The sequence below is a fragment of the Pistacia vera genome, unplaced genomic scaffold (assembly GCF_008641045.1).
Source record: "Pistacia vera cultivar Batoury unplaced genomic scaffold, PisVer_v2 Contig145, whole genome shotgun sequence".
NCBI classification, from domain to species: domain Eukaryota; kingdom Viridiplantae; phylum Streptophyta; class Magnoliopsida; order Sapindales; family Anacardiaceae; genus Pistacia; species Pistacia vera.
The window spans coordinates 551,800-695,978 of NW_022195521.1; the positions used below are offsets into that span (position 1 = coordinate 551,800).

Sequence of the window (144,179 nt, forward strand, 5' to 3'; positions counted from 1 at the left end):
AGTGAAAGAAGCACTAGTAGTTTGTCAAATTTGTAGGAGATATATTGGGAGTAGAGATTTTCCTAAAATTACTTAGGGGAAAGGATATGATATCTGTTGATCTCCAAGATGGATTGTTGAATTATGTCTAGAACGGGAAATCAAACTTGGATGAACACAATGAGTCATAGGTTAATTTTATAATTGAAAATGGAGAATCAGATTCAGAGCCCAAGGATGATATTAGTAAATCAAAAAAAGAAGAAACATGTTGAAATAAGAAAAAACTTACACGAGATATGGGATGAGATAAGGGCTCCCCATTTTATCAATAAGAGTATTGTATTTATTAATGGTTCAATTTTCATTTTCTAAAATATTATTATGAGCATAAGAGCTTGTTTGGGGTTGAGAGAGTTTGTTTAAAGTTATAACTACTTTTAAAATTTTTTAAAATTGTTTGGTTCCATTTGGAAAGTGCTATTTTACAGCTTATGGGAGAAGCTCAAAATTTAAGTTTTTTTCATAAGCTCATTTTGAGTTTATTTAAAATGTTAAAATTTCCAAAATCTCTATTTTATTTTATAATTTTGACTTGATCTACTCTTATATGATAAAAATCTTTTTGGTGAATTAATATTGAAAACTCTTTTACAGATCTTTTTTTCCTAACCAAACAATTAACAAATCTTTCATAAAAGCTCTATTCTTATAAATTCTACTTTAATAAACTCTTCTTCTATATGTTTTACTCGAAGAAACTGTAATAATACAAATCTTAACGACTTACTAACAGGATAGATATAGTTAACCTTTCAATAAAATTACTCTTTTAAAAGAAGCCATAATACCTATACAAAAATGAAAGCATATCATTTCCTCTCCCAAGCCTTCCCTAAACTCTGGTGAGTTGTAAACCCTTCTCTTGTTTGTTTGTCTCCCACTTTCAAGAGAGATTTGGGAGATCAACAATAATTTTCGAACTATAAGGGGCGATTTTAAAATTTTAGTAAAACTCGGTAAATATAATGCAACCCAGAAAAAAATTGTAAATTAAACGCCTTTTGAAAAGTATTGGGGGTGCTTAAACCCAGTATCTGGGGAGGTACATAATACTTTCTCAAACTCCTGGGGGTGCTTAAACTTTGCAATATCTTAAGGAGGTAATAAAAGCCCCTTATATTAGCTCTGCACTTTGTATGGGAATTAGGAGATCAGCGAAAACAATATTCACTATGATGGTCATTCTTGTAATTAAGCTATACATTAGGGGTGATAATAATTACCCAGATTTTAAAAACATAAATTAAACCCTGTCTCGCTCTTTCACCTTAAACCCTGTTTTAATCATTCTCTGCGCTTTCTCCTCGCCCTTTCTCTGCAAATGAAGCTTGTACGTTTCAGTGCAATCGTCCACAGCATCAAATCTCATCTGGGTCTTGGAAATGTACCGGCTTTAAGCTCGTACTCAACAAATATAGAAGAACGAAGCTCGAGAATTTCGAGATTGAAAGGCTCGATGAACGCTCTTTACCGTCGGATCTCTCCGATCGGAGATCCAAGTGTCTCAATCGTTCCATTGTTGGACCAGTGGATCGAAGAAGGGCATCCCGTTGACAAAGAACAACTCCAAGCCTTCATCAAAGAGTTGCGATTCTACCGACGATTCAGTCACGGTCTTGAGGTATCGGTTTCTTTTCTAGGTCTGCTTTTTTTTTTTTTTTTAAAATAAATTTTAATGCCGCTTTATTTATTTATTTATTTTTTTTGAGAAATTAGAAAAAAAATTACTTTATAATAAAATTTGATATTAATGTTGCTTTACTTTTTTTTTTTTTTTTTTGGGGGAATTAGAAAAAAATTAACCGCTTTATGATAACAGAACATATTACAGATATGATCTTAATATTGATTTTTTTTTTTTTAATAAAAATATTTATTTAGTAATAAATAAATAACTATTTATAATGGAAATTGTTCAAAAAATTGGCTCCCCCACATTCAAGATTAGCCCTTCCCTTGATTAAGAAGGAAAAACTTGGTATTGGTGATCTTGTAATTTTATCTTTCCATTGTTATAATCTCTTTCTCTTTCTTTCCGCAGATTTCAATGTGGATGACTGACAAAAGATACTTGCCACTTACATCTTCTGATGTTGCCATTCGGTTGGATTTGATCTCTAAAGTTCATGGTACAGAACAAGCAGAAAATTATTTCAACCATGTATCGGAACGATTAAAGGGCGGTGCAGTTTATAGTGCTCTTCTTAACTGCTATGCCAGTGTAAAATCTATGGAAAAAGCAGAGGCTACCATGCAGAAAATGAGGGATTTGGGGTTTGCTCAGACATCGTTGGCTTACAATGTTCTGCTTAATCTTTATTATCAGACTGCAAATTATGACAAACTTGATAGTCTGATGCATGAAATGCAAGAAAAAGGCGTTGGACATGATAAATTTACAATGGGTATACGCCTGAGTGCCTTTGGAGCTACATCTGATGTCGAGGGAATTGATAAAACTCTGGCAATGTTGGAATCAGATCCCAATTTTGTTTGTGACTTGATAGTTTACAAAATGCAGCAAGTGGGAACGCATAAGCTGGACTCTTGGACAAAGCTGCGGTGATGCTGAAGAAATCTGAGGAACTAATAACGGGTAAGAAGAGCAATAGAGCATATGAGTTTCTTACCACACATTCTGCAAAATTTGGGAAGAAAGATGATGTTTTAAGACTTTGGGAACTTTACAAGAAGAACCATAAGATTTACAATAAAGGCTATATATGCGTCATATCTTCATTGTTGAAATCTGATGACATTGAAAGCGCCAAGAAGATATTTGACGAGTGGGAATCAGTAAACGAATTCTATGATATTCGGATTTTAAACTGCCTGATTGGTGCTTATAGCAGAAAAGGGCTTTTTCAGGAGGCGGAAAATCTTATAGATGGGGCAAAATTGAAGGGGGGGAAGCCTAATCAGACAACATGGATCCATATGGCAATTGGGTATTTTCAGCATAATGAAACTCAAAAAGCAGTGGTAGCGATGGAAGAAGCATTAGTGATTTGTAAAATTGGGTGGAAGCCCAGGGAGGTAAATTTTTCTGCATGTCTAAAATACTATATAGGTGAAGGAGATATAGAGGGAGCAGAGAAATTCATAAAATTACTTGGGAGCAAGGATATTATCTCTGTGGAGCTCCAAGATAGATTGTTGAATTATGTCCAGAACAGGAAATCAAACATGGATGAACTTAGTGAGTTTTTTGGTGATTCTTTGAATGAAAATGGAGAATCACATTTAGAGCCCGAATCAAAAAAAGAAGATGGAGCATGAAGGTTTATTTTGTGAAACGCCTTCCGTCTTCTGTTTATTGTGATTGGAAGTTTAATATTTTGTTCCCCAGTTTGGGACATTGGAGGTAAAGCTATCGTCATGTAAATGGGCAAGGAAGATGACAAGTTATGTACAATGGCTTTTTGCAACTTTTGGGCACAGTGAGTCGACCTCAGTCAAGTACTGCGCAAAAATATTGAATTGCTCACCTTTACTACATCAAAGAAACTATTAAAATAAATATAAGAATTGCTCAAAAGTGTGCTGCTACTTTTGTTCAATATCTTGCTATATGCTTCTGTTAGTTTCGGTGGGAAAGATGTTGTTGCTGGGTTTTCTGACATAAGGCTGCTTAAAGCCACTGAACTTACCATCAGAAACCCAAACGTCATGAGATGAGTTTGAATTCTGGAACATGTCTTGTCTGATTGGTATTTCCTTGGATGAGAAGAAGATGGTTCATTATGATTTATGATTAATTCCCAAGTGAAGTTTCCTGTTGATCCATTGAATATCTTAAGGCAAGTTTGTTTTAGTCTTTTTTGGTAACTGTTCAATCAAGCAAAGGGGGGACGGAAGACGACATGGGTGAGCATGACCTGGAATTAATCGACTGACCCGGTTAAACAATTGCGTGAATACTTCACTGCTTGCTTTTGTCATTTTTCTGGCCTTTTAATTTTCTTTTCATTGTGTGGTGACCATGAGATTAAAAGGAATTAATTAAAAATTTTAAATCGTTAATCCGTTGCATATTGATGTGAATTTTAGGCAATTATCAATTATTAGAAATCATAATGAAAGATGGGATTGATACCATATAGAATGTTACAAAAGAATTGCTGCAGAATTATGGTTTATTAAACAAATGTTAAATAAACATACTAGACTAAAGCCACCTAATTTGACCGACATTTAAAATCTAATCCTATTGAGCTTCTTGTCCTTCACTCAAACAATCCTATATATGACTCTGAAATTTATGGATAAGGGCATAGACCATTAAGTGAATGAATGGTAAAATGTCAAGATCAATATTTCTTATATTTTTCTTGGTTCCGTGCTCAAGCCTTCTCATCCCAGGGCATGCTCACCGGCCATCATCGCCTGAAACACATGTTGCCTTATTTATCTTTGGAGATTCAATATTTGATGCAGGAAATAATAACTATATCAACACCACTCTCCGGGTAAATTTCTGGCCATACGGCGAAACCTTCTTTAAATACCCCACTGGGAGAGCTTCAAATGGGCGTTTAATTCCAGATTTTATTGGTATGATTTATTATTATGTTGTTAATTTCATGTATGAGTATGATGAAAAAATGAATTTTGATCTTGCCCGTGTAATTAATTCTATTGCAGCTGAGTATGCAAAGTTACCATTAATTCCAACATTTTTGCCATTCTATAAAGATCAATTTGTTTATGGTGTGAACTTCGCATCCTCAGGAGCTGGTGCTTTAGCTGAAACTCAACGAGGATATGTATGAAATCTTGCTGTTTAAGCTTAAAGAGTAAATAGAATTAGCCAAAAACCTTTGTGCTCACATTTTGTTATGTAAATACCAGGTAATAGATCTTAACACTCAGCTAAGTTATTTCAAGCTGGTGGAGAAGCAGTTGAAGCAGAAACTAGGTGATGCAGGAGCCAAAAGATTGCTATCCAAAGCTGTTTACATATTTAGCATTGGGACCAATGATTACTTGGTCCCTTTGTTCACAAACTCAAGTGTGCTTCAATCGGATTACTCTAGAAAAAAATATATAGGGATGGTGATCGGCAACCTGACAACTACAATCAAAGTAATAGTGTCATACTCTTTCGAAAAATCTTGTTCCAGTGTTTTATAAACAAGATCTATTTTTTTTGAAGTTATTTTGTTCTGACAGGAAATATATGAGATTGGAGGAAGGAAATTTGGGTTCTTAAATTTGGATGATTTGGGTTGTTTACCACTCATAAGAGCAATTGTACCGGGAAGCTCAGGATCTTGCCTGGAGAGTGTTTCAGAGTTAGCAAAACTACATAACAAAGCACTATCTGAAGTCCTGCCGGAGCTAGAGAGCCAATTACCAGGATTCAAATATGCAATTCATGATTTCTACAATTCTTCTCTGGAAATCATCAACAACCCTTCAAGATATGGTAAGTTATTTGATCATCCGATCTTATATGCATGTCGAGATTAGGCGCCTAGCTCTATTCTAATGTACAATCTGTACTGAATTTTTTATGTTGTGAAGGTTTGAAGGAGGCCATAGTGGCATGTTGTGGCAGTGGTCGATACAGAGGAACATACAGCTGTGGGGGGATGACTGGAATAAAAGATTACGAGTTATGTGATAATCCTGAGGAATATATGTTCTTTGATGCTATTCATCCCACTGAGAAGACATACAAGATAATTGCAGAACTTGTGTGGAATGGAACCCCAAATATCACAGGGCCTTACAATCTGAAGAAACTATTTGAACATTTATAGCTGATCAATTAATGTTTATTGTTTGTATAACAAATAAGATAAAAAGACCTTTGAGGTCAAGCTATGCTTTGAATAATATACCAGCCTTGTGCCGGTTAAAGATGACAGAAGTGTGGGAAATGTAGATGACAGTAAGTTATACATAATATTGTTGATTTCCCTGTCAAGTCAGTAACTTGTTCAATAGAGTATTACACCAGCCAGTTTTTTCTAGCCATTTTATATCAGATGCTCTACTTTTTCTAGTCATCAAAGATGTGGATGTTTAATGAATGATTCCACGCAAAAATTTCTTATTGATTTACATATATCAACAACCAGAAATGGTGACAAAGACCGAAAACATTAAATAATATGATCAATGCATGCATCGAAAACATTGAATAATATGATCAAATCACCATTGGATGGTCCAACGGTCAACAATGACTCTTGGGTGTATTATTCAAGAGGTCTTGAATTCGATCTAACTAGGTTGTTAATAGGGGTGAATGTGCTCAACCCAATGGTCAAGGACTTCTATTTGACTGACTTTTCAAAATTCAATCCTTGCCTCTGATTAATCCTTGTCCCACTCTTGGTTGGGGAGGTATATAATACTTTCGGAAAATCTTGGGTACGCTTATTATTTGTACTATTGTAAGTGGGTAGATAATTAAACCCCTAATATTAGCTCCGCACTTTGTATAGGAGATGGGCGAAAATAGGGGCATTTTATTAAAAAAACAAATCAAGTTCAAATTTAATTAAAAGGCTATGTAGTTTTAAAATGTTAAGTAAATAGTCTTATTACTGATTAAGGTTAATTAAACATGATTAGTGGTTAATTAGGATTACTGAAGTATTGTGTAATCTTTTAAAAATTATAATATGTCCCCCAAAAGCCGAAAATCTTGCAAACAAACCCAAACACCTTATTTTTCTTCCTCCCGCCATTAATGCACCTCCCCTGGTTTGCTGTTTCTTCTAAGGTTCGTCTGCATCTTCTTCGCCTACATCTTCTTCTTCCTCTTTCCTCTACATCTTCTTCTTCCTCCGCCATTAACACTTTCTTCTTCCTTCGCCATTAACATCTTCTCCGCCAAAGATCCCCCTTCTCCTCCTCCTCCTGACATTTTGTCTAGGTATGTGTATCTCCTCTTTGCATTTTAAATTTTGATTTACAAAGATTTAATGATGGATTGGGTTTGGGTTATGATTTTGATTTAGTTTTTTAGGTTGTTGGGTTGTGTTTGATGTAATGCAAGTTCAAAGGAGTGAAATTTGTTGAATATTTTCTTGCATTGTTAGTAGTTGGGGGTGGTAGCATCGATTGTATGTGGAGATGATTGAAAAAGTGTTCTATATCTGATGGATCACTTAAGCGATCTGGTATGTCTAGTTTAATGTAGCAGATGACAGATCGCTTAAGCGATCAGGTTTATGGCAGAAGATCGCTTAAGCGATCTGCTATAAATCCGGTATATGGCAGCATATCACTTAAATGATCAGACTTATTTATACCAGTATATCGCTTAAGCGATCCAGTAGGTGATATACCAGATTGCTTAAGCGATACACCACATCGCTCAAGCGACTCTGAGATGCTTTTTAAAATCTATTAACCCTTAATATATCGGTTAATAATTTTTGTTTTCTTGCATTATAAGTACTTGGCTATTATTAGACATAGGACAAGTGGTTTTGGATGTTGAATATTTTGGTGAGTGGGTGGAGGAAGAAAGTTGCTAGAAGTGGATTGGGAAGAGCAAACAAGTTAAAGCAATTGCTATGAGTACAGAAGTTAGTTTTGATGAGTAGATTGATGAAATCATTAGAGGAGGTGGGTTAAGTTGCTCACGTAGTGATATAGTTGTGAAGTATGTTTTAAGCAGAGCTCTTGCAAATTTTAAGGTACCTCCTATTGTATTAATGTCTGATGAAGATGTGAAGTTATTTATGCTTGATGTGGGCTATAATGGTTTGAGGCTGATTTTAACGGTTTCAGTTGTGGATAAAGCTTTGGAAGTTAGTTTAAGAGTAGCGGTGATTTGGGTAGGGAGAAAGCTGGTTTTAATTTTAACTACGTGGACATTGATTTCTTTGTTGAAAAATCAAGAGTAGGCGGTGATTTGGGTGGTGAGGAGGACACTGTAGAAGAGGTTGGTCGTGTGGGGCAGAATGAAAATGTGGACGAGGAGGACCCTGTACATGTTCTCACAGATGTAGAGTTTCTATAAATACAGATTATGCAGAAGGTGTAGTTTGTGAGGAAGAGAACACTATGGTCGTTTATATAGGTTCAGAGGCGGTAATTGCTGGTAGTAGTGAATCAGCTTACGTTTTTACTGATGGATCAGACTTGCACGTAGGTTATTTATTTGACAACAAGGAGGAAGTGGTGAGGAAGCTAAAACTTGTTGCCGTGAGAGATAATTTTGAGTTCATCACCAAAAAGTCTAATTCATCAGTAGTGACGGTTGTATGTCGTGATCGAAAGTGCAAGTGACAGGTTTATTGTAGAAGGTTGGCAGAGTTCAAAAAATTTATTGCTAGCACATATACCCGTGAGCACACATGTGGGTTGAGACATATTTCAGGCGAGCATCGACAAGTCTCCGCTGATGTTATTGGATAGTTTGTCAAAAGTCAGTTTGTTGAAGGGAAATGTCCATCTAAGGACATTTAGAGACTTGTGCGTACAGAGTTGGGATGCGATGTTAGTTACTGGAAATGCTGGAAAGGGAGACAACATGCACAAGATTTTGTGAGAGGCACGCCAGAGCATGGATACGCAATATTAGAAGCGTATCGTTATATGCTTGAGTTGACAAACGAAGGTAGTAAGACGGCTTTGAAGTGGGACAAGAATATGAGGTTTAAATATTTTTTTGTTGCTTACGGTGCTACTATAAGGGGTTTTGTAAACATGAGAAAGGTGTTGGCTGTTGATGGTTGCTTTTTGATAGGAAACTATAGAGGTACATTGTTGGTGGCCACTGTACAGGACAACGAGAATCACACATATCCCGTTGCATGGTGTGTGGTTAACTCTAAGAACGACAAGTTGTGGACTTGGTTTTTCCAACAATTAATTACGATAGTGCCTGACAGTGACGAGTTGTGCATAATATCCGATAGGCGCAACTCTATAAAGAAGGTGATTTCCATTATTTACCCTCAAGCACATCACGGATTCTGTATGAGGCACCTTGGTGAGAACATAAAACAAAAGTTTAAGTGTGTTAGCCTCCTTCAGACATACTACATGGCAACAAAAGCTTATCGAGTTGATGAATTTGAGGAGCACTTTCGGCAAATCCGAATCAAGGATGATAGAATTGGTAAATATCTTGAGCATGATGTTGATTTCGAGCGATGAAGTAGAGCTTACTTTCCTGGAAGAAGCTTCAATGTCATGACCACGAACATAGCCGAGTGCATAAATTCGAAGTTGTTAATAGAAAGAGTGTTTCCAATTGTTGCCCTTTTTGATGCAATCCAGAGGAAATTGTCATAGTGGTTCCATGAGCATTGTACGAAGTCAGATAATTTTACCACAACCCTTGTTCTGTCAGCTGAAAAATTAATGCGAGAACATATGGAACTGTCAAATGCACCGCTTGCATATCCTTTCAATGCTCAAGAGTTCACCATGCGCGGCTATGGTTCGGATGCCCTAGTTAACCTTCTTAGTAAAACTTGCAGCTATAAAGTGCTTGACATTTAACGTTTACCTTGTTCTCATGCACTAGCAGCACTGAAACACCAATGGAAGCCGGATTTTGGTTCAAGAATTTACATGGAACTTTACTCCCCTCTCCATATGGCAAACCACTACATACTGACTTATTCGGAAGCGATATATCCAGTTCCTCCAGAAGAGCAGTGGGTGGTGTCGCCAAAGTTGGTTGACATTATCATCCATCCACCATTCAAGAAGACAAAAAAGGGAAAAAAAAAAAAGTTAAGCGTAGTCCATTAGTCTGTGAGGTTCCTCGAAGGATGAATAAGTGCTCTATTTGCAAGCAACTTGATCACAAGAGAAGTAGTTGCCAGAATCGATCACATTTAGATCCAGAAAATTAGGTTCGAATCGATCAGATGCAAGAAATCAAGAAACATGCTGTAAGATCTGCAGATAAGATCAGGTATGGAAGTTGGACTTAAAGTTTTGTAGTTTATGTGAATGCATTTCTTATTGGGTTGTCTTGAATAATTGGATTGTCTTGAATTAGATCAGTTGATGTTGTTAGACGTTAGGCTATTGATACTTGGGTTGTGGTGTTATGTATGCTTTGTGGCCAAGGCCAAGGCTGGATAATGTTGGAAGGGGTGCTGTAAAAGAGGATGAAGAGGCTGCTACTGTTGCTGCTGATGCTGAAGGTGTGCTAGATAATTGTGAAGGATAGGGAAGTAGCTGAAGAGAATGATGAAGAGGGAGGATGGAGGCTGTCGGCACTATTTTTATTTTGGGGTATATAGGACATTTATTTGTTGTATATAATGTTGTAATTTAATGTAATTGACATATTTCAAATTTGTACAAAAGCAATTTAGTATTCTTTTCCTCTTTTGAGTTTGAGTTTATTTAATATTCTTGTTAAACGACATTAATGTATTGATGCAATTAAGTTGTCAAATTCAGGAGAAAAGATGGAATTAATATGTGTCAGTGATTTTAGTTTGTCAAAATTCAGGAGAAAAGTTGGAAAAATAAGTGTTGCCCATGATCGCTTAAGCGACTATATATATATATCGCTTAAGCAATCAAGGGTTTTCTATACATGATTGCTTAAGCGAGACCGTAAATCACTTAAGCAATCATGCACCTAGGAAGATCTTGATTCAACCTTGGACTTGATCACTTAAGTGATCCTAAATCACTTAAGCGACCAAGGCTAAAAGTGAAGAACCACTTAAGCAAGACCATAAATCGCTTAAACGATCGTGCATCTAGGATAATCTTGATTCTGCCTTGGACTTGATCGCTTAAGTGACCAAGGGCTAAAAGTGAAGAATCGCTTAAACGATACATAAATCGTTTAAGCGATTGTACATCTGAGATGATCTTGATTTTGCCTTGGACTTGATCGCTTAAGCAACCAAGGCTAAACGTGAAGAATCGCTTAAGCAATCGTGCATCTAGGATGATCTTGATTCTGCCTTGCACTTGATCGTTTAAGCGATCCTAAATCGCTTAAGCGACCAAGGATAAAAGTAAAGAATAGCTTAAGCGATATGTAAATCGCTTAAGCGATCGTACCTCTGGGATGATCTTGATTCTGCCTTGGACTTGATCGCCTAAGCGACCAAGTGTAAAATTGAAGAATCACTTAAGCAAGAACGTAAATCGCTTAAGAGATCGTGGACCTGGGGTGACTTGATTCTACCTTGGACTTGATCGCTTAAGCTATCATGCATCGCTTAATTGACCAAGGATAAAAGTGAAGAATCGCTTAAGTGATCTTGATTTTGACTTGTACGTGATTGCTTAAGCTACTGTGCATCGCTTAAGCGACTAACGCTAAATATATTGGATTGCTTAAGCGAGACCTGAAATTGTTTAAGCAATCCAGTATATTTGGATGAGCTTTATTATGCCTTTCACAAGATAGGTTAAGCAATTTACATTATCGCTTAAGCGATAAACCAATCGCTTAAGCATTCCCTCTGTTTTTTGGAATAGGTTGTCAACCCCATATTAAGTGACTTTAATGTGAACTTCGGACGTTCACAACATCACATGATTATTAACGTTAATGTTAAGCAACATCATTATTAACACATATTAAAGCCAATTAAGAAGGATTATTTGCAACATAATTCCATCAACACATATTAAGGTTACAACCGTATAATATATGGATGAATGTTATAGCGCACTAGTGTGACATGTTAGTAGAAACGTACCTCATTTCACAAATATGGATGGTGTATTTGAGAATGATTATTGTGCTCTTTTTACTGATCAAAATGCAGTCAAATCTTGTACGATGTGGGGGGAATAGATTGAAATAAGCTTGAATTTTGATTGTACGATTAGTTTAGTGGACTATTATCTGTCTTGTGTCTACTAATTTGATTATTTATATCACTTAATCGATTTTTTTTTTAAATTATATTTTAATTAAACTATTTTTTTTTTTTACATGTGTAGATAAACATGGAAAAGAAATATTAAAGTATAGAATGGTTCTATATAATACAAATTTTAATGTTTTTAAAGTACCAAAGTAAATTAGCCTTGATCGCTTAAGCGATGTATGGTTTTGCTTAAGCGATCCTGTATATTTAGCCTTGGTCGCTTAAGCGATGTATGTTATCGCTTAAGCAATCTTGTCAAAGGCAGTATAAAGATCATCTGAATATACTGGATCACTTAAGCGATTTCAGGTATCGCTTAAGCGATCCAATATATTTAGCCATAGTCGCTTAATCGATTTATTGTCACTTAAGCGATCATGTACAAGCTAGAATTAAGATCACTTAAGTGACTCTTCACTTTTACCCTTGGTCGATTAAGCTATGCATGATCGCTTAAGCGATCAAGTCCAAGGCAGAATTAAGCCACCCCAGGTCCACGATCTCTTAAGCGATTCTTCACTTTTACACTTGGTCGCTTAAGCGATCAAGTCCAAGGCAGAATCAAGATCAATTAAACGATTCTTCACTTTTAGCCTTGGTCGCTTAAGCGATTCAGGATCACTTAAGTGATCAAGTGCAAGGCAAAATCAAGGTAATCTTAGATGCACGTTCGCTTAAGCGATTCTTCACTTTTAGCCTTGGTCGCTTAAGCGATCAAGTGCAAGGCAGAATCAAGATCATCCTAGATCCATGATTGCTTAAGCGATTTATGTATTGCTCAAACAATTCTTCACGTTTAGCCTTGGTTGCTTAAACGATTTGCGATCGCTTAAGCGATCAAGTCCAAGGTAGAATCAAGATTATCCCAGATGTATAATCGCTTAAACGATTTATGTATCGCTTAAACGATTCTTCACTTTTAGCCTTGGTTGCTTAAGCGATCAAGTTCAAGGCAGAATCAAGATCATCCCAGATGCACGATCGCTTAAGCGATTTATGGTCTCGCTTAAATGATTCTTCACTTTTAGTCTCGGTTACTTAAGTGATTTATGATCGCTTAAGCGATCAAGTCCAAGGCAGAATCAAGATCATCCCAGGTGCATGATCGCTTAAGCGATTTACGGTCTCGCTTAAGCGATCATGTATAGAAAACCCTTGACCACTTAAGCAATATATATAGTCGCTTAAGTGATCATGGGCAACACTTATTTTTTCCAACTTTTCTCCTGAATTTTGACAAACTAAAATCACCAACACATATTAATTCCATCTTTTCTTCTGAATTTGACAACCTAATTGCATTAACACATTAATGTCGTTAACAAGAATACTAAATAAACTCAAACTCAAAAGAGGGAAAGAAATACTGAATTGCTTTTGTACAAATCTAAAATGTGTCAATTACATTAAATTACAACAAATAAATGTCCTATATACACCCAAAATAAAAGCAGCGCCAGCCTCCATCCTCCCTCTTTATCATTCTCTTCAGCCATTTCCCCATCCTCCACAATTATCCAGCACACCTTCAGCATCAACAATAATAGCAGCAGCCTCTTTGTCTTCTTCTACACCACCCCTTCCAACATTATCCAGCTTTGGCCTTGGCCACAAAACATACATAACACCACAACCCAAGGATTAACAGCCTGACGCCTAACAACACTAGCTGATCCAATTCAAGACAATGCAATTATTCAAGACAACCCGATAAGAAATTCATTTCACATAAATTACAAAACTCTAAGTCCAACTTCCATACCTTTTGATGACAACATCAACAATGACTTGGATTGGGTTTTGGTAAGTCAAAAGGGATCCATATGTCTATGGAAGCACTCAAAAGCCAACCGTTCCCGAAAGTTGCTCATTGTTTCGCCATTCAACTTGTCCATTGGAGTGTTGGTCATGTCCAACTCAATAAATTTTAGTGCATATGCCCCACAATCAGCACTATAATAAGAAGAAGACATTAGCATTAGAATCAACTTATAGAACAATTATATTATGTGAGTTTTATACAAAATTTACCTCAAGTCATTTATCGGGAGGGGAAGACGCTTGAGTGGCCACTTTCCCTTTAGTAGTTCATCACCCAAGTGTTGAAACATCCCGTAGTTGTGTAATAGCTACGAGAACAATATACACAGCGGCTGTAACTCCTTCTCCAGCTGCCTCTCTCGACAAAAACTCGGGTTGCAATCAAGGATCTGCAACAAGCCCTTGTCTAGTACCCAAATGACAGTTATCCAATGCATATCCTTGATGTTCATGATACAGTATGCTCTTTTAATGTTTGCCCAATTGTTGCCATATATGGGCCTTTCCCCCTTGTACATACTGCATCATCCTCTTATCAAACCAAAAATCATCAAGGACAACATCGAAGTCATATGTGGCGAATCTTTTCCGCTTGCCTCTCCTTGTTGCACCTCCACCGTTGACCTTTTTCATTAAAGTGTCATATATAGTTACTAGCCTTTGGCCAAAGGCCACGTCAGTGATGGCACAGTGCGGATACAAAATATCACCATTATTGCTCTGTTGTAGCCTCATAAGTGCCAATACCTTATCAATGTGTTGCATCAAATAAAAACAACATGATAAGTATACAATACCTCATGGAATGAAAACATAAGCAAAAATAAGGGAAATTAACTCACTGAGTTGTCGAGCCGCCTGCCCATTATCAACATCTTTTCAAACCACCCCCGGGGATAATCCCTGGTCTTACACTTCACACGCCCATCACTTCCAGAATCATTGTAATAGGCATAGAAGAGTTTTTTCTTTTCCTCATCTATTGGCCTATACAAATCAACCTTTAACTCCTCCGTTTTCACTTGCCTACTTCCTCCACCTTCCTCTTCACCCTCCTCCATTTTCACTTCACGACTTCCTTTGCGTCCCGCCTCACCCTTCTCCATTTTCACTTCCCCACTTCCTCCGCCTTTCTCTTTACCCTCCTCCATTTTTGCTTCTCCACTTTTGGCTCTCTCTTTTATGCTCAGGTTGCACTTCAACCACTTTCAATACCCCCACCAACTTCCTTCTCTACCCTACCAACTTTCTCCGCCACCCTATCAACTTTCTCTTTCACCATTTTCATCCACTCTTCCATCTTCTTAAACCTTTCATAAACGATTGTTGTAAAACTCTAAAACAAACCGTTTATGAGGTCAACGACCTCATTCTCCCGACCCCGATGCCTCGGCAAAGTTGTACTTGTTGTACCGGTTTGCCAATTGGGTGGAGGCATACGAACCTTTTCATCCTCCTCCTCCTTCTCATCCTCCTCCCTCCCGTTGATTGGAGCTTCATCATCCTCGACCTCAACAACATTCTCAAGTAGTGGCCCTGCAGCTACACTCACATGTGTGACCCCTTCTAGGTCCCGCATTAAGCGACCTATCCCTTAATCTGCTGTATCGTCCAGTGCTCTGAACGATGTAACATACTCCTCTCTTGCTTCACCCCTAGTAAGGGCGAGGAAGGGACGGACAACTCTCTACAATAAGAAAAAAAATCAATCAAATTTAAGCCACATTTAAAAGCAAGTGCCTATTCAAAAGATTAATCATTTAATCTTACCCAAGCCGCTTGAATTTCTATTTCTATTTTGTCGTAATCCCAATGGGCACACTTCTTGATGTGCCACCGCAACATCTTAGGAAATTGTGATCGCTCATCCAAAGTCCTCTTCCACCTGCCCCCCCTCTAGCCAGGACAGGGACGGTTTCATACATCCAAGACTACATTGTAAAAAAAAAAATAGTCCATATCATAATTAACACACATATAATACAAAAAATATAACAAAAAACTATTAATATTTACTTGCATTGCCCATGGGAAGCCAAACAAATTGTACATGCTCGGTCTATCCTTCTCGACAACTTGGCTATGCTTTATCGCCATGTCTTTTCCACGTAGGGAGTTAATAGTAAGCTGAAATGATACCCGTCCCCATGGATAAGCATTAACGAAGTCTATGTTGCTTGCAAAGTTCACCAAATCCATATTAACGGCTTTTGTTGAGTCAAAAGCCATTAGGATCGAATGCACGAAGCACATCTTGAACTTTTCTGAAGAGGTATACCTATCTTCTCCTAACCTCTCCTCTAAATCAAGTCCCGTAATGGACACCTTCCCCCCTCAAAACCTTTTTAGCCAAGTTATCGGCTGCCCTACTCTTCGTTATTCTCTCTTGCTCTTCCATATCTGGAAATGCCCCACATCTTAAGCCTTTCATCAGGGCATATTCTATCATCCCAAAACGTAGTGGCTTCCCATCCACCACGAACCACATTTCATTTTTTTTTTTTTTTGGCTTTTAACTGAGTGCAGCAACATATAATGCACTCCCTGCCCCTAGAACGCCTTTTTCCAATTTTCATCGATGTCCGCAAAATGACCGAAACAACTCTCTTTGAATCGGTCCATACCCTTCTTTTGCTCCTCCAAATTCTCCGTTATTCTCATAAAAACTTGCCAACTCAACCTAACTGTCACCCTTACGGGGAAGTACAGTACCTTATCGCTTACAACCTCCAACCCATAGTCTTTATAATTTACGCTTCGGAAAATTTGCACAATCGATATAAACTAAATATCAGCAAAAAAAGAAAACAAAACAACCTATAGGCTGCCAATTTGGGGGATATGGGCTTCGAGGGCATTATGGAGTGGGTGTTTTTGGATTCGAAAGGATCGAGGAAGCTAATGCAGGCCTTACAGAGGCTGTTGTGGCAGGTTCCATGACTGGAGATGGTTGAGGATGGCAAGAGGTGGTGGAATAGGGGGGCTGGAGGGCTACCCTACAATATGCAGGGCAGCCTTCCAACCCTCTTATTTCACCACCTCTTGCCATCCCCAACCCTCCAACCTCCTATAACCAACCTCCCTACGACCTCCCTTGCCTTCTCCCATCCTCTAGAATCCAAACAAAGCCACTTCTCCGGTGCTCGCCAATTGCTTGACAAAACGCCACAACCACCGTACCAATAAAACCAACTACATATCCCCCAAATTCGCAAAACCAATCAAATTATTCATCAAATTCAAAACCACCAGTAAAAAATGTACCCTTTCTTCATCGGTGTTTTCCTCCTCGCTTGAATTCTCGTCGGCATCCTCCTCTTTAGAACCATTTTCCGATTCTTCTCTCTGTTCTTGTGCCGCCGTTGTCTCCTCTGCCTCTGGACCACATTGACTCATTGGATGATCCACCAGAGCGTCTTCTTAGACAGCTTTTGAATAGCCGCCGCTGGAGTCTAGGATTTGGAGTGGGGTTGGGTTGAGTTTTCCTCCTCTTTGTGAATATCAACCATGATTTTTTGTAACGAATCAAAATGATCAAATATTGGCCGAAAATAGGGAACTTTTATCGTTAGAAATCGCAGAGAAATCGAAGGTATTTCGTCGGTCGTTTTCTGGGTATATTGCTCGATTAAGCGATTTTGAAGGGAAGAGGTCATTTTTAATTCAAAATTTAAACAAACTTCTGTTAATTATAATATTACCTATATATGTTTAAATCTTTTTAGTTTAATCTGTTTTACATGTTTAATGAATCTTAAATGTGCCACCTCAATTTGTCTACCTTAAAAAAAAAGTGCAAAATTTGTTTAAATGCAAACTTGGGAGGTCTGATATTCAAACCAGAGTAATGCTACGGACACTGAAATTTTACACCAAATTTTTGTACCGAAGGACATGGCAACCAATTAGACGTGACCACGCTGGAGTCTTTCGTGAATGAATGGCCGTCCAACATTTATGGACGCCCGCCCATATTTAATGGACTCCCGTTCATATCATATGGACGTATATGGACGCCCGTCCAAAATTTTTAAAAGAAAAATAATGGACGCATGTCCATCTTATATGGACGGGTGTCTATTTACTATGGACGGGTGTCCATATAAGATGGACACCCGTCCAAAAAATTTTAAAAGAAAAATAATGGACGCATGTCCATCTTATATGGACGGGTGTCTATTTACTATGGACGGGTGTCCATATAAGATGGACACCCGTCCAAAAAATTTTAAAAGCAAAATAATGGGCGTCCGTGATTATTGGACAGTCGTTCACCTATAATGGACACCCGTCCATGAGAAAATAACAATGGACTCCCGTTCATATAATATGGACAGACGTTCACATAGAATGGACGCCCGTCCATTGTTTAAAAAAAAAAAAATTAAAACAAAAATTATGGACGTCCGTCCATATATTATATGGACGTCCTATATGGACGGACGTCCATATTCAATGGACATGCGTCCCTTTTAGATGGACGTCTATCCATTGTTTGATTTAAAAAAATTTACAACATTTGAGTCTCAATCCAAAAAGTAAATATCGCTATCTTCGTTAAATTTTTGTCTATATTCAAAGTAATTGGACAAGTGTCATAAGAATAAGACACTAACTCAATTAGGATTCACAATTAATGTTGTAAATAAATTTAAAATTTGTATTAAAAGGTGGAACCCCTCCTCATAAGAGGACGAGCGTCCATAAACAATTTAGGCCAAATTTTGTTAGTTTAAACTATGAATGGACGTCCATTCTAGGTGGACGACTGTCCATATAATATGGACGGGAATCCATTTCTAATGAACGATTGTCACGGTCATCCATATTTAATGGATGACCCTTCATTCGCAAAATATTTGTTAATATGATACCTAACTCTGATTTAGTGAACACGTGTACGTTGTAAAAATTCAGTAAAACATCAGTGTCAGTAACATTTTTCTTCAAACTATGGTGGTAAACTAAAATTCAGGGGTGATAATTAATTACCCAGATTCAAAAACATAAATTAAACACTGTCGCTCTTTCCCCCTAAACCCCTGTTTAATCTCTGCACTTTCTTTTCTCTCTGTACAAATGAAGCTTGTACGTTTAAGCGCAATCCTCCGCAACACCACCTCTCATTTCGCTTTCGGGAATGCACCGGCTGTTCGCTCGTTCTTTACAAAATCAGCAGAACGAAGCACGAGTTCTTCTAGATTGAGAGGCAGCATGAACGCTCTCTACTGTCGGATCTCCCCGATCGGAAATCCAAGGGTCTCGATCGTTCCATTGTTGGACCTGTGGGTCCAAGAAGGACGTCCCGTTGTCAAAGAGCAACTCCAATCCTTCATCAAAGAGTTGCGAACCTACCGACGATTCAGTCACGCTCTTGAGGTATCGGGTCGTTTTCTAGGGCGATTTTTTTAAATTTATTTATAAATTTTAATGTTGCTTTATTTATAATTTATTTATTATTTTGAGAAATTAGAAAAAAAAAAAAAGTTACTTTATATGATAAAATTTGATATTAATGCTGCTTTACTTTTTTTTTTTTTTTTTTTAATAAGAAATTAGAAAAATTAACCGCTTTATGATGACAGAGTATATTACAGATATGATATTAATATTGATTTCCTTTTTATAAAAATATTTGTTTATTAATAAATAAATAACTATTTATAATGGAAATTGTTCAAAAAAATTGGCTCCCCACATTGAAAATTCGTCCTTCCCTTGATTAAGAGGGAAAAACTTCAGTGAAATGCAACCCTCCAATGATGAGGTTCACCTTTATATAAAAAATGGTGGCATGTTCTCATTGGCCGGTTGTAACGGAAGACATTCTCGATTAAGAGACTGGATTGATGGAGTTACCAATAGTCTAAAACTAAGTACTCACCCTCGAAAATTGCTGAATTTATGAACAGATTTAATTTTTCAGTGTTCTTGTGAATTACATTTTGAGCTATTACTGATAGTTGCCATGCTGGTTTGATTTTATTTGTAAATACACTTACCCTGTCAGAATTTAGCGAAATTCCTTGTTCTTTGATCAATTTAATTGGGAAGTTACAATCTCTAAACCTCGCTAGCGTTCTTTTGTTTGGAGGTTATTGATCTGCTTTTCTGTAATCATTTTTCAAGTCTTTAGTTAGGTCTTTAGTAACTAGCTTCTTTGGGAGGTTAAAGGTTTTCTCTTTTAATTTTTATGGGCAGTTGTTTTGCTTACATTTACACATTCATCTCTTTGTTTTTATTTTAAATAATATTTTTTTATTCCTATCAATATAAAATTAAAAGAAACTGCCGTATGATTACTTGGTGTTTGGGATCTTGTAATTATATCTTTCCATTGTTATGATCTCTATCTCTTTCTTTCTTTCCGCAGATGTCTATGTGGATGACTGACAAAATACACTTGCCGCTTACACCTGCTGATGTTGGCATTCGGCTGGATTTGATCTCTAAGATTCATGGCACAAAAGAAGCAGAAAATTATTTCATCAATGTTCTGGAACAATTAAAGGACCTTCCAGTTTATAGTGCTCTTCTGAACTGCTATGTCAGTGTAAAATCTGTGGAAAAAGCAGAGGCCACCATGCAGAAAATGAGGGATTTGGGGTTCGCTCGGACATCGTTGGCTTACAATGTTCTGCTTAATCTTTATTATCAGACTGCAAATTACGAGAAACTTAATAGTCTGATGCATGAAATGCAAGAAAAAGGCATTGCATGTGATAAAATTACAATGGGTATACGCCTGAATGCCTTTGGAGCTACATCTGATGTTGAGGCAATTGATAAGACTCTGGCCATGATGGAATCAGATCCCAATTTTGTTTGGGACTGGACAGTTTACAATAATGCAGCAAGTTCGTATGCAAAAGCTGGACTCTTGGATAATGCTTTGGAAATGCTGAAGAAATCTGAGGAGCTAATTTTGGAGACAAAGTGCTTTAGAGCATATGAGTTTCTTATCACACAATATGCAAAATTTGGGAAGAAAGATGATGTTATAAGACTTTGGGAACTTTACAAGAAGAATCAAAAGGTTTACAATAAAGGCTATGCATGTGTCATATCTTCATTGTTGAGATTTGATGACCTTGAAAGCGCCAAGAAGATATTTGATGAGTGGGAATCAGAAAACGATTACTATGACATTCGGATTGTAAACTTCCTGATTGGTGCTTATAGCAGCAAAGGGCTTTTGCAGGACGCGAAAAATCTCATAGATGGGGCAAAATTGAAGGGGGGGAAACCTAATCAGACAACATGGCTCTATATTGCAGTTGGGTATTTTCAGAATAATGAAACTCAAAAAGCAGTGGTAGCGATGGAAGAAGCATTAGTGATTTGTAAACTTGGGTGGAAGCCCAGGAAGGTAAATTTTTCTGCCTGTCTAAAATACTATATAGGTGAAGGAGATATAGAGGGAGCAGAGAAATTCATAAAATTACTTAGGAACAAGGATATCATCTCTGTGGAGCTCCAAGATAGATTGTTGAATTATGTCCAGAACAGGAAATCAAATGTTGATGAACTCAATGAGTTTTTTCGGTGATTCTTTGAATGAAAAAGGAGAATCACATTTACAACCCAAGTATGATATCAGTGAATCAAAAAAAGAAGAGACATGTTGAATAAGCTGGACTCGAGTCATGGTTCAACCGGTCCAACAGGTTAGACCCTCAGTTGGATTGGTGACATCATCACATAGCATGATGACATCAACACATTTAAAAAAGCCGTTTTTTTTCCTAATAATATTTCTATTTTTTAATAAGACAAATAGACAATAACAACTTAATTACTGTTCAACATGATTTAAATTATATATGTGTTAAGTTTTACTTGGACATACAGCAGATATTGCACTGTATTTATAATTTCTATATCTAAATCTATGTCTTCAATAAAAGGTGAATTTTTAATTAAGAAATTAAATAACACCCGTGCACACTATTTATACAAGAGACGAATTCAAACCAGATTATTTTAGTTAAAAAAAACAATTAAATTCAGGTGCTAACGAAGCTAGCCTCAGTGGTAGAGCTCTTGGGCAACTGATGAAGAACGCTTGTTAGTGAAGAATTACATGTGGAGGATCGCAGAGCCTCCCATTGAAGCCACCTGATTTGTGGCCCAATTTAGTTGGGATTCCACTCTTCCACCACCTTGGTGTTGGTGATCTGTTTCTTCTCCATTGCCAGTTGATAGTTTCAAGGAGACATCTGATGATGAATTTCCAAGCATTGAAAAGGAGAGGCAAGTGTTGGCATTGCTTGAAGAAAAACTCAAAGCGAGGAATGGAGCTTTGCCGCAAATTAAAAAACAGCCCTAATGTCACGCTGTTTTCCTTGATTACAAATTAAATAACCAAAAAAAAAAAAAAAAGTCACATAATAATTAATAACAAAATCATTTGCAATATAATCCAGAATGAACAACATTTGCAAAATAAAGTTTAACTCTTTGAATACTTTATGCCCAAAAACAACATAAGCACATATACACAGACAATATAACAAACCAATGTTCTGAGAATCGGACCGGACCGTCCGGTTAGACCGGTTCGACCAGGAGTCGATGGTATTTTCGGTCCGGTATCTCATAAAAACTGGCTTTTACCGTTAAGTTGGATTGAGCCGCGGTTGGACCGTCGGAATGCTGCTGAGTCACGGTCCAATCGTGGTCCAATCGTCGCTCAATCCCGCCGGATTCCGGCATCTTTCGACGACGAAAACACCACCATTCGATGTGACGGCTTCTCCATGACAAAACCAAACCATTTCCACTTGCCTTCGTTGCTCGCTGTCCACCTAAAGTTCACGCGACCGTCGGGCTTCTTTTGTTGATTCCGGCGAGTTCCAGCGCCGATGGAACTCCCTAGCAATGTTTTAAAAACCAACCTGGAGCACAACCTGGCAAACTGGCTAGGTCCTGGGTTGACCGGTTGGACCGGTTCAACCGGTGACGTCATCCTAAAAAAAAATTCAAATTCCAGAATTCCAAATCACAAATTACTTAAAAATTCTTAACAAACTATCATCAAACATCGATACAATCTTACAAGTAATTACAAATCCTTAACAAAGCATCATCAAAGTTCAAACATCAATACAATCCTTAACAAAAACTACAGTTGGCCACGCAGCAGCTCACAAGGAGGATCCCGACAGCAGGCAAGAAAAAAAAACACACACCAACCTGTAGCAGCAGCATCCCACACACCAACTAGGACCAAGAAAAAGGAAAAAAAAACACAAGGAACTGAAGGAAGGACGTAGACAAGCACCACTTCACCCCACTCTCAACCCAGCTCCAACATTTTCAATAAAGAGAAAGGGAAGCTGAAAAACGTCCCCACACATTCAAATAAACTGGAAAAAGAAATCTAAGAATAGAAAATGATAGGCACATAAACCAAATCTGTCATTTTCATGACCAAGTCTCAAGGCTATTTTTTCACCCATAAGACTTCAATTTTCAAGGTCTCGCTACTGCCATTCTTCACATTCTCTCTCTACTGCTCTTCTTCTTCCTCAAAACACTGATTTTGATTTTAGACTAAAAACCCATAAATTGGAAATGAGAGATGAAACGCAGAACTTAAAGAGAGATGAAAGAGGAAGAGATCGACTTTGACGATACCTGACGAAGATGCCTGGAGCTGATGACGAAGAGGAGATGATCGACAATGAAGAGAGGAAATCGCGCAAATGAGAGTTACCGGTGGAAGATTTGAAGGAAATCAAAAAATGGGTGCGAAGGAAATCGCAAAAATGGGTGGATTGGGTTAAGGAAAAAGGTTTTTTTTTTTTTTTTATTTGATGTTGATGGAAAGACAAATAAGGGAAAAATCGGTTTAAGCCATGATAAAGATGAAACTAAGTTGCCGGTTGCCGCTGATGAAGATGAAAGCAAGATGTCAACCAAGAAATCGACATGAAATCGCAAGTGAGACACAGGGAGTGGAGTTTGGTCTATGGAAAGAAGAAAAAAAGGTAAAAAATTGGTTTAGGGTATTAAAAGGGGGGTTTAATGTTTCACCCAGTTTATCCTAAAACCGGTTGGACCGGCGGGTCGCTACAGCAAATCCGGTCCAACCCCAGGTCAAATTGGGTAGAGTAATTCTGTCGGTTATAAGGCTTACCTGCCCCGGTTGACTGGCCTGGTCTTGGTTCAACCGGCCGGGCTGGGCCGGGTTTTAAAACATTGCTCCCTAGCACCACCATCAGATTCGCCGGAACCTATGCATCAAAAGCCCCATGATTCCAACTTCGATTGGCCGTCAATCGTCGCTGCCGCCACCACTCACCAGTTGCTTCGTGCGACAGGGGTGTTTTAGACAGATTTCAAACCTTAAGGGAGCATTATAGGGATGTTTTTGAAGAATTTCAAACCTTCAGGGACTAAATTTTTTTTACCGAATACGGTCCAACCGACGATCCAACCGGACCCTTGAACGGGTCATAGTCCGGTCCAGTTTTCAGAACATTGTAACAAACAATAAAAGGGCAATATTCACACAAATGAACCACCACTCACCAGACCCAACAATCTAAATTTCTAAATCGATAAAAGGGCAATATTCACGCAAACTAGCCACCAGTCAGCAGACCCAACAATCTAAATATCTAATTCGTATCCTCAAAATTCATCTGACCTTGTAAGTTGTAACTTCGGATATTTAGATATTTGAAAAATCTCTTCAGCTACTTCTGTAATCTGTATTCTGTAATCAAATATTTGTAAAGAACAACAGATGAAACAGCTAAAAATGCTAACTAAATGCAGAAGAAGACGAACTTCAGGATAAAGAGCAAAGTAAAAAAGCATTTTAGTTGAAGGAAAAGAGGATAAACTTGCAAAATCAGTGAAGAAGACAAAGAAGTACAGGTTTTGTCCGAGTTTCGCTTGCCATTGAAGTTGAAGAAAATGAAGAAGAATCAATTTCGATCTTCTTTAGACTTTAGAGTTTCTTCACTTTGATCTTTGTTTGAAGTTGAAGAAGATGCGATTTGGAGCAAAATCAGTGAAGGATGAAGCTCGATTGAAATGAAATAAAGAATGAAATGAAGATGCATTTGGGAATGCGATTGTTTTAGGGTTATTGTAGGTTTCAATTAGTGGACCGGTTTAAGAAACAGTTCGATCGGACCGACGGTTTAACACTATTCCCCCGATCTGTTACCGGTCCAAAACGGTTTTAAAAATATTATCATTTATATAGTAAACCGGACCGAAGTCATAGCCGGTTCTCGGTCGAACCGGTCCTGTTTTTAAAACAATGCCTAAAAGGCAAATGGGGCATGAAGGTTTATTTTGTGAAATGCTTTCGGTCTTCCGTTCATTGTGATTGGAAGTTTAATATTTTGTTGGCCAGTTTGGGTCATTGCAGGTAAAGCTACTTCAGGTTTCGTCATCTAGATGGGCAAGGAAGATGACAAGTCATATAAATTAAACGCCCTTTGAAAAGTATTATATATCCCACTATTAGGGGGTTTTTGATACTTTATTAGAAGGGTGAATGATAATCTCAAGAGGTAAATGTAATTTTAACGGGGTAAATGATAATCTGGGCAGGTACATAATACTTTTGCAAAACCTTGGGCATAAATAAATGCTATCCTACTCCCTTCCGGCCGGATGGTAGACCATTGGATTCGGCTTGCCAGTGTGTTGGCCTGGACATTGTTGGCTTACAATGTTCTGCTTAATCTTTATTATCAGACTGCAAACTACAAGAAGCATGAGAGTCACAAGCATGAAATGCAAGAGAAAGGCATTGTACATGATAAATTTACAATGGGTATACGCCTGGGTGCCTTTGGAGCTACATCTGATGTTGAGGGAATTGATAAGACTCTGGCAATGGTGGAATCAGATCCCAATTTTGTTTGTGACTAGAGAGTTTACAAAATGCAGCAAGTGGGAACGCAGAAGCTGGACTCTTGGACAAAGCTGCGGGGATGCTGAAGAAATCTGAGGAACTAATAACGGGTAAGAAGAGCAATAGAGCATATGAGTTTCTTACCACACATTCTGCAAAATTTGGGAAGAAAGATGATGTTTTAAGACTTTGGGAACTTTACAAGAAGAACCATAAGATTTACAATAAAGGCTATATATGTGTCAAACCTTCTTTATTGAAATTTGATGACTTTGATTACCGACTGTAAGATCCCCGCACAAATTCCTACAGCGAACAACAGGCTCTTCTGTGACACCAAGTACCAGAACCCTAATCAAAGAGTTACAATTGCTACAATAAAATTTCAAGTTGTTCCAAACTCATATTGACAGAAAGTGCAATTGAAAACAGAAAACTTAAAAGCAAACAAACTGAAATGGATTTAAACAACCAAACCAATATGCTTGAAGCATTTTGAATGGGAACATCTGCTGCATACCTTTAATCGCCGCCTCTACCTGAGCTAGAACATCGTATTACATTTTATATATTGCTGATGCAGTGTGGTCCTGATAGAAATTTCAGGCCATGTTCAAATAATTACTTTTTTTCAGGACTCACCGAGGTCACTCCCAACGCCCAAACATTGCTAAAAGCATATGCACATGATTCATTGCCTCCCTTGCCCATCTAGATGACGAAACCTGAACTGGAATACCTCCATTGTCTCCAACTAGGCAACAGAATATTAGACTACCAATCACAATAAATGTAACCTGGAAGGCGTTTCACAAAATAAACCTTCATGCTCCATTTGCCTTTCTGGTCCAGCTTATTCAACATGTATCTTCCTCTTTTTTTGATTCACCAATATCATGCTCGGGCTCTAAATGTGATACTCCATTTTCATTCAAAGAATCAACCAAAAAACTCACTGAGTTCATCCACATTTGATTTCCCGTTGTGGTCCTTGTGGACATAATTCAACAATCTATCTTGGAGCTCCACAAAGATGATATCCTTGTTCTTAAGTAATTTTATAAAATTCTTTGCTCCCTCTATATCCCCTTCATCTTTAAAGTATTCCAGGCAGGCAGCAAAAATTTCCTTCCTAGGTTTCCACCCAGTTCCACAAACCACTAATGCTTCACTTCCACTGCTTTTTGAGTTTGATTATTCTGAACATACCTGATTGCCATATAGACCCAAGCTGTCTGATTAGTTTTCGCGCCCTTCAATGTCGACCCATATATAAGAGTTTCTGTCTCCTGCAAAATCCCTTGTCTGCAGTAAGCACCATCCGGAAGTTTAAAATCCAAATATCATAGTATTCGTTACTGATTCCCACTCGTCAAATATCTTCTTGGCACTATTTCAACAATGAAGATATGACACATATATAGCCTTTATGTAAATCTTATGGGTCTTCTTGTAAAGTTCCCAAAGTCATAAAACATCATCTTTCTTCTCAAATTTTGCATATTGTGTGATCAACTCATATGCTCTATTGTCTTTCTACCTGTTTGAGTTCCTCGGATTTCTTCACACTCCACAGCTTTGTCCAAGAGTCCAGCATCCAGCTTTTGCGTACCCACTTGCTGCATTATTAAACTGTCCAGTCCCAAACAAAATTGGGATCTGATTCCATCATTGCCAGAGTCTTATCAATTCCCTCAACACAGATGTGCTCCAAAGGCATTGATGGTATACACATCGTAATTTTATCACGTGCAATGCCTTTTCTTGCATTTCATGCATCAGACTATCAAGTTTCTCTAATTTGCAGTCTCATATAAAGACTAAGCATACATTGTATTCCAGCGATGTCCGAGCCAATTCCAAATCCTCATTTTTTGCAAGGTGGCCTCTGCTTTCTCCACAGATTTTACACTGGCATAACAGTTAGCTGAGCACTATAAACTGGAAGGCCTTTAGTTGTTCCGAACATTGTTGAAATAATTTTCCGCTTGTTCTTGCCATGAACTTTAGAGATCAAATCCAGCCGAATGGCAACATCAGCAGATGTAAGTGGCAAGTATCTTTTGTCGGTCATCCACATAGAATCTGCGAAAGAAAGAGAGAGAGAGAGATTATCAATGGAAAGATAAAATTACAAGATCACCAACACCAACTAATCATACGGCAGTTTCTTTTAATTTTTTTGAGATAGAAATAGAATATTATTTAGGGAAAAAAAAGAGATCATAATCTATAAATGTAAGCGAAAACCTTTACCCACCCAAGAACCTAACTACTAACTAAAGACTTGAAAACTAAACTTGCTTTCAAGCCCGACTAGAAAACTGGAGTCCTCGCGAACCTCATACTTTCTGTTATGATTATGATTGTTATACTAAATAAATAAATATTTATAATGAAAAAATTTATAAAGTGATTTTTTTTCTAATTTCTCTAAATAAATATAATAAAGCAACATTAAAATTTATAAAATAATATAAAAATGCCGTACAAAAAGAAACCGATACCTCGGTAAGATCGCAACTCTTCAATGAAGACTTGGAGTTGTTCTTTGTCAACGGGGCGTCCTTCTTCGACCCACTGGTCCAACAATGACGATTGAGACCCTTGGATTTCCGATCGGGGATCCGACGGTAAAGAGCGTTCATCGAGCCTTTCCATCTCGAAAGTCTCGAGCTTCGTTCTGCTTTTTTTTTTTTTTTTTAAGAGCTTAAAGCCGGTACATTTCCGAGACCCAAATGAGATTTGATGCTGTAGAGGATTGCAGTAAAACGTACAAGCTTCATTTGCAGAGAAGGGCGAGGAGAAAGTGCGAGGGTTGGTGAGAGCAAAGGAGAGCGTTTAATTTATTTTGGGTTAATTTTTTTACATACCGTAAATTGTAGTTTAGTCATCAAATGCCCAGAACTTTTGAAAATTATCACTGATCCGCCTACAAAATACAGATGTCACAAGGGTGAGCGGTTCCGGGTACCCGCCGGAATTGCTAGGAACCGAAACAGTTGTTTTCTAGCAAAAGAAACCAGAACTGGTTCTTAGGTTCCTAGAACCAGAACCTGAAATGCAGGTTCTGTTTTCGTCCCGAGTATCCAAAAAATTAATTACCCTCTATTATTTTAAAATAAATCACCCCTTCATAAAATTCACACATATACCCTTCAGTTTGTTAACAAAAATAACATTTGCTGCAACAACTGTTCCCAAACTGAAAATATAATAACATTTATCATTTCAAATAACAAAGTTACATAACAACAAATAGTGAAATACAATCAATAAAACATCATGTTCATGCTTGAAATTTGCCGTGGATATTCCTTCGTCAAGTCCAATCCTTTTACAAAATAACATAAGACAATCAATTAGTAGCTTAAAAGTAAAATATTGAATTAAATTATTTACCAAATTAAAATAAATTAAAGAGATAGAATAAAATCTTTGAATTCTATAACCTAATTATCCCATCAATATTTTCAAACATTTTTGAAGATTGATATTTGATACAATAAGAAGAATTAATTATCAACACAAAATTCTTAAATAAGACATTTGTTCCTTACTAAAATGCTAAAAAATTCTAAATTTATCAAATTTCAATATAGATTAAAATTCTGAAATATGCAATGCAATTAATATAAAATATCTCAATAAAACACACACACACACACAACACACACACATATATATATATATAACGCACTAAAAATAATTTCAATTTAATGTTTTTCAGAAAAAAATATTAAAAATTAAATATTAAATTAATTATAATTGTGGCCGCTATATTTGTGACACATGTATCCAATTGTCATAGACTGAAATTGGAATTGATATAAAACACCTAATAAAACCCCATAAAGTAATCACCTTAACCTCTCCATATCCAAACGCAAGTCCAGTACTTAACCGTAGTCAAAACTAGGGGTGAGCAAGGTAGCAAGTAGAACCAGAATCAGAATCGGAACTTACCCGAACCAACACTATGCAGGTAGGTTTCGGTTCCAGTTTTGTTCTTGTGTGTGGAGAACCGAACCGGAATCGGAACCTGAAAAAAGAACCTAAAAAGGGTACCCTGTTTGGAACTTGTAGTGGTACCCGATTGGAACCTGTTTTGGAACCTGGATTGCAATGAAATATTTGTGAATAATGAGGGGTTTCATTATTTTACATATAAAAAAATTAAAATAGAAAAAGTTAAATTTTTAGAATAACCTAATTAAATAAATATACTAATACAATTATACTATTACTATAATTACACCATATAAAAACTTTAATATATTATATATAATTATATTAAAGTTTTCATTAATAATGAATATTGGAATTATGATCCAATTAAAAGTGTTTTAAATTTTTAATGTTATAAAAAAACTATTTTGAATAAAATAGTATATTTGATTGAATATAATATATTAACATATGTAGTTATTTACTTCAATTATTAGTTCTAAGTACTATAGTAAATTGCAATTAATTAATTAATATGATAAATTGATAGACATTAATAATTTAATTACTAGTTAAATATCATACTTAATCAATTATAGTTTATACATTACATTATAGTTAAATAATTACTTAATTAATTATAATTTTATAACATTACTTAATTGATTTATAATATAATTAATTATAGCATTACATAATTGATTATTACTTAATTAATTAAGTATAATTATAACATTAGTATATTACTTAATTAAATAATTAGAAATTTAATTAATTATAGCATTACTATTTGTTTATATTATAATTACTAATCATTATAACATTTAATATAAACATTAGTACAAACTTATAATATTAAAAATTTAATTAATTATAATACATAAGATTTATAGTATGATTACTTATTCACAATAACAACATTATAGTATGATTTATAATTAATTATAACATTACTACATTAGTGCATTACATAATAATGGTTACTTATTGATTATGACATTATATTATAAATATTAGTAATTACTAATTTACTACATAAACATTAGCAATTTGCATAATACTTAATTAAATGATTAGAAATTTAATTAATACAATATTACATTATAAATTTATAGTACGATTACGTAATTAATTGTAACATTACATTAATAAATGATTACTTAATTATAATATTCTATTATAAACAATTAATTATAATATTATATTAATATTTATATTTTATAGTATGATTCTTAATTCATTGTAACATTTCAATATTTTATTATAATATGATTAGTTGATTACATAATTAATTATAACATTATATAATTAGATGATTATTTAATTGATTATGACATTATATTATAGATATTAATTATAACATTACATTATAATAAATGTTACTTAATAATGATTAGAAATTTAATTAATAAATATTACTTATGTTAAATAATTACTTAATTAAATTATAACATTATTACATTATGTATTTTATGATCACTTAATTAATTATAGTATTACATAGTTAAATGATTACTATTAGTTATAAATTTATAACATTACATATAACATTAGTAATTTACTACATTATTATTTATAACATTACTTAATTAAATGATTAAAAATTTAATTATTATAATATTACATTAAGATCTATAATCTGATTACTTAATTCACTATAACATTACATTAGTATGATCACATAATTAATTATAACATTACATAATTATAATTACTTAATTGATTATGAGTTTAGATATTATATTATAAACATTAGTAATTACTAATTTACTATTAAACATTAGACATACTTAATTAAATGATTAGAAATTTAATTATATAACATTACCTTATAACATTACATTATAACATTAATTAATCATTACATTATAGTTAAACAATTACTCAATTAAATTATAACATTATTATATTACATTATATATGATCACTTACTTAATTATAGCATTACATAGTTAAATTATTACTTAATTAGTTATGAATTTATAACATATATTATAAACATTAGTAATTTACTATTATTTACATTACTTAATTAAACGATTAAAAATTTAATTAATTATACATTACCTTAAATATTTATAATATGATTACTAATTAATTATACATTCATATAAGCATTAGTATATTAATTAAATGATTAGAAATTTAATTAATTATAATATTAAATTATATTTATAGTATGATTACTTAATTCATTATAACATATTAACATTACATTATACTATTATAGTATGATCATATAATTAATATCACATACATAATTAAAAATTAAATGATTACTTAATTGATTATGACATTATATTCATACATTAGTAATTTACTAATTTACACAATACTTAATTAAATGATTAGATTTTATTAATTATAACATTATATTATATTTATATAACATTATATTATAAATTTTAGTTGATTACTTAATTAATTATAACATTCTATTATAAACAATATTACAATACTAATTAAATGATTACAATTTATTAATTTAAATTACATTATAATTAAATAGTATAATTACTTAATTAATTATAATTTACAATTTCCATTGTAGTATGATCACTTAATTAATTAAACATTACAATTAAATGATTCTTAATTATTATGACACTAATATTAAAATATTAAAACTTAAGTAATTAATTAAATTATTAGAAATTTAATTGATTATAACATTACATTATTGTTAAATAACTACTTAAATAATTATAAGTATTTATAACATTACATTATAGTATGATCACTTAATTAATTATAACATTATAACTAATTAAGTGATCATACTATAATTATTGGTGACAGTTTCTAACTTTCTATATTGTTGTTTGTTTGAATTATTTTGGTGAAGTTATTTGATGTGAATTGTGATGAATAATTGTTTGTGTTTTGGTTTTGATTGACGAATTTTATGTGAATTATGATGAATTGATTGAATTCAAGTGTTGCCTAGAGATTACATGTTATGAGTTACATTGGACACAAATGAATGAATAATCAAAATTTGTTAGGGGTGTATTTGTAAACTTTTAAAGTATTTTTATCTTTTTTTAAACTAATAGAGGGGTAATTAATTTTTTATAGGGTACTCGGGAAAGGAACCGGAACCTGCATTTTAGGTTCCGGTTCCTTGAATTGAAGAACCTGCACTGTGCGGTTCTGGTTTTGGTTCCCTTGGAAAGTACAGGGTACCCGGAACCGCTCACCCCTAGTCAAAACGAGACCTGACCATGGTTAACAATTGCACCTAAAAAAAATTAAAATTTAATAAATAAATAATAAACTAAAAAAGTTGTCATCAAAAGTGCTTATAAATAGGATTGAATGGGTAACAGGTAGACCTAAAATCGATGGGTACCCAGACCGTCGGTTCCTGGTACGAACTGGTGTTCTGATTCTGAAAAATTGGAACTGGGACTCCTCGGTTCTGATTTCGATTCTAGCATTACAAGACCAGGAACCAGACCTAGAACCGGGGTTTGGATACCCTTATAGGAACCGGTTTGGAACTAGGATTAAAATGAAATATAATTAAAAAATGGTGGTTTTTGTAATTTTACATATGAAAAATCAAATATTCTAGGGTTCAGTAATTTTGAAAGAATAGTCTCCAAGACATGCATCTCCACTTAGATATGAAACTTCAGTTTCCAGATCCACTTGCTTCAGCCTTTTCAATTTTCATTTGCAATTTCACTTCAATCATAACCCTAACTCCCATAATTTCTTGAACTATCTTCAAGCTCAGATATGAAAATATTAAGATTAGCAAGAAAGAGTAAGAAAACAATGTGTGAGAAAAATTCTTTTGAGTTTCATAAGAAGAACTCTCTTGAATAATAGATGGATAGGGTTAATTATATTAGGTAAAAATTACCCTTTACAATTTACACGAAGCCATACCTAAAATTACACGAAGAAACCGTAATAATACAAATCTTAATGGCTTACTATTGGGATCAATACAGTTAACCTTTTAATAAAATTGCCCTTACAAAAGAAGCCATACCTATGCAAAAATCCAAAGCACATCATTTCCTCTCCCAAGCCTTCCCTAAACTCTGGTAAGTTGTGAACCCTTTTCTTGTTTGTCTCCCACTTTCAAGAGAGATTGGGGAGATCAACAATAAATTTCAAACTATAAGGGGTGATTTTGAAATTTTAATAAAAGTCAGTTAATATTATGTAACTCAAAAAAAAAAAAAATTGTAAATTAAACGCCCAATGGTGTTTGAAAAGTATTATACACCCCATTATTAGGGGTTTTTGATAATTCATTAGAAGGGTGAATGATAATCTCAAGGAGTAAATGTAATTTTAAGGGGGTAAATGATAATCTAGGGAGGTACATAATACTTTTGAAAACCTTGGGTGTGCTAAATTTTTTAATATCTTAAGGGGGTAGAAGGTTCAAAAACCTTTATATTAGCTCAGCAATTTGTATAGAAGTCGGGAGATCAGCGAAAATGATAATATTCAAACTATGATGGTCATTTTAGAAATTAAACTAAACTTTAGGGGTGATAATAATTACCAAGATTTAAAAACATAAAATTCTTAAACCCTCCCTCGCTGTTTCACCTTAAACCCTGTTTAATCGCAGCACTTTCTCTTCTCTCTCTGTGCAAATGAAGCTTGTACGTTTCAATACAATCCTCGGCAAAATCACCTCTCATTTTGCTTTTGGAATTGTACCGGCTGTTCGTTCGTTCTTTCTTTACAAAAACAACAGAACAAAGCACGAGAGCTTCTAGATTGAGAGGCACCATGAATGCTCTCTACCGTTGGATCTCCTCGACCGGCAATCCAAGGGTCTCAATCGTGCCATTGTTGGACTAGTGGGTCCAAGAAGGACATCCCATTGTCAAAGAAGAACTCCAAGCTTGCATCAAGGAGTTGCGATTCGATCGACGATTCGGTCACGCTCTTGAGGTATCGGTTTGTTTTCTAGGGCGATTTTTTTTTTTTAATTTATAAATTTTAATGTTGCCTTTCTATTATTTATATATTTATTTTTATTTTGAGAAATTAGAAAAAAAGTACTTTTTTTTTTTTTGGAAATTAGTAAAAGTTAACCATGTTCTTGTAATTTTATCTTTCCATTATTATAATCTCTATTGCTTTCTTTCATTTTGCAGATTTCTATGTGGATGACTGACAAAAGATACTTGCCACTTACATCTGCTGATGTTGCCATTCAATTGGATTTGATCTCTAAAATTCATGGCACAGAATAAGCGAAAAATTATTTCGACAATGTTCCAAAACAATTCAAGGGTCTTGCAGTTTATAGTGCCTTGCTTAACTGCTATGCCAGTGTAAAATCTCTGGAAAAAGCAGAGGTCACCATGCAGAAAATGAGGGATTTGGGGTTCGCTCGGACATTGCTGAAATACAATGTTCTACTTAATCTTTATTATCGGACTGCAAATTACGAGAAACTAGATAGTCTGATGCATGAAATGTGTTGGAAACTATGCATATACGTAGTTAAGGGTATATATGTAACTGTATAGGGTGTATATATTTGTTAGGGTGTACTGTTGAGAAAAATGAATATAGAGATTGAAAAATTTTAAACATGGTATCAGAGCGGGACTATACCTAAAAATCTAAAACGCTTTTCCTTGTCTCTATTTTCCGACGGCCGGCAACTTGTGTTCTCGGTTTCTCCATGTTTTCTCTCTCTCCGGTGACGTCTGATCCAGTTCGACAAATCCCGACGTCCTCTGTTATCTCTCTTTTCGGCAATGTCTGAAGCTGTTCTCTCTCTTCGACGACGTCTACCCTTGTTTCTTTCTTTTCGGCTACGTCTAAAGCTATTCGACAAATCCCGACGTCTTCTGCTATCTCTGGCGACGTCTGCCCTTTGTTTCTCCCTTTTCGACAAATGTTAGTTCCCTTGCTTGGGTGAGGGCTGGTGTGATTTGGTTGCTGGTGGGTGTTTGGTTGGGGTTTTGCTGTTGGTGGATTTCCCAGCTATCCTTGTGTTGCCTCGTGTTTGTAGCAGCATGTGTGTGGATATGGCTCCTTATGTTTGACGTTTCTTTGTGCTTGTTTTGCTTTGGTTTTCATAGTGAAATGTAAAGGCTTGTTCTCTGTTTTTCCCGGTATTCAACCTTTTGTGTTTGCTTGAGTTGTTCGGTGTTGAGGTGGTGTTGTGAATCTGTGGAGTTGGGACACTTTTGTGTTTGTTTGGGTTGTTTGGTGTTGAGGTTGTTGTGAATTTGTGGAGTTGGGAGTTCTTTTTTTTGACCTTGTCAATTGCTAGACAATATGGCAAAGGACGGTAAGAAGATGGTGACTGAAATTGTCACTTCCTCCGCCAAAATCACCGATCGAAAGTTATTGAGAAAAAGGAATTATATTCAATGTAAGCGGATTATCCGATGATATGTGTCCAGCATTGACATGGGAGACCACTTAATTGAGGATCCACCTGAGGAAACAAAAAGTGATAATAAAACTCGGAAAAAATGGCTCATGGAAGATGATAAGCTCTTCAACTAGATTCAGAACACTCTCGATTCATCTGTGGATGATGTGATTAGTCACTGTGATACTGTCAAGGAGTTATGAGAGTATCTAGAGTTCTTGTATACTGGTAAACAAGACATTTCTCATGCCCATGAATTGTTATTGAAGATCTATCGAGCAAATATGCAAGAGAAGAAGTTGCTCGAATATTATACAGAGATAAAACAAGCCTTTGAAGAAAAAAAAGTTATGTTTCTTGTCCCTACTGATGTGAAGATCATGATGCAAGCACAAGAAGAACAAGTAGTAGTACAATGTTTTCTGGCTGGGTTGAGACTAGAATATGAGATAGCCTGTACACAACTTCTTATTGGTGAGACACTTCCCTCTCTTACGGATGTCTTTGCTTGACTTCTCAGAGTTAGTAAGAGGGAAGATCGATGAGTTTCTAAGGATAAAGAAACCTTTAAAGATCCTAATGTAGATCATGCGGCCCTAGCTAGCATGAAGCCTAGTGATGGCAAAAGTAACAAAAGGAACAATTGTGGTAATGGCCCTTGTATTTGCTTTCACTATGATGTTGAGGGTGACATAAAAAAGAATTGTTGGAAGCTCCATGGGAAGCCCCCCAATATGCAAGGCACTCAGAAGTTTGCTTATGTTACAACTCAAGATGGTCTCTTACACACCCCATCACAGGTTATTATCTTTGCAGTTGAATATGCTCGTCTCACTCAGAATTCTTGCTCCCAGTCATCCATCCCATTGACTACCACTACATTAACTTAGTTAGGTAATCCTACAGCCTGTTTGTCCACTTCTAGTAGTAACTGGGCCATTGATTCTGGTGTTACCCACCATATGATGGGCGATACAGGTATTATCTCCTCATTTTCACCTTCTCCCAACTTGTCTTCTGTTACCTTAGCTAACTGGTCTACTGCACCTATTATTGGATGTGGTACTGCCCATCTCAAAAAATCTATGTCTCTCTCCTCTGTCTTGTGCCTTCCTCATTTTCCCTTTAACCTATTATCTGTTAGTCAAATTACTAATGCATTCAACTGTGGTGTTCACTTTTTTCCTACTCATTATATATTTCAAGATCTTGGGACGAGGCAGATTATTGGTAGGGGTCGTGTATCAGATGGCCTGTATATGCTCGATGATGTCTCCACTCCTACTCCTCAACTTGTTGCGTGTACCAGTGATTCATATCTACTCATATTACATGGTCCCCTTGGTCATCCTCCCCTTCCCATTTTGAAAAGGTTGTGTCCTAGTGTTTGGTCATTGTCACACCTTGAGTGTGAGGCATGTCAGTTTGGAAAACACCATCAAGTGTCCTATAGCCCTAGGATAAACAAAAGAGCCACAACCTCTTTTGATGTTATAAACTCTGATGTTTGGGGTCCTTGCCCTATGTTGTCTAAGTCTGGATATCGATTCTTTGTTATTTTTGTAGACGATTTTTCACGTGTGACTTGGTTGTACTTTATGAAAAATCGTTTTGAATTATTCTCCATATTTTGTACCTTTTATGCTAAAATACAAAATCAACTTACTTCATCTATTAAGATTCTCAGAAGTGATAATGCCAAAGAATACTTTTCTGCACCTTTCTCCTCCTTTTTGTCTACTAGAGATATTATTCATCCATCATCATGTGTTTATACACCTCAGCAAAATGGAGAACGCAAAAATCGTCATTTATTAGAAGTCGCTTGTACTCTCCTCTTTCACATGAAAGTCTCTACAGAATTTTGGGCATATGCTATCTCTACTGCATGTCACTTGATCAATCGCATGCCTTCTTCTGTTTTGGGTGGTCAAATCCCGTACTCTATCCTTTTTCTATCATAGCCTTTATTCTCTCTTCCTTCTAAAGTGTTTGAGTGCACGTGCTTTGTTCAAGATGTTAGACCTCATGTATCCAAATTTGAACCTAGATCCCTCAAGTGCATATTCTTGGGTTATTCCCGATATCAGAAGGGTTATCGTTGCTTTTCTCCTGTCCTAGGTAAGTACCTTGTCTTAGCCGATGTTTCCTTTTTTGAAACCACTCCATATGTTGAGTCCTCCATTCCATCTACTTCTCTTGAAGCACCTCCTGATGATCTTCTTGTTTACAACATTACCCATCATAGTCCTCTACCATCTCATCCTTCTATCACCCAGGTATACTCTCGTAGGGTTCACCAGCACCATAAGGCACCTGCATCAGCATCTGATCCACTGTCTCTATCGACTACCTCGCCCTCGGATCCGGTTCCTCCTACCTCTGACCATGATCTTCCCATTGCTCTCTGTAACGGTAAGCGCTCTTGTGCCTATCCTATCTCCTCATTTGTTTCCTATCACTCTTTGTCTTCATCTTCCAAGTCTTTTATTGCCTTTTTAGACTCTGTGTCTGTTCCCAGCTCTGTGTCTAGCAATTACTCATGATGGGTGGCGAACGGCTATGGAAGAAGAGATGTTGGCTCTAGAACATAATGATACATGGGTTCTAATGGATTTGCCTAGAAATAAAAAGGCCATTGGGTGCAAATGGGTTTTCACAGTGAAGGCTAATCCCGATGGGTCTGTAGCTTGGTTGAAAGCTCGATTGGTTGCTAAGGGTTATGCCCAAACATATGGTATTGATTACTCTGAGACATTCTCCCCAATGGCTAAAATGACCTCTATCTAACTATTCATCTCACTTGCAGCTTCATATTGTTGGCCTCTTTACCAACTTGATATAAAAAATGCCTTTTTACATGGTGATCTTCTTAAAGAGGTTTACATGGAGTAACCTCCGGGGTTTGTTGCTTAGGGGGAGTCAGGAAAGGTATGCAAACTGAGAAAATCTTTATATGGCTTAAAGCAATCTCCACGGGCTTGGTTTGGGAGGTTTAGCAAAGTGGTGACTTAGTTTGGTTTACATAGGACTGGTTATGATCTTTCTGTCTTTTATAAGCAATCTAGTTCTGGCATCATTCTCTTGGTTGTTTATGTTGATGACATTATAATCACTGGCAGTGATGATGTTGGCATTCAGAGTTTGAAAAACTTTTTGGCTTCCAAATTTCACACAAAGATTTGGGCACTTTGAGGTATTTTCTAGGAGTCGAGGTTTCTTGGAGTAAGAAATGAATTTTTCTCTCTCAATGCAAGTATGTGTTAGATTTGTTGAACGAAATGGGTCTAATTGAGGCTAAGCCTTGTGACACTCCTATGGTTCCTAATGTGAGATTGAATGCTGAGGATGGAGAGATGTTTGGTGATCCAGAGAGATACAGACGGACAGTTGGAAAGTTAAACTATCTTACAATAACCCATTCAGATATTGCTTTTTCAGTGAGTGTGGTGAGTCAATTTATGTCATCTCCTAGGACATCTCATTGGGATGCGATCCTCCATATTTTGAAGTATCTAAAAGGAGCCCTTGGACGTGGATTCTTTATAGTGACCATGGTCATAATAAGGTAGAAGGTTTTTCAGATGCAGCTTGGGTAGGATCCTCTATGGATAGATGGTTTGTGACTGGGTTTTGTGTTTTTGTTGGAGGAAATCTTATTTCTTGGAAAAGTAAGAAGCAACCGGTTGTAGCTCGATTAAGCGTAGAGTCTGAGTATCAGGTTATGACACAAGTTACTTGTGAGCTTATATGGACAAGACATCTTCTTAGAGAAATTGGGTTTGGTGATCCAGGGACTATGGGCTTGTGGTGTGACAACCAAGCAACCATACATATAGCTAACAATCCAATCTTTCACGAGATGACTAAGCATATAGAAGTGGATTGTCACTTTGTACGAGAGAAACTTGAACAAAAGCTAATTGCTACTAATCATGTTAGAACAGGGGAACAACTAGCTGACATCTTCATGAAGTCTCTAGTTGGTAAAAAGGTAACCTATATTTGTAACAAGTTGGGCATGATAGATATATATGCTCCAGCTTGAGGGGGAGTGTTGGAAACTATGCATATATGCAGTTAAGGGTATATATGTAACTGTATAGTGTGTATATATTTGTTAGGGTGTACTGTTGAGAAAAATGAATATATAGAGATTGAAAAAGTTTAAACAAAATGCAAGAAAAAGGCATTGCACGTGATAAAAATACAATGGGTATACGCCTGAATGCCTTTGGAGCTAGGAATTGCTAAGACTCTGGCAATGATGGAATCAGACCCCAATTTTGTTTGGGACTGGACAGTTTACAGTAATGCAGCAAGTGGGTATGCAAAAGTTGGACTCTTGGACAAAGCTTTGGAAATGCTGAAGAAATCCGAGGAGCTAATACTTGATACAAAGTGCTATAGAGCATATGAGCTTCTTATCACACTATATGCAAAGTTTGGGAAGAAAGATTATGTTATAAGACTTTGGGAACTTTACAAGAAGAACCAAAAGATTTACAATAAAGGCTATGTATGTGTCATATCTTCTTTGTTGAAATTCGATGACTTTGAAAGCGCCAAGAAGATATTTGACGAGTGGGAATCAGTAAACAAATACTATGGCATTCGGATTGTTAACTTTCAGATTGGTGCTTATAGCAGGAAAGGGCTTTTGCAGGAGGCGGAAACTCTTATAGATGTGGCGAAATTGAAGGGGGGAAAACCTAATAAGATAACATGGCTCTATATGGCACTTGGGTATCTTGAGAATAATCAAACTCAAAAAGTAGTGGAAGCGATGAAAGAAGCATTAGTAGTTTGTCAAATTGGGTGGAAGCCTAGAAAGGAAATTTTTGCTGCCTGTCTGAAATACTTTAAAGATGAAGGAGATATAGAGGGAGCAGAGAAATTCATAAAATTACTTAGGAACAAGGATATCATCTCTGTAGAGCTCCAAGATAGATTGATGAATTATGTCCAGAATGGAAAATCAAACTTGGATGAACTCGTTGAGTTGTATGGTGATTATTTGATCGAAAATGGAGAATCACATTTAGAGCCCGAGTATGATATCGATGAATCAAAAAAAGAAGAGACATGTTGAATAAGCTGGTCCTAAAAGGCAAATGGAGCATGAAGGTTTATTTTCTGAAACGCCTACCATGTTCCGTTTATTGTCATTGGAAGTCTAATATTTTGTTGGCCAGTTTGGGACATTGGAGGTAAATCTACTTCAGGTTTCGTCATCTAGATGGGCAAGGAAGATGACAAGTCATGTACAATGGCTTTTTGCAACTTTTAGGCACAGGGAGTCGACCTCAATCGAGTCTTGCACAAAAAAATTGAATCGAACCTTGGCTGAAATTTCCAACAGGACCACACTGCATCAATGGTTACAGATTACGACGAATGTTTATGATGATTTCATAAAACTCTTTTACGTTTTCTTAACCAAACAACTAACAAATCTTTCATAAAAGCTTTACTCTTATAAGTTCTGCTTTAACATGTTACATAATTAGTATAGAGGGATAGTTTTGCTGAGGTTTTTAAACTACATTTAACCATTTATTTCAATGTAAAGAAAGATGAAGTAATGTTCATTTATTCTATCATATTCATGCATAGTGATCGTCAAAAGAGCGTTGCTGATCAGTAAGGTAGTATCTATTAGAGAAGTAGTAGTCAAGAGAAGAAGCAGTCAAAAATCTTGATTTGAATTTGTATTTCCATTTTAAATTCCTGATCCCATATCTATTACACTTGTATATATACCTGTGATGTTGAATGAAAAGGCAAGCAGCAACTTTCTTTCTCCTTTGCTCACTTCTGTTCATCTTATAGTATCTCCGTTAATAATAGAAAGCTCAATGATGAAGGCTGTTGTGCTTAAGATGATAATAATAGTGGTTTTAGTTGTTGGTACATTGATTGAAATAAGTTATTCTGAAATTCCATTTTGTTGTAGATATAATCCAGAATGTTGTCAGAAGGCCTTATCTCATCCCAATGTCAAATTCCCTACTAATAATTAATTAACTTCATGTCTTGTAATTTCATATTATTAATGCTTTTATGTATAATGGTTGTCAGGCAACTCTTACAACTATATAATATTTGATGTTACACCACATTAAATGTATTTATAATAAGTGGAGAAATCTTGATGAAATTTGTTTAGTTAATATATATAATCTCTTCTTTTTCTTTTTCTTATATCTATATTGTGTATTAACATCCATAGTGTATAATATCGGCCATTTTGCATTGTTACTCAATATATATAATCTCTTCCTCAAAAGGATTTGAGAAGGAAAAATTGATTAAGGATGTTTTGTAATAGATAAGGGATTTATCTTGACAATAATAATAATAATAAACTATCGATATATGATCTCTTGTTTGTCTCCCAATTCCAAGAGAGCTTTGGAAGATCAACAGTAAGTTTCAAACTATTAGGGGTGATTTTGAAATTTTAGTAAAAGTCGGTAAATTTAAGTAACCCGGAAAAAAATTGTAAATTAAAGCCTTTTGAAAAGTATTATATATCCCACAATTAGGGCGTTTTTGATACTTTATTAGCAGGGTGAATGATAATCTCGAGAGGTAAATGTAATTTTATGGGGGTAAACCGGTAAATGATATTCTGGGCAGATAAATAATACATATTAATTTTATTAGCTCTGCACTTTGTATGGGAGATCAACGAAAAAAGAGGCAGTGTTTTGGTAGAGTATTTAGAATAATATTTTTGAAAAAGTTGAGTTAGATTGTTATTACAAGAATAAGATTTGAATTTGAAAATGTGTTCGTTTTTTATTCCCTACATTTATTAATTTAACTAAACACCTCCCTACAATAAAAGTTTTAAAATTAAGAAAAATACCCGACCCACCCATTAAATGTAATCAGTTGGCCACATCGTCGGATGATGGTAAGAGGTCACTGGAATGGAATATGACCAGTTGGATCTGGTCAGTAGTGCGCTGATCTAATATTTTTCGACCAGATCCACCTGAATCTAACCGGAAATGGCCAGATTTACTGCCAAAGATCTGGCCGTTGATAGCCAGATCTTGGTTGTCGTTTGGCTGTTAATGATGACCAGAAGTGGAAACAGAGCAACAACGGAGCTTATGATTCTGTTTTTCTTTTCCAGAACTTGAGTCAACAGAGCGACGTTGCTGATTTATTAGGAGGATTTAAGCCTATGGATGCACGGTTCATATGCGCTCCCTTATAAAAGGAGTTTGAGTATATGATTTCTAAGACAATTCTCCCGGACAGTAGTTTAATAATTTAGGATGATATTTTTTTTTCTTCGCAATAGAAATTACGTTTTTTCTTATCCACATTCATTCTCACAAAAATCAATGGATACATTTTTGTTTTCTGTTTGACTATCCTGTGTTAGATAGACTTGATAGATAACTAGTGCTTTGTACCCTTACATCTAGGGAAGTGAAACGATTTTTACCCGTCTGCAAAAGATGTTGAGGGACAAGGATTGGGAAAAATTATTAAAAGCTATAAAAATGCGGTTAGAACCATGGAGGAAAGAAAGTCATTAATGGAGAGGAAGAAAACAGAGAATAAGAGAGACAGATAGAAGAATTAATAAGCTCTTTGAAGCATGCCTTTGCAGGCTGTGAAGATACCTTGATTAGATTGATAAAAGAAGATCCTCTCATTGATCATAGAGTTTCACTCACCCCATTCAATGAAATACCCTTACACATCTCAGCTTTTGATGGATATCTCAGTTTCAGCGAGGTTCTTCTGTGTAGAAAGCCAGAACTTGCCAGAGAGTTTCGACTGTTTTCATCGAGCGCCCTTCCTCTTCATGTAGCTTCTACCAAAGGGCCATGTAGGGTTGTGAAAGAATTGTTAAAAGAAAATGATGGTGTGTGTTTGGTTTCTGATCAAGATGGTAGAATTCCTCAGCATTTGGCTGCAATCAGAGGGAGAGTTGAGGTCATACAAGAGTTGATCAAAGCAAAACTTGAGTTCGTAAATGTGAAACTAGATGGAGACAATGTTCTACGCTTGTGTTAGATATGACCTTTCGGAGACAAGCTTCTCAATTAGATGGAGTCATGGAGTACTTCGTAGAGTTTAAAACCATTTCTTCTGGTTGAGGGTTATTTTCAGTATTAAATAGGGTTTAAAGAGATTTATTTTAAACATAATAGACCTGTATTAACATCGGGGGGATATGAGAAATGTTAGATGTACAAAAACTCCTACAAAGAGTCTTTGTATAAAGTGATGCGGCAGCTGTCACACCACTAGTTTGTAAAAAGAAAAAGAAGATTGATGTGAAACTAGTGGTGTAGCAATTGTCACATCACTTTGTACAAAGACTCTTTGTAAGAGTTTTTGTACATCTAACATTTCTAGGAGGATATTGATCAATTTAACTTACATGTTTAAATACCGATTTGCCAATTGAGTTGCTTGATTTCGAGTGTTATGAGTTGAGGGCTCACTGGGATTCGGAAGGAGGCAAATGGGTTCACCCCAAAAGCAGGTTCCTAAGGTCAGTGGTGGGGCTCTTCGCCACAATGAAGGTGTTGAAGTTTTGAGTTGTTTTCTTGTTATATCGTTCTTTATTGTAATTATTTAATACCATTTTCTTGTAATATTTTCTCTACTGTATTGTTCTTTATTGTAGTTATTCGATAACATATGGAAGTAGAAATGCTCCATCACGTGTCATACACATTTTGAGTGTCAATAAAACAAAGGGGTTAACTAACCAACAATAGGTTAGCCGAGTAGTAAAGACTTAGGGCCAAGAGGTTTGATCTCCATATGGTCTTAGGTTCGAATCACAAGAACATGTGTTAATATTGTTAACTACGGACCGTAAGGTTTGTCCTATTTCGAAAGCTTTGTTCAAGATAAAGTGACTAGTCTAGCTGTGCGTAAGCTGACCTGGACTCCTCCAATAAAAAAAAAAACAAAGGGGTTAACTAAAGAATTAGGGTTTTATTTTTTAACCAGCTTGATTTCAAAATTCTGACTGCAGCTTGATTTACATAAATGCCACAGCATTTTCCAGGAACCATCAAAGGTTCAACCCCAAGTTTGCAATAACTTGTGGATACATTTCTTCACCATCAACAGTTGTTCCGCCTTGGATGTATCCAAACGCAATTAGACGCCATTGATTCTCAACATTTCGACTGATTGCAAACCTTTGGTGCACCTCAAACACTGGGGATTTCACCTTAAGTCTTACTCTGCTAAGTTTTTCATCATAAACTCTAGCAAGTATGGGGATGGAGTGTATGTTCAGCTTAACAATCTCTCCTCAAAAGGGATTCGAATATTAATATTCAAGTCTAACACGAACAAATTAGAGGTGATACTAATTACCCTACGGAGACTTCCACAAAACACAACACCTTTCGTCTCACCAATCTTTGGTGCAGGTTTATTTACATCAATAGATCCTAATATACTCACATAAGGCCCGTTTTCTAAGTAGTAATAGTAGTACAGGTCTGGTGGTGGTGGTAGGGGAATATTTTTCACAATATATTCACAAACATCTTCAAAGTTAAACTTTGCAGAAACTGACAGCACAGGTGCTCCATCAGCAATAGTTCCCTCAAGTCGTTCCATCAGCAATAGCTTCAAGTCGTTCCATGGCAATACTTTCCTTGACGGAATCCACTTTGGTTTGAAGAATTCTAACATATATGATTAAGGCCAACAGCTTTAAGATCAGCTAAAAGATCACAAGTTTGCTTTTGTGGAAACCTTTCGTTGGCATCGATTAGAAGTAATGCTCCTTGTATTTTTAGTGCTGTAGTAATCAACATCAGCATGAGACTATTCGTATCACCCTGGAGCAGTAAAATTGTTTATTAACATTAATTATAAAAAAAAACTTTCATAAAAATCATCAGTTTTATGATTATGTTTCCATTTGAATTTAGGAACCTCTCTTTCTCCTATTCCAGTTATGATTCCTTCAATTAATTTGAGTTCACTGGAACAATTATTCTCTTCTAGTTAGCCTTTTACATTGATTTGAGTCACAAATTTTGTAACATTTTGGGTTAAATATTTTGTAAGTTCCTAACTTATCGCTTAAGCTATAGCGAAGATGGAATGAGAATAATGTGACATTATTTTTATTCTCATTCTTATTGTGTTTTAGATTTTATTGTTTTTCCGGTATTGCAGAGATTGCATCATTATTGTAATATTTTGCTAGTCTAGTGCTTGTGCTTAACTTGTGCAAATGTTAAGAATCATTTAACTGAATTTTAGTTGGACTGTGACTTATATGATCAAATCCGGTTATCCAGTATACACATCCATTTGTGTCTGTTGATTTGCAAATGATGGTAAATGCTTTCAAAACAAGTGTTGCGGGGCTGGAGAAAGAACTTGAAACCTTGATTACTGACAACCAGATACAGGTATGATTGCTGTTTTCTTCTATATTTCTTTCTTGTATACAAGCTTCAATCTGAATATGATAAATATTCCATGACTAATGAGAGTTCAGAAAACACAGTTATACACTTCTGCTAATTGTCTATGGTGTTAATGGAACAATTTCAGTACCCTAACAGTACAGTAGTCCTGCTGTTGTGATTTTGCTATCTTTCAGGGGCTCATAGTGAGACAAACAACTCTTGCAATTCTCATAGAATTTCTAATATGGTCTGGATATACAAAACTTTTTTCCTATATCAATGAGTTCTCAAATTTTTTGTGAATCCTGGCTTAGAATCAAATTCTTCTGGAAGAATTTGGGTTTAAATGTTTGGTATTGTTTTTTCTTGATCAACCCTATCACATCTCTGCAGGGTCGCATTGACTCCCACAACAAGATTCTGTATGCAAGACATCCAGATCAAAGAAATGCAACTTTCCGACGGGTTTTGCAGACTGGCAATGAATTTGATCAGGATGTGAGGGCCATGTTGCCGAGGGCAAATCTTCTCAGGTTTAAAGTGGAAACGTTGAAAGAATCTCTAATTCTACTTGGTCTACTGGTATGGAAGCAAGGTTCTTAGACATTTTGAAAGAAGATTGGTTGTCCAGGGGGGATTGAATTTTCAGGATTTATGATTCATGTTCAACGGTTACAAACATTTGACGGTTGTTTTATTGAGAAGGCACCTCTGGGTAGTAAAGGTGTTCTTGTGTTATATAAGTGATCAAGACCGTCGTTTTCCAACCGATGTGTTGACTTTTGGCACCAACAATATATATAAAAGTAATGTTAAACCTGAAGGAATAAAGATTATGTCTCCATTTGAATTTAGATCCTCTCCTTCTCTTATTGGAGATATGTTTCCTTCTCTTCATTTGAGTTCACTGGAACAAGGATTCTCCTCTTATTATATTCTCATCAGCCTGTAGGCAGTGTTTATTTTAATAGGGAGATTTGATTGAACTTTCGTGTTAATTTCCTCGTGGAACAAGGGCTTTTGTGAAACAGATACGTGTGCATTCGATTACTAACATGGAATGTTGATATGGTTTAATCTGTACGGTTAAGCTTATATATGCAAGCCGGTCCAAATGCCAAACGACACCGTGCATGTGCATGAATTCCTAAAACATATGAAGAAATTCCCAACGAATAAATGTATTACAATTTATATAGTTTTAAGGTTTTGTGTCAACCGGTCTCGTTCGTGGAAAGATGATATAGAGGCAGACGAATTTCGAGTGAATAAGTACCATGCAGAAAATGAGGGATTTGGGGTTCGCTCCGACATCGTTGACTTACAATGTTCTGCTTAATGTTTATTATCATACTGCAAATTACATAAAGCTTGATAGTCTGATGCATGAAATGCAAGAAAAAGGCATTGGGCATGATAAGCTTCAGTAGGGCTGAAAAAAAAAAACCAGAAACCAAATCGAATCGAAAAACCAGACCGAAACCGGTCCGAAAAACCGGTTAACCGGTTTCGATTTCAAAAAATTGCTAAACCGGTTTTCTGGTTCGGTTTTCGATTTATATAATTTCTATAACCGGTTTAATAAATCGGTTTTCCTATAATCCTGATATAATAATATTATTTTAATTTTTAAAAATCTTTATTAGTTTGAAACTTTGAATCCCTAACTTCACAGTTTACACATTACACTCATACTCATCTTCTTCTTCATTAGCCGCCGCTGCCCTTTCAAAGTTTATTAAAAAGTTGTTTTGGCTTTAGCTGTAGTTCTGCTACCATCTGCAACTTGGTAGTCTCGACAGGAGGCGGTGGTGCAGGGTACTTGGCGCTCAAACAATCACAATATTTTCCATTATGGCTTGCCTACTCCATTATTGGACTATCTAAGGAGAGTTCGGAATCCTCTCCAGCAGGAAAAGGACCTTGTAATTTTCTTCCTATATTTCTTCATTTTCTAATGTATTGATCTGCCAATTTTCTATTAATTACACTTGGCTAATTTTTAATATGTTATCTTTTATGTTCTGCGTTTTCTCATAGTGGACTTTTTCCCATTGAATTGAGTGTGGTCAACTTTGATTTTTTTCATGCCCTAATTATTTATATTTATTCAGATTTTTCCTGTGTGTAATTTTTGTTATTACAGTCACAAGCTAACTTGGAAATTGAATTAGAAGTTCTTGAAGACCTCCAATCCACGTTCAGTGCCATGATGGAAAATCTTGGTGACTCAGATTTTGTAGATGGGTAAAGAAATCTCTTCCAGCACAATATTCATAATTGAAGCTGAAATGCTTTCCTTTTCTAAAAAGATATTTTGGGTCATCATTACAGAGAAAACACGACTTGGGATGTGAAGTTAGCAATGGAGTCTAAAGATCTACAAAGGAAGATTATCTCCTCAATTTTGACTTCGTTTTCTGCTGGTTGCAAGTTGGTTGAAAGTGAGTTAACCCCCAATCTGTATTTATAAGTTAATAAGGAATAAAATTAGTTTGGTGAAATTAAGTCACCTCGCTGGCTACCTATAAGGCTATAACAATAAAAGTTAAATGGGTTGAGTACAAATTAGTTAATAACTTTAAGATACCATAAACAAGAATCCTATGGAATCATTCTCTTTATTTATAAAATATTAAAGCTGATATCATATTATTTATGTGTTTATTTTATTTTTCTGCAGTGACATTTGCTGAAAACAAAATGCATTCCCTTTATTTAGAAAATATTAAAGCTGATTTCATTCCTCTTACAGGTGATTCCGTGATTGTACTTAGCCAATTGAAGAATACTTGAGCCTTAGAGTTGAGGGGAGATGCCTGTTTACAACTTTCACTTGTTATTTCTTAATCCCTTTTCTACTTGACCATTAAAATTTAAAGTAACAGTTTGTATTTTATGATAATGTAATTGGTGATTATTAGTTATTATGCTTGGATGAGAAGAATTCAGTAGCATTAATTGGTGATTAATTGGTTAAATTGTTGTGGATCTTTTGGTTTCTTAAAATTGTCATTTAAAAATAGGAATATTTTTTATCATAACATATAAAAAAAAAGACAAAAAAAAATTTATTAATAAATCGGTTTGCAAACCGGTTAATGCAAAAACCGGACCGGTTTCGGTTTGCCATATGGCTTGAACTGAAAAATTGGTTCGGTTACAAAATGCATGTATCCGGTTCGGTTAACCGGATTTTTGCAACCCTAAGCCTGAGTGCCTTTAGAGCTACATCTGATGACAAGACTCTGACAATGATGGAATCAGATCCCAAATTTTTTTGGGACTGGACAGTTTACAATAATGCAGCAAGTGGGAACACAGAAGCTGGACTCTTGGACAAAGCTGTGGAGATGCTGAAGAAATCCGAGGAACTAATAACAGGTGAAAAGAGCAATAGAGCATATGAGTTTCTCATCACACATTATGCAAAATTTGGGAAGAAAGATGATGTTTTAAGACTTTGGGAACTTTCCAAGAAGAACCATAAGATTTACAATAAAGGCTATATATGTGATGACTTTGATTACAGACTGTAAGAGCCCCGCACAAATCCCTACAGCGAAAAACAGGCTCTTCATACACCGAGTACCAGAACCCTAATCAAAGAGTTACAATTGGTACAATAAAATTTCAAGTTGTTCTAAACTCAAATTGACAGAAACTGCAATTGAAAACAGAAAACTTAAAAGCAAACAAACTGAAATGGACTTAAACAACTAAATCAATACGCTTGAAGCATTTTGAATGGGAACATCTGCTGCATACCTTAAATCGCCGCCTCTACCTGAGCTAGAACATCATATTACATTTCATATATTGCTGATACAGTGTGGTCCTGATAGAAATTTCAGGCCAAGTTCAAATAATTACTTTTTTTCAGGACTCAACCGAGGTCACTCCCTGTGCCCAAACATTGCTAAAAGCCACATGATTCATTGCCTTCCTTGGCCATCTAGATGACGAAACCTGAAATGGATTACCTCCATTGTCTCAAACTAGGCAACAAAATATTAGACTTCCAATCACAATAAATGGAACATGGAAGGCGTTTCACAAAATAAACCTTCATGCTCCATTTACCTTTCTGGTCCAGCTTATTCAACATGTCTCTTCCTCTTTTTTTGATTCACCAATATCATACTCGGGCTCTAATTTTATTACATACCGTAAATGTTAGTATAATTTAAAATGCCCAGAACTTTTGAAAATTATCTCTCCTTTTTAATCTCAGTGCCTCACAGAGGGGGAGATCAATCCCAATTTTAGAATTATCAGGGGTGTTTTTTATAGTTAAAGCTAGTGGTGTCATAATTAATTAATTATCCTAAAATGTCTCGACCGGCTTTTTTTCTTGACCCGAAAGAGAGCACGGGGAACTAGTTCCGAGAAAAAACAATTTCATTATTGGCCAAATAACTTGCGCATACCCAAGGTTTGCCGAAACGACAAGCTGGTATCCAAAAGGTTTTGAAACGACAAACAGGTAACTTCCGTCATGTGCTGTTAGGGATTTCTGTTTGTTAACAGTGAAAAGACTAAAATGCCCTTAAAGTTTGGTATTTTAGTTTTTTAAAAATATCTAAAAACCCCCCTAAGTTTGCTAATTTAACTAAACACCCCCATATATAAAAAGTTTGTTAAATGACAAAAATACCCCCGTCAGAATCTAGCCGAAATTACGTTACGACACAGACTCCGTCGGATTTGTGTCGTAACGCGCCGATCTGGCCTTTTCCGGCTAAATCCGTGGCTGATCTGGCCGAAAAAGGCCAGATCTACGGCCAGCTTTGGCCGTTGACGTCGCAGATGGAGTTTTGCAGCCACAACGGCCAGATCACCCACGGATATGGCCGGAAAAAGCCAGATCTAGCCGTCGAGGCCGCAAAACTCCATCGGCTGCCTCGACGGCCAGATCGACACGTTACGACATAGATCCGACGGGTCTGTGTCGTAACGCAATTTTCGGCCAGATTCTGGCAGTGGTGGCCGGAATCTGGCCGCAGGTGGTGGAGGTGTTTTTGTCATTTAACAAACTTTTTATATATGGAGGTGTTTAGTTAAATTAGCAAACCTAGGGGATTTTTTAGAAATTTTAAAAAAACTAAAATATCAAACTTTAAGGGCATTTTAGTCTTTTCACTATAAACAAACAGAAATCACTAATCGCATATGACAGAAGGTATTTGTTTGTCGTTTCAAAACCTTTTGGGTACAAACTTGTCGTTTCGGTAAACCTTGGGTATGCGTAAGTCGTTCGGCCTTTCATTATTAGATGAAACTACATCGATGTGAATTTTAGACAATTATCAATTACTCGAAAACATAATGAACAATAGGATAGTTATCTCATTTATGTTTTTCATGAAAAAAATATCAAAGTGAATTGTATAAAATAGTTAGTTATGTAGACTATTCAATCAAATGAAGTTTCTTAAACGAGTTCATAACTTAATCTTGGTGTGGTTTCAAAAATAAGAGAAATTTCTTGTCGTTAAGTTTTAAGTGTTTAATTAAATTGTAAAAGGGTGATTTGATAATATTTATTAATTCATACCTGTGTAAATTCTAACCATTCACTAATGGGGTTATTTATCATATCAGAAACTATGGGGGATTACTGTTACTAAATTATATCTCAGAGGGTCGAGCTTTTAGCACTTCTTGAACCCTCTCATTGTACATAGATCAAAAACACCCCTAATAAAAGGTGTTGCGCATAATAGTATAGTATTTCTATGAGTATACACTTCAATGCCTTTGCAGCTATATCTAATGTTGAGGGAATTGATAAGACTCTAGCAATGGTGGAATCAGATCCCAATTTTGTTTTGGACCGGACAGTTTACGGTTAAGTAGCAAGTGGTTACGCAAAAGCTGGACTCTTGGACAAAGCTTTAGAAATGCTGAAGAAATCTGGGGAGCTAAGAACGGGTAAAAAGATCAATAGAGCATATGAGTTTCTTACTGCAGAAAGGGCCTTTTGCAGGAGGCGGAAACTTTTATAGATAGGGCAAAATTGAAGGTGGGGAAGAAGGAGAAGGAGATCAGCGAAAATAGTAATATTCAAACTATGATGGTCGCTTGTAATTAAACTAAAATTCAGGAGTGATAATAGCAACCCAGATTTAAAAACATTAATTAAACCCTCTATCGCTCTTTCACCCTAAACCCTGTTTAATCTCTGCACTTTTTCTTCTCTCTCTGTACAAACGCTTTTTCTTCTCTCTCTGTACAAACGAAGCTTGTACGTTTCAGTTCAATCCTCTGCAACACCACCTCTCATTTCGCTTTGGGAAATGCACCGGCTGTTCGTTCGTTCTTTGCAAAACAGCCGAACGAAGCACGAGAACTTCTAGATTGAAAGGCCCCATGAACGCTCTCTACCGTCGGATCTCCCCGATCGGAAATTCAAGGGTCTCAATCGTTCCATTGTTGGACCAGTGGGTCGAAGAAGGGCGTCTCGTTGACAAAGAACAACTCCAAGCCTTCATCAAAGAATTGCGATCCTACCGACGATTCAGTCAGGCTCTTGAGGTATCGGTTTCTTTTATAGGGCCATTTTTTTTAATAATTTGTTTTTTTTGGAGAAATTAGAAAAAAAATTACTTTATGATAAAATTTGATATTGCAATGGAAATTGTTCCAAAAATTGGCTCCCCCACATTGAAGATTCGCCCTTCCCTTGATTAAGAGGGGAAAAATTTCAGTAAAATGGGTGCGCATGCAACCCTCCAATGAGGTGGTTCACGCATGCTCTCATTGGCTGGTTTTAACGAAAGACTTTCTCGATCAAGATAATGGATTGATGTAGTTACTACTAGTCTAAAACCAGGTACTCACCCTCGAAAATTGCTGAATTTATGAAGAGAATTAATTTTTCAGCATTCTTCTGAATTACATTTTGAGCTATTACTGATAGTTGCCATGCTGGTTTGATTTTATTTTTAAAGACACTTACCCTGACAGCATTTAGAGAAATTCCTTTTTCTTCGATCAATTTAATTGGGAAGGGACAATCTCTGAACCTTGCTATCGTGTTTTTGTTTGGAGGTTTTTGATCTGCTTTTCTGTAATTAGTTTGATTCTTTTGGAGCATAAAGGTTTTCTCTTGTAATTTTTATGGGCAGCTATTTCGCTTACATTTATACATTATGATCTTTTTTTTTCTTCTAAATAATATTCTATTTTCCTATCTCTAAATATTAAAAGAAACTGCGGTATGATTACTTGGTATTGGTGATCTGGTAATTTTACCTTTCCTTTGTTATAATCTCTCTCTCTCTCTCTCTCTCTCTCTCTCTACAGATTTCTATGTGGATGACCGACAGAAGATGCTTGCCACCTACATGTGCTGATGTTGCCATTCGGCTGGATTTGATATCTAAAGTTCATGGTACAGAACAAGCAGAAAATTATTTCCACAATGTTCCGGAAAAATTAAAGGGCCTTCCAGTTTATGGTGCTCTACTTAACTGCTATGCTAGTGTAAAATCTGTGGAGAAAGCGGAGGCCACCATGCAGAAAATGAGGGATTTGGGGTTGGCTCGGACATCGCTGCAATACAATGTTCTGCTTAATCTTTATTATCAGACTGCAAATTACAAGAAACTTGATAGTCTGAAGCATGAAATGCAAGAAAAAGGAATTGGACATGATAAATTTACAATGGGTATACGTGTGAGTGCCTTTCCAGCTACATCTGATGTCGAGGGAATTGATAAAGACTGGCAATGATGGAATCAGATCCCAATTTTGTTTTGGACTGGACAGTTTACAGTAATGCAGCAAGTGGGTACGCAAAAGCTGGACTCTGGGACAAAGCTGTGGAGATGCTGAAGAAATCTGAGGAACTAATACCAGGTAAAAATAGCAATAGAGCATATGAGTTTCTTATCACACAATGTGCAAAATTTGGGAAGAAAGATGATGTTTTAAGACTTTGGGAACTTTACAAGCACAACCATAAGATTTACAATAACAGCTATATATGTGTCATAACTTCATTGTTGAAATTTGATGACCTTGAAAGCGCCAAGAAGACATTTGAGGAGTGGGAATCAGTAAACAAATACTATGATATTCGGCTTTTAAACTTCATGATTGGTGCTTACTGCAGCCAAGGGCTTTTGCTGGAGGCGGAAAATCTTATAGATGGGGCAAAATTGAAGGGGGGGAAGCCTAATCCGAAAACATGGCTCCATATGGCAACTGGGTATTTTCAGAATGATCAAACTCAAAAAGCAGTGTTAGTGATGGAAGAAGCATTGGTGGTTTGTAAAACTGTGTGGAAGCCTAGGAAGGAAATTTTTTCGTCCTGCCTAAAATACTTTATAAGTGAAGAAGATATAGAGGGAGGAGAGAATTTTATAAAATTATTTAAGAACAAGGATATCATCTCTGTAGAGATTCAAGATAGATTGTTGAATTATTTCTAGAACGGAAAATCAAACGTGAATGAACTTAGTGAGTTTTTTAGTGATTCTTTGAATGAAAATGGAGAATCACGTTTAGAGCCCGAGTATGACATCGGTGAAACAAAAAACAAAGAAGAAGAGACATGTTGAATAAGCTGGACCTTTAGACAAATTGAGCATGAAGGTTTATTTTGTGAAACGCCTTGCATGTGCTGTATATTGTGATTGGAAGTCTAATATTTTGTTGCCAATTTTGAGACAAGGTCATTCTAGTTCGGTTTCGTCATCCAGATGGGCAAGGAAGGCCATGAATCATGTGCATTGGCTTTTAGCAATGTTTGGGCATAGAGAGTGGAACTCGATTGAGTCCTGAAAAAAGGTATTGATTTGAACATGGCCTGAAATTTCTATCGGACCACACTGCATCAGCAATATATAAAATGTAATACGACGTTCTAGCTCAAGTAGAGGCGGCGATTTAAGAGGAAATTTAACTGATAGGCCTTCCCAAGTTTTGAATTGAGAATATAACCTTGAAAAGGTTTTTGATTTTTTTTTTTTTTGGTTAAAAAATCTGACATGACACACTTAAGGGTAATTAAAGCAACAAAAATGGTTAGGGTGAAAAAATTTAAACGTTTGTGAGTTAAAGTATAATAAAAAGAAGTTGATTTAAAATTTGAAAGACAAAATACATTACTCTCAGTTTTTCTTTCTCAAAACATGATTCAAACACACCTCTCTCTGTCTCTCCTTTTTCCTTTCAATTTTCTGTTATTTCTCAATTTCTTTGCTATTTGCAATTTGCATTGCTTGCCATTCGCGGTTAAGTTACAATAGCTGAGATCCTATTTTTTTTTTATAATAACAGAGATTAAAACATCTGATCAAATCACCGAGCAGAAAACCAATTTGGGATGCTGTGCAATGAGCATAGTTGTTTCTGCATTCATGCCAATTGCCATGAGGATCAACCGATGGTGGAGCTAAGCTGACCTGAATCTAATTAATAGGAAAGGAAAAAAGAACTCAGATAGATTCATCTGGGTGCTCAGGTCTCACGATTTTTAAGGCAGCTTATAGGCATCACGAGCCATGAAATTTCATGCTTCAGAATCACCCACCATCCATGCGCCAATTGTGAGGAACCAGGTAGCAGTTAATCTTTGCTCAAGACAATAAACTTTTTTGAACCATCTTAAGACTATGTTTTAACGAATTTGAGCATTTGAAGAAAGTTGATTATGTCTAAATTTGGAACTACTGAGTACAACAAGTAACCAAGAATCTTCAGGAACCTTTGCAAATGGATGACTTTTGGGAAGAACATAAAGGAAATGTTTTTCATTTTGTTGCATCATAGAGATGTAGGACTTACCTGCCATGTATCATAAGCTGCATTTAGAAGAAAAAATGGAGTCTTAACACTAGCAATCAGGTGCTGAGGAAAAATACACTGTAAATCAGAGGAAATACGCTATCCACGCATAGACAGCCCTGCAATATGCAGGCAAGCCCCGAGCCTCCCTATTCCGGTCTCTTCTGCGAAGTCCAGAGCACCCATTTGTGTGTGTTTTTTAACAACTGCTGGAGAAAATAATTTTAACAAAGACTTTATGGTGAATGATCTTTATAATTTTGGTCCCCAATGGCTCAGAATACATCCATTTGGAGTAACTTTTTTCCTGAAAAATATATGCAAAAATACGTATTTATTCAATTTTTTTGGATACTATTAATGTATGAGATCATATGATATGTTAGTGAATATGAAATCAGTATACTTCAAAATAATCTTTTTCTTCAGTTATCAATGTTTTATGCTTTATTGTTTACTCAAATTTTTTTTTTTACTTTTTTTTTTTTTTTGCAGGCTCTAGAAGCTATACAGATGGTGCTGAATATGACCAGTAATAAAAGAATTGATGCTGAATTATTAGAGAGAATTATGCTACAAGTGGTATTGGATTTGGAGGTTTTGACAGCCAACAAGGATCGGCTTTTGGTGGGGGTGCTGGAGGAAAGGAAAAGGGGCCAGAAAGGGAAAAGACCAGTTGGGTGTTGCCTTTTTTTTAATCACTTTTTTTCGTTATCTTGTAAATTCTGGAATCTTAATGAAATAGCCGTTTTCTCTTGTTACTGTGTTATTGGATTGCTGTTGCTCTTGCTTGTGACTTGTTTATGTGCATTGTGGGTCTGTTGTTGGGTTATTTGTGCTCTTGGTTGTACGTTGAGTAAGGTTTGGCATGGAAGGGTATGGAATTGCTTTTTAGTTTTTGTATTTTTTTTTTTTTTAGTTTTGTTTTATGTATGGTTTGTTTGTTTGTTTTGTATTTTTTTTTTATTAAGGTTTGAAGCAACGAAGGGAGAAGAAAGGAAGGCATCTGCAGTAGGGAATTGGTATAACCTCTCTCTCTTTGTATTTGTGTGAATTACTGAATTGGTAAAGTAAGGTTTAAAGCATGAAAGGAATTATTGTTTGTTGCACTGTACTATGATTAATCAAACCCTTTTATTTGTTTTGAGACACCCTCTTGTTGCAAGTGCTGTATTTGGAGCTACCAAGTCAATCCAACTTCAGGAGGTTATAAATGCATGCCAGGTTGAGCTCACAGCTGAAATTGTCGCAAAAATCAATAGAATCCATTCAAGGGTTTCCTAATTTGTGTCCCTAATTTATTTCCTTATACAGGTCTGTACTTATATTGATGAAAAAGACAAGGTAACTCCCTTGGAAGAAGCATAAATAGAACACAATTTCTTTGTATAGACATGTTTTATCAGTTGCCAGACCAATCTTAATGAATCAGAACACAATTTTAATGGTTTTGATGAGTACTATATGAGATTATCTTTATGAGATTGTTTGGTGATTGAGGATATTTTTGTTTGAAGTTTTGAACAGATGATATTAGGTGGTGATGAGTATTGGATCGCTTAAGCGAGAGTTGCATTGCTTAAGCGATCTTGTTTTTTATATGGATTATTTGACACATATTAGTCTTGGCTGCTTAAGCAATGTGCGCTATCGCTTAAGTGATCAAGGGTTATCTATACTGGATCGCTTAAGCAAACTTGTTTTTTATATGGATTATTTGACACAAATTAGCCTTGGTCGCTTAAGCGATGTGGGATATCGCTTAAGTGATCAAGGCTCATCTATGCTGGATCGCTTAAGTGAGAGATGACATCGTTTAAGCAATCGTGCACTTGAGGATTATTTAGACACAAATTAGCTTTGGTCGCTTAAGCGATATGGTCTATCGCTTAGGCGATCAAGGCTTATCTATGTTAGATTGCTTAAGAGAGAGTTGCATTGCTTAAGCGATCGTGCAGTTGAGGATTATTTAGATACAAATTAGCCTTGGTCGCTTAAGCGATGTGGGATATCGCTTAAGCGATCAAGGCTTATCTATACTAAATCGTTTAAGCGAGAGCTGACATCGCTTAAGTGATCGTGTACTTGAGGATTATTTAAAACAAAAGCGATGTGGGCTATCGTTTAAGCGATCAAGGCTTATATATGCTGGATCGCTTAAGCGAGAGCTGACATCGCTTAAGCGATCATGTACTTGAGGATTATTTACACAAATTACCCTTGGTCGCTTAAGCGATGTGGGCTATCGCTTAAGTGATCAAGGCTTATATATGCTGGATTGCTTAAGCGATCGTGTACTTGAGGATTATTTACACAAATTAGCTTGGTTGCTTAATCGATGTGGGTTATTGCTTAAGCGATCAAGGCTTATCTATGCTGGATCGCTTAGGCGAGAGCTAACATCGCTTAAGCGATCGTGTACTTGAGGATTATTTAGAACAAATTAACCTTGGTTGCTTAAGCGATATGGGCTATCGCTTAAGCGATCAAAGCTTATATATGCTGGATCGCTTAAGCGAGAGCTGCATCGCTTAAGTGATCGTATACTTGAGGATTATTTACACAAATTAGCCTTGGTCGCTTAAGCGATGCGGGCCATTGTTTAAGCGATCAAGGCTTATCTATGCTGGATCGCTTAAGCGAGTGCTGACCATGTTCATCATTTACAAACTGTTTTAGACATTTTAAAACAGCACCAGGTTTTTGTAAAAAAAATCTAAATGTTGTTTTGGATGTGCTGAAATTGAGTATCTTGGTCACCTAATCTCAAAAGATGGGGTACGAGCTGATCCTACCAAAATTGAAGCAATGCTTAACTGACCATTTCCTACCAGCCTTAAATCCCTTAGAGGATTCCTAGGTTTAACTGGACATTATAGAAAATTTATCAAAGGATATGGACTTATAGCAGCTCCCTTAACAGCCCTTTTAAAAAAAGAATTCCTTCCAATGGACCAAATCCGCAAAAAGGCCCTTTCAAGATCTTAAACATGCTGTAACTAGCCCTCCTGTCTTAGCTTTACCAGATTTTTCTATTCCTTTACTATTCAATGTGATGCTTCTAGTATTGGTGTTGGAGCTGTATTAATGCAACAGGGTAGGCCCTTAGCATACATGAGTCAAGCAATTCAAGGAAAAGCCTTGCAACTATCTACCTACGATGGAGTTGATGGCATTGGTCTTAGCAGTGAAGAAATGGAGGTCTTATCTTTTAGGACACAACTTTAAGATACAGACAAACCAGCAGAGTCTCAAGTACTTGCTGGAACAAAAGGTGGGTACTCCTCTTTAGCAAAAATGGATTACCAAACTTTTGGGATATGAGTTTGTGGTAGAATACAAACAAGGGAAGGACAACAAGGTTGTTGATGCCTTGTCCCAAAAAATGGAAGAACAGAAGGAAGGGAAGCTATCTGCTATTACTGCACCAACTAACACTTGGTTGGAATAACTCAGACTCGGTTATTCTACAGATCCTAAATTGCAGTAGATTATTAAAAAGCTGGAACAAGGAAGTCTTGCATCCCAAAATTATAAACAGAGGGATGTATGATTATTTTTACAAGGGAAGATTGTACATTCCAGCCTCAAGGGGGTTGAGAGAACAGATTCTTCAATTGCTGCCTAGTAGCCCACAAGGAGGACACTCAGGATTTCACAAGACTCTTCACAGAGCTAAATCTGAGTTTTATTGGGAAGGAATGAGGAAAGAGGTCAGAAGGTTTATCAAGGAATGTGATATATGTCAGCAAAACAAATCTGAGAATATCCACCTAGCTGGATTGCTGCAACCATTGCAAATTCCTACCAAGATATGGACTGATATTTCCCCTGATTTGACGGATTACCGAACTCTGAAAGCTACAGTGTTATTATGGTTGTAGTGGATCGGCTATCTAATTATGCTCACTTTATTCAATTTCTCATCCATACACTGCCTCAAAGATTGCTCAGGTGTTCCTAGCCAATATTTTTAAATTACATGGGCTGCCTAATTCTATTGTTACTGATAGAGATCCTACTTTTACGAGTACATTTTGGAAGGAGCTCTTTAAGCTGCAAGGAACCACTTTGAAAATTTCATCAGCTTACCATCCTCAAACAGATGGCCAGACAGAGATTGTCAACAAGATGGTTAAGCAATATCTTAGGTGTTTCTCGGGGGACAAGCCAAAAGGATGGGTTAAATGGCTTCTGTTGGCTGAGTGGTGGTACAACACCAACGTTCATGCCTCTACCAAATTATCCCATTTTGAATCTGTCTATGGCTACCCGCCCCCAAAATTAATTCCTTATATGCCAGGAACCACACAACGCCAAGAAGTAGAAAATACCTTGCAGACCAGAGATGAAATCATCCGCATCCTTCGTGTGAATCTGCAGTTGGCACAAGACAGAATAAAAAAATTCATAGATATTAAGAGGACTGAGAGAAGCTTCAATATTGGAGATTTGGTTTACCTTCGATTACAACCGTACAAGCAGCAGTCGGTGGTCTAACGAAGAATTTGAAATTATCTCCAAGATTCTATGGGCCATATGGAGTGTTGGAGAAGATCAGCACTATTGCTTATCGGCTTGAGCTCGCTCCTGAGGCAAAGATACATCCGGTGTTTCATGTCTCTTGCTTAAAGAAGAAGTTGGGCGAAAGACACAAGCTGGTTGTTACTCTTCCACCAACAGACAAGGATGGAATCATTCGACCTGAACCAGAAGAAATATTGCACAGGAGGTTGAAGAAGAAAAAAAATCATGTGGTGACCGAAGTGTTAGTGAAATGGAAGGGGCTCGGTAAAGAGGAAGCATCTTGGGTGGAATATTCTACCTTAGTCAACGAATTTCTAGACCTTGTGGACAAGGTCATTTTCGGGGGGGGGGGGGGGTGGGGGGCAATGTGATGTGCACGTGGGGCCCAGTTGTTGGTTGCTTATTATTTAATCTAGTAGAGTCCAGAGTCTAGTTGAGTTAGTCTGATTATGTGGGTCCAATAACTATACATGGGCATCAGGTTAAGACTTGTTCTTAATCCGTTTATTCATGGCAAGTATTTTGGCTTAAGAATAGGTCTTCAGGTTGGGTTGTTAGCTGAATATCAGCGTCGTATTTATGCTATTTTTATGGGTCGAGTCCTTGTAATCCGGTTAGTTGTTATTTCCAGTTCTATTTAAGTCTTTCATGTTAATGAGAAAGGTATAGAAACAGTTGCAATCAGTGAGTATTGGAGGCTGTGGATTTCCTCGAATTAATCCAACTCTTTCTTCTAGCGTGAACTTGACACCTAATCAGACAACATGGCCCTATATGGCAAACGGGTATCTTGAGAATAATCAAACTCAAAAAGTAGTTGAAGCGATGAACGAAGCATTAGTGGTTTGTCAAACTGGGTGGAAGCCTATAAAGGAAATTTTTGCTGCTTGTCTAAAATTCTTTAAAGATGAAGGAGATATATTGGGAGCAGAGAAATTCATAAAATTACTTAGGAACAAGGATATCATCTCTGTGGAGCTTCAAGATAGATTGTTGAATTATATTTGGATTGGGAAATCTAACTTGGGTGAACTTGGTGATTTTTTTTATGATTCTTTGAATGAAAATGGAGAATCACATTTAGAGCCCGAGTATGTCCGTTTATTGTGATTGGAAGTCTAATATTTTGTTGCGTAGTTTGAGACAATGGAGGTAATTCCAGTTCAGGTTTCACCATCTAGATGGGCATGGAAGGCCATGAATCATGTGCATTGGCTTTTTTTTAGCAATGTTTGGGCACAGAGAGTGGACCTCGGTTGAGTCCTAAAAAAAGGTGTTGATTTGAACATGGCCTCAAATTTCTATCAGGACCACACTGCATCAGCAATATATAAAATGTAATATGAAGTTCTAGCTCAGGTAGAGGCGGCGATTTAAAGTATGCAGAAGGTGTTCCCATTCAAAATGCTTCAAGCATATTGGTTTGGTTGTTTAAATCCATTTCAGTTTGATTGCTTTAAGCTTTCTGTTTTTAATTGCACTTTCTGATATCTTACTTTTGTATCACAATTGACATCAGAAATTCTTTTCTAGCAATTGCAACTCTTGATTAGGGTTCTGGTACTTTGTGTCAAGAAGAGTCTGTTTAATCTTTGCACTTTCTCTTCTCTCTCTATACAAATGAAGCTTGTATGTTTCAGTACAATCCTCCGCAACACCCCCTCTCATTTAGCTTTCGGGAAGTTACTGATTGTTTGCTTGTTCTTTACAAAAACAGAAGCCTGAGAACATTTAGATGGAGAGGCAATATGAACGCTTTTTACTATCGGATCGCCCTGATTGGAAATCCAAGGGTCTCAATCATTCCATTCTTGGACCAGTGGGCCGAAGAAAGACGTCCCGTTGTCAAAGAACTCCAAGCCTTCATCAAAGAGTTGCGATTCTCTGACGATTCGGTCATGCTCTTCAGGTATCAGTTTCTTTTCTAGGGAATTTTTTTGTTTTATTTACGAATTTTAATGTTGCTTTAGTTATTATTATTTTTTTTTGGAAATTAGAAAAAAAATTACTTTATGATTAAATTTGATGTTAATGTTGCTTTACTTTTTTTTTTTTTTTTTTTGAGAAATTAGAAAAAATTAACCACTTTATAATAACAGAATATATTATAGATATGATATTAATATTGAATTTTTTTTTTTGTTTTATGATAATATTTTTTTAGAAATAAATAAATAACTATTTATAATGGAAATTGTTCAAAAGATAGGCTCCCCCACTTTGAAGATTTGCCCTTCCCTTGATTAAGAGGGAAAAACTTGATATAAGTGATCTTCTAATTTTATCTTTCCATGGTTATAATCTCTCTCTCTCTCTCTCTCTCTCTCTCTCTCTCTCTCTCTCTGTGCAGATTTCTATGTGGATGACTGACAAAAGATACTTGCCACTTACATTTGCTGATGATACCATTCGGGTGGATTTGATTATTTCAACAATGATCCGAAAAATTTAAATGGCCTTCCAGTTTATGGTCTGCTCTGCTTAACTGCTATGCCAGTGTAAAATCTGTGGAGAAAGTAGAGGCCACCATGTAGAAAATGAGGGATTTGGGGTTGGTTTGGACATCGTTGGAATACAATGTTTTGCTTTATTTTATTATCAGACTGCAAATTACTAGAAATTTGATAGTCTGATGCATGAAATGCAAGAAAAAGGCATTGGAAATGATAAATTTACAATGGGTGTATGCCTGAGTGCCTTTGGAGCTACATCTGATGTTGAGGGAATTGATAAGACGTCGGCAATGATGGAATTAGATCCTAGTTTTGTTCGGGACTGGACAGTTTACAATAGTGCAGCAAGTGGGTATGCAAAAGCGACTCTTGGACAAAGCTGTGGAGATGCTGAAGATATCTGAGGTACTGATAGGAACCTGGATTCTTAACACTCAACACAACCCAAACAAAGTACAATATACCCAAACATAACAATATTCCAACACAGATCAGAGACAATTGAGAAAGCACTAATATGAATATACCTTTATATTGATTGATACAGAAATGGATAACAACAATAATGAACAACAATTAAGAAAACAGTACTGAATATAAAGATAACCCAACAATTCGAGGAGCAAGGGGCCTCCCTTCCAATATCCCACCAAAATATTCTCTACCCTTTACAATTCCTATCCCTCAATTTATACTCACAAACGTCACACCAATTCCATTATAATTGCCATGTGGATAACCAACTCCCACTTGTACACCATGCCATTTGCCCTTATTATTCCTTTTGTAAATTTGAGTTGGATGAGTTGGGGTCTTATCAATACCCTTCCCTTGAAGAACCACCTTGTCCTCAAGGTGGGGAGATGGGAATTTTGCTGTAATTCAGGTATCCTTAAAGTCAGCTGTTGTGATAATAGCTATCAATAACCCTTCAATAACAATGGTGATCTCAAGTTGGATATATCTTTGGATATTATCGGAAGCACATCTTCCACAGCTAAAAATGGTAACCAAGGAACTGAAATCACTATCCAAAATGATAATTTTCGATCTCTCTCTGGTCACTTCACTCTAAGTGCCCATAGCAATCCCCTCATTAGCTTCCTTTAGTGTTGGAGTCTCATTTGTTTTGGCTCTAACCATCGCCACCATGTGGCCTTCCTGCTTCAAACACTGAATAAGAAGGTGCTGGTCAGTAGGGGGGAAGTGTCCAATCACAAAAATTTGCTTAAAAGTCTCCTTTTCTGCTACCAAATTCAATGTAGCCGAGGAAAGGAGCCAATCCTCATTTGAGCTACCAGGACCCTGTGGCATTATAAATGGTTCGCTGATTCCTTTGCATAAAGTGTCAATAACATGCTCATCTAGTGTCGAGTTCTCATTGATAAGTGCTTCGCTAATTCAAACTTCCTTACCACTTGGTCTGATGATAAACTTCTTGACAGACTCCATTAATTCCTTGCTCGAAGTTTTGTCTTTAATGTCTGGCATCCCAGGATGATGCTTTCCCTTGTCAAGTTGAGCTGGTAATGGGGTTTGGCTGGAAGCGATAGTAATTTTGTTCATTGTCTTCCCCCATGTTGTGTTCTTACCTACAAACGTTGTGATCATGCGACCATCCCCTTTAATCACCTTTGCACCGTAGAAAAGGAAAGGGTTTTGTTCATCAATGGTTGCTAAACCATCACCCAACTTCAAGGATTCACCCGATACGAACAAGTCATCAAAACGTACATGGTATCCTCGTCTTAAGCACATTATGACACCGATATTTCCCCTTCTAAGTACATCAATTTCTGTCATTCGCCAAAAAGGAGTTGTTCTCCGTGGATAGAAGTTGTGATCGTTCGATGGATTTGGTGTGGTACTCGGGCTTTGATAACTAGAGGTTATCGCTACACCAGATGATACCTCTTCCCAAGTTCGGCATGCCGGCAAAGAGTTGTCGGAATATCTTGACTGATCGATGAAGGGAAATGGCCTAGAGTTATTTGCAATCTGATTTGAATTTGATTGGACCCTTGACCCAGTTTCTCTACCCGGCCCAAACCCAGTTGCATTAAAACCTTTGCCCAGTCTATTATCATATTGCTCAAGCCCACACTCAATTGTATTTGCTATTCCCTGTTTACCTAGCCCAACTGAAATAATTCCTCTATTAAACCCATACAACACAACTGGTTTAACAGCTTTATTAAGCCCAAACTTCATTTCTTCTAAAGCCCAATCCTTTGCCTTTATTTTCTGGGCTAACTCAATAAGCTGTAGCAATGAATTGGGTTGGCTCAATCTCACTTTAGCCTTAATATCTTGTTTGAGCCCATTGATAATAGCAACCCACAATATTTCTTCTCTTTCTTCACATAAAGGTGCAGACAAAGCTTCAAATCTCCAACGATATTCCTCCACTGTGTCAGTCTGCCGGATTTCCATCAAATCTTCATAAGGCCTTCCCTCTTGTGACCCACCAAATCTATGAGGAAGAGAAAGCTTAAAAGTCGGTCACGTCGTTACCGGAGCTCTAATTTCCATCCACTGGAACCCATTTATTGCATCTCCCTCCATACACACCACCACCGTGTTCATCCTTTCGTTCTCAGCCACTTGATACACCTTAAAATACCTTTCTATCTTGAATAACCAAACGTACAGATCCTTCCCCATGAATATTGGTATTTCGATTCTCTGGCCACCTGACTCTGGTCAATTTCATTAAGTAACTATGGGTTTGCCGTTCTGGTTTGCATTGGGTTCACTATTCTCTTCCCCTTGGTTTCGATTCTGTTTCATTGGTATTTCTGTTGACCCATCCCTCTTAGCTTCTTTGGTTTTCTCCTCATCTTTTCGCCTCATCCATGCTAGCATTTCCTTTAAGCACTCTCTGATCATTCCCAAATCTTCCTTCATCGATCTCATATGTTTTTCCACATTTCCCATTCTAGTCTTCATTTTCGCTTTTACCGTTCCCTAACCTTGGCTCTGATACCAATTGATAGGAACCTGGATTCTTAACACTCAACACAACCCAAATAGAGTACAATATACCTAAACAAAACAATATTCCAACACAGATTAGAGACAATTGAGAAAGCACTAATATGAATATACCTCTATATTGATTGATACAGAAATGGATAACAACAATAATGAAGAACAATTAAGAAAATAGTACTGAATGTAAAGATAACATAGCAATTTGAGGAGCTAGGGGCCTCCCTTCCAATATCCCACCAAAATATTCTCTACCCTTTACAATTCCTATCCCTCAATTTATACTCACAAACGTCACACCAATTCCTTTGTAATTGCCACGTGGATAACCAACTCCCACTTGCACACCATGCCATTTGCCCTTATTATTCCTTTTGTGAATTTGAGTTGGATGATTTGGGGTCTTATCAGGTAATAATTACGGGTAAAAAGAGCAGTAGAGCATATGAGTTTCTTATTACACAATATGCAAAATTTGGGAAATAAGATAATGTTTTAAGACTTTGGGAACTTTACAAGAACCATAATATTTACAATAACTGCTATATATGTGTCATACCTTCTTTATTGAAATTTGATGACTTTGAAATTGCCAAGAAGATATTTGACGAGTGGGAATCAGTAAACGAATACTATCACATTCGGATTGTTAACTTCATGATTGGTGCTTACTGCAGAAAAAGGGCTTTTGCAGGAGGCGGAAAATTTTATAGATGGGGCAAAATTGAAGGGGGGAAACTTAATCACAAAACATGTCTCTACATGGCAATTGGGTATTTTCAGAATAATCAAACTGGAAAAGCAGTGGATGCGAGGGAAAAGCATTAGTGATTTGTAAAACTGTGTGGAAGCCTAGAAAGGAAATTTTTGCTGCCTGTTTAAAATACTTTATATGTGAAGGAGATATATTGGGAGCAGAGAAATCCATAAAATTACTTGGGAACAAGGATATCATCTCTGTGGAGCTTCAAGATAGATTGTTGAATTATGTCCAGAATGGGATATCTAGCTTGGATGAACTCGGTGAGTCAGATTGTGATTATTTGATTGAAAATGGAGAATTACATTCAGAGCCCGAGGATGATATCTGCAAATAAAAAAAAAAAAAAAAAGAAGAAACGTGTTGAATAAGCTGGACCTAGAAGGCAAAAGGAACATGAAGGTTTATTTTGTTGAACGCCTTCTGTCTTTTGGTTATTGTGATTGGCAGTCTAATAATTTGTTGCCCAGTTTGGGACAATGGAGGTAAAGTGACTTCTGGTTTTGTCATCTAGATGGCCAAGGAAGACCATGAGCTATGTGCATTGGCTTTTTGCAACATTTGGGCGCAGGGAAATTTCTCAGGACCACACTGCTCATTAGCAATATATAAAATGTAATACGACGTTCTAGCTCAGGTAGAGGCGGCGATTTAAGGTATGCAGAAGATGTTTCCATTCAAAATTCTTCCAGCATATTGGTTTGGTTGTTTAAATCCATTTCAGTTGGTTTGCTTTAAGTTTTTTGTTTTCAATTGCACTTTCTGTCAGTTTGAGTTTAGAATCGTTTTCAAAACTTGAAATTTTATTGTAGCAATTGTAACTCTTGATTAGGGCTCTGATAGTTGGTGTCACAGAAGAGCCTGTTGTTAAAAGAAGTTTAAAAATTGCTCTTTAATGTCCTACTTCTTTTGTTCAATAATGAAATTTTAAATATCATGCTATATGTTTCTGTTTGTTTCGTGGGAAAGAATGTTTCCCTGAGCTTGTTTTGTTTTAGATATGAACGGTACCTCCTACTTTTCTGAGTTACAATTTACAAATTGTTTTTGTATGACAATTTTTTTTTTTTACTATTGAATTTAGTAAATCCAAAGAAGCCCATATTGGGCCCACATTTCCTGTCATAAGCCCGACTTAAACTCTCCTACACCGATCTTTTGTTTCTCATTCTCTCCATTGTAACTTCTCAAGGGAGGAGTGGGGAGGTCAATGATAATTTTTAAATTATAAGGGTGTTTTTTGAGTTGTAGTTGGGGTCAGTGATAATTTTCAAAAGTTCTGGGGATTTTAAATTAAACAAACATTTAGGGTATGTAAAAAAGTTAACCCAAAATAAAATCGAACTCTCTTAAACCTTCTCCTTCACTTTCTCCTTCACTTTCACATAAACCCTTTCCACTTTCTCCTCGCCGTTTCTCTGCAAATGAAGCTTGTACGTTTCAGTGCAATCCTCCACAGCATCAAATCTCATTTGGGTCTCGGAAATGTAGTGGCTTTAAGCTCGTACTCAACAAAAATAGAAGAACGAAGCCGGAGACTTTCGAGATGGAAAGGCTCGATGAACGCTCTTTACCGTCGGATCTCCCCGATCGGAGATTCAAGGGTCTCAATAGTTCCATTGTTGGACCAGTGGATCGAAGAAGGACGTCCTGTCGACAAAGAACAACTCCAAAGCTTCATTAAAGAGTTGCGATCTTACCGACGATTCCGTCACGCTCTTGAGGTAACGGTTTCTTTTCTACGGCATTTTTTATATATTATTTTATAAATTTTAATGTTGCTTTATTTATTATTTATTTAAAGAAATAATAAAAAAAAAATCACTTTATAAATTTTTTCATTATGAATAGTTATTTATTTAAATTAGTTATTTGTATTAATATATTAAAAATGGTTTTTCTCTTTAATTTTTATAGGCAGCTATTTCGCTTACATTTATATATATATATATATATTTTTTTGTAAATAATATTCTATTTTTCTTATCTCTAAATATTGAAAGAAACTGCCGTATGATTACTTGGTATCGGTGATCTTGTAATTTTATCTTTCCATTGTTATAATCTCTCTCTCTCTCTCTCTCTCTCTCTCTCTCTCTCTCCCCGCAGATTTCTATGTGGATGACCGACAAAAGATACTTGCCACTTACATCTGTTGATGTTGCCATTCGTCTGGATTTGATCTCTAAAGTTCATGGCACAGAACAAGCGGAAAATTATTTCAACAATGTTCCGAAACAACTAAAGGGCCTTCCAGTTTATAGTGCTTTGCTTAACTGCTATGCCAGTGTAAAATCTGTGGAGAAAGCAGAGGCCACCATGCAGAAAATGAGGGATTTGGGTTTAGCTCGGACATCGATGGCATACAATGTTATGCTTAATCTTTATTATCAGACTGTAAATTCCAAGAAACTTGATAGTCTGTTGCATGAAATGCAAGAAAAAGGCATTGGATATGATAGATTTACAGTGGGTATACTCCTGAGTGCCTTTGGAGCTACATCTGATGTTGATGGAATTGATAAGATTCTGGCAGTGATGGAATCAGATCCCAATTTTGTTTTGCACTGGACGGTTTACAGTAATGCAGCAAATGGGTACGCGAAAGCTGGACTCTTGGACAAAGCTGTGGAGATGCTGAAGAAATCCGAGGAACTAATACCGGGTAAAGATAGCAATAGAGCATATGAGTTTCTTATCACACTATATGCAAAATTTGGGAAGAAAGATGATGTTTTAAGACTTTGGGAATTTTACAAGAACAACCATAAGATTTACAATAAAGGCTATATATCTGTCATACCTTCTATATTGAAATTTGATGATTTTGAAACTGCCAAGAAGATGTTTGAAGAGTGGGAATCAATAAATGAAAACTATGATATTCGGATTTTAAACTTGATGATTAGTGCTTATAGCAGAAAAGGGCTTTTGCTGGAGGCGGAAAATCTTATATATGGGGCAAAATTGAAAGGGGGGAAGCCTGATCAGAAAACTTGGCTCTATATGGCAATTGGGTATTTTCAGTATAATCAATCTCAAAAAGCAGTGGAAGCGATGGAAGAAGCATTAGTGATTTGTAAAACTGGCTGGAAGCCCAGGATGGAAATTTTTTCTGCCTGTCTAAAATACTTCATAGGTAAAGGAGATACAGAGAGAGCAGAGAAATTCATAAAATTACTTAGGAACAAGGATATCATCCCTGTGGAGCTCCAAGATAGGTTGTTGAATTATGTCCAGAATGGGAAATCAAACGTGGATGAACTCAGTGAGTTTTTTGGTGATTCTTTGAATGAAAATGGAGAATCACATTTAGAGCCCGAGTATGATGTTGGTGAATCAAAAAAAGAAGAGACATGCTGAATAAGCTGGACCTAAAAGGTAAATGGAGCTTTAAGGTTTATTTTGTGAAACGCCTTCTGTCTTCTGTTTATTGTGATTGGAAGTTTAATATTTTGTTTCCCAGTTTGGGACATTGGAGGTAAAGCTACTCCAGGTTTCGTCATCTAGATGGGCAAGGAAGATGACAAATTATGTACAATGGCTTTTTCTAACTTTTGGGCACAGGGAGTCGACCTCAGTCGAGTCCTGCACAAAAATATTGAAGTGAACATTGGCTGAAATTTCCAACAGGACCTCGACCTCTCTGGATCAGCAATGAATACAATGTAATACGCTATTTATGCTCAAGTAGAGGCAGAGATATAAGTTATGTAGAAGATGTTCCAATTTCAAATTCTTTCCTTCTGAACTTCATTGTTGAATATATGCCCATATGGTGAACCTCACTTTTACCTTAAAAATTTATTTTTGAAAATAACCTTCAATGGTTATAGATTACGACCAATGTTTATGATGATTTCTAGAATGATTCATCTCTAGTTTTTAAGAAATCAATATACATAATTTTGGAAATAAAAAAAAACTTTCATCAGATATGGGATGAGATAAGGGTTCCCCAATTTATCAACAATGAGAGGTACTATCTAAAATTTTAAATTATAGGACCATGTAATAACTAATATGGTTATGCATACCAACCTTATATGAATTACAGATTTTAACTTTGACAGAGCTGTATTGTTCTTTTCGAATTTAAATTACAATAAATATATGCATGATATTTGTAGTCAAGAGAAATATTTCCAGGGGCACCTACAAGAGTAGTTGATCTCAATATTTTAAAACCTGGCCCGGTTGGACCGACTTAACCGGGAACCGGTGCCTAGGCCGGGTTTTAAAGGGTTAAAAATCGTTATTGACAGTTCACCCAGTATGACCCACGGTTGGGCTGGTGTTACTGTAGCAAACCACCAGTCCGATCGGTTTTGGTGCAATACGGGGTCACTGCATGAAAAAATCCCCAATCCATTTTCAATTCTCATTCTCTCAGATTCAACTACTTCTTCTATACCTCCAATGCATCTTTAGTTCTTCAATCGTCATTGGTTTCTTCGATCAACGACCTGTGTGCCAAATCTGTTTGCCGCCAGCCGCCCTATAGTCCCTGTCCGTCGTTGAAGTTTATCGTTTCATTTCGTCTTCGCTTCATCAGTTCCTCTCACTTGTAAGTTTCACTGTGAAACACTTAAAACAATTTATCAAAGTTCATCGTTTCATTTCGTCTTCACTTCATCAGTTTATCTTTTGGTTGTGGCTTGTAAATTTCTGACTTGGAAACATAGTCGTTATCTTTGGGTTGCGGCTTGGAAATTTCTGGTTTGGGAACGTAGCCATTATCTTGGGCTGTGGCTTGTAAACTTCTGGCTTTGAACCTTAAGACATTATCCTCAGATTTTGACTTATCTAGGTATGATTTGAAGCCATCAACATTGTGTATAATCATGACCTACTGATTTCGATCTGTAAATTTCCTTTTCTTCTGACTTTGATTTCTCATAGTCTGATTGTGAGTCATAACCATGATATTTGACCCATTTTGAATTTGATTTGAAAATGTCTAATACAACTGAGTCTTTGGCTCGTCACCGTCACCGTTGTTGTCATAGCCATAATCACTTGCAGAGGCAAGGATCAGCAGTGAGAAGAGAAGTAAAGAGGTTGTGAAGAAGAAACGGGTGAGCCCCATCACCATGAAAAATAATATTGCAACAGGAAAGAAAAATTATTTGATTTTTGAATTACGATGAGAAGTATCACCATGGATGCTCTTTTATAGACATGAATATAGAAGACAAAATAAACGCGGTTGCACGATTTGATTGAAGAGAATTTGAAATCTCCATGAACGTGTATGCCTTGCTTGCCTGCCTGCCATGGAGATGGCTTCCATATTATCTCAATTGAACCACTTAAATGTTATATTTTATCTTTTTGTGATTCTATTCTTTTTTCATTTTATTTTTGAATATCGGCAACAATGTAATAAGAGGAAAATGTGTAAACTTTTTAGATCATGAGGTTTCTTATGTTTTCTAAATTCGTTGGCTCGTTTGCTTCACAATTGGGGTTTTTGAGAAAAGTTTTCTGAAAAAAGTAAAAAAAAAAGTTGAATTGGGCGGGTATTACGATGTAGGATTTTAAATTAATAAAATACCCCATATTTGTTTATTTACAAAACACCTCATATAATAAATCTTAAAAGTTAACAAAAACACCCCCAATCCAATGTCAAATACCGACAGCCGGACCACCGCCGGAGGGTGGCCGGATTCACCGTATTAGCGCATGACGGCTGGATCTGCCGGTCATGCGCGCTATAGCCTTTGCCGGCCGATCCATGGTGGATCTGGCCGACAAAGGCCAGATCTACGGCCAGATCTGGCCATATTTCTCGTCAACGACGACCAACAAACCGTCGTCGTTGATGGTCAAGACGACCGTTTGTTGGCCGTCGTTATAAACCGTTATGGCCAAAGATCTGGCCGTCAACGGCCAGATCTTTGGCCTTAGATCTGGCCTTTTCCGGCCAGATCCACACAGGATCTGACCGGAAAAGGCTAGATCGGCGCACTACCGGCCAGATTCAGCCGGGTAGTGCGCCATACCTAACAGATTCGGCCATTTTCCGGCAGTGGTGGCCGGAATCTGGTAAATATGAATTACTGGGGTGTTTTTGTAATTTTTAAAAAAATATTTAGGGGTATTTAATTAAATTATCAAATTTAAGGGGTTTAAAAAAAGTTAAATAATATTGGGAGTAGTATTCCCAAAAATCAAAGTTTTTGGGTATTTTACTGTTTAACTTTTTTGGGAATACTAAAAGTAGTATTCCCAAAACTGAAACAAACACAGCCCAAAGTTTTTGGGTATTTTACTGTTTAACTTTTTTGGGAATACTAAAAGTAGTATTCCCAATTGGCAACCAAACGGAGCCGTTATGTTTCTCATTCATATCCTAGGCCTTTTTATAAACATATCAGAGCAGAATTTTTTCTCTTATCAGAAGTCAATACAATGACTAATACTTGTTTTTAGATTAAAAAAACTATAAATTTAGTCGTTTTTTAAACTCTTATTGTTAAAAATGTATTCAAAATTGTTCTCCAAAACATTTCAACATATTATCTTTTTACAAGGTTTTTTATACCTTTCATTTTTGAAAAAGAAAATAAAAAGAAAAGGTTGTATTTAAATTTTGTATAAAAAATGCTCCAAACTAATACAAAGTTCAATTTCATTATCAGATTCTAATTATATCTAATTTTCGAATTTTATATATAATTCTGTGCTGACTGTTGATTGTCATCCATAATAATTTGGACCTGCACATATCAAGAAGCTTTAATTCTCATGAAGTGTTAAGTATAAAGGATACCTTTGAGAGATTGTATTACATAATGGGTCAATGAGATACTCATTATACTTATAATAATCTTTTATCTTATTGCAAATCATAGAATACAATCAAAAATAAGAAATTTCTGAAATTAAAAAATAAAAAACATAAAATATTTAGTAACTTGTTGAAGTCCATGTTCTGAAGTGAAGAAAGTCTTCAAAAAGAATGAAGAAATTTAGTAACCACTTGACTTCTCCTCTGCTTTTGGCTTGTAAGCTGGTTTGGGAGCGTAGGCATTGTCTTTGGGTTGTGGCTTGTAAGCTTTTGATTTGGGAGCATAGGTGTTGTCTTTAGGTTGTGGCTTGGGAGAGTAGATTTTGTCTTTGGGTTGTGGCTTGTAAGATTCTGGCTTGGGAGCATAGGTGTTGTCTTTAGGTTGTGGCTTGGGAGCGTATTCATTATCTTTGGGTTGTGGCTTATAAGCTTCTGGCTTAGGAGCGTATACATTGTCTTTAGGTTGTGGCTTGTAAGCTTCTGGCTTGGGTGCGTATGCGTTGTCTTTGGGTTGTGGCTTGTAAGATTCTAGCTTGGGAGCATATGCGTTGTCTTTGGGTTGTGGCTTATAAGCTTTTGGCTTGGGAGTGTATCCATTGTCTTTGGGTTGTGGCTTGTGTGCTTTTGGCTTGGGAGCATATGTGTTGTCTTTGGGTTGTGGCTTGTAAGCTTCTGGCTTGGGAGCATTTTCGTTGTCTTTAGGTTGTGGTTTGTAAGCTTCTGGCTTGGGAGCATATCCATTGTCTTTGGATTGTGGCTTGTAAGCTTTAGGCTTAGAAGCATATATGCTATCTTTGGGTTGTGGCTTGTAAGCTCCTGGCTTGGTAGCGTGTCCGTTGTCTTTGGGTTGTGGCTTGTAAGCTTTTGGCTTGGGAGCATATCCATTGTCTTTGGATTGTGACTTGTAAGCTTTAGGCGTAGGGGCATATTTGTTATCTTTGGGTTGCGACTTGTAAACTTCTGGCTTAGGAGCATATGCGTAGTCTTTGGGTTGTGACTTATAAGCTTCTTGCTTGGGAGCATATCCGTTGTCTTTGGGTTGTGGCTTGTAAGCTTCTGGCTTAGGAGTATATCTGTTGTCTTCAGATTTGGATTCGTAGTTATATTCTTGAGACTTTGGCTTGTCACCCTCAGTGTTGCCGCCATAGCCATAATCACTTGCAGAGGCAAGGATCAGCATTGAGAAGAGAATCAAATAGCTAGTGAAGAAGAAACTTGTGATCCCCATGACTCTGAAAATCTATTTTATGAAGAAAGATAAAGTATTTGATTTTTGAATTGATATGAGAAGTAACACCATGGTCTTTTATAGAGACATTAATGGCTGACTTTGTCTTATCAATTAATTATGAACTATAATATAAAAAAGGAAGACAATTACTTGGATGCACGTTTTGAAGAAGAAGCGCTAATATTATCTCCATTGCACTAAAATGAACGTGAATACCTTGCCTGCCGTCCATGGAAAAAGCTTATAATATCTCCAAATTTACACCCCCAGTACAACTGGTCGTCGTGGTGCCTATTAACCCACTTCCTGCGTTCTCATTATCTCTATGTTTTCATGATGAAAAAGTTTTCTAGTCTAATGTACAATTCTGATTGCCTGTTTGTTAATCTCATTAATTTTTCAGTATCTACTATTTTTTTTTTTTTTTTTTTTCTGTATGTAGAAAATTTGAGAAAAGTTTTCAAGAGAGAGAATTATATGGGCCTGTTTGGTAGATTATTTGAAAATTATTATTTTGAAAATTATTTTAAGTTGAGTTAAGTTAGATTAAATCGAATTGGATCATATTCTGAAAATGTGTTTGGTAAAATATTTGAAAATATATTCAGAGTATGATAAAATGTTGAATAGCTGTTTAGTACATTTTCTAAAAATATTTTAGATTCTATTTTTAACCTCTTATATTTGTTAATTTAGCTAAACACTCTCCACGATAAAAGCTTAAAAATTAACTAGAGCACCCAACCACCCAAGAGGACAATCGGTCATCGACCACCACTATCGGACGATAGCCGACAGTCGTCAGAACCGCACACAATCGGTTGGATCTAGTCGGTCATGCATTAATATGGCCATTTTCGGCCAGATCTATGACTAGAATTTGGTTGCAATGATTGGACCTCGGGTCGTAGCTTTGGCCGTTTCTGACCAGATTCATAGTTGATATAGCCAAGAACAGCAAGATCGGCGCACGACAGCCGACGGCGGTAGGGGTGTTGGCTGACGATGGTGGTCTTGAGTGGATTAATTTTCAGATTGGAAGGAATGAAAGATAATTGTTTTTAGTTGAATAGAGTTGGGAAAATATTTTGAGTGGAATAAAATAGGATAATAGAAAATAAGTCCCACCCACTTTTTATTTTGAGACAAAAAATCTTATTTGAGTTAGACTAATTTTCTGAATAAATTAACCCAATAAGTAATGAAACATATATAATGCTTTTTAATCCAAATAGGATAACGGAATAATGATTCAAAATAATATACCGAACAATTGCTATACTTTCTCAAGCTTAAGTGAAAGTATCGTATGAATATATACTTGGAACCAAAATTAGGTTGATTTTATTTCTAAAGATGTTTCAGGATAGTTTGTCCACAAATTTATGCACTAAAATAATCTCTCAATCTCTTTCTTTTTCTTTGGGAAACCCGATAATTGTATAAAAATAAAATAAAATAATTACAACCTATGAAGGAGGAGCCCTTCCTTCAAAAGAACCTTGGACAGGCCCAAGAAAGCAAACAAATGCCAGAAATTAAAGGATAACAAAATCCTTTACAAGCTATACAAAATCAAGGAAAGCAGAAAACGCAACATATGATTTGAAGCCATCAACACTTTGCGTATATTCATGGCCTACTGATTTGGATTTGTAATGTTCCCTTTCTTCCTACTTCAATTTATCATATTCTGATTTTGAGTCAAAACAATGATATTCTACTGGTTTTGAATCTGATCTGACAACGTCTACCTTACGACAATAACCATTATCTGGCTTGGAACAAGAAACAATATCCTCATATTTTGACTTTTCGACGTATGATTTGTAACCATAACTCATTTTTCTGTATGATCATGATCTACTGATTTCCAGTACTGATCTACCTTGTCTGATTTTTCTCTTAACTTCTAGATTTTTTAGCATCTAAATCAGAAGTATACTTATAATCCTCCAACTTCGACTTGAATTTAGAAGTATAACTACAACCCGTCTTGAATTTGTCTTAAGAATTGGATTCATAGTCATATATTCCTGAGACTTTGGCTTGTTACCGTCACCATTGCTGCCATAGCCATAATCACTTGCAGAGGCAAGGATCAGCAATGAGAAGAGAAGCAAAGAGGTTGTGAAGAAGAAACGGCTGAACTCCATCACAATGAAAAAAATTGCAAGAAGAAAGAAAATGAACCGATTAATTGGTGAAATATTGCCCTGAGAAGTATCCACAACACAAGTGGTCTTTTATAGACATGAATATAGAAGACAAAATAATCTCGGCTGCACGATTTGATTGAAGAGAATCTGCAATCCCCATGAACGTGATTCGGTGAATGCCTTGCTTGCTTATTGCCTTCCTGGAAATGGCTTGGAATATCTCCATGAACTCACATATTAATATTTTTTATATTTAAAAATATGTTTAATTGATCTTTTTTTATTTTTTTATTTTTCCTTTTGAAGAGCTAATTAATCCGACAAGAATAAAGATATAGTCTCATTCTACATGTCCATAATAAATGGGTCGTGATAAAAATTTAAGAGAATAAGTTGATTGAGCTACAACAATTCAATGAAATGCAATTATATTTTTGACGGATCATGATAATTTTGACCTTCTACTGATAATTTGATCCACAAGTTAATTGTTACAATAGTTTGATTTTTTTTTTTTTTTTTAATTTTTAATTTGAAAATATGTTTAGGCATGAAATTCATGCAATAAATAGAATTAGTCGTTTTACCCCCAAATATTTATAAAGTAACATTTAATCAAAGTTAAGACTTGACCTTTGTAGTTAAAAGGTTTTGTTGGCATTACAGTATGAGGTACATGTCTCTCAGTAATCTCATGTCATGAATATTTGAATATAAGGGATAAATATGAAAGATTATATTACAAAATGGCTCAATTACACTTTCATCTCATAAGCCCGACTTAAACTCTCCTACACCGATCTTTTGTTTCTCATTCTCTCCATTGTAACTTCTCAAGGGACGAGTGGGAAGGTCAATGAAATTTTAAATTATAAGGGTGTTTTTGAATTTAATAAAAGTAAGTGGGATTCATTTTTGCCTCAGCCTAAAGGAGATTACGGTAACTAGTAACGAGAAAAAAGAATTTTAAATAAAAGATATCTAATAAATCGTTGTCATGTAAAACACTTTACAAGAAAACTAATTAATGTAAATTCGAGATATTATTTGAAATTAAGTGAAGATTGGATTGTTATCACGTTTTTTTTTCATGAAAGAATACCCATTGAAGTAGAGAGTTCTTAAAAATTCGAGGTATGTAAACTATTAGATCAAATGAATTTTCTTAAACCCTTCTTTTATATAAACCATTCTTAGACACATTTGTATTTTGAAATTGTAGGTGGGGTCAGTGTAATTTTCAAAAGTTCTGGGGATTTAAATAAACAAACATTTACGGTATGTAAAAAAGTTAACCCAAAATAAAATCGAACTCTCTAACCTTCTCCTTCACTTTCTCCTTCACTTTACATAAACCTTTCCACTTTCTCCTCGCCGTTCTCTGCAAATGAAGCCTTGTACGTTTCAGTGCAATCCTCCACAGCATCAAATCTATTTGGGTCTCGGAAAGTGAGTGGCTTAAGCTCGTACTCAACAAAATAGAAGAACGAAGCCGGAGACTTTCGAGATGGAAAGGCCGATGAACGCTCTTTACGTCGGATCTCCCGATCGGAGATCAAGGGTCTCAATAGTTCCATTGTTGGACCAGTGGATCGAAGAAGGACGTCCCGTCGACAAAGAACAACTCCAAAGCTTCATTAAAGAGTTGCGATCTTACCGACGATTCCGTCACGCTCTTGAGGTAACGTTTCTTTTCTACGGCATTTTTTATATATTATATTATAAATTTTAATGTTGCTTTATTTATTATTTATTAAAGAATAATAAAAAAAAAAATCACTTTATAAATTTTTCATTATGAATAGTTATTATTTAAATTATATTTGTAGAATATATTAAAAATGGTTTTCTCTTTAATTATAGGCGCTATTCGCTTACATTTATACATTATAATATTTTTTTTTCTAAATAATTATATTTTTCTTATCTCTAATATTGAAGAAACTGCCGTATGATTACTGGTATCGGTGATCTTGTAATTTTATCTTTCATTGTTATAATCTCTCTCTCTCTCTTTCTTTCCGCAGATTTCTATGTGGATGACCGACAAAAGATACTTGCCACTTACATCTGTTGATGTTGCCATTCGTCTGGATTTGATCTCTAAAGTTCATGGACAGAAAAGCGGAAAATTATTTCAGCAATGTTCCGAAACAACTAAAGGGCCTTCCAGTTTATAGTGCTTGCTTAACTGCTATGCCGTGTAAAATCTGTGGAGAAAGCAGAGGCCACCATGCAGAAAATGAGGGATTTGGGTTTAGCTTCGGACATCGATGGCATCAATGTTATGCTTAATCTTTATTATCAGACTGTAAATTACAAGAAACTTGATAGTCTGTTGCATGAAATGCAAGAAAAAGGCATTGGATATGATAAATTACAGTGGGTATACTCCTGAGTGCCTTTGGGCTCATCTGATGTTGATGGAATTGATAAGATCTGGCAGTGATGGAATCAGATCCCAATTTTGTTCGCACTGGACAGTTTACAGTAATGAGCAAATGGGTACGCGAAAGCTGGACTCTTGGACAAAGCTGTGGAGAGCTGAGAAATCCGAGGAACTAATACCGGGTAAAGATAGCAATAGAGCATATGAGTTTCTTATACACTATATGCAAAATTGGAAGAAGGTGGTGTTTTAAGACTTTGGGAATTTTACAAGAACAACCATAAGATTTACAATAAGGCTATATATCTGTCATACCTTCTATATTGAAATTTGATGATTTGAAAACCTGCCAAGAAGATTTTGAAGAGTGGGAATCAGTAATGAAACTATGATATTCGGATTTTAAACTTGATGATTAGTGCTTATAGCAGAAAAGGGCTTTGCTGGAGGCGGGAAAATCTTATAGATGGGGCAAAATGAAAAGGGGGAAGCCGATCAGAAAACTTGCTCTATATGGCAATTGGGTATTTTCAGTAAATCAATCTCAAAAAGCAGTGGAAGCGAGTGGAAGAAGCATTAGTGATTTGTAAAACGGTGGAGACCAGGATGGAAATTTTTTCTGCCTGTCTAAATACTTCCTAGGTGAAGGAGATATAGAAGAGCAGAGAAATTCATAAATACTTAGGAACAAGGATATCATCCCTGTGGAGCTCCAAGATAGGTTGGTGAATTATGTCCAGAATGGGAAATCAAACGTCGATGAACTCAGTGAGTTTTTTTGGTGATTCTTTGAATGAAAATGGAGAATCACATTTAGAGCGAGTATGATATTGGTGAATCAAAACGAGAAGAGACATGCTGATAAGTGGACCTAAAAGGTAAATGGAGCTTTAAGGTTATTTTGTGAAACGCTTCTGTCTTTCTTTATCGTGATTGGAAGTTTAATATTTGTTTCCAGTTTGGGACATGGAGATAAAGCTACTTCAGGTTTCGTCATCTAGATGGGCAAGAAGATGACAAGTTATGTACAATGGCTTTTTCTAACTTTGGGCACAGGGAGTCGACCTCGTCGAGTCCTGCACAAAAATATTGAAGTGAACATTGGCTGAAATTTCCAACAGGACCTCTCTGCATCAGCAATGAATACAATGTAATACGCTATTTATGCTCAAGTAGAGGCAGAGATACAAGTTATGTAGAAGATGTTCCAATTTCAAATTCTTCCTTCTGAACTCATTGTTGAATATATGCCCATATGGTGAACCTCACTTTTACCTTAAATATTTTTGAAAATAACCTTCAATGGTTATAGATTACGACCAATGTTTATGATGATTTCTAGAATGATTCATCTCTAGTTTTAAGAAATCAATTTACATATTTGGAATAAGAAAAAACTTGCAATCAGATATGGGATGAGATAAGGGTTCCCTAATTTATCAACATAAGTACTATCTAAATTTTAAATTATAGGACCATTTAATACCTAATATGGTTATGCATACCAACCTTATGATTACAGATTTTAACTTGACAGAGCTGTATTGTTCTTTTCGATTTAAATTACAATAAATATATGCATGATATTTGTAGTCAAGAGAAATATTTCCGGGGCACCTACAAGAGTAGTTATCTCATATTTTAAAACCTGGCCCGGTTGGACCGACTTAACCGGGAACCGGGTGCCTAGGCCGGGTTTTAAAGGGTTAAAATACGTTTGACAGTTCACCCAGTATGACCCACGTTGGGCTGGTGTTACTGTGCAACCACCAGTCCGATCGGTTTTGGTGCAATACGGGGTCACTGCATGAAAAAATCCAATCCATTTTCAATTCTCATTCTCTCCGATTCAACTACTTCTTCTATACCTCCATGCACTTAGTTCTTCAATCGTCATTGGTTTCTTCGATCAACGACCTGTGTGCCAAATCTGTTTGCCGCCAGCCGCCCTATAGTCCCTGTCCGTCGTTGAAGTTTATCGTTTCATTTCGTCTTCGCTTCATCAGTTCCTCTCACTTGTAATTTCACTGTGAAACACTTAAACAATTTATCAAAGTTCATCGTTTCATTTCGTCCTACTTCATCAGTTTATCTTTTGGTGTGTGGGTTGTAAATTTCTGACTTGGAAACATAGTCGTTATCTTTGGGTTGGGCTTGGAAATTTCTGGTTTGGGAACGTAGCCATTATCTTGGGCTGTGGCTTGAAACTCTGGCTTTGAACCTTAAGACATTACCTCAGATTTTGAATTATCTAGGTATGATTTGAAGCCATCAACATTGTGTATAATCATGACCTACTGATTTCGATCTGTTAATTTCCTTTTCTTTTCGACTTTGATTTCTCATAGTCTGATTGTGAGTCATACCAATGAATTTGACCCATTTTGAATTTGATTTGAAATGTCTAATACAACTGAGTCTTGGCTCGTCACCGTCACCGTGTGTCTAGCCATAATCACTTGCAGAGGCAAGGATCAGCAGTGAGAAGAGAAGTAAAGAGGTTGTGAAGAAGAAACGGGTGGCCCCCATGAAAAATAATACTGCAACAGGAAGAAAAATTATTTGATTTTTGAATTACGATGAGAAGTATCACCATGGATGCTTTTATAGACATGAATATAGAAGACAAATAACGCGGTTGCACGATTTGATCGAAGAGAATTTGAAATCTCCATGAACGTGTATGCCTTGCTGCCTGCCTGCCATGGAGATGGCTTCCATATCTCCATGAACCCACTTATATGTTAAATTTGTCTTTTTGTGATTCTAATATGTTTAGGGCATGTTAAGGTCATTAAACAAATAGATGGTTGGTCATATATATATGTTTGATTAATCTTTTCTTTTTTTCATTTTATTTTGAATATCGGCAAATGTAATAAGAGGACATGAGGTTTCAGGTCCCTTTATACCAACAAAGACCATTTAACTTCCTAATGATTTATTTAGTTTCTAAATTCGTTATGTTTTCCATTCATACTAGGCCTTTTTATAAACATATCTGAGCATAATTTTTTCTCTTATCAGAAGTCATACAATGACTAATACTTGTTTTTAGATACAAAAACTATAAATTTAGCGTTTTTAAACTCTTATTTTTTAAAAATGTATTCAAAATTGTTCTCCAAAACATTTCAACATATAATCTTTTTACAAGATTGTATCCTTTCATTTTTGAAAAGAAAATAAAAGAAAAAGGTTGTATTTAAATATATATAAAAAATGCTCCAAACTAAAACAAAGTCAATTTCATTATCAGATTCTAATTATATCTAATTTCGAATTTATATATAATTCTGTGCTGACTGTTGATTGCCATCCATAATAATTGGACCTGCACATATCAGAAGCTTTAATTCTCATGAAGTGTTAAGTATAAAGGATACCTTTGAGAGATTGTATTACAATGGGTCAATGAGATACTCATTATATTATAATAATCTTTATCTTATTGCAAATCATAGAATACAATCAAAATAAGAAATTCTGAATTAAAAAATAAAAAACATAAAATATTTAGTAACTTGTTGAAGTCCATGTTCTGAAGTGAAGAAAGTCTTCAAAAAGAATGAAGAAATTTAGTAACCCTTGACTTCTCCTCTGCTTTTGGCTTGTAAGCTGGTTTTGGGAGCGTAGGCATTGTCTTTGGGTTGTGGTTGTAAGCTTTGATTTGGGAGCATAGGTGTTGTCTTTAGGTTGTGGCTTGGGAGAGTAGATTTGTCTTTGGTTGTGGCTTGTAGATTGGTTGGGAGCATAGGTGTTGTCTTTAGGTTGTGGCTTGGGAGCGTATTCATTATCTTTGGGTTGTGGCTTATAAGCTTCTGCTTAGGAGCGTATACATTGTCTTTAGGTTGTGGCTTGTAAGCTTCTGGCTTGGTGCGTATGCGTTGTCTTTGGGTTGGCTTGTAAGATTCTAGCTGGGAGCATATGCGTTGTTTTGGGTTGTGGCTTATAAGCTTTTGGCTTGGGAGTGTATCCATTGTCTTTGGGTTGTGGCTGTGTGCTTTTGGCTTGGGGCATATGTGTTGTCTTTGGGTTGTGGCTTGTAGCTTCTGGCTTGGGAGATTTTCGTTGTCTTTAGGTTGTGGTTTGTAAGCTTCTGGCTTGGGAGCAATCCATGTCTTTGGATTGTGGCTTGTAAGCTTTAGGCTTAGAAGCATATATGCTATCTTTGGGTTGTGGCTTGTAAGTCCTGGCTTGGTAGCGTGTCCGTGTCTTGGGGTGGCTTGTAAGCTTTTGGCTTGGGAGCATATCCATTGTCTTTGGATTGTGACTTGTAAGCTTTAGGCGTGGGGCATATTTGTTATCTTTGGGGTTGCGACTTGTAAACTTGCTAGGAGCATATGCGTAGTCTTTGGGTTGTGACTTATAAGCTTCTTGCTTGGGAGCATATCCGTTGTCTTGGGGTGTGGCTTGTAAGCTTCTGGCTTAGGAGTATATCTGTTGTCTTCAGATTTGGATTCGTGTAGTTATATTCTTGAGACTTTGGCTTGTCACCCTCAGTGTGCCGCCATAGCCATAATCACTTGCAGAGGCAAGGATCAGCATGGAAGAGAATCAAAAGAAGCTGAAGAAAAACCGGTGTGAGCCCATGACTCTGAAAATCTATTTAGGAAGAAAGAAAAGTTTTGATTTTGAATTGATATGAGAAGAACACCATGGTCTTTTATAGAGACATTAATGGCTGACTTTGTTTATCAATTAATTATGAACTATAATAAAAAAAGGAAGACAATTACTTGGATGCACGTTTGTGAAGAAGAAGCGCTAATATTATCTCCCTTGCACTAAATGAAACGTGAATACTTGCCTGCCGTCCATGAAAAGCTTATAATATCTCCAAATTTACACCCCCAGTACAACTGGTCGTCGTGTGCCTATTAACCCACTCCTGCGTTCTCTTATCTCTATGTTTCATGATGAAAAGTTTCTAGTCTAATGTACAATTCTGATTGCCTGTTTGTTAATCTCATTAATTTTCAGTATCTACTATTTTTTTTTTTAAAGAAGTTTAAAAATTGCTCTTTAATGTCCTACTTCTTTTGTTCAATAATGAAATTTTAAATATCATGCTATATGTTTCTGTTTGTTTCGTGGGAAAAAAATGTTTCCCTGAGTTTGTTTTGTTTTAGATATGAACGGTACCCCCTACTTTTCTGAGTTACAATTTACAAATTGTTTTTTTATGACATTTTTTTTTACTATTGAATTTAGTAAAGGCAGAACGACTTATACATACCCAAGGTTTGTCGAAACGATAAGTTGGTACCCAAAAGGTTTTGAAACGATAAATAGGTACCTTCCGTTATGTTCTGTTAGTGATTTTCGTTTGATAATAGTGAAAAGGCTAAAATACCCTTGAAAGTTTGATATTTTAGTTTTTTATAAATTTAAAAATTTCTAAAAAAACCCCTAGGTTTGCTAATTTGCTAAATACCCCAACATATAAAAATTTTATAAAATAACAAAAACACCCCCACCACCCTCCACTCGCAGTGCCAGATTCCGGCCACCACCGCCAGAATCTGGCCGAAAAATTGCGTTACGACACAGACCCGTCGGATCTGTGTCGTAACGCGTCGATCTGGCCTTTTTCGGCCTCGACGGCCAGATCTGGCCAAATTCTAGCATGTGTCGTAACGCAATTTTTCGGCCAAATTCCGGCCTCGACGACCAGATCTGGCCTTTTCCGGTCAGATCAGTCACGGATCTTACTGGAAAATGTCAGATCGACGAGTTTGTGTCGTAACGCAATTTTTCGGCCAGATTTCGGCGGTGGTGGCCGGAATCTGGCACTGCGGGTGGTGGGAGTGTTTTTGTTATTTTATAAAATTTTTATATATTGGGGTATTTAGTCAAATTAGCAAACCTAGGGGGTTTTTTAGAAATTTTTAAATTTATAAAAAACTAAAATATCAAACTTTCAAGGGCATTTTAGTCTTTTCACTATTATAAAACGAAAATCACTAACAGAACATGACGGAAGGTACCTATTTGTTGTTTCAAAACTTTTTGGGTACCAACTTGTCATTTCAACAAACCTTGGATATGCGTAAGTCGTTCGGCCTTTAGTAAATCCAAAGAAGCCCATATTGGGCCCACATTTCCTNTTATGGTGTGAACTTCGCATCCTCAGGAGCTGGTGCTTTAGCTGAAACTCAACGAGGATATGTATGAAATCTTGCTGTTTAAGCTTAAAGAGTAAATAGAATTAGCCAAAAACCTTTGTGCTCACATTTTGTTATGTAAATACCAGGTAATAGATCTTAACACTCAGCTAAGTTATTTCAAGCTGGTGGAGAAGCAGTTGAAGCAGAAACTAGGTGATGCAGGAGCCAAAAGATTGCTATCCAAAGCTGTTTACATATTTAGCATTGGGACCAATGATTACTTGGTCCCTTTGTTCACAAACTCAAGTGTGCTTCAATCGGATTACTCTAGAAAAAAATATATAGGGATGGTGATCGGCAACCTGACAACTACAATCAAAGTAATAGTGTCATACTCTTTCGAAAAATCTTGTTCCAGTGTTTTATAAACAAGATCTATTTTTTTTGAAGTTATTTTGTTCTGACAGGAAATATATGAGATTGGAGGAAGGAAATTTGGGTTCTTAAATTTGGATGATTTGGGTTGTTTACCACTCATAAGAGCAATTGTACCGGGAAGCTCAGGATCTTGCCTGGAGAGTGTTTCAGAGTTAGCAAAACTACATAACAAAGCACTATCTGAAGTCCTGCCGGAGCTAGAGAGCCAATTACCAGGATTCAAATATGCAATTCATGATTTCTACAATTCTTCTCTGGAAATCATCAACAACCCTTCAAGATATGGTATGTTATTTGATCATCCGATCTTGTATGCATGTCGAGATTAGGCGCCTAGCTCTATTCTAATCTACAATCTGTACTGAATTTTTTATGTTGTGAAGGTTTGAAGGAGGCCATAGTGGCATGTTGTGGCAGTGGTCGATACAGAGGAACATACAGCTGTGGGGGGATGACTGGAATAAAAGATTACGAGTTATGTGATAATCCTGAGGAATATATGTTCTTTGATGCTATTCATCCCACTGAGAAGACATACAAGATAATTGCAGAACTTGTGTGGAATGGAACCCCAAATATCACAGGGCCTTACAATCTGAAGAAACTATTTGAACATTTATAGCTGATCAATTAATGTTTATTGTTTGTATAACAAATAAGATAAAAAGACCTTTGAGGTCAAGCTATGCTTTGAATAATATACCAGCCTTGTGCCGGTTAAAGATAACAGAAGTGTGGGAAATGTAGATGACAGTAAGTTATACATAATATTGTTGGTTTCCCGGTCAAGTCAGTAACTTGTTCAATAGAGTATTACACCGGTCAGTTTTTTCTAGCCATTTTATATCAGATGCTCTACTTTTCTAGTCATCAAAGATGTGGATGTTTAATGAATGATTCCACGCAAAAATTTCTTATTGATTTACATATATCAACAACCAGAAATGGTGACAAAGACCGAAAACATTAAATAATATGATCAATGCATGCATCGAAAACATTGAATAATATGATCAAATCACCATTGGTTGGTCCAACGGTCAACAATGACTCTTGGTTGTATTATTCAAGAGGTCTTGAATTCGATCTATCTAGGTTGTTAATAGGGGTGAATGTGCTCAACCCAATGGTCAAGGACTTCTATTTGACTGACTTTTCAAAATTCAATCCTTGCCTATGATTAATCCTTGTCCCACTCTTGGTTGGGGAGGTATATAATACTTTCGGAAAATCTTGGGTACGCTTATTATTTGTACTATTGTAAGTGGGTAGATAATTAAACCCCTAATATTAGCTCCGCACTTTGTATAGGAGATGGGCGAAAATAGGGGCATTTTATTAAAAGACCAAATCAAGTGGTATCGTTTAAGTGATTCTTCACTTTTAGCCTTGGTGACTTAAACGATCAAGTTCAAGGCAGAATCAAGATCATCTCAGGTGTTTGATCGCTTAAGCAATATATATAGTCGCTTAAGCGATCATGGGCAACACTTATTTTTTCTAGCTTTTATCCTGAATTTTGACAAACTAAAATCACTAACACATATTAATTCCATCTTTTCTCCTAAATTTGACAACCTAATTGCATCAACACATTAATGTCGTTTAACAAGAATACTAAATAAACTCAAACTCAAAAGAGGGAAAGAAATACTGAATTGCTTTTGTACAAATCTGAAATGTGTCAATTACATTAAATTACAACATTATATACAACAAATAAATGTCCTATATACACTCAAAATAAAAGCAGCGTCGGCAGCCTCCATCCTCTCTCTTTATTATTTTCTTCAGCCACTTCCCCATCCTCCACAATTATCTTGCACACCTTCAGCATCAACAACAACTTCTTCGTCTTCTTCTACACGACCCCTTTAAACATTATTTAGCTTTGGCCTTGGCCACAAAGCATACATAACACCACAGCTCAAGTATCAACAGCTTGACGCCTAACAATACCAGCTGATCCAATTCAAGACAATCCAATTATTCAAGACTAGTGATGGCAATAGGCCGGGCCGAGATCGAGTACCCTTTGGCCCAAGCCCAACCCGACAGGCTTTTTGTAACCTCAGGCTTGACCCCAGCTCGCCCATTTTTATAATGTGAATTTTTAAATAAAAATAAATTTCAATATATTTTTTTTTATATTTTTAATTAAAGAAACAATTTTTAAATATTAATTTATTTTTAAATACTCACCAAATACATAAATAACTTTCCACAAAGTGCATTCATCCATCCATGTACGGTTTGAGAAAAATGAGTGTATATATGTAGGATAATCTTGTAATTAAATATATAGTATAAATGGTAATTTAGTATAATTAATACTAAAATTGTTGGGCCGAGGTCGGGCCTTAAAATCAGGCCTAGGCCCAAGCCCAAGCCCGCGAACATCGGGTAAAGCCCGACCTTTTCGAGACGGGTCGGGTACCAGGAAATATCGGGCCCATTGCCATCTCTATTCAAGACAACCCAATAAGAAATGCATTTCACATAAACTACAAAACTCTAAGTCCAACTTACATACCTTTTGATGACAGCATCAACAATGACTTGGATTGGGCTTTGGTTAGTCAAAAGGGATCCATATGCCTATGGGAGCACTCAAAAGCGAATCGCTCTCGAAAGTTGTTCATTGTTTCGTCATTCAACCTGTCCATTAGGGTGTTGGTCATGTTAAACTCAATAAATTTTAGTGCATATGCCCCACAATCAGTACTATAATAGGAGGAAAACATTAGCATTAGAATCAACTTATAGAACAATTATATTATGTAAGTTTTATATAAAATTTACCTCGAGTCATTTATCGGGAGGTGAAGGAGCTTGAGTGGCCACTTTCCCGTCAGTAGTTCATCACCCAAGTGCTAAAACATCCTGCTGTAGTGCAACAGCTACGAGAACAACATACATAGTGGTTGTAACTCCATCTGCAACTGCCTCTCTCAACAAATACTCGGGTTGCAATCAAGGATCTACAACAAGCCCTCCTCTAGTATATAAACGACGGTTATCCAATGCATATCCTTGATGTTTATGATGCAATATACTCTTTTAACATTTGCCTAATTGTTGCCATATATGGGCCTTTCCCCTTATACATACTGCATCATCCTCTTATCAAACCAAAAATCATCAAGGACACCATCGAAGTCATCTGTGGCCAATCTTTTCCACGCGCCTCCTTTTGTTGCACCTCTACTGTTGGCCTTTTTCATTAAAGTGTCATATGTAGTTACTAGCCTTTGGCCAAAGGCCACATCGGTGATGGCACAGTGCGGATACAGAATATCACCATTATTGCTCTGTCGTAGCCTCATAAGTGCCAATATCTCATCAATGTACTGCATCAAATAAAAACAACATGATAAGTATACAATATCTCATGGAAAACATAAGCAAAAATAAGGGAAAATAACTCACCGAGTCGTCAAGCCACCTGCCCATTATCAACATCTTTTCAAACCACTCCTGGGGATAATCCCCGGTCTTGCACTTCACCCGCCCATCACTTCAAAAATCATTGTAATAGGCATATAAGAGTTTTTTCTTTTCCTCATTTATTGGCTTATACAAATCGAACTTTAACTCCTCCGTTATCACTTGCCTACTTCCTCCACCTTCCTCTTAACTCTCTTTCATTTTCATTTCCCCACTTCCTTTGTGTCCCGCCTCACCCTCCTCCATTTTCACTTCCCCACTTCCTCTGCCTTCCTCTTTACCCTCCTTCATTTTTGCTGCTCCACTTTTGGCTTTCTCTTTTAAGCTTAGGTTGCACTTCAACCACTTTCAATACCCCCACCAACTTCCTTTTCCACCCTATCAACTTTCTCCTCTACCTTTTTCATCCGCTCTTCCATCTTCTCAAACCTCTCATAAACAACTGTTGTAAAACTCTCAAACAGACCATTTATGAAGTCAATCACCTCATTCTTTCGACTCCGATGCCTCGACAAAGCTGTACTTGTTGTACCGGTTTGCCAATTGGGTGAAGGCGTATGAACCTCTTCATCCTCCTCCTCCTCCCTCCCGTCGATTGGAGCTTCATCATCCTCGGCCTCAACAACATTCTCAAGCAGTGGCCTTGCAGCTGCACTCACATGCGTGACCCCTTCTAGGTCCGACATTAGGCGGTCTATCCTTTCATCTACTGCATCGTTTAGTACTCTGAACGATGTAACATACTCCTCTCCTGCTTCACCTTTAGTAGGGGTGAGGAAGGGACGGATGACTCCCTGCAATAAGAAAAAAAATCAATCAAATTTAAGCCACATTTAAAAGCAAGTGCATATTCAAAAGATTAATCCTTTAATCTTACCCAAGCTGCTTGAATTTCTATTTCTATTTTGTCATAATCCCAATGGGCACACTTCTCGATGTGCCACCGCAACATCTTAGGAAATTGCGGTCGCTCATCAGAAGTCCCCCACCCCCGTGCCTTAGCCAAGACATGGACGGTCTTATACATCCAAGCCTACATTGTAAAAAGAACAGTCTATATCATAATTAAAACACATATAATACAAAAAGCTATTAATATTTACCTGCATTGCCCATGGGAAGCTAAACAAATTGTATGTGTTTGGTCTATCCTTCTCGACAGCTTGGCGATGCTTTATCGCCATGTCTTTTCCACACAGGAAGTCAATGGTAAGTTGAAATGATACATGTCCCTATGGATAAGCATTAATGAAGTCCATGTTATTTGTAGACTTCACCTAATCCATATTAACGACCTTTGTTGAGTCAAAAGCCATTAGGATCGAATGCACGAACCATACTAGACACATCTTGAACTTCTTTGAAGAGTTATACCCACCTTCTCCTAACCTCTCCTCTAAATCAAGTCCAATAATAGACGCATTCCCCCCTAAAACCTTTTTAGCCAAGTTATCAGCTGCCCTACTCTTCGTTATTCTCTCTTGCTCTTCCACATCTGGAAATGCTCCACATCTTAAGCCTGTCATCAAGGCATATTCCATCATCCCAAAATGTATTGGCTTCCCATCCACCACTAACCACATTTCATTTTTTTTTTTTTTTTTTTTTTTTTTGCTTTTAACTGAGTACAACAACATAATATAATGTACTCTCTGCCCCCAGAACGTCTTTTTCCAATTTTCACCCATGTCCCCAAAATGACCGAAACAACTCTTTTTGAATCGGTCCATACCCTTCTTTTGCTCCTCTAAAATCTTCATTATTCTCATAAAAACTTGCCAACTCAACCTAACTGTCACCCTTATAGGGAAGTACAGTACCTTATTGCTTAGAGCCTCCAACCCATAGTCTTTATAATTTACACTTCGAAAAATTTGCACAATCGATATAAACTAAATATCAACAAAAAAAGAAACCAAAGCAACCAATAGGTTGCCAATTTGGGGAATATGGGCTTCAAGGGCATTAGGGAGTGGGTGTTTTTAGCTTCAAGAGGACCGGGGAAGCCAATACAGGCCTTACAGAGGCTGTTATGGCAGGTTCCATGACTGGAGATGGCTGAGGATGGTAGGAGGTGGCAGAATAGGAAGGCTGGAGGGCTACCTTACGTGCAGCTGTGCGTGGCCAGCCTTGCAATATGCAGGGCAGCCCTCCAGACCCTTTATTTCGCCACCTCCTGCCATCCCCAGCCCTCCAACCTCCCATAAACAACCTCTCCACAACCTCCCTTGCCTTCCCACATCCTCTGGAACCCAAACAAAGCCACTCCCTCGATGCCCACCAACTACTTGACAAAACACCACAACCACCGTAACAATAAAACCAACTACATATCCCCCAAATTTGCAAAACCAATCAAATTATTCATCAAATTCAAAATCACTAGTAAAAAACGTATCATTTCTTCACCAACGTCCTCCCCCTCGCCTAAATTCTCGCCAACGTCCTCCTCTTCATAACCATTTTTTGATTCTTCTCTCTATTCTTATGCAGCCGTTGCCTCCTCTACCTTTGGACCACCTTGACTCATCGGATGATCTACTAGAGCGTCTTCTTTGACAGCCTTTGAACAGCCGTCGTTGTTGGAGTCTAGGATTTGAAGTGGGGTTAGGTTTTCCTCCTCTTTATGAATATCAGCCATGATTTTATATAACGAATTAACAAGATCAAATATTGGTTAAAAATTGGGAACTTTTATCTCCGAAAATCGTAGAGAAATCGAAGGTGTTTCGTCGGTCATTTTTTGGATATATTGCTTGATTAAGCGATTTTGAAGGGAAGGGGTTGTTTTTAATTTTCAAAATTTAAACAAACTTCTATTAATTATAATATTACCTATATATGTTTAAATCTTTTTAGTTTAACCCGTTTTACATGTTTAATAAATCCTAAATGCGTCACCTCAGTTTTCTAACTTAAAAAAAAGTGCAAATTTTTTTAGGATTATTTTTTTGAATGCAAACTTGGGAGGTCTGATATTCAAAGTTCAAACTATGGTGGTAAACTAAAATTCAGGGGTGATCATTAATTACCCAGATTCAAAGACATAAATTAAACACTGTCGCTCTTTCACCCTAAACCCCTGTTTAATCTCTGCACTTTCTCTTCTCTCTCTCTGTACAAATGAAGCTTGTACGTTTAAGCACAATCCTCCGCAACACCACCTCTCATTTCGCTTTCGGGAATGCACCGACTGTTCGCTCGTTCTTTACAAAATCAGCAGAACGAAGCACGAGTTCTTCTAGATTGAGAGGCAGCATGAACGCTCTCTACTATCGGATCTCCCCGATCGGAAATCCAAGGGTCTCAATCGTTCCATTGTTGGACATGTGGGTCCAAGAAGGACGTCCCGTTGTCAAAGAGCAACTCCAATCCTTCATCAAAGAGTTGCGAACCTACCGACGATTCAGTCACGCTCTTGAGGTATCGGGTCGTTTTCTAGGGCGATTTTTTTAAATTTATTTATAAATTTTAATGTTGCTTTATTTATAATTTATTTATTATTTTGAGAAATTAGAAAAAAAAAAGAGTTACTTTATGATAAAATTTGATATTAATGCTGCTTTACTTTTTTTTTTTTTTTTTTTTTGAGAAATTAGAAAAAATTAACCGCTTTATGATGACAGAGTATGTTACAGATATGATATTAATATTGATTTCCTTTTTATAAAAATATTTGTTCAGTAATAAATAAATAACTATTTATAATGGAAATTGTTCAAAAAATTGGCTCCCCACATTAAAAGTTCGCCCTTCCCTTGATTAAGAGGGAAAAACTTCAGTGAAATGCAACCCTCCAATGATGAGGTTCACCTTTATATAAAAAATGGTGGCATGTTCTCATTGGCCGGTTGTAAAGGAAGACATTCTCGATTAAGAGAATGGATTGATGGAGTTACTACTAGTCTAAAACTAAGTTCTCACCCTCGAAAATTGCTGAATTTATGAACAGATTTAATTTTTCAGCGTTCTTGTGAATTACATTTTGAGTTACCATGCTGGTTTGATTTTATTTGTAAATACACTTACCCTGTCAGAATTTAGCGAAATTCCTTGTTCTTTGATCAATTTAATTGGGAAGTTACAATCTCTAAACCTCGCTAGCGTTCTTTTATTTGGAGGTTATTGATCTGCTTTTCTGTAATCATTTTTCAAGTCTTTAGTTAGGTCTTTTGTAGCTAGCTTCTTTGGGAGGTTAAAGGTTTTCTCTTTTAATTTTTATGGGCAGCTATTTTGCTTACATTTACACATTCATCTCTTTGTTTTTATTTTAAATAATATTTTTTTATTCCTATCAATATAAAATTAAAAGAAACTGCCGTATGATTACTTGGTGTTTGGGATCTTGTAATTATATCTTTCCATTGTTATGATCTCTATCTCTTTCTTTCTTTCCGCAGATGTCTATGTGGATGACTGACAAAATACACTTGCCGCTTACACCTGCTGATGTTGGCATTCGGCTGGATTTGATCTCTAAGATTCATGGCACAGAAGAAGCAGAAAATTATTTCAGCAATGTTCGGGAACAATTAAAGGACCTTCCAGTTTATAGTGCTCTTCTGAACTGCTATGTCAGTGTAAAATCTGTGGAAAAAGCAGAGGCCACCATGCAGAAAATGAGGGATTTGGGGTTCGCTCGGACATCGTTGGCTTACAATGTTCTGCTTAATCTTTATTATCAGACTGCAAATTACGAGAAACTTAATAGTCTGATGCATGAAATGCAAGAAAAAGGCATTGCATGTGATAAAATTACAATGGGTATACGCCTGAATGCCTTTGGAGCTACATCTGATGTTGAGGCAATTGATAAGACTCTGGCCATGATGGAATCAGATCCCAATTTTGTTTGGGACTGGACAGTTTACAATAATGCAGCAAGTTCGTATGCAAAAGCTGGACTCTTGGATAATGCTTTGGAAATGCTGAAGAAATCTGAGGAGCTAATTTTGGAGACAAAGTGCTTTAGAGCATATGAGTTTCTTATCACACAATATGCAAAATTTGGGAAGAAAGATGATGTTATAAGACTTTGGGAACTTTACAAGAAGAATCAAAAGGTTTACAATAAAGGCTATGCATGTGTCATATCTTCATTGTTGAGATTTGATGACCTTGAAAGCGCCAAGAAGATATTTGATGAGTGGGAATCAGAAAACGATTACTATGACATTCGGATTGTAAACTTCCTGATTGGTGCTTATAGCAGAAAAGGGCTTTTGCAGGAGGCGAAGAATCTCATAGATGGGGCAAAATTGAAGGGGGGGAAACCTAATCAGACAACATGGCTCTATATTGCAGTTGGGTATTTTCAGAATAATGAAACTCAAAAAGCAGTGGTAGCGATGGAAGAAGCATTAGTGATTTGTAAACTTGGGTGGAAGCCCAGGAAGGTAAATTTTTCTGCCTGTCTAAAATACTATATAGGTGAAGGAGATATAGAGGGAGCAGAGAAATTCATAAAATTACTTAGGAACAAGGATATCATCCCTGTGGAGCTCCAAGATAGATTGTTGAATTATGTCCAGAACGGGAAATCAAATGTTGATGAACTCAATGAGTTTTTTTGATGATTCTTTGAATGAAAAAGGAGAATCACATTTACAACCCAAGTATGATATCGGCGAATCAAAAAAAGAAGAGACATGTTGAATACGCTGGACCTAAAAGCATTGTTTTAAAACCTGGACCGGAGGGCAACTCGCTTTGTTGCCCGGGTCACGGTTCAACCGGTCCAATCGGTTAGACCGTCAGTTGGACCGGTGACATCATCACATAGCATGATGACATTAACACATTTAAAAAAACCTTTTTTTGCCTAATAATATTTCCATTTTTTAATAAGACAAATAGACAATAACAACTTAATTACTGACCAACATGATTCAAATTATATATGTGTTAAGTTTTATTTGGACATATAGCAGAGATTGCACTGTATTTATTATAATTTCTATGTCTTCAATAAAAGACGAATTTTTAATTAAGAAATTAAATAACACCCGTGCACACTATTTATACAAGAGACGAATTCAAACCAGATTATTTTAGTTAAAAAAAAACAATTAAATTCTCAGAGGTAGAGCTCTTGGGCAACTGATGAAGAACGCTTGTTGGTGAAGAATTAGATGTGGAGGATCGCAGAGCCTCCCATTGAAGCCACCTGATTTGTGGCCCAATTTAGTTGGGATTCCACTCTTCCACCACCATTGGTGTTGGTGATCTGTTTCTTCTCCATTGCCGGTTGATAGTTTCAAGGAGACATCTGATGATGAATTTCCAAGCATTGAAATGGAGAGGCAAGTGCTGCATTGCTTGAAGAAAAACTCAAAGCGAGGAATGGAGCTTTGCCGCAAATTAAAAAATAGCCCCAATGTCACGCTGTTTTCCTCTTATTACAAATTAAATAACCAAAAAAAAAAAGTCACATAATAATTAATAACAAAATCATTTGCAATATAATCCAGAATGAACAAAATTTGCAAAATAAAGTTTAACTCTTTGAATACTTTATGCCCAAAAACAACATAAGCACATACACAAAGACAATATAACAAACAATAAAAGGGCAATATTCACACAAATGAACCACCACTCACCAGACCCAACAATCTAAATTTCTAAATCGATAAAAAGGCAATATTCACGCAAACTAGCCACTAGTCACCAGACCCAACAATCTAAATATCTAATTCTTATCCTCAAAATTCATCTGACCTTGTAAGTTGTAACTTCAGATATTTAGATATTTGCAAAATCTTTTCAGTTGCTTCTGTAATCCATATTCTGTAATCAAATATTTGTAAAGAACAACAAATGAAACAGCTAAAAATGCTAACTAAATGCAGAAGAAGACGAACTTCAGGATAAAGAGCAAAGTAAAAAAGCATTTTAGTTGAAGGAAAAGAGAATAAACCTGCAAAATCAGTGAAGAAGACAAAAAAGTACAGGTTTTGTCCGAGTTTCGCTTGCCATTGAAGTTGAAGAAAATGAAGAAGAATCAATTTCGATCTTCTTTAGACTTAAGAGTTTCTTCACTTTGATCTTTGTTTGAAGTTGAAGAAGATGCGATTTGGAGCGAAATCAGTGAAGGATGAAGCTCGATTGAAATGAAATAAAGAATGAAATGAAGATGCATTTGGGAATGCAATTGTTTTAGGGTTATTGTAGGTTTCAATTAGTGGACCGGTTTAAGAAACGGTCCAGTCGGACCGACGGTTTAACACTATTCCTTCGGTCTGTTACCGGTCCAAAACGGTTTTAAATATATTATCATTTATGCAGTAAACCGGACCGGAGTCATAGCCGGTTCCTGATCGAACCGGTCCGACCGGTCGGTCCAGTCCGATCCTGTTTTTAAAACAATGCCTAAAAGGCAAATGGTGCATGAGGGTTTATTTTGTGAAATGCTTTCCGTCTTCCGTTTATTGTGATTGGAAGATTAATATTTTGTTGGCCAGTTTGGGACATTGGAGGTAAAGCTACTTCAGGTTTCGTCATCTAGATGGGCAAGGAAGATGACAAGTCATATAAATTAAACGCCTTTTGAAAAGTATTATATATCCCACTATCAGGGGGTTTTTGATACTTTATTAGAAGGGTGAATGATAATCTCAAGAGCTAAATGTAATTTTAACGGGGTAAATGATAATCTGGGCAGGTACATAATACTTTTGCAAAACCTTGGGCATAAATGCTATCCTACTCCCTTCTGGCCGGATGGTAGACCATTGGGTTCGGCTTGTCAGTGTGTTGGCCTGGACATTGTTGGCTTACAATGTTCTGCTTAATCTTTATTATCAGACTGCAAATTACAAGAAACATGAGAGTCACATGCATGAAAAGCAAGAGAAAGGCATTGGACATGATAAATTTACAATGCGTATACACCTGAGTGCCTTTGGAGCTACATCTGATGTTGAGGGAATTGATAAGACTCTGGCAATGGTGGAATCAGATCCCAATTTTGTTTGTGACTAGAGAGTTTACAAAATGCAGCAAGTGGGAACGCAGAAGCTGGACTCTTGGACAAAGCTGCGGAGATGCTGAAGAAATCTGAGGAACTAATAAAAGGTAAGAAGAGCAATAGAGCATATGAGTTTCTTACCACACATTCTGCAAAATTTGGGAAGAAAGATGATGTTTTAAGACTTTGGGAACTCTACAAGAAGAACCATAAGATTTACAATAAAGGCTATATATGTGTCAAACCTTCTTTATTGAAATTTGATGACTTTGATTACCGACTGTAAGATCCCCGCACAAATTCCTACAGCGAACAACAGGCTCTTCTGTGACACCAAGTACCAGAACCCTAATCAAAGAGTTACAATTGCTACAATAAAATTTCAAGTTGTTCTAAACTCATATTGACAGAAAGCGCAATTGAAAACAGAAAACTTAAAAGCAAACAAACTGAAATGGATTTAAACAACCAAACCAATATGCTTGAAGCATTTTGAATGGGAACATCTTCTGCATACCTTCAATCGCCGCCTCTACCTGAGCTAGAACATCATCTTACATTTTATATATTGCTGATGCAGTGTGGTCCTGATAGAAATTTCAGGCCATGTTCAAATAATTACTTTTTTTCAGGACTCACCGAGGTCACTCCCAACGCCCAAACATTGCTAAAAGCATATGCACATGATTCATTGCCTCCCTTGCCCATCTAGATGACGAAACCTGAACTGGAATACCTCCATTGTCTCCAACTAGGCAACAGAATATTAGACTACCAATCACAATAAATGAAACCTGGAAGGCGTTTCACAAAATAAACCTTCATGCTCCATTTGCCTTTCTGGTCCAGCTTATTCAACATGTATCTTCCTCTTTTTTTGATTCACCAATATCATGCTCGGGCTCTAAATGTGATACTCCATTTTCATTCAAAGAATCAACCAAAAAACTCACTGAGTTCATCCACGTTTGATTTCCCGTTGTGGTCCTTGTGGACATGATTCAACAATCTATCTTGGAGCTCCACAAAGATGATATCCTTGTTCTTAAGTAATTTTATAAAATTCTTTGCTCCCTCTATATCCCCTTCATCTTTAAAGTATTCCAGGCAGGCAGCAAAAATTTCCTTCCTAGGCTTCCACCCAGTTCCACAAACCACTAATGCTTCTTTCATCACTTCCACTGCTTTTTGAGTTTGATTATTCTGAACATACCTGATTGCCATATAGACCCAAGCTGTCTGATTAGTTTTCGCGCCCTTCAGAGTCGACCCATATATAAGAGTTTCTGTCTCCTGCAAAATCCCTTGTCTGCAGTAAGCACCAATCCGGAAGTTTAAAATCCAAATATCATAGTATTCGTTTACTGATTCCCACTCGTCAAATATCTTCTTGGCACTATTTCAACAATGAAGATATGACACATATATAGCCTTTATTGTAAATCTTATGGGTCTTCTTGTAAAGTTCCCAAAGTCTTAAAACATCATCTTTCTTCTCAAATTTTGCATATTGTGTGATCAGAAACTCATATGCTCTATTGTTCTTTCTACCTGTTATGAGTTCCTCGGATTTCTTCAGCATCTCCACAGCTTTGTCCAAGAGTCCAGCATCCAGCTTTTGCGTACCCACTTGCTGCATTATTGTAAACTGTCCAGTCCCAAACAAAATTGGGATCTGATTCCATCATTGCCAGAGTCTTATCAATTCCCTCAACATCAGATGTAGCTCCAAAGGCATTGAGGTGTATACACATCGTAATTTTATCACGTGCAATGCCTTTTTCTTGCATTTCATGCATCAGACTATCAAGTTTCTCATAATTTGCAGTCTCATAGTAAAGACTAAGCATAACATTGTATTCCAACGATGTCCGAGCCAATTCCAAATCCCTCATTTTTTGCAAGGTGGCCTCTGCTTTCTCCACAGATTTTACACTGGCATAACAGTTAAGCTGAGCACTATAAACTGGAAGGCCCCTTAGTTGTTCCGGAACATTGTTGAAATAATTTTCCGCTTGTTCTGTGCCATGAACTTTAGAGATCAAATCCAGCCGAATGGCAACATCAGCAGATGTAAGTGGCAAGTATCTTTTGTCGGTCATCCACATAGAAATCTGCGGAAAGAAAGAGAGAGAGAGAGATTATAACAATGGAAAGATAAAATTACAAGATCACCAACACCAACTAATCATACGGCAGTTTCTTTTAATTTTTTTGAGATAGGAAAATAGAATATTATTTAGGGGAAAAAAAAGAGATCATAATCTATAAATGTAAGCGAAAACCTTTAACCACCCAAAGAACCTAACTACTAACTAAAGACTTGAAAACTAAACTTGCTTTGCAAGCCCGACTAGAAAACTGGAGTCCTCGCGAACCTCATACTTTCTGTTATGATTATGATTGTTATACTAAATAAATAAATATTTATAATGAAAAAATTTATAAAGTGATTTTTTTTCTAATTTCTCTAAATAAATAATAAATAAAGCAACATTAAAATTTATAAAATAATATAAAAATGCCGTACAAAAAGAAACCGATACCTCGGTAAGATCGCAACTCTTCAATGAAGACTTGGAGTTGTTCTTTGTCAACGGGGCGTCCTTCTTCGACCCACTGGTCCAACAATGGAACGATTGAGACCCTTGGATTTCCGATCGGGGAGATCCGACGGTAAAGAGCGTTCATCGAGCCTTTCCATCTCGAAAGTCTCGAGCTTCGTTCTGCTTTTTTTTTTTTTTTTAAGAGCTTAAAGCCGGTACATTTCCGAGACCCAAATGAGATTTGATGCTGTAGAGGATTGCAGTAAAACGTACAAGCTTCATTTGCAGAGAAAGGGCGAGGAGAAAGTGCGAGGGTTGGTGAGAGCAAAGGAGAGCGTTTAATTTATTTTGGGTTAATTTTTTTACATACCGTAAATGTTAGTTTAGTCATCAAATGCCCAGAACTTTTGAAAATTATCACTGATCCGCCTACAAAATACAGATGTCACAAGGGTGAGCGGTTCCGGGTACCCGCCGGAATTGCTAGGAACCGAAACAGTTGTTTTCTAGCAAAAGAAACCAGAACTGGTTCTTAGGTTCCTAGAACCAGAACCTGAAATGCAGGTTCTGTTTTCGTCCCGAGTATCCAAAAAAATTAATTACCCTCTATTATTTTAAAATAAATACACCCCTTCATAAAATTCACACATATACCCTTCAGTTTGTTAACAAAAATAACATTTGCTGCAACAACTGTTCCCAAACTGAAAATTATAAATAACATTTATCATTTCAAATAACATAAGTTACATAACAACAAAATAGTGAAATACAATCAATAAAACATCATGTTTCATGCTTGAAATTTGCCGTGGATATTCCTTCGTCAAGTCCAATCCTTTTTACAAAATAAACATAAGACAATCAATTAGTAGCTTAAAAAGTAAAATAATTGAATTAAATTATTTACCAATAAATTAAAATAAATTAAAGAGATAAGAATAAAATCTTTGAATTCTATTAACCTAATTATCCCATCAATATTTTCAAACATTTTTAGAAGATTGATACAATAAGAAGAATTAATTATACAACAACATAAATTCTTAAATAAGACATTTGTTCCTTACTAAAATGCTAAAAAAATTCTAAATTTATCAAATTTCAATATAGATTAAAATTCTGAAATATGCAATGCAATTAATATAATAAAATATCTCAATAAAACACACACACACACACACACACACACACATATATATATATATTAAACGCACTAAAAATAATTTCAATTTAATGTTTTTCAGAAAAAAAGTATTAAAAATTAAATATATTAAATTAAATTATAATTGTGGCCGCTATATTTGTGACACATGTAATCCAATTTGTCATAGACTGAAATTGGAATTGATATAAAACACCTAATAAAAACCCCATAAAGTAATCACCTTAACTCTCTCCATATCCAAACGCAAGTCCAGTACTTAACCGTAGTCAAAACTAGGGGTGAGCAAGGGTAGCAAGTAGAACCAGAATCAGAATCGGAACTTACCCAGAACCAACACTATGCAGGTAGGTTTCGGTTCCAGTTTTGGTTCTTGTGTGTGGAGGAACCGGAACCGGAATCGGAACCTGAAAAAAGAACCTAAAAAGGGTACCCTGTTTGGAACTTGTAGTGGGTACCCGATTTGGAACCTGTTTTGGAACCTGGATTGCAATGAAATATTTGTGAATAATGAGGGGTTTCATTATTTTACATATAAAAAAATTTAAAATAGAAAAAGTTAAATTTTTAGAATAACCTAATTAAATAAATATACTAATACAATTATACTTATTACATATAAATTACACCATATTAAAAACTTTAATATATTATAATATATTAATATTAAAGTTTTCATTAATTAAGTGAATAATTGGAATTATGATCCAATTAAAAGTGTTTTAAATTTTTAATGTTATAAAAAGAAAACTATTTTTGAATAAAATAGTATATTTGATTGAATAATAATATATTAACAATGTAGTTATTTACTTCATTATAAGTTCTAAGTATATCTATAGTAAATTAGCAATTAATTAATTTATATGATAAATTGATAGACATTAATAAATTTAATTACTGTTAAATATCATACTAATCAATTATAAGTTTATAACATTACATTATAGTTAAATAATTACTAATTAATTATAATTTTAACATTACAATTGATTTTAATATAATTAATTATCGCATTACATTAATTGATTATTATAATTAATTGAAGATTAAGTTATAACATTTAGTATATTACTTAATTAAATAATTAGAAATTTAATTAATTATAGCATTACATTATTGATTTTTATATACTTAATAATCAATTATAACATTTAATTATAAACATTAGTACAAACTTAATTAAATGATTAAAAAAATTAATTATTAATATTACTTAAGATTATAGGATGATTACTTATTCACAATACTTACATTATAGTATGTATATAATTAATTATAACATTAATACATTAGTGCATTACATAATTAAATGGTTACTTATTGATTATGACATTATATATAATATTAGTAATTACTAATTTACTACATAAACATTAGCAATTTAGCATAATACTTAATTAAATGAATAGAAATTAATTATTACAATATTACATTATAAAATAGTACGATTACGTAATTAATTGTAACATTACATTATAATTAAATGATTACTTAATTATATATTCTATTATAAACAAATTAATTATAATATTATATTAAATATTTATATTTTATAGTATGATTACTTAATTCATTGTAACATTTCAATATTTTATTATAATATGATTAGTGTTTACATAATTAATTATAACATATATAATTAGATGATATTAATTGATTATGACATTATATTATAGATATAATTAACATTACATTATAAATAAATGATTACTAATTAAATGATTAGAAATTATATTAATAAATATTACATATAGTTAAATAATTACTTTAAATTTTAACATTATACTTATTATTTATGTCACTAATTATTATAGATTTACATAGTTAAATGATTATTATATATAATTATAACATACTTATAAACATAGTAATTTACTACATTATTATTATAACATACTTAATTAAATGATTAAAAATTTATTAATTATAATATTACATTAAAGATCTATAATGATTACTTAATTCACTATAACATTACATTAGTATGATGATCACATAATTAATTATAACATTACATAAAAATAATTACTTAATGATTATGAGTTGATATTATATTATAACATTAGTAATTACTAATTACTAATAAACATTAAGAACTACTAATAAATGATTAGAAATTATTAATAAACACCTATATACATTACTTATAAACATAATTAATCATTACATTAAGTTAAACAATTACTCAATTAAATTATAACATTATTATACATTATATTATGATCATTACTTAATTATAGCATTACATAGTTAAATTATTACTTAATTATATGAATTTATAACATTATATTATAACATTAGTAATTACATATTATTACATTACTTAATAAACGATTAAAAAATTAATTAATTTAACATACCTTAAATATTTATAATGATTAATAATTATAACATTCATATAAGCATTAGTATATAATTAAATGATTAGAAATTTAAAATTATAATATTAAATTATATATTTATAGTATGATTACTTAATTCATTATAACATATTAACATTACATTATACTATTATAGTATGATCATATAATTAAATCACATTACATAATTAAAAATTAAATGATTACTAATTGATTATGACATTATTATAAAACATTAGTAATTTACTAATTTACACAATACTTAATTAAATGATTAGATTTTATAATTATAAAATTATTTAATTATATAACTTATATTATAATTATTGTATGATTACTTAATTATTTAACTTCTATTATAACAATATTACAATACTAATTAAATGATTAACAATTTAATTAATTATAATATTACATTATAATTAAATAGTATATACTATTATATAAATTTACAATTTACATTGTAGTATGATCACTTAATAATTATAACATTACACAATTAAATGATTAAATTATTATGAACATAATATTATAAATATTAAACGTAAGTAATTAATTAAATTATTGAATTTAATGATTAACATTACATTATTGTTAAATAACTACTTAAATAATTATAAGTATTTATAACATTACATTATAGTATGATCACTTAATTTTTAAAATATAACTAATTAAGGTTCATACTATAATATTGGTGACAGTTTCTAACTTCTATATTGTTGTTTGTTTGAATTATTTTGGTGAAGTTATGATGTGAATTGTGATGAATAATTGTTTGTGTTTTGGTTTGATTGACGAATTTATGTGAATTATGATGAATTGATGAATTCAAGTGGTTGCCTAGAGATTACAGGTTATGAGTTACATTGGACACAAATGATGAATAATCAAAATTTGTAGGGGTGTATTTGTAAACTTTTAAAGTATTTTATCTTTTTTAAACTAATAGAGGGGTAATTAATTTTTTATAGGGTACTGGGAAAGGAACCGGAACCTGCATTTTAGGTTCCGGTTCCTTGAATTGAAGAACCTGCACTGTGCGGTTCTGGTTTTGGTCCCTTGGAAAGTACAGGGTACCGGAACGTCAACCTAGTCAAAACGAGACCTGCCATGGTAACAATTGCACCTAAAAAAAATTAAAATTTAATAAATAAATAATAAAATAAAAAAAGTTGTCATCAAAAGTGCTATTAAATAGGATTGAATGGGTAACAGGTAGACCTAAAATCGATGGGTACCAGACGTCGGTTCCTGGTAGAACTGGTGTTCTGATTCTGAAAAATTGGAACTGGGACTCCTCGGTTCTGATTTCGATTCTAGCATTACAAGACCAGGAACAGACCTAGAACCGGGGTTTGGATACCTTAGGAACGGGTGGAACTGGATTAAAATGAAATATAATAAAAAATGGTGGTTTTTGTAATTTACATATGAAAAATCAAATATTCTAGGGTCAGTAATTTTGAAAGAATAGTCTCCAAGACATGCATCTCCACTTAGATATGAAACTTCAGTTTCCAGATCCACTTGCTTCAGCCTTTTCAATTTTCATTGCAATTTCACTTAATCATAACCCTAACTCCCATAATTTCTTGAACTATCTTCAAGCTCAGATATGAAAAATTAAGATTAGCAAGAAAGAGTAAGAAAACAAGTGTGGAGAAAAATTCTTTTGAGTTTCATAAGAGAACTCTCTTGAATAATAGATGGATAGGGTTAATATATTAGGTAAAATACCCTTTACAATTTACACGAAGCCATACCTAAAATTACACCAGAAGAAACGCTAAATACAAAAAATATTAATGGCTTACTATGGGATCAATACAGTACCTTTTATAAAATTGCCCTTACAAAAGAAGCCATACCTATGCAAATCCAAAGCACATCTTCCTCTCCCAAGCCTTCCTAAACTCTGGTAAGTTGTGAACCTTTCTTGTTGTCTCCCACTCAAGAGATGAGAGATTGGGGAGACAACAATAAATTTCAAACTATAAGGGGTGATTTTGAAATTTTAATAAAAGTCAGTAAATATTATGTAACTCAAAAAAAAAAAAAAAAAATTGTAAATAAACGCCCAATGGTGTTTGAAAAGTATTTAACACCCCATTTTAGGGGTTTTTGATAGTTCATTAGAAGGGTGAATGATAATCTCAAGGAGTAAATGTAATTTTAAGGGGTAAATGATAATTAGGAGGTACATAATACTTTTGAAAACCTTGGGTGTGCTAAACTTTTAATATCTTAAGGGGGGTAGAAGGTTCAAAAACCTTATAATAGCTCAGCCATTGTATAGAAGTCGGGAGATCAGCGAAAATGATAATATTCAAACATGATGGTCATTTTAGAAATTAAACTAAACTTTAGGGTGATAATAATTACCAAGATTTAAAACATAAAATTCTTAAACCCTCCCTCGCTGTTTCACTAACCCCGTTTAATCGCAGCAATTCTTTCTCTTTCTGTGCAAATGAGCTTTACGTTTCAATACAATCTCAGCAAATCACCTTTTTTGCTTTTGGAATTGTACCGGCGTGTCGTTCGTTCTTTACAAAACAACAGAACGAAGCACGAGAGCTTCAGATTGAGAGGCACATGAACGCTTCTACAGTTGGATCTCCTGACGGCAATCCAAGGGTCTCAATCGTGCATTGTTGACTAGTGGGTCCAAGAAGGACATCCCATTGTCAAAGAAGAACTCAAGCTGCATCAAGGAGTTGCGATCGATCGACGATTCGGTCACGCTCTTGAGGTATCAATTTCTTTTCTAGGGCGATTTTTTTTTTATTATAAATTTAATGTTGCCTTTCTATTATTATATATTATTTTATTTGAGAAATTAGAAAAAAAAGTACTTTTTTTTTTTTTTTTTTGAAATTAGTAAAAATTAACCATGCTCTTGTAATTTAATTTTCCATTATATAATCTCTATTGCTTTCTTATTGCAGATTTATGTGGATGACTGACAAAAGATACTTGCCACTTACATCTGCTGATGTTGCCATTCATTGGATTGATCTCTAAAATTCATGGCACAGAATAAGCGAAAAATTATTTCGACAATGTTCCAAAACAATTCAAGGGTCTTGCAGTTTATAGTGCCTTGCTTAACTGCTATGCCAGTGTAAAATCTCTGAAAAAGCAGAGGTCACCATGCAGAAAATGAGGGATTTGGGGTTCGCTCGGACAATGCTGATACAATGTTCTACTTAATCTTATATCGGAATGCAATTACGAGAAACTAGATAGTCTGATGCATGAAATGTGTTGGAAACTATGCATATACGTAGTAAGGGTATATATGTAACTGTATAGGGTGTATATATTTGTTAGGGTGTACTGTTGAGAAAAATGAATAGATATAGATGAAAATTTTAACATGGTATCAGAGCGGGGACTATACCTAAAAATCTAAAACGCTTTTCCTTGTCTCTATTTTCCGACGGCGGCAACTTGTGTTCTCGGTTTCCCTGTTTTCTCTCTCTCGGTGACGTCTGATCCAGTTCGACAAATCCGACGTCCTCTGTTATCTCTCTTTTCGGCAATGTCTGAAGCTGTTCTCTCTCTCGACGACGTCTACCCTTGTTTCTCTTTCGGGTACGTCTAAAGCATTCGACAAATCCGACGTCTTCTGCTATCTCTGGCGACGTCTGCCTTTGTTTCTCCTTTTCGACAAATGTTAGTTCCTTGCTTGGGTGAGGGTGGTGTGATTGGTTGCTGGTGGGTGTTGACTTGGTTCTGCTATGGTGGATTCCCAGCTATCCTTGTGCTAAATCGTTTTGTAGCAGCATGTGTGGGGATATGGCTCCTTATGTTGACGTTCTTTGTGCTTGTTTTGCTTTGGTTTCAAGTGAAATGTAAAGGCTTGTTCTCTGTTTTTCCGGTATTCAACCTTTGTGTTTGCTTGAGTTGTTCGGTGTTGAGGTGGTGTTGTGAATCTGTGGAGTTGGGACACTTTGTGTTGTTTGGGTTGTTTGGTGTTGAGGTTGTTGTGAATTTGTGGAGGTGGGAGTTCTTTTTTTGACCTTGTCAATTGTAGACAATATGGCAAAGGACGGTAAGAAGATGGTGACTGAAATGTCACTTCCTCCGCACAAAATCACCGATCGAAAGTTATTGAGAAAAAGGAATTATATTCAATGTAGCGGATTATCCGATGATGATATGGTCCAGCATTGACATGGGAGCACATAATTGAGGATCCACCTGAGGAAACAAAAAGTGATAATAAAACTCGGAAAAAAGGCTCATGGAAGATGATAAGCTCTCAACTAGATTCAGAACACTCTCGATTCATCTGTGGATGATGTGATTAGTCACTGTGATACTGTCAGGAGTTATGAGGTATCTAGAGTTCTTGTATATGGTAAACAAGACATTTCTCATGCCCATGAATTGTTATTGAAGATCTATCGAGCAAATATGCAAGAGAAGAAGTTGCTCGATATATACAGAGATAAAACAAGCCTTTGAAGAAAAAAAAGTGTTTCTTGTCCCTACTGATGTGAAGATCAGATGCAAGCACAAGAGAACAAGTAGTAGTACAATGTTTCTGGCTGGGTTGAGACTAGAATATGAGATAGCCTGTACACAACTTCTTATTGGTGAGACACTTCCCTCTCTTACGGATGTCTTTGCTTGACTTCTCAGAGTTAGTAGAGGGAAGATCGATGAGATGTTTAAGGATAAAGAAACCCTTAAAGATCCTAATGTAGATCATGCGGCCCTAGCTAGCATGAAGGAGTGATGCAAAAGTAACAAAAGGAACAATTGTTGGTAATGGCCCTTGTATTTGCTTTCACTATGATGTTGAGGGTGAATAAAAAGAATTGTGAAGCTCCAGGGAAGCCCCCCAATATGCAAGGCACTCAGAAGTTTGCTTATGTTACAACTAAGATGGTTCTCAAACCCCAACACAGGTTATTATCTTTGCAGTTGAATTGCCGTCTCACTCAGAATTCTTGCTTCCAGTATCCATCCCATTGACTACCACTACATTAACTTAGTTAGTATACTAAAGCTGTTGTCCAATTCTGTAGTAAACTGGGCATTGATTCTGGTGTTACCCACCATATGTGGGCGATTAGGTAGTATCTCCTCATTTTCACCTTCTCCAATTGTCTTCTGTTACCTTAGCTAATGGTCTAAGCAACTATTAGGATGTGGTTACTGCCCTCCAAAAAATCTATGTCCTCTCCTTGTCTTGTGCTTCTCATTTTCCCTTTAACCTATTATCTGTTAGTCAATTACTAATGCATTCAACTGTGGTGTTCACTTTTTTCCTACTCATTATATATTCAAGATCTTGGGACGAGGCAGATTATTGGTAGGGTCGTGTATCAGATGGCCTGGATATGCTCGATGATGTCTCCACTCCTACTCCTCAACTTGTGCGTGTACCAGTGATTCATATCTCTCATATACATGGTCCCTTGGTCCTACTCCCCTTCCCATTTTGAAAAGGTTGTGTCCTAGTGTACGGTCAACGCACACTTGAGTGTGAGGCATGTCAGTTTGGACAAAACCCATCAAGGTGTCCTATAGCCCTAGGATAAACAAAGAGGCCAAAACCTCTTTTGATGTTATAAACTTGAGTTTGGGTCCTTGCCCTATGTTGTCTAAGTCTGGATATCGATTCTTTGTTATTTTTGTAGACGATTTTTCACGTGTGACTTGGTTGTACTTATGAAAAATCGTTTGAATTATTCTCCATATTTTGTACCTTTTAGCTAAAATACAAAATCAACTTACTTCATCTATTAAGATTCTCAGAAGTGATAATGCCAAAGAAACTTTCTGCACCTTCTTCCCTTTTGTACTAGAGATATTCATCATCATCATGTGTTTATACACCTCAGCAAAATGGACGCACAAAATCGTATTATTAGAAGTCGCTTGTACTCTCCCCTTTCACATGAAAGTCTCTACAGAATTTTGGGCATATGCTATCTCTATGCATGTCACTTGATCAATCGCATGCCTTCTGTCTTTTGGGTGGTCAAACTCCGTACTCTATCCTTTTCTATCATAGCCTTTATTCTTCTTCCTTTAAAGTGTTGTGGTGCACGTGCTTTGTTCAAGATGTTAGACCTCATGTATCCAAATTTGAACCTAGATCCCCAAGTGCATATTCTTGGGTTATTCCCGATATACAGAAGGGTTATCGTTGCTTTTCTCGTCCTAGGTGAAGTACCTTGTCTTAGCCGATGTCCTTTTTGAAACCACTCCATATGTTGAGTCCTCCCATCCATCTACTTCTTGACCGACCTTGATGATTTCTTGTTTAACAAATACCCATCATAGTCCTCTACCATCTCATCCTTTATCACCAGGTACTCTCGTAGGGTTCACCAGCAACATAGGCACCTGCATCAGCATTGATCCACGTCTCTATCGACTACCTCGCCTCGGATCGGTTCCTCCTACCTCTGACCATGATCTTCCCATTGCTCTCTGTAACGGTAAGCGCTCTTGTGCCTATCATCTCCTCATTTGTTCCTATCACTCTTTGTCTTCATTTCCAAGTCTTTTATTGCCTTTTTAGACTCTGTGTTGTTCCCAGCTCTGTGTCTAGCAATACTCATGATGGGGGGCGAAGGCTTGGAAGAAGAGATGTTGGCCTAGAACATAATGATACATGGGTTCTAATGGTTGCCTAGAAATAAAAAGCATTGGGTGCCATGGGAAATGGGTTTTCACAGTGAAGGCTAATCCCGATGGGTTGTAGGTGGTTGAAAGCTCGATTGGTTGCTAAGGGTATGCCCAAACATATGGTATTGATTACTCTGAGAACTCTCCCAATGGCTAAAATGACCTCTATCTAACTATTCATCTCACTTGCAGCTTCATATTGTGGCCTCTTTACCAACTTGATATAAAAAATGCCTTTTACATGGTGATCTTCTTAAAGAGGTTTACCTGGAGTAACCTCCGGGGTTTGTTGCTTAGGGGGAGTCAGGAAAGGTATGCAAACTGAGAAAATCTTATAGGCTTAAAGCAATCTCCAGGGCTTGGTTTGGGAGGTTTAGCAAAGTGGTGACTAGTTGGTTTACATAGGACTGGTTATGATCTTTCTGTCTTTTATAAGCAATCTAGTTCTGGCATCATTCTCTTGGTTGTTATGTTGATGACATTATAATCACTGGCAGTGATGATGTTGGCATTCAGAGTTTGAAAAACTGTTTTGGTTCCAAATTTCACACAAAGATTTGGGCACTTTGAGGTATTTTCTAGGAGTCGAGGTTTCTTGGAGTAAAATGAATTTTTCTCTCTCAATGCAGTATGTGTTAGATTTGTTGAACGAAATGGGTCTAATTGAGGCTAAGCCTTGTGACACTCCTATGGTCCTAATGTGAGATGAATGCTGAGGATGGAGAGATGTTTGGTGATCCAGAGAGATACAGACGGACAGTTGGAAAGTTAAACTATCTTACAAAAACCCATCAGATAGCTTTTTCAGTGAGTGTGGTGAGTCAATTTATGTCATCTCCTAGGACATCTCATTGGGATGCGATCTCCATATTTTGAAGTATCTAAAAGGAGCCCTTGGACGTGGATTCTTTATAGTGACCATGGTATAATAAGGTAGAAGGTTTTCAGATGCAGCTGGGTAGGATCCTCTTGGATAGATGGTTTGTGACTGGGTTTTGGTTTTGTTGGAGGAATCTTATTTCTTGGAAAAAAGTAAGAAGAACCGGTTGTAGCTCGATTAAGCGTAGAGGTTGAGTATCAGGTTATGACACAAGTACTTGTGAGTTATATGGACAAGACCTTCTTAGAGAAATTGGGTTGGTGATCCAGGGACTATGGGCTGTGGGGTGACAACCAAGCAAACCATACATACTAACAATCCAATCTTTCACGAGATGAAGCATATAGAAGTGGATTGTCACTTTGTACGAGAGAAACTTGAACAAAAGCTAATTGCTACTAATCATTGTTAGAACAGGGAACAACTAGCTGACATCTTCATGAAGTCTCTAGTTGGTAAAAAGGTAACCTATATTGTAACAAGTTGGGCATGATAGATAATATGCTCCAGCTTGAGGGGGAGTGTTGGAAACTATGCATATATGCAGTAAGGGTATATATGTAACTGTATAGTGTGTAATATTTGTTAGGGTGTACTGTTGAGAAAAATGAATATATAGAGATTGAAAAAGTTTAAACAAAATGCAAGAAAAGGCATTGCACGTGATAAAAATCAAATGGGTATACGCCTGAATGCCTTTGGAGCTAGGAATTGTAAGACTCTGGCAATGATGGAATCAGACCCCAATTTTGTGGGACTGGACAGTTTACAGTAATGCAGCAAGTGGGTATGCAAAAGTTGGACCTTGGACAAAGCTTTGGAAATGCTGAAGAAATCGGAGCTAATACTTGATACAAAGTGCTATAGAGCATGATGAGCTCTATACACATATATGCAAAGTTGGGAAGAAGATTATGTTATAAGACTTTGGGAACTTTACAAGAAGAACCAAAAGATTTACAATAAGGCTATGTAGTGTCATATCTCTTTGTTGAAATTCGATGACTTTGAAAGCGCCAAGAAGATATTTGACGAGTGGGAGATCAGTAAACAAATACTATGGCATTCGGATGTTAACTTTCAGATTGGTGCTTATAGCAGGAAAGGGCTTTGCAGAGGCGGAGGAAACTCTTATAGATGTGGCGAAATTGAAGGGGGAAAACCTATAAGATAACATGGCTCTATATGGCATGGGGTATCTGAGAATAATCAAACTCAAAAAGTAGTGGAAGCGATGAAGAAGCAATAGTAGTTTGTCAAATGTGGTGGAAGCCTAGAAAGGAAATTTTGCTGCCTGTCTGAAATACTTTAAAGATGAAGGAGATATAGAGGGAGCAGAGAAATTCATAAAATTACTTAGGAACAAGGATATCATCTCTGTAGAGCTCCAGATAGATTGATGAATTATGTCCAGAATGGAAAATCAAACTTGGATGAACTCGTTGGGTGTTGTATGGTGATTATTTGATCGAAAATGGAGAATCACATTTAGAGCCCGAGTTGATATCGATGAATCAAAAAAAGAAGAGACATGTTGAATAAGCTGGTCCTAAAAGGCAAATGGAGCATGAAGGTTTATTTTCTGAAACGCCTACCTGTTCCGTTATTGTCATTGGAAGTCTAATATTTTGTTGGCCAGTTTGGGACATTGGAGGTAAACTACTTCAGGTTTCGTCATCTAGATGGGCAAGGAAGATGACAAGTCATGACAATGGCTTTTTGCAACTTTTAGGCACAGGGAGTCGACTCAATCGAGTCTTGCACAAAAAAATTGAATCGAACCTTGGCTGAAATTTCAACAGGACCACACTGCATCAGGTTAGATTACGACGAATGTTTATGATGATTTCATAAAACTCTTTTACGTTTTTTAACCAAACAACTAACAAACTTTCATAAAAGCTTTACTCTTATAAGTTCTGCTTTAACATGTTACATAATTAGTATAGAGGATAGTTTGCTGAGGTTTTAAAATACATTTAAACATTTATTTCAATGTAAAGAAAGATGAAGTAATGTTCATTTATTCTATCATATCATGCATAGTGATCGTCAAAGAGCGTTGCTGATCAGTAAGGTAGTATCATTAGAGAAGTAGTAGTCAAGAGAAGAAGCAGTCAAAAATCTTGATTTGAATTTGTATTTCCATTTTAAATTCCTGATCCATATCTATCACACTTGTATATATACCTGTGATGTGAATGAAAAGGCAAGCACACTTCTTTCTCCTTTGCTCACTTCTGTTCTCTATAGTATCTCCGTTAATAATAGAAAGCTCAATGATGAAGGCTGTTGTGCTAAGATGATAATAATAGTGGTTGTTTAGTTTTGGTACATTGATTGAAATAAGTTATTCTGAGAATTCCATTTTGTTGTAGATTAATCCAGAATGTTGTCCGAAGGCCTTATCTCTCCAATGTCAAATTCCCTACTAATAATTAATAACTTCATGTCTGTAATTTCATATTATTATGCTTTTATGTATAATGGTGTCAGGCAACTCTTACAACTATAATATGATGTTACACACATTAAATGTATTTATAATAAGTGGAGAAATCTTGATGAAAGTTAGTTATTAGTAATATATATAAATCTCTTTTTTCTTTTTCTTATATCTATGTGTATTAAACACATAGTGTATAATATCGGCATTTTGCAGTTGACTCAATATATATAATCTCTCCTCAAAAGGATTTGAGAAGGAAAAAATTGATTAAGGATGTTTTTGTATAGATAAGGGATTATCTTGACAATAATAATAATAATAAACTATCGATATATGATCTTTGTTTGTCTCCCAATTCCAAGAGAGCTTTGGAAGATCAACAGTAAGTTTCAAACTATTAGGGGTGGTGTGATTTGAAATTTTAGTAAAAGTCGGTAAATTTAGTAACCCGGAAAAAAATTGTAAATATAAAGCCTTTTGAAAAGTATTATATCCCCACAATTAGGGCGTTTTTGATACTTTATAGCAGGGTGAATGATAATCTCGAGAGGTAAATGTAATTTTATGGGGGTAAACCGGGAAATGATATTCTGGGCAGATAAATAAAACTATAATTTTATTAGCTCTGCACTTTGTATGGAGATCAACGAAAAAAGAGGCAGTGTTTGGTAGAGTATTTAGAATAATATTTTGAAAAAGTTGAGTTAGATTGTTATTACAAGAATAAGATTTGAATTTGAAAATGTGTTCGTTTTTATTCCCTACATTATTAATTTAACTAAACACCTCACAATAAAAGTTTTAAAATTAGAAAAATACCCGACCCACCCATTTATGTAACAGTTGGCCACATCGTCGGATGATGGTAAGAGGTCACTGGAATGGAATATGACCAGTTGGATCTGGTCAGTAGTGCGCTGATACTATTTTTTCGACCAGATCCACCTGAATCTAACGGGAATGGCCAGATTTACTGCCAAAGATCTGCGTTGATAGCCAGATCTTGGTTGTCGTTTGGCTGTTAATGATGACCAGAAGTGGAAACAGAGCAACAACGGAGCATTATGATTCTGTTTTTCTTTTCAGAATTGAGTCAACAGAGCGACGTTGCTGATTTATAGGAGGATTTAAGCCTATGGATGCACGGTTCATATGCGCCCTTATAAAAGGAGTTTGAGTATATGATTTCTAAGACAATTCTCCGGACAGTAGTTAATAATAGGATGATATTTTTTTCTTCGCAATAGAAATTACGTTTTTCTTATCCACATTCATTCTCACAAAAATCAATGGATACATTTTGTTTTTCTGTTGACTATCCTGTGTTAGATAGACTTGATAGATAACTAGTGCTTTGTACCCTTACATCTAGGGAGTGAAACGATTTTTACCGTCTGCAAAAGATGTGAGGGACAAGGATGGGAAAAATTATTAAAAGCTATAAAAATGCGGTTAGAACCATGAGGAAAGAAAGTCATTAATGGAGAGGAGGAAAACCGAGAATAAGAGGACAGATAGAAGAATAATAAGTTCTTGAAGCATGCCTTTGCAGGCTGTGAAGATACCTTGATAGATTGATAAAAGAAGATCTCTCATGATCATAGAGTTTCACTCACCCATTCAATGAAATACCCTTACACATCTCAGCTTTTGATGGAATTCTCAGTTCAGCGAGGTTTTCTGTGTAGAAAGCCAGAACTTGCAGAGAGGTTCGACTGTTTTCATCGAGGCGCCTTCTCTTCATGTAGCTTCTAACAAGGGCCATGTAGGGGGTGTGAAAAAGAATTGTTAAAAGAAAATGATGGTGTGTGTTTGGTTTCTGATCAAGATGGTAGAATTCCCAGCATTTGGCTGCAATCAGAGGGAGAGGTGAGGTCATACAAGAGTTGATCAAAGCAAAACTTGAGTTCGTAAAGTGAAACTAGATGGAGCAAATGTTCTACGCTTGGTTAGGTATGACCTTTCGGAGACAAGCTTCTCAATTAGATGGAGTCAGGTATTCGTGTGAGTTTAAAACCATTTCTTCTGGTTGAGGGTATTTTCAGTATTAAATAGGGTTAAAGAGATTATTTTAAACATAATAGACCGTATTAAACATCGGGGGGATATGAGAAATGTTAGATGTACAAAACTCCTACAAAGAGTCTTTGTATAAAGTGATGCGGCAGCTGTCACACCACTAGTTTGTAAAAAGAAAAAGAAGATTGATGTGAAATAGTGGTGTAGCAATTGTCACATCACTTGTACAAAGACTCTTTGTAAGAGTTTTGTACATCAACATTTTAGGAGGATATTGATCAATTTAACTTACATGTTTAAATACCGATTTGCCAATTGAGTTGCTTGATTCGAGTGGTTATGAGTTGAGGGCTCACTGGGATTCGGAAGGAGGCAAATGGGTTCACCCCAAAAGCAGGTTCCTAAGGTCAGTGGTGGGGCTCTTCGCCACAATGAAGGTGTTGAAGTTTTGAGTTGTTTTTTGTTATATTCGTTTTTATTGTAATTATTAATACCATTCTTGTAAATTCTCTACTGTATGTTCTTTATTGTAGTTATTCGTAAACATATGGAAGTAGAAATGCTCCATCACGTGTCATACACATTTTGAGTGTCAATAAAACAAAGGGGTTAACTAACCAACCAATAGGTTAGCCGAGTAGTAAAGACTTAGGGCCAAGAGGTTTGATCTCCATATGGTCTTAGGTTCGAATCACGAAAGAACATGTTAATATTGTTAACTACGGACCGTAAGGTTGTGTCCTATTTCGAAAGCTTGTTCAAGATAAAGTGAATAGTCTAGCTGTGCGTAAGCTGACCTGGACTCTCCAATAAAAAAAAAAACAAAGGGGTTACTAAGAATTAGGGTTTATTTTTTAACCAGCTTGATTTCAAAATTCTGACTGCAGCTGATTTATAAATGCCACAGCATTTTCCAGGAACCATCAAAGGTTCAACCCCAAGTTTGCAATAACTTGTGGATAATTCTTCACCATCAACAGTTGTTCCGCCTTGGAGTATCCAAAAGCAATTAGACGCCATTGATTCTCACATTCGACTGATTGCAAACCTTTGGTGCACCTCAAACACATGGGATTTCACCTTAAGTCTTACTCTGCTAAGTTTTTCATCATAAACTCTAGCAAGTATGGGGATGGGGGGTATGTTCAGCTAACAATCTCTCCTCAAAGGGATTCGAATATAATATTCAAGTTAACACGAAAAAATTGAGAGGTGATACTAATTACCTACGGGAGACTTCCACAAAACACAACACGTCGTCACCAATCTTTGGTGCAGGTTTATTTAACATCAATAGATCCTAATATACTCACATAAGGCCCGTTTTCTAAGTAGTAATAGTGTACAGTTGGTGTGGGGTGGTAGGGGAAATTTTTCACAATATATTCACAAACATCTTCAAAGTTAAACTTTGCAGAAAAATGACAGCACAGGTGCTCCATCAGCAATAGTTCCCTCAAGTCGTTCCATCAGCAATAGCTTCAAGTCGTTCCATGGCAATATTTCCTTGACGGAATCCACTTTGGTTTGAAGAATTCTAACATATTGATAAGGCCAACAGCTTTAAGATCAGCAAAGATCACAAGTTTGCTTTTGTGGAAACCTCGTTGGCATCGATTAGAAGTAATGTCCTTGTATTTTTAGTGCTGTAGTAATTCAACATCAGCATGAGACTATTCGTATCACCCTGAGGCAGTAAAATTGTTATTTAACATTAATTATAAAAAAAAACTTTCATAAAAATCATCAGGTTTATGATTATGTTTCCATTTGAATTTAGGAACCTCTCTTTCTCTATTCCAGTTATGATTCCTTCAATTAATTTGAGTTCACTGGAACAATTATTCTCTTCTAGTTAGCCTTTACATTGATTTGAGTCACAAATTTTTGACATTTTGGGTTAAATAGTTTTAATATTGTATCCTAACTTATCGCTTAAGCTATAGCGAAGATGGGATGAGAATAATGTGACATATTTTTATTCTCATTCTTATTGTGTTTTAGATTTATTGTTTTTCCGGTATTGCAGAGATTGCATCATATTGTAATATTTTGCTAGTCTAGTGCTTGTGCTTAACTGTGCAAATGTTAAGAATCATTTAACTGAATTTAGTTGGACTGTGACTTATATGATCCAACCGGTTACCAGTATACACTCCATTGTGTCTGTGATTTGCAAATGATGGTAAATGCTTTCAAAACAAGTGTTGCGGGCTGGAGAAAGAACTTGAAACCTTGATTACTGACAAACAGATACGTATGATTGCTGTTTTTCTTCTATATTTCTTTCTTGGATACAAGCTTCAATTGAATTGATAATATTCTCATGGACTAATGAGAGTTCAGAAAAACACAGTTATACACTTTGATATTGTCTATGGTGTTAATGGAACAATTTCAGTACCTAACAGTACAGTAGTCTGTGTTGTGATTTTGCTATCTTCAGGGGCTCATAGTGAGACAACAACCTTGCAATTCATCGAATTTCTAATTGGTTGGATATACAAAACTTTTTTCCATATCAATGAGTTCCAAATTTTTTGTGAACCTGGCTTGAATCAAATTCTTCTGGAAGAATTGGGTTTAAATGTTGGTATTGTTTTTTCTTGATCAACCCTATCACATTCTGCAGGGTCGCATTGACTCCCACAACAAGATTCTGTATGCAAGACATCCAGATAAAAAAAAAATGCAACTTTCCGACGGGTTTGCAGACTGGCAATGAATTTGATCAGGATGTGAGGGCCAGTGTGCCGAGGGCAAATCTTCTCAGGTTTAAAGTGGAAACGTTGAAAGAATCTCTAATTCTACTTGGTCTACTGGTATGGAAGCAAGGTTATAAGACATTTGAAAGAAGAGTGGTGTCCAGGGGGGATTGAATTTTCAGGATTTATGATTCATGTTCAACGGTTACAACATTTGACGGTTGTTTATGAGAAGGCACCTCTGGGTAGTAAAGGTGTTCTTGTGTATATAAGTGATCAAGACGTCGTTTTCCAACCGATGTGTTGACTTTGGCACCAACAATATATATAAAAGTAATGTTAAACCTGAAGGAATAAAGAGATGTCTCCATTTGAATTTAGATCCCTCTCTCTTATTGGAGATATGTTTCCTTCTCGTCATTGAGTTCACTGGAACAAGGATTCCCTCTTATTATATTCTCATCAGGTAGGCAGTGTTATTTTAATAGGGAGATTGATTGAACTTTCGTGTTAATTTCCTCGTGGGAACAAGGGCTTTTGTGAAACAGAACGTGTTGCATTCGATTACTAACATGGAGATGTGGTATGGTTTAATCTGTACGGTTAAGTTATATAGCAAGCCGGTCCAAATGCCAAACGACACCGTGCATGTGCATGAATTCCTAAAACATATGAAGAAATTCCCAACGAATAAATGTTTACAATTTATATAGTTTTAAGGTTTTGTGTCAAACGGTCTCGTTCGTGGAAAGATGATATAGAGGCAGACGAATTCGAGTGAATAAGTACCATGCAGAAATGAGGGATTTGGGGTTCGCTCCGACATCGTTGACTTACAATGTTCTGCTAATGTTTATATCATACTGCCAATTACATAAAGCTGATAGTTGAGCTGAATGCGAAAGAAGAAAAGGCATTGGGCATGATAAGCTTCAGTAGGGCTGAAAAAAAAAAAACCAGAAAAACCAAATCGGAATCGAAAAAACCAGACCGAAAACGGTCCGAAAAACGGTTAACCGGTTTTCGATTTCAAAAAATTGCTAAACGGTTTTCTGGTTCGGTTTTCGATTTATATAATTCTTAACGGTTTAATAAAATCGGTTTTCCTATATCTGATATAATATTATTTTAATTTTAAAAATTTTATAGTTGAAACTTGAATCCCTAAATTACAGTTTACACATTACACTCATACTCATCTTCTTCTTCCTTAGCCGCCGCTGCCCTTTCAAAGTTTATTAAAAAGTTGTTTTGGCTTTAGCTGTAGTTTCGCTACCATCTGCACTTGGTAGTCTCGACAGGAGGCGGTGGTGCAGGGTACTTGGCGCTCAAACAATCACAATATTTTCCATTGCTTGCCTACTCATTATTGGACTATCTAAGGAGAGTTCGGAATCCTCCTCCAGCAGGGAAAAGGACATTGTATTTCTTCCTATATTCTTATGTTCAATGTATTGATCTGCCAATTTTCTATTAATTACACTTGGCTAATTTTAATATGGTATCTTTATTTCTGCGTTTTCTCATAGTGGACTTTTTCCCATTGATTGAGTGTGGTCAACTTTGATTTTTTTCATGCCCAAATTTATATTTATCAGATTTTTCTGTGTGTAATTTTGTTAGTACAGTCACAAGCTAACTTGGAAATTGAATTAGAAGTTCTTGAAGACCTCCAATCCACGTTCAGTGCCATGATGGAAAATCTTGGTGACTCAGATTTTGTAGATGGGTAAAGAAATCTCTCCAGCACAAATTCATAATGAAGCTGAACAGCTTTCTTCTAAAAAGATTTTGGGTCATCATTTACAGAGAAAACACGACTTGGGATGTGAAGTTAGCAAATGGAGTCTAAAGTCTACAAAGGAAGATTATCCCTCAATTTGACTTCGGTTTCTGCTGGTTGCAAGTTGGTTGAAAGTGAGTTAACCCCCAAATCTGTATTTATAAGTTAATAGGAATAAAATTAGTTTGGTGAATTAAGTCACCTCGCTGGCTACCTATAGCGCTATAACAAAAAGTTAATGGGTGAGTACAAATTAGTTAATAACTTAAGATACCATAAACAGAATCCTAGGAGATCTTCGCTTTATTTAAAAAATATTAAAGTGATATCATATTATTTATGTGTATTTTATTTCGCAGTGACTATTGCTGAAAACAAATGCATTCCTTATTAGAAAAATTAAAGCTGATTCATTCCTCTACAGGTGATTCGTGATTGTACTTAGCCAATGAAGAATACTGGACTTAGAGTTGAGGGGGATGGCTGTTTACAACTTTACTTGTTATTTCTTAATCCTTTTTTACTTGACCATTAAAATTTAAAGTAACAGTTTGTATTTTATGATAATGTAATTGGTGATTATTAGTTATTATGCTTGGATGAGAAGAATTCAGTAGCTTAATTGGTGATTAATTGGTTAATTGTTGTGGGATCTTTGGTTTCTTAAAAATGTCATTTAAAAATAGGAATATTTTTTATCATAACATATAAAAAAAAAGACAAAAAAAAATTTATTAATAAATCGGTTTGCAAAAGGTTAATGCAAAAACCGGACCGGTTCGGTTTGCCATATGGCTTGAACTGAAAAATTGGTTAGGTTACAAAATGCATGTATCCGGTTGCGGTTAACCGGATTTTTGCAACCTAGCACTGAGTGCCTTTAGAGCTACATCTGAGACAAGACTCTGACAATGATGGAATCAGATCCCAAATTTTTTTGGGACTGGACAGTTTACAATAATGCAGCAAGGGGAACACAGAAGCTGGACTCTTGGACAAAGCGTGGAGATGCTGGAAGAATCCGAGGAACTAATAACAGGTGAAAAAGCACAATAGAGCATATGAGTTTCTCAACACATTATGCAAAATTTGGGAAGAAAGGAGAGTGTTAAGACTTTGGAACTTTCAAGAAGAACCATAAGATTACAATAAAGGCCTATATATGTGATGACTTTGATACAGACTGTAAGAGCCCCGCACAAATCCGCTACAGCGAAAAACAGGCTCTTCATACACCGAGTACCAGAACCCTAATCAAAGAGTTACAATTGGTTACAATAAAATTTCAAGTGTTCTAAACTCAAATTGACAGAAACTGCAATTGAAAACAGAAAACTTAAAAGCAAAACAAAACTGAAATGGACTTAAACAAAATAAATCAATACGCTTGAAGCATTTTTAATGGGAACATCTGCTGCATACTTAAATCGCCGCCTTACCTGCGTGAACATCATATTACATTTCATATATTGCTGATACAGTGTGGTCCTGATAGAAATTCAGGCCAAGTTCAAATAATACTTTTTTTCAGGACTCAACCGAGGTCACTCCCTGTGCCCAAACATGCTAAAAGCACATGATTCATTGCCTTCTTGGCCATCTAGATGACGAAACTGAAATGGATTACCTCCATGTCTTCAAACTAGGCAACAAAATATTAGACTCCTACAATCACAATAAATGGAACATGGAAGGCGTTCACAAAATAAACCTTCATGCTCCATTTACCTTTCTGGTCCAGCTTATTCAACATGTCTCTTCCTCTTTTTTTGATTCACCAATATCATACTCGGGCTCTAATTTTATACATACCGTAAATGTTAGTATATTTAAAATGCCCAGAACTTTTGAAATTACTCTCCTTTTTAGATCAGTGCCCACAGAGGGGGATCAATCCCATTTTAGAATTATCAGGGGTGTTTTTTATAGTTAAAGCTAGTGGTGTAAAATTAATTAATTCTCCAAAATGGTCTCGACCGCTTTTTTTCTTGACCCGAAAGAGAGCACGGGGAACTAGTTCGAGAAAAAAACAATTTCATTATTGGCAAATAACTTGCGATACCAAGGTTTGCCGAACGACAAGCTGGTATCAAAAGGTTTTGAAAACGACAAACAGGTAACTTCGTATGTGCTGTTAGGGATTTCTGTTGTTAACAGTGAAAGATACAAATGAACCCTTAAAGTTTGGTATTTAGTTTTTTAAAAATATCTAAAAAACCCCCTAAGTTGCTAATTTAACTAACACCACCATATATAAAAAGTTTGTAAATGACAAAAATACCCCGTCAGAATCTAGCGAAATTACGTTACGACACAGACTCCGTCGGATTGTGTCGTAACGCGCCGATCTGGCCTTTCGGCTAAATACGTGGTGATTGGCCGAAAAAAGGCCAGATCCGGCCAGCTTGGCGTTGACGTGTCGCAGATGGAGTTTTGCAGCCACAACGGCCAGATCACCCCACGGAATGGCCGGGAAAAAGCCAGATCTAGCCGTCGAGGCCGAAAACTCCATCGCTGCCTCGACGGCCAGATCGACACGTTACGACATAGATCCGACGGGTCTGTGTCGTAACGCAATTTTCGGCCAGATTCTGGCAGTGGTGGACGGAATCTAGCCGCAGGTGGTGGAGGTGTTTTTGTCATTTAACAAACTTTTTATATAGGAGGTGTTTAGTTAAATTAGCAAACCTAGGGGATTTTTTAGAAATTTTAAAAAAACTAAAATATCAAACTTAGGGCATTTTGTCTTTTCACTATAAACAACACGAAATCACTAATGATTGAAGAAGGTATTTGTTTGTCGTTTCAAAACCTTTTGGTAAAACTGTCGTTTCGGTAAACCTTGGGTATGCGTAAGTCGTTCGGCCTTGTCATTATAGATGAAACTACATCGATGTGAATTTTAGACAATTATCAATTACTCGAAACATAATGAACAATAGGATAGTTATCTATTTATGTTTTCATGAAAAAAATATCAAGTGAATTGTATAAAATAGTTAGTATGAGACTATTCAATCAAATGAAGTTTCTTAAACGAGTTCATAACTTAATCTTGGTGTGGTTTCAAAAATAAGAGAAATTCTTGTCGTAAGTTGAAGTGTTAATTAAATTGTTAAAAGGGTGATTTGATAATATTTATTAATTCATACCTGTGTAAATTCTAACCATTCACTAATGGGGTTATTTATCATATCAGAAACATATGGGGGATTACTGTTACTAAATTATATCTCAGAGGGTCGAGCTTTTAGACTCTTGAACCTGCTCATTGTACATAGATCAAAAACACCCTAATAAAAGGTGTTGCGCATAATAGTATAGTATTTCTATGAGTATACACTCAATGCCTTGCCAGAATCTAATGTTGGAGGAATTGATAAGACTCTAGCAATGGTGGAATCAGATCCCAATTTTGTTTTGGACCGGACAAGTTTACGGTTAAGTAGCAAGTGGTTACGCAAAAGCGGACTCTTGGACACAAGCTTTAGAAATGCTGAAGAAATCTGGGGGCTAAGAACGGGTAAAAAAGATCATAGAGCATATGAGTTTCTTACTGCAGAAAGGCCTTTTGCAGGAGGCGGAAACTTTTATAGATAGGGCAAAATTGAAGGTGGGGAAGAAGGAGAAGGAGATCAGCGAAAATAGTAATATTCAAACTATGATGTCGCTTGTAATAAACATAAAATTAGGAGGTGATAATAGCAACCCAGATTTAAAAACTTAATTAAAACCTCTATCGCTCTTTCACCCTAAACCCTGTTAATCTCTGCACTTTTTCTTCTCTCTCTACAAAACGCTTTTTTTCTCTCTCTCTGTACAAACGAAGCTTGTACGTTTCAGTTCAATCCTCTGCAACACCACCTCTCATTTCGCTTTGGGAAATGCACCGGCTGTTCGTTCGTTCTTTGCAAACAGCGCCGAACGAAGCACGGAAATCTAGATTGAAAGGCCCATGAACGCTCTCTACCGTCGGATCTCCCCGATCGGAAATTAAGGTCTCAATCGTTCATTGTTGGACAGGGGGTCGAAGAAGGCGTCTCGTTGACAAAGAACAACTCCAAGCCTTCATCAAAGAATTGCGATCTACCGACGATTCAGTCAGGCTCTTGAGGTATCGGTTTCTTTTAAGGGCCATTTTTTTTAATAATTGTTTGTTTTTTTGGAGAAATTAGAAAAAAAATACTTATGATAAAATTTGTATTGCAATGGAAATTGTTCCAAAAATTGGCTCCCCCACATTGAAGATTCGCCCTCCCTGATTAAGAGGGAGAAAAATTTCAGTAAAATGGGGTGCGCATGCAACCCTCCAATGAGGTGGTTCACGCATGCTCTCATTGGTGTTTAACGAAAGGCTTTTTCCGATCAAGATAATGGATTGATGTAGTTACTACTAGTCTAAAACCAGGTACTCACCCTCGAAATTGCTGAATTTATGAAGAGAATTAATTTTCAGCATTCTTCTGAATACATTTTGAGCTATTACTGATAGTTGCCATGCTGGTTTGATTTATTTTAAAGACATTACCCTGACAGCATTTAGAGAAATTCCTTTCTTCGATCAATTTAATGGGAGGGACAATCTCTGAACTTGCTATCGTGTTTGTGGAGGTTTTGATCTGCTTTTCTGTAATTAGTTTGATTCTTTTGGAGCGAAAGGTGTTTCTCTTGGATTTTTATGGGGAGCTATTGCGCTTACATTTATACATTATGATCTTTTTTTTTCTTCAAATAATATTCGATTCTATCTCTAAATATTAAAAGAAACTGCGGTATGATACTTGGATTGGGGATTGCGTAATTTTACCTTTCTTTGTTATAATCTCTCTCTCGCTCTCTCTCTCTCTCTCTACAAGTTCTATGTGGATGACGAAGAAGATGACTTGCAACTACATGCTGATGTTGCCATTCGGCTGGATTTGATCTAAAGTTCATGTACAGAACAAGCAGAAAATTATTTCACAATGTTCGGAAAATTAAAGGGCCTTCCAGTTTATGGTGCTCTACTAACTGCTATGTTAGTGTAAAATCTGTGGAGAAAGCGGAGGCCACCATGCAGAAAAAGAGGGATTTGGGGTTGGCTCGGACATCGCTGCAATCAATGTTCTGCTAATCTTTATATCAGACTGCACATTACAGGAAACTTGTATGTCTGAAGCATGAAATGCAAGAAAAAGGATTGGACATGATAAATTTACAATGGGTATACGTGTGAGTGCCTTCAGCACATCTGATGTCGAGGAATTGATAAAGACTGGCAATGATGGAATCAGATCCCAATTTGTTTGGACTGGACAGTTTACAGTATGCAGCAAGTGGGTAGCAAAAGCTGGACTCTGGGACAAAGCTGTGGGATGCTGAAGAAATCCGAGGAACTAATACCTAGGTAAAATAGCAATAGAGCATATGGTTTTTATCACACAATGTGCAAAATTTGGGAAGAAAGATGTGTTTTAAGACTTTGGGAACTTTACAAGCACACATAAGATTTACAATAACAGCTATTATGTGCATAACTTCATTGTTGAATTTGATGACCTTGAAAGCGCCAAGAAGACATTTGAGGAGTGGGAATCAGTAAACAAATACTATGATATTCGGCTTTTAAACTCATGATTGGTGCTTACTGCAGCCAAGGGTTTTGCTGGAGGCGGAAAAATCTATGATGGGGCAAAATTGAAGGGGGGAAGCCTAACCGAAAACATGGCTATATGGCAACTGGGTATTTTCAGAATGATCAAATCAACAAAGCAGTGTTGTGATGGAAGAAGCATTGGTGGTTGTAAACTGTGTGGAAGCCTGAAGGAAATTTTTTGCCTGCCTAAATACTTTATAATGAAGAAGATATAGGGAGGAGAGAATTTATAAAATATTTAGAGAACAAGGATTCATCTCTGTGGAGATTCAAGATAGACTGTTGATATTTGTAGAACGGAAAATCAAACGTGAATGAAACTAGTGAGTTTTAGTGATTCTTTGATGAAAATGGAGAATCACATTTAGAGCCGAGTATGACATCGTTGAAAAAAAAAAACGAAGAAGAAAACGAGGAAGGACATGAATAAGCTGGACCTAAAAGGGAATGGAAGGTTATTTTGTGAAACGCCTGTGCATGTGCGTTATTGTGATTGGAAGTCTAATATTTTGTTGCACTTTTGAGACAAGGTAATTCTAGTTCGGGTTCGTCATCCGATGGGCAAGGAAGGCATGATCATGTGCATTGGCTTTTAGCAATGTTTGGGCAAGAGAGTGGAACTCGATTGAGTCTGAAAAAAGGTATTGATTTGAACATGGCCTGAAATTTCTATCGGACCACACTGCATCAGCAATATATAAAATGTAATACGACGTTCTACGCTAGTGAGAGGCGGCGATTTAAGAGGAAATTTAACGATAGGCCTCCCAAGTTTGAATTGAGAATTAACCTGAAAGGTTTTGATTTTTTTTTTTTTTTGGTTTAAAAAATCTGAAGCGACACACTTAAGGGTAATTAAAGCAACAAAAAGGTTAAATGGTTAGGGTGAAAAAACAAAATTTAAAAGTTTGTGAGTTAAGTATATAATAAAAAGAAAGTTGATTTAAAATTTGAAAGACAACATACATACTCTCAGTTTTCTTTCTCAAAACATGAGTCAAACACACTCTCTGTCTCTCCTTTTCCTTCAATTTTCCTGTTATTTCTCAATGTCTTTGCTATTTGCAATTTGCATGCTTGCCATTCGCGGTTAAGTTAAAATAGCGAGATCCATTTTTTTTTTTTTTTTTATAATAACAGAGATTAAAAACATTGATTCAAATCACCGCAGCAGAAAACCAATTGGGAGGGGGGCAATGAGATAGTTGTTTCTGCATTCATGCATGCCTATGAGGATCAACGATGGTGGAGCTAAGCTGACCTGATCTATTAATAGGAAAGGAAAAAAGAACTCAGATAGATTCATCTGGGTGCTCAGGTCTCACGATTTTTTAAGGCAGCTTATAGGCATACGAGCCATGAAATTTCATGCTCAGAATCACCCCATCCATCGCCATGTGAGGAACCAGTAGCAGTAATCTTTGCTCAAGACAATAAACTTTTATGAACATTTAAGACTATGTTGTTATAACGAATTGAGCATCTGAAGAAAGGTTGATTATGTCTAAATTTGGATATACTGAGTACAACAAGAACCAAGAATCTTCAGGACCTTTGCAAATGGATGAATTTTGGAAGAACATAAAGGAAATGTTTTTCATTTTTGTTGCACGTAGAGATGTAGGACTTACCTGCCATGTATCATAAGCTGCATTTAGAAGAAAAAATGAGTCTTAACACTAGAAGAATGCAGGTTGAGGAGGAAAAATACACTGTAATCAGAGGAAATACGTATACCACGCATAGACAACTGCATATGCAGGCAAAGCCCGCATCCCTTTACGGTCTTTTGCGAAGTCCAGAGCACCCATTTGTGTGTGTTTTTAACAACTGCTGGAGAAAATAATTTAAACAAAGACTAGGGAATGATCTTATAATTTTGGTCCCCAATGGCTCAGAATACATCATTTGGAGTAACTTTTTTCCTGAAAATATATGCAAAAAATACATATTATCATTTTTTTGGGTACTATTAATGTATGAGATCATATGATTGTTAGTGAATATGAAATTGTGTACTTCAAAATAATTTTATTCGTTATCAATGTTTTGCGTTATGCTTATTGTTTACCTCAAATTTTTTTTTTTTTTTTTGCAGCGCTAGAAGCTGTACAGATGGTGCTGAATATGGACCAGTATAAAAGAATGATGCTGATATATTGAGGGACTATGTCACAAGTGGTATTGGATTGCGTAGTTTTGACAGCCACCAACCGATCAGGCCTTTTGGTGGGGGTGCTGGAGAAAAGGAAAAAGGTGCAGACAAGGGAAAAAGACCCGTTGGGGTGTTGCCGTTTTTTAATCACTTTTTTCGTATCTTGAATTCGGGAATCTATGAAATAGCCGTTGTATCTGTTAGGTTAGTGGATTGCTGTTGCTCTTGCTTGTGACTTGTTTATGTGCATTGTGGGTCTGTTGTTGGGTTATTTGTGCTCTTGGTTGTACGTTGAGTAAGGTTTGGCATGGAAGGGTATGGAATTGCGAGTAAGGGTATGGAATTGCTGTTGAGTAAGGTTTGAAGCATGGAAGGTTTGGCAGAAGGGTATGGAATTGCTATTGAGTAAGGTTTGAAGCAACGAAGGGAGAAGAAAGGAAGGCATCTGCAGTAGGGAATTGGTATAACCTCTCTCTCTTTGTATTTGTGTGAATTACTGAAGTGGTAAAGTAAGGTTTAAAGCATGAAAGGAATTATTGTTTGTTGCACTGTACTATGATTAATCAAACCCTTCTATTTGTTTTGAGACACCCTCTCGTTGCAAGTGCTGTATTTGGAGCTACCAAGTCAAGCCAACTTCAGGAGGTTATAAATGCATGCCAGGTTAAGCTCACAGCGGAAATTGTCGCAAAAATCTATAGAATCCATTCAAGGGTTTCCTAATTTGTGTCCCTAATTTATTTCCTTATACAGGTCTGTACTTATATTGATGAAAAGGACAAGGTAATTCCCTTGGAAGAAGCATAAATAGAACACAATTTCCTTGTATAGGCCTGTTTTATCAGTTGCCAGGCCAATCTTAATGAATCAGAACACAATTTTAATGGTTTTGATGAGTACTTTATGAGATTATCTTTATGAGATTGTTTGGTGATGTGAACAGATGATATTAGGTGGTGATGATTACTGGATCGCTCAAGCGATCTTGTTTTTTATATGGATTATTTGACACATATTAGTCTTGGCCGTTTAAGCGATGTGCGCTATCGCTTAAGCGATCAAGGGTTATCTATACTGGATCGCTTAAGCAAACTTGTTTTTTATATGGATTATTTGACACATATTAGTCTTGGTCACTTAAGCGATGTGGGATATCGCTTAAGTGATCAAGGCTCATCTATGCTGGATCGCTTAAGTAAGAGATGACATCGTTTAAGCAATCGTGTACTTGAGGATTATTTAGATACAGATTAGCCTTGATTGCTCAAGTGATGTGGTCTATTGCTTAAGCGATCAAGGCCTATCTATGTTAGATTGCTTAAGAGAGAGCTGCATTGCTTAAGCGATCGTGCACTTGAGGATTATTTAGATACAAATTAGCCTTGGTCAAGCGATCAAGGCTTATCTATACTAAATCGTTTAAGCGAGAGCTGATATCGCTTAAGTGATCATGTACTTGATAATTATTTAAACACAAAAGCGATGTGGGCTATCATTTAAGCGATCAAGGCTTATCTATGCTGGATCGCTTAAGCGAGAGCTGACATCCCTTAAGTGATCGTGTACTTAAGGATTATTTACACAAATTACCCTTGGTTGCTTAAGCGATGTGTCAAGGCTTATATATGCCGGATTGCTTAAGCGATCGTGTACTTGAGGATTATTTACACAAATTAGCTTGGTTGCTTAATTGGTGTGGGTTATTGCTTAAGCGATCAAGGCTTATCTATGCTGGATCGCTTAGGCAAGAGCTAACATCGCTTAAGCGATCGTGTACTTGAGGATTATTTAGAACAAATTAGCCTTGGTCGCTTAAGCGATATGGGCTATCGCTTAAGCGATCAAAGCTTATATATGCTGGATCGCTTAAGCGAGAGCTGCATCGCTTAAGTGATCGTGTACTTGAGGATTATTTACACAAATTAGCCTTGGTCGCTTAAGTGATATGGGCCATCGTTTAAGCGATCAAGGCTTATCTATGCTGGATCGCTTAAGTGAGAGTTGACCATGTTCATCATTTACAAACTGTTTTAGACATTTTAAAACAGCACCAGCTTTTTGCAAAAAAATCTAAGTGTCGTTTTGGATGTGCTGAAGTTGAGTATCTTGGTCACCTAATCTCAAAAGACGGGGTACGAGCTGATCCTACCAAAATTGAAGCAATTCTTAACTTGCCATTTCCTACCATCCTTAAATCCCTTAGAGGATTCCTAGGTTTAACTGGACATTATAGAAAATTTATCAAAGGATATGGACTTATAACAGCTCCCTTAACAACCCTTTTAAAAAAAGAATTCCTTCCAATGGACCGAATCCACAAAAAAGGCCTTTCAAGATCTTAAACATGTTGTAACTAGCCCTCATGTCTTAGCTTTACCAGATTTTTCTATTCCTTTACTATTCAATGTGATGCTTCTGGTATTGGTGTTGGAGCTGTATTAATGCAACATGGCAAGCCCTAAGCATACATGAGTCAAGTAATTCATGGAAAAGCCTTGCAACTATCTACCTATGATGGAGTTGATGGCATTGGTCTTAACAGTGAAGAAATGGACGTCTTATCTTTTAGACACAACTTTAAGATACAGACGAACCAGCAGAGTCTCAAGTACTTGCTGGAACAAAAAGTGGGTACTCCTCTTTAGCAAAAATGGATTACCAAGCTTTTGGGATATGAGTTTGTGGTAGAATACAAACAAGGGAAGGACAACAAGGTTGCTGATGCCTTGTCCCGAAAAATGGAAGAGCAGAAGGAACGGAAGCTATCTGCTATTACTGCACCAACTAACACTTGGTTGGAACAACTCAGACTTGGTTATTCTACAAATCCTAAATTGCAACAGATTATTAAAAAGTTGGAACAAGGAGGTCTTGCATCCCAAAATTATAAATAGAGGGATGAATTATTATTTTACAAGGGAAGATTGTACATTCCAACCTCAAGGGAGTTGAGAGAACTGATTCTTCAATTGTTGCCCAGTAGCCCACAAGGAGGACACTCAGGATTTCACAAGACTCTTCACAGAGCTAAATCTGAGTTTTATTGGGAAGGAATGAGGAAAGAGGTCAGAAGGTTTATCAAGGAATGTGATATATGTTAGCAAAACAAGCCTGAGAATATCCACCTGGCTAGATTGATGCAACCATTGCAAATTCCTACCAAGATATGGACTGATATTTCCCTTGATTTCATTGAAGGATTACCGAACTCTGAAAGCTATAGTGTTATTATGGTGGTAGTGGATCGGCTATCTAAGTATGCTCACTTTATTCCTATTTCTCATCCATACATTGCCTCAAAGATTGCTCAGGTGTTCCTAGCCAATATTTTTAAATTACATGGGCTGCCTAATTCTATTGTTACTGATAGAGATCCTACTTTTACGAGTACATTTTGGAAGGAGCTCTTTAAGCTGCAGGGAACCACTTTGAAATTTTCATCAGCTTACCATCCTCAAACGGATGGTCAGACAGAGATTGTCAACAAGATGGTTGAGCAATATCTTAGGTGTTTCTCGGGGGACAAGCCAAAAGGATGGGTTAAATGACTTCCGTTGGCTGAGTGGTGGTACAACACCAACGTTCATGCCTCTACCAAATTATCCCATTTTGAATCTGTCTATGGCTACTCACCCCCAAAATTAATTCCTTATACGCCAGGAACCACACAACTCCAAGGAGTAGAAACTACCTTGAAGACCAGAGATGAAATCATTCACATCCTTCGTGTGAATCTGCAGTTGGCACAAGACAGAATGAAAAAATTCACAGATATTAAGAGGCCTGAGAGAAGCTTCAATATTGGAGATTTGGTTTACCTTCGATTACAACCGTACAAGTAGCAGTCGGTGGTCCAACGAAGAATTTGAAATTATCTCCAAGATTCTATGGTCCATATCGAGTGTTGGAGAAGATCGGCACTATTGCTTATCAGCTTGAGCTCCCTCCTGAGGCAAAGATACATCTGGTGTTTCATGTCTCTTGCTTAGAGAAGAAGTTGGGCGAAAGACACAAGCTGGTTGTTACTTTTCCACCAACAAACAAGGATGGAATCATTCGACCTGAACCAGAAGAAATATTGCACAGGAGGTTGAAGAAGAAAAAAAAATCATGCGTGGCCGAAGTGTTGGTGAAATGGAAGGGGCTCGGTAAAGAGGCAACATCTTAGGTGGAATATTCTACCTTAGTCAACGAATTTCTAAACCTTGTGGACAAGGTCATTTACGGCCGTCGGGGGGGGGGGGGGGGGGGGGGGGGGGGGGGGGGGGGGGGGGGGGTTGTTGTCATGTGCACGTGGGGCCCAGTTGTTGGTTGCTTATTATTTAATTTAGTAAGTCTAGAGTCTAATTGAGTTAGTCTGATTATGTGGGTCCAAAACTGTACATGGGCATCAGGTTAAGACTTGTTCTTAATCCGTTGATTCATGGCAAGTATTTTGGCTTAAGAATAGGTCTTCAGGTTGGGTTGTTAGCTGAATATTAGTGTCGTATTTATGCTATTTTTATGGGTTGAGTCCTTATAATCTGGTCAGTTGTTATTTCCAGTTCTATTTAAGTCTTTCATGTTAATGAGAAAGGTATAGAAACAGTTGCAATCAATGAGTTTGGAGGTTGTGGATTTCCTCGAATTAATCCAACTCTTTCTTCTAGCATGAACTTGACACCTAATCAGACAACATGGCCCTATATGGCAAACGGGTATCTTGAGAATAATCAAACTCAAAAAGTAGTTGAAGCGATGAAAGAAGCATTAGTGGTTTGTCAAACTGGGTGGAAGCCTACAAAGGAAATTTTTGCTGCCTGTCTAAAATTCTTTAAAGATGAAGGAGATATATTGGGAGCAGAGAAATTCATAAAATTACTTAGGAACAAGGATATCATCTCTGTGGAGCTCCAAGATAGATTGTTGAATTATATTTGGAATGGGAAATCTAACTTGGGTGAACTTGGTGAGTTTTTGGTGATTCTTTGAATGAAAATGGAGAATCACATTTAGAGCTTGAGTATGTCCGTTTATTGTGATTGGAAGTCTAATATTTTGTTGCGTAGTTTGAGACAATGGAGGTAATTCCAGTTCAGGTTTCGCCATCTAGATGGGCATGGAAGGCCATGAATCATGTGCATTGGCTTTTTTTAGCAATGTTTGGGCACAGAGAGTGGACCTCGGTTGAGTCCTGAAAAAAGGTGTTGATTTGAATATGGCCTAAAAAATCTATCAGGACCACACTGCATCAGCAATATATAAAATGTAATATGAAGTTCTAGCTCAGGCAGAGGCGGCGATTTAAAGTATGCAGAAGGTGTTCCCATTCAAAATGCTTCAAGCATATTGGTTTGGTTGTTTAAATCCATTTCAGTTTGATTGCTTTAAGTTTTCTGTTTTTAATTGCACTTTCTGATATCTTACTTTTGTATCGCAATTGAAATTAGAAATTCTTTTCTAGCAATTGCAACTCTTGATTAGGGTTCTGGTACTTTGTGTCAAGAAGAGTCTGTTTAATCTCTGCACTTTCTCTTCTCTCTCTGTACAAATGAAGCTTGTATGTTTCAGTACAATCCTCCGCAACACCTCCTCTCATTTCGCTTTCGGGAAGTTACCGATTGTTTGCTTGTTCTTTACAAAAACAGAAGCATGAGAACATTTAGATGGAGAGGCAACATGAACGCTTTTTACTGTCGGATCGCCCTGATTGGAAATCCAAGGGTCTCAATCGTTCCATTCTTGGACCAGTGGGCTGAAGAAAGACGTCCGGTTGTCAAAAAACTCCAAGCCTTCATCAAAGAGTTGCGATTCTCTGACGATTCGGTCATGCTCTTCAAGTATCGGTTTCTTTTCTAGGGAAATTTTTTGTTTTATTTATGAATTTTAATGTTGCTTTAGTTACTTTTTTTTTTTTCAAAAATTAGAAAAAAATTTACTTTATGATTAAATTTTATGTTAATGTTGCTTTACTTTTTTTTTTTTTTTTTCTTTTGAGAAATTAGAAAAAATTAACCACTTTATAATAACAGAATATATTACAGATATGATATTAATATTGATTTTTTTTTTTGTTTTATGATAATATTTTTTTAGAAATAAATAAATAACTATTTATAATGGAAATTGTTCAAAAGATAGGCTCCCCCACTTTGAAGATTTGCCCTTCCCTTGGTTAAGAGGGAAAAACTTGATATAGGTGATCTTCTAATTTTATCTTTCCATGGTTATAATCTCTCTCTCTCTCTGCAGATTTCTATGTGGATGACGGACAAAAGATACTTGCCACTTACATCTGCTGATGTTACCATTCGGGTGGATTTGATTATTTCAACAATGATCCGAAAAATTTAAAGGGCCTTCCAGTTTATGGTCTGCCCTGCTTAACTGCTATGCCAGTGCAAATTCTGTGGAGAAAGTAAAGGCCACCATGTAGAAAATGAGGGATTTAGGGTTGGCTTGGACATCGCTGGAATACAATGTTCTGCTTTATTTTATTATTAGACTGCAAATTACTAGAAATTTGATAGTCTGATGCATGAAATGCAAGAAAAAGGCATTGTAAATGATACAATGGGTGTACGCCTGAGTGCCTTTGGAGCTACATCTGATGTTGAGGGAATTCATAAGACGTCGGCAATGATGGAATTAGATCCCAGTTTTGTTCGGGACTGGACAGTTTACAATAGTGCAGCAAGTGGGTACACAAAAGCGACTCTTGGACAAAGCTGTGGAGATGCTGAAGATATCTGAGGTACTGATAGGAACTTGGATTCTTAACACTCAACACAACCCAAACAAAGTACAATATTCCAACACAGATCAGAGACAATTGAGAAAGCACTAATATGAATATACCTTTATATTGATTGATACAGAAATGGATAACAACAATAATGAACAACAATTAAGAAAACAGTACTGAATGTAAAGATAACCTAACAATTCGAGGAGCAAGGGGCCTCCCTTCCAATATCCCACCACAATATTCTCTACCCTTTACAATTCCTATCCCTCAATTTATACTCACAAACGTCACACCAATTCCATGATAATTGCCACGTGGATAACTAACTCCCACTTGCACACCATGCCATTTGTCCTTATTATTCCTTTTGTAAATTTGAGTTGGATGAGTTGGGGTCTTATCAATACCCTTCCCTCGAAGAACCACCTTGTCCTCAAAGTGGGGAGATGAGAATTTTCCTATAATTGAGGTATCCTTAAAGTCAGCTAGAGCTAGGCATTTGGGATCGGGCCCAAAAACCCAGCTCCAAAAACCGGTCCTAGGAGGCCTGGTCCCAAAACGGGACCAGGCCTAAGGAGGAGGGCCTAGACCCTCCACCGGGCCCTCCTCCAAGGCCCGGGCCTGGGCCCAAAAGTTTTTTGTCTTTTATCAATTTAATCCTTTGTAAAATTACATTAAACCCCTTAAAATCAGTATAAATTCAAGGACTAAAAAAAATTTTACAAAATTTATTAAAAAAAAAAAAAATAACCGTTGGGTTGCAGCCAACGGTAACTGCCAAGTGCCAACGGTTACATTTATTATTTATATAATATAAGTTTTTTTTTTTCATTTTCCCCCCCACAACTACACTATAAATAACCCTAAAACCTTTAATTTTTTTTCACACCAATCTCTCAATCTCTCATTCTTTCATTCTCTCAATCTCTCTACTCCAAATCTCCAATCAATTTCTCATTCAATTTATATTTATAATTTATTTATATTATTCAAATTTTTTTCTATTTTTCAATATCATCATAATTTCATATTATTATTTAATTTCTTTTCATTTTAATTATTTATTATTTTATCATAAATTTATAATGTCTTCCCCAAATGAGTTTTACGTTCCATCCACCGAAGAAATTGAAGCCTTCAATCCATTTTCACCATTTCCTCCAGAGGATGCAGCTGTAATTCCACAACCACATTCGGCCGGGACGAGGTGTAGCCAAACACATGTGAGCTGCGAGTCAACGGGCACGGACATAGCCCAACCCCCCCGACCGTCAAAGAGGGTCGTGTCCGATGTCTGGCGATACTTCACCAAATCAAAACGGCCAAAGACAAATGGGGAGGGGGAAGAATCGTGTGGGATATGTAATTTATGTGGAACCATTATTGGGGCTAAGAAGGGGACTTCGACGATGCGACGACACGTAGAGAAGAAGCATCCCCAAATAAATGCATCTTCAAGCGGATCAGGTAGACAAATTCAAACTCAACTTAATTTTAATCCACAATCCTCAACTCTCTCAACATGGCAATACAATACACATGTTGCACGAGAGGAAATAGCAAGATATATAGTTGCTACAGACTCTCCCATTTGTTTATCTGAAAATCCTTTTTTTGTTAATATGGTTAAAACTGCATTTTGTCCAGCATATACCCCTGTTAGTAGAACTACAAGTAGAAGAGATATACTAAAACTTTATAACAAAATAAATAATAAACTTAAAAACGAATTTCAAAATTTTAGGAATATATCTATTGCACTTACATCAGACATATGGGCTTGTAGATCAAAAACCGATTTTTTAACTGTTACAGTACATTTCTTAGATCATAATTGGGGTTTACAACAAAAATTGATAGGTTTTAAACCATTATATGAAAAACATAGTGCTGAAACTATTTATTTTACAATTCTTGAAGTTTTGCAAGAATATTTATTAACTGATAGAGTTGTAGCGCTAACGCTTGATAATGCAGCTGCTAACACCGCGGCAATATCTTTATTTGAAAAGAAATTGGATCCGCTTGGTGAAGGCAAATTTTATCACCAGAGATGTGCTTGTCACATCATCAATTTGATAGTTAAAGCAGGTTTAGATGCTATACATTCAAGGATTGAGAGGGTGCGTAGAGCTATCGGATTTATCGTCGGCGGTAGCAATAAAAGATGGCAGGAGTACGTCAAATATTGTAAGCAAGAGGACCCACCGGTTCGACCTTTGAAGTTATGTACAGACATGCCTATCCGTTGGAACTCTACCTACTTGATGTTGGAAAAAGCTTTGCCAACCGCGAAACAAATTACAGATTTCGTCAACCGGAAGACCTATCCAGAGGAAGTTGTCGATTATGATGATTGGGGGGTTTGTGAACTTTTTTATTCATTTCTTAAAATTTTTTATGATGCTACTAATACATTAAGTGGTATTTATTATCCAACTACTAATTTAGTGTTAGATATTTTAGTTCAAATTGCTAAAACTTTTGATCAATATAGACATGATAACATTTTTAGTGAAATTGTTTCAAGTATGGAAGAAAAATATAAGAGATATTGGTTAGATATTCCATTCTTATATGGATTAGGCCTTTTTCTAGATCCTAGGTTTAAATTATCCGTAGTTAACGGTGTAATTACTGAGTTAGGCCATTATTTAGGACATGATTATACGTCTTATTTGACTGACTTTAAAAACAAATTGGATAGGCTTTTTTCTTTATATGAGAACAGATACAATGCAAGTAGAAGTGGAAGTGGAAGTGGAAGTGGAACATCTGGGAGAGGCGATCAGGACCTTGATGTAGCCCCCCCTCAATGGTCGAGCAAGTGGGCGTATGTGGGACGTAGCGGAAGCTCCAGCTCTAGCTCCAGCTCGTACATACATAGACCAAATGAGATGACTCGCTACCTACAGGTGGACTTGACCTTTATGACGATGAAGGAGCAACTTGACATGGATATTCTTCAATGGTGGAACCAACAAGAAAGTCAATTCCCCATTATATCCCAAATGGCACGTGACATTTTATCTGTGCCGGTTTCTACAATTGCATCCGAGTCAACATTTTCAACGAGTGGTCGGATTGTTGAAGACAGAAGATGTTCTTTAACCGATGAGATGATTGAAGTGATAACGTGTTTACGGGATTGGACTCATGGAGAAAGAAGACTACAACAGCACCCTGAAGATCCCGAACTACTCGAACTCTTTAGGAATACAGATTTGAATAATGTAACTAGTGTTGACGATGAAATTGAAGATGAATAATTTAATAAAAAAATTATTTAATTGTTTATTTGTGAAGCGTGAATGTGTGAAATGTGAATATTATATTTATGTTAAAAATAAAAATTAACTATTAATTTATTATTTTTTAAAATTAATTAAATTTTTAGAAACTTACTAATCAACCCCTAAAAAATACTAAAAACCCCCTATAAAATTTTATTTTGCCCCCAAAATATAAAAAAAAATTGAGGGGGGAAAATAAAATTTTCCAAACCCCATGGGACCGGTCCTGGGCCCATGGGACCAGTCCAGACCAGGACTAAGGCCTGGTCCGGGTCCTGATTTTTCTCATGGGCCTGGGACCGGTCCCAAGCCCATGAGAGACTGGTCCCATGTGGGACCAGTCCCAAACGGGCCCAGGCCTGGGCCCGCAAGGGACCGGTCCCTTGCCTAGGTATAAAGTCAGCTGTTGTGATAATGGCTATCAATAACCCTGCAATAACAATGGTGATCTCGAGTTGGATATGCCTTTGGATATTATCGTAAGCACATCTTCCACAGCTAAAAATGGTAACCAAGGAATTGAAATTGCTATCCAAAATGATAATTTTCGAACCCTCTCTAGCCACTTCACTCTAAGTGCCCATAGCAATCCCCTCATTAGCTTCGTTTAGTGCTGGAGTCTCATTTGTTTTGGCTCCAACCATCACCACCATGTGGCCTTCCTGCTTCAAACACTGAATAAGAAGGTGCTGGTCAGCAGGGGAGAAGTGTCCAATCACAAAAATTTGCTTAAAAGTCTCCTTTTCTGCTACTAACTTCAATGTAGCCCGGGAAAGGAGCCAATACTCATTTGAGCTACCAGGACCCTGTGGCATTATAAATGGTGCGCTGATTCCTTTGCATAGAGTGTCAATAACATGCTCATCTAGTGTCGAGTTCTCATTGATAAGTGCTTCGCCAATCCAAACTTCCTTACCACTTGGTCTGATGATAAACTTCTTGATAGACTCCGTTAATTCCTTGCTCGAAGTTTTGTCTTTAATGTCTGGCATCCTAGGATGATGCTTTTCCTTGTCAAGTTGAGCTGGTAATGGGGTATGGCTGGAAGCGATAGTAATTTGGTTCATTGTCGTCCCCCATGTTGTGTTCTTACCTACAGACGTTGTGAGCATGTGACCATCCCCTTTAATCACCTTTGCACCGTAGAAAAGGAAGGGTTTTGTTCATCAATGGTTGCTAAACCATCACCCAACTTCAAGGATTCACCTAATACGAACAAGTCATCAAAATGTACATGGTATCCCCGTCTTAAGCACATTATGACACCGATATTTCCCCCTCTAAGTACATCGATTTCTGTCATTCGCCAAAAAGGAGCTGTTCGCCGTGGATAGAAGTTGTGATCATCCGGTGGATTTGGTGTGGTACTCAGGCTTTGATAACTAGAGGTTATCGCTGTACTAGATGGTATCTCTTCCCAAGTTCGGCGTGCCAACAAAGAGTTGTCAGAATATCTCGACTGATCGATGAAGGGAAATTGCCTGGAGTTATTTGCAATCTGATTTAAATTTGATTGGACCCTTGATGCAGTTTCTCTACCCAGCCCAAACCCAGCTGCATTAAAACCTTTGCCCAGTCCATTATCATATTGCTCAAGCCCACACTCAATTGTACTTGCTATTCCCTGTTTACCCAGCCCAACTGAAATAATTCCTCTATTAAACCCATACAGCACAACCGGTTTAACAGCTCTATTAAGCCCAAACTTCATTTCTTCTAAAGCGCAATCCTTTGCCTTTATTTTCTGGGCTAACTCAATAAGTTGTAACAATGAATTGGGCTGGCTCAATCTTACTTCAGCCTTAATATCTTGTTTAAGCCCATTGATAATAGCAACCCATAATATTTCTTCTCTTTCTTCACACAAAGGTGCAGACAAAGCTTCAAATCTCCAATGATATTCCTCCATCATGTCAGTCTGCCGGATTTCCATCAAAGCTTCATAAGGCCCTCCCTCTTGTGACCTACCAAATCTATGAGGAAGAGCAAGCTTAAAAGTCGGCCACGTCATTACCGAAGCTCTAATTTCCATCCACTGGAACCCATTTATTTCATCTCCCTCCATACACACCACCACCGTGTTCATCCTTTCGTTCTCAGCCACTTGATACACCTTAAAATACCTTTCTATCTTGAATAACCAAACGTACAGATCCTTCCCCATGAATATCGGTATTTCGATTCTCCGGCCACTGAATTCTGGTCAATTTCGTTAAGTAACTATGGGTTTGCCGTTTTGGTTTGCATTGGGTTTACTGTTCTTTTCCCCTTGGTTTTGATTCTGTTTCATTGGTATTTCTGTTGACCCATCCCTCTTACCTTCTTTGATTTCCTCATCTTTTCGCCTCATCCATGCTAGCATTTCCTTTAAGCACTCTCTGATCGTTCCCAAATCTTCCTTTATCGAACTCATATCTTTTTTCACATTTCCCATTCTAGTCTTCATTTCCGCTTTTACCGTTCCCCAACCTTGGCTCTGATACCAATTGATAGGAACCTGGATTCCTAACACTCAACACAACCCAAATAGAGTACAATATACCCAAACAGAACAATATTCCAACACAGATCAGAGACAATTGAGAAAGCACTAATATGAATATACCTCTATATTGATTGATACAGAAATGGATAACAACAATAATGAACAACAATTAAGAAAACAGTACTGAATGTAAAGATAACATAGCAATTCGAGGAGCTAGGGGCCTCCCTTCCAATATCCCACCAAAATATTCTCTACCCTTTACAAATCCTATCCCTCAATTTATACTCACAAACGTCACACCAATTCCATTGTAATTGCCACGTGGATAACCAACTCCCACTTGCACACCATGCCATTTGCCCTTATTATTCCTTTTGTGAATTTGAGTTGGATGATTTGGGGTCTTATCAGGTACTAATTACGGGTAAAAAGAGCAGTCGAGCATATGAGTTTCTTATTACACAATATGCAAAATTTGGGAAATAAGATAATGTTTTAAGACTTGGGAACTTTACAAGAAGAACCATAAGATTTACAATAACTGCTATGTATGTGTCATACGTTCTTTATTGAAATTTGATGACTTTGAAACTGCCAAGAAGATATTTGACGAGTGGGAATCAGTAAACGAATACTATCACATTCGGATTGTTAACTTCATGATTGGTGCTTACTGCAGAAAAAGGGCTTTTGCAGGAGGCGGAAAATCTTATAGATGGGGCAAAACTGAAGGTGGGAAACTTAATCAGAAAACATGTCTCTACATGGCAATTGGGTATTTTCAGAATAATCAAACTGGAAAAGCAGTGGATGCGAGGGAAAAGCATTAGTGATTTGTAAAACTGTGTGGAAGCCTAGAAAGGAAATTTTTGCTGCCTGTTTAAAATACTTTATATGTGAAGGAGATATATTGGGAGCAGAGAAATCCATAAAATTACTTGGGAACAAGGATATCATCTCTGTGGAGCTTCAAGATAGATTGCTGAATTATGTCCAGAATGGGATATCTAGCTTGGATGAACTCGGTGAGTTTTTTTGGTGATTCTTTGAATGAAAATGGAGAATCACTTAGAGCCCGAGTATGATGTTGGTGTGAACAAAAAAAAGAAGAAGACATGCTGAATAAGCTGGACCTAAAAGGTAAATGGAGCATTTAAGGTTTATTTGTTGAAAAGCCTTCTGTCTTTGTTATTGTGATTGGAAGTTTAATATTTTTGTTTCCCAGTTTGGGAATTGGAGGTAAAGTACTCCAGGTTTCGTCATCTAGATGGGCAAGGAAGATGACAAATGTGACAATGGCTTTTGCAACTTTGGGCACAGGGAGTCGACCCCCAGTCGAGTCCTGCACAAAAATTGAAGTGAACATTGGCTGAAAATTTCCAACAGGACCTCGACCTCTCTGGATCAGCATGAATACAATGTAATACGCTATTTATGCTAGTAGAGGAGAGATATAAGTTATGTAGAAGATGTTCCAATTTCAAATTCTTTCCTTCCGAACTTCATGTTGAAATAATGCCCATATGGTGAACCATCTTTTACCTTAAAAATTTATTTTTGAAAAAACCTTCAATGGGTACAGATTACGACCAATGTGTATGATGATTTCTGAGAATGATTCTCTTAGTTTTTAAGAAAATCAATATACATAATTTTGGAAATAAAAAAAAAACTTTCATCAGATATGGATGAGATAAGGGTCCCAATTATAAACAATGAGAGGTACTATCAAAATTTTAAATATAGGACCATGAAATAACTAGTATGGTTATGCATACCAACCTTTTATGATTTACAGATTTTAACTTTGACAGAGCTGTATGTTCTTTCGATTTAAATTAAAATAAATATATGCAGATATTTGTAGTCAAGGAAAATATTCCAGGGGCACCTACAAGAGTAGTTGATCTCAATGTTTAAAAACCCGGCCCGGTGGGACCGGCTTAACCGGGAACCAGTGCTAGGCCGGGTTTAAAGGGTTAAAAATCGTTATTGACAGTTCACCCAGTATGACCCACGGTTGGGATGGGTTACTAGTCCAATTGGTTTTGGTGCAATACGGGATTACTGCCAGCCGCCTATAGTCCCCGTCCGTCGTTGAAGTTATCGTTTTATTTCGTCTTCACTTCATGAGTTCATCTCACTTGTAAGTTCACTGTGAAACACTTAAAACAATTTATCAAAGTTCATCGTTTCATTTCGTCTTCACTTCATCAGTTTATTTTTGGTTGTGGCTTGTAAACTTCTGAATTGGAAACATAGTCGTTATCTTGTGGTTGCGGCTTGGAATTTCTGGTTGGGAACGTAGCCATTATTGGGCTGTGGCTTGTAAATTCTGGCTTGAACCTAAGACATTATCCTCAGATTTTGACTTGTCTAGGTATTATTTGAAGCCATCAACATTGTGTATAATCATGACCTACTGATTTCGATCTGTAAATTACCTTTCTTCTGACTTGATTTCTCATAGTGATTGTGATGCAAAACCATGATATTGATCCATTTTGGATTTGATTTGAAAATGTCTAATACAACTGAGTCTTTGGCTCGCACCGTCACAGTGTTGCCATAGCCTAATCACTTACAGAGGCAGGATCAGCAGTGAGAAGAAGAGAAGTAAAGAGGTTGTGAAGAAGAAACGGGTGAGCCCATCACCATGAAAAAAATAATATGCAACAGGAAAGAAAAATTATTTGTTTGAAATACGATGAGAAGTATCACCATGGATGCTTTTTATAGACAGAATATAGAAGACAAAATAAACCCGGTTGCACGATTTGATTGAAGAGAATTTGAAAATCCCATGAACGTGTAGGCCTTGCTTGCATGGAGATGGCTTCCAATATCTCCATGAAACCACTTACATGTTAATATTTATTCTTTTGTGATTCTATTTCTTTTTTCATTTTATTTTGAATATCGGCAACAATGTAATAAGAGGAAAATGTGTAAAATTTTTAAGATCATGAGGTTTTCTATGTTTCTAAATTCGTTGGCTCCGTTTGCTTACAATTGGGTGTTTTTGAGAAAGTTTTCTGAAAAAAGTAAAAAAAAAAGTTGATGGGCGGGTATTACGATGTAGGATTTATAAATTAATAAAATACCCCATATTTGTTTATTTACAAAACACCTCATATAATAAAATTAAAAGTTAACAAACACCCCAATCCAATGTCAAATCCGACAGCCGCCACCACACGCCGGGAGGGTGCCGGATTCACCGTATTAGCATGACCGGCTGGATCTTGCCGGTCATGCGCCGATATAGCCTTGCCGGCCAGATCCATGGGGATCTGGCCGCAAAGGCCAGATCTACGGCCAGATCTGGCATATTTCCGTCAACGGACCAACAAACCGTCGTCGTGATGGTCAATGACGACCGTTTGTTGGCGTCGTTATAAACCGTTATGGCCAAAGATCTGGCCGTACACGGCCAGGATCTTGCCTTAGTCTGGCCTTTTCGGCCAGATCCACCATGGATCTGACCGAAAAGGCTAGATCGGCGCACTACGGCAGATTAGCCGGTGTGCGCCATCTAACAGATTCCGGCCATTTTCGGCATGAGGCCGGAATCTGTAAATGATTACTGGGGTGTTTTGTATTTTAAACAAAAATTTAGGGGTATAATAAATATCAAATTAAGGGTTTAAAAAGTTAAATATATTGGAGTAGTATTCCCAAAATCAAGTTTTGGTATTTTACTGTTAAATTTTGGGAATACTAAAATAGTATCCCAAAACTGAACAAACACGCCCAGTTTTGGATTTTACTGTTTAATGGTTTTGTTTGTTTTTTTGGGGTTTTTTTTGGGGGGGTGTTTATTTTGGTGTTTTGGGGTTTTTTTTGGGTCGTTTTTTTTTTTTTTTGGGGGTTTCCCTGGGGGGGTTTTTTTTTGGGAATACTAAAAGTAGTATTCCCAATTGGCAACACAAACG

At 36.3% G+C, this 144,179-nt stretch overlaps 9 protein-coding genes, 1 long non-coding RNA gene and 2 pseudogenes across 13 annotated transcripts in view; 9 read left to right on the forward strand and 3 right to left on the reverse strand.

Annotated features, from left to right (window-relative positions):
- Window positions 1–3,321, forward strand: part of LOC116123785 — an 8,425-nt gene extending 5,104 nt beyond the window's left edge. The window contains 3 exon segments of the mRNA XM_031409515.1: window positions 1,315–1,663; window positions 2,084–2,558; window positions 2,561–3,321. Coding sequence (XP_031265375.1) covers window positions 1,315–1,663; window positions 2,084–2,558; window positions 2,561–3,321 — 1,585 coding nt within the window.
- Window positions 3,322–4,159: 838 nt separating this feature from the next.
- Window positions 4,160–6,000, forward strand: LOC116123772 (GDSL esterase/lipase 1-like). The gene is made up of 5 exons (XM_031409505.1): window positions 4,160–4,596; window positions 4,687–4,808; window positions 4,894–5,127; window positions 5,215–5,470; window positions 5,569–6,000. Exons 1-5 carry the CDS (start codon window positions 4,332–4,334, stop codon window positions 5,805–5,807), a joined length of 1,116 nt encoding a protein of 371 aa, XP_031265365.1. The 5' UTR covers window positions 4,160–4,331; the 3' UTR covers window positions 5,808–6,000.
- A 12,747-nt stretch (window positions 6,001–18,747) lies between these two features.
- LOC116123771 (pentatricopeptide repeat-containing protein At2g20710, mitochondrial-like) lies at window positions 18,748–21,423 on the forward strand. Its single transcript, XM_031409504.1, has 2 exons — window positions 18,748–19,073; window positions 20,068–21,423. Exons 1-2 carry the CDS (start codon window positions 18,774–18,776, stop codon window positions 21,241–21,243), a joined length of 1,476 nt encoding a protein of 491 aa, XP_031265364.1. The 5' UTR covers window positions 18,748–18,773; the 3' UTR covers window positions 21,244–21,423.
- A 3,789-nt stretch (window positions 21,424–25,212) lies between these two features.
- LOC116123773 lies at window positions 25,213–26,362 on the reverse strand. 2 transcript variants are annotated; one of them, XR_004127104.1, is made up of 3 exons: window positions 26,096–26,362; window positions 25,824–25,926; window positions 25,213–25,727 (listed from the first exon to the last, which is right to left on the reverse strand). It is a non-coding gene; the product is annotated as an uncharacterized LOC116123773 (long non-coding RNA). The 2 variants fall into 2 exon arrangements; XR_004127103.1 differs by having other exon boundaries at window positions 25,824–25,947.
- A 19,877-nt stretch (window positions 26,363–46,239) lies between these two features.
- LOC116123786 lies at window positions 46,240–48,790 on the forward strand. The gene is made up of 5 exons (XM_031409516.1): window positions 46,240–46,317; window positions 46,711–46,899; window positions 48,111–48,242; window positions 48,464–48,564; window positions 48,652–48,790. The coding sequence occupies exons 1-5, from the start codon at window positions 46,240–46,242 to the stop codon at window positions 48,788–48,790; spliced, it is 639 nt and encodes a 212-aa protein (XP_031265376.1).
- A 3,899-nt stretch (window positions 48,791–52,689) lies between these two features.
- LOC116123787 (pentatricopeptide repeat-containing protein At2g20710, mitochondrial-like) lies at window positions 52,690–54,755 on the forward strand. The gene is given in 3 exon segments (XM_031409517.1): window positions 52,690–52,854; window positions 53,626–54,040; window positions 54,043–54,755. Coding segments are annotated over 3 exon segments (1,293 nt in total).
- Window positions 54,756–68,223: 13,468 nt separating this feature from the next.
- Window positions 68,224–96,940, forward strand: LOC116123822 (pentatricopeptide repeat-containing protein At2g20710, mitochondrial-like). 3 transcript variants are annotated; one of them, XM_031409557.1, is made up of 3 exons: window positions 68,224–68,567; window positions 68,953–70,224; window positions 96,877–96,940. In XM_031409557.1, exons 1-2 carry the CDS (start codon window positions 68,268–68,270, stop codon window positions 70,204–70,206), a joined length of 1,554 nt encoding a protein of 517 aa, XP_031265417.1. In that variant the 5' UTR covers window positions 68,224–68,267; the 3' UTR covers window positions 70,207–70,224; window positions 96,877–96,940. The 3 variants fall into 3 exon arrangements, with proteins under 3 accessions (XP_031265417.1, XP_031265416.1, XP_031265415.1); XM_031409556.1 differs by lacking the exon at window positions 96,877–96,940 and adding an exon at window positions 70,310–70,681; XM_031409555.1 differs by lacking the exon at window positions 96,877–96,940 and having other exon boundaries at window positions 68,953–70,681.
- On the reverse strand, window positions 73,821–74,867 carry LOC116123788 (extensin-like). Its single transcript, XM_031409519.1, has one exon. The coding sequence runs from the start codon at window positions 74,865–74,867 to the stop codon at window positions 73,821–73,823; it is 1,047 nt and encodes a 348-aa protein (XP_031265379.1).
- On the forward strand, window positions 78,537–79,671 carry LOC116123789 (annotated as a pseudogene).
- On the forward strand, window positions 83,762–86,826 carry LOC116123790 (GDSL esterase/lipase 1-like). The gene is made up of 6 exons (XM_031409520.1): window positions 83,762–83,833; window positions 83,922–84,001; window positions 85,502–85,589; window positions 85,675–85,908; window positions 85,996–86,251; window positions 86,350–86,826. Exons 1-6 carry the CDS (start codon window positions 83,762–83,764, stop codon window positions 86,586–86,588), a joined length of 969 nt encoding a protein of 322 aa, XP_031265380.1. The 3' UTR covers window positions 86,589–86,826.
- LOC116123791 (pentatricopeptide repeat-containing protein At2g20710, mitochondrial-like) lies at window positions 92,537–94,986 on the forward strand. The gene is made up of 2 exons (XM_031409521.1): window positions 92,537–92,836; window positions 93,814–94,986. The coding sequence occupies exons 1-2, from the start codon at window positions 92,537–92,539 to the stop codon at window positions 94,984–94,986; spliced, it is 1,473 nt and encodes a 490-aa protein (XP_031265381.1).
- Window positions 96,941–98,592: 1,652 nt separating the features above from the next.
- Window positions 98,593–99,505, reverse strand: LOC116123792 (annotated as a pseudogene).
- Between the last annotated feature and the right edge of the window lie 44,674 nt (window positions 99,506–144,179).

Excerpts from the sequence above, each read along its gene's own strand:
- LOC116123822 (XM_031409557.1), top strand. The coding sequence starts at position 68,268 with ATGAAGCTTGTACGTTTCAGTGCAATCCTCCACAGCATCAAATCTCAT. Across the intron at positions 68,568-68,952 it reads GATTCCGTCACGCTCTTGAG|ATTTCTATGTGGATGACCGA; the intron begins GTAACGGTTTCT and ends CTCTCCCCGCAG.
- LOC116123771 (XM_031409504.1), top strand. The coding sequence starts at position 18,774 with ATGAAGCTTGTACGTTTAAGCGCAATCCTCCGCAACACCACCTCTCAT. Across the intron at positions 19,074-20,067 it reads GATTCAGTCACGCTCTTGAG|ATGTCTATGTGGATGACTGA; the intron begins GTATCGGGTCGT and ends TTCTTTCCGCAG.
- LOC116123791 (XM_031409521.1), top strand. The coding sequence starts at position 92,537 with ATGAAGCTTGTACGTTTAAGCACAATCCTCCGCAACACCACCTCTCAT. Across the intron at positions 92,837-93,813 it reads GATTCAGTCACGCTCTTGAG|ATGTCTATGTGGATGACTGA; the intron begins GTATCGGGTCGT and ends TTCTTTCCGCAG.
- LOC116123788 (XM_031409519.1), bottom strand. The coding sequence starts at position 74,867 with ATGGGGATCACAAGTTTCTTCTTCACTAGCTATTTGATTCTCTTCTCA.
- LOC116123786 (XM_031409516.1), top strand. The coding sequence starts at position 46,240 with ATGGTAAATGCTTTCAAAACAAGTGTTGCGGGGCTGGAGAAAGAACTT. Across the intron at positions 46,900-48,110 it reads TAATTCTACTTGGTCTACTG|TCTCGACAGGAGGCGGTGGT; the intron begins GTATGGAAGCAA and ends GCAACTTGGTAG. Across the intron at positions 48,565-48,651 it reads GACTCAGATTTTGTAGATGG|AGAAAACACGACTTGGGATG; the intron begins GTAAAGAAATCT and ends TCATCATTACAG.
- LOC116123772 (XM_031409505.1), top strand. The coding sequence starts at position 4,332 with ATGAATGGTAAAATGTCAAGATCAATATTTCTTATATTTTTCTTGGTT. Across the intron at positions 4,809-4,893 it reads CTGAAACTCAACGAGGATAT|GTAATAGATCTTAACACTCA; the intron begins GTATGAAATCTT and ends TGTAAATACCAG. Across the intron at positions 5,128-5,214 it reads ACCTGACAACTACAATCAAA|GAAATATATGAGATTGGAGG; the intron begins GTAATAGTGTCA and ends TTGTTCTGACAG.